The sequence below is a fragment of the Copadichromis virginalis genome, linkage group LG6, assembly GCF_057382275.1.
Source record: "Copadichromis virginalis isolate Kocher_CV1m ecotype Utaka linkage group LG6, C_Virginalis_male_GT1.1, whole genome shotgun sequence".
Taxonomy (NCBI): domain Eukaryota; kingdom Metazoa; phylum Chordata; class Actinopteri; order Cichliformes; family Cichlidae; genus Copadichromis; species Copadichromis virginalis.
The window spans coordinates 31,772,387-31,916,565 of NC_140623.1; the positions used below are offsets into that span (position 1 = coordinate 31,772,387).

Below are 144,179 nucleotides of genomic sequence, written 5' to 3' on the forward strand. Positions count from 1 at the left end.
TAAGGGGCAGTTACTGGAACACTGACCACTTTGCACTACACACTAATTTTCACCATTTTGGTCCAGACAGGAATTTGAATTGTGCATTACACATTCCTGCAGATGTTTCTTAGATTTATGATGTAGTGCAATTTGCACCACTCTCTTGCACAGTCTCAGCCTTACTGTTTTTAACTTTCCTTCACCCTAACCTCATCTATCATCAGCATAAAAATTGGATTTATTTATTTAAGTATTCTACTTACCAATTTTCTTGCCTTCATATTTCACCCCACAATAGACTTGTGACTTGCCCAAAGTGTCCAGGTTTGCACTGTTACAGCAGGGACAGGCTCCACCACCCCCATGACACTAAAACGAATAAGAAGTGAAGACAATGGACAGATGGATGTAAAGGTGGACATTTTTTTTTGCCTAAGGATGAACTGTGATCAACGTTAGTGATCTCAATGATGTTTTCAATCTAGTAAAAATAAAAGGGACAATTTTAGTTTCTCCAATATTTTGGATTTTGGCCAAACAGCTTTGAAACTTTCCCATCAGCCACAGCTAATAGAGTACTAACAGACTAAGACAAGATGGTAAAGATATGTAAATTATTTAACTCTCTGAACATAAGTATATTAATATTACCGTGTCAGCAGAGCATTTAGCTCAAACCATTGCTGTATAGATTCACAAAACTAGCTAGCTGGATACAGATTTACATACTGCACGTAGACACATGGCATGTTTTTGTGTGCTTTTTTCTAAGACAGAAAATATGATATACACTTTGTGTCTACTACAGAAAGAATCAGCCAGTGTACTAGCTCATGTAGTGCATGCCTGCGCACTATCTTCCCTGCGATCTTCTGCAACCTATAATTGACTTTTATATGCATCTACACACAAGGAGGAGGGTAATTCTAGCTTGAGTCTTCTTTTACTCTACACTTGAGTTCGCTGTTCTTTATTTCAAATAATTTAATAGCAGTACAAAAAAGGAAAACAAAGAAAAAGCTAGAGTGGCTGAGGTGCTTTTATTCTTCAGTCAGTTTGAGGTACGAGTACGACTAAATGCAGGAAATGAACTTAAATTATCTTATGGTCCAAAAGAAAACATCCAACCTGGCTAGCTTAATGGGTTATTTTGCTTGACTTCTTTCCCACAATGTGCATTTCCTGTACAGCTTTCAAATACCTCTGCTCCTGTTGTTTTTTTAGTCACACCTGCAGGTTGGACTAAGTTTGTCATCCACTTTATACCTCTGTTTGTGCAAAAACATGCATTAAATGACACCACAAGCATCATTCAGTCATCTAAATTAATTAAAAAGAAGGCAGAAATTGCAGTTAGAGGAAAAACCACTGATTTTATGAACTCTTGCACTGCCAATTATGCCCTGTTGATATGTTTGCATGACTTAAAAGGTAAGGTAATTAAACTACTGCCAGCTGCTAACTGTCAGCAGCCTCTATAAACTAAGAAAACATTGTGATTGTGCAAAAAAAAAAGTTGATTTTTAAAATAAAATCCGTAGAATGTTTTGATCTTACAAAACTTCACCTTTCGTTTTTTTCCCCAATCTCGTGTCCTACCCATGTCTTGTATAATTTGTGGTTTTTAGGTGTGTGGATATGAGCTGAAGTCAGTGGTTAGATGGGTATTTTACATGGACTCTACCTTCTGCTTAACAACATGTTCAACGACTGCTTAAGAACTGTTGATGATAACAGGGTTGAAAATGTGCGCACCGGTGTGAATCTTTCATCTGCAATATGTCAGGTAACACTCTTTCATTGAAACAGACCCAGCAAAAACAGCAGGAGGGTGTGGAGTTGCATTTCAAGTACACTTGGTTTACTTTTTCCTGTGATGTGGTTTACCTCAGTATTGTTGTGTCTTCTGAGATAATTTATCGCTTATTTTTTTCTAGTTTTTTCATGTCCTTTACGCTTTAGTTTCTGTTATTGTCAATGCTTTTGCTTGTAAATTTGTGAGTAGTTTTAATGCATTAAGTAATCTATATAATATGTATTAGATTAACATCTATTGACCAAAAAAAGCCATTTGAACTTGTCCTTGGTGGAAAAAATATTAAAAGAATTAAAGGAAAATTTAGAAATTATTTTTTAAAGCTTTATTTTTTGGAAAGACAGAATAGAAAGATTTTGTTAAAAACAACATGGCCAATGGCAGAGACATACGCAAACGGCTTTAAAGCTGTGTGGCTACCCCCTGGTTTTAGTTCTCTTTATCTGGGACTTCCATTTGGTGCACAGTAAGGCCTCAGTCACACAGAATACCACTAGATCCTCCAGTTGCAAGTCAAAAATCAGTATTTCCCAACCAGTTGGCTGTTGGTTCCTGAAGGTTGCCAGCTGATGCTGGGTGAAGAGGAGACTGCACTAAGATCTCCTTGTCATTGCTTTGGTTGCAAGCAGCCTGTAGTTTGCATGAAAAACATCAGCTGGTCTACAAACACTCTCTGAGATGTAGAGAAGTTGGAATAAAAGTGACAAACAATGGCAATTGTGAACATTCCCCTTCAAAGTAAAGGTGGTGCCTTGCCACTGCAATCAGCATATTTCAAAGGGTAAAACATTTATTTTGAAGGTGAATGCAAATCAGAACATTTCAGGTTTGCGTCACACTTTTGACAGTTTGACTACCACTCGGCAATTAGTCTATAAACAAGTCAAACTACAGGATTACTTTGGCAACCAAAGTAATCACAAGGAGGTTTTTGGTCCAGCAACATATACCTCTTTGAGACCAATGCTAGCGGCTGCTGGTAAACTCTACAAACAACTTCCCAATTGAACACGGCACACACACTTCTCCTTAGGTTGTGCCAAAGGCTCACTGACCAGTCTATGCCTGTTTGACTGGGGGCTTTAGCAATCGATTTCACAACGACTGCCAGCAACCTTCACTCGTAACAGATTGCTGAGTATTCATTTTCTCTTCATTACCAGTGGTTGCAAAATGACTCTGCCGAATGAGTGTCTAGGTCTGTCTGACTGAGGCTTAAAGCTAGATAAACATCTACACCTACGAGATACCACCAACAACCTTACAACAACATATAACACACATCACAACTGGCAACAGCCACAACATTTTTATTTATTTTGAGTTGCGTTGCTGACCATCCAAAGAACACCATTCCAGGATTCACTCTCCCTTTTCTGCAGTTTTACTTTCCACTGATATTTATTTAGCTGCCAAATGTTCCATCATGATATCCAACCATTCGATCTATTGGTACTCATCAATGCATCTTTAATCAAACTATATATATTTTTTCAAACTTAGTACCTTGAGATCATTAAAATGAGAGAAACTGAAAATGTTCTCATTAAGCTAAAAAAAGATCCCCAAAAGGTCCATCATTAAGGCAGGCTAAAGCTCAACTACTCAGTTGTTTCTTTCTAGTTTGAACAGCACTTAATTAAGTTTATTAAGACGTATCTATCAAAAGCTGGATGAGTTCATAGCTGTCTAATATGTCTAAGAATTTGGGATGAACACTTTTTCTTCTGTGAATTCATCGCAGCTGAGTCACCCCCACAGAACCATTAATCTCACACACAGAGACCTGATGAAAGCTTGAGTACGCACACCTTAGGAGTGTGTGTGTGTTGACGTCTGCAGGAAGAACACCTGTGTGGATTCTGCTTGTTGCACATACGTACCAGCACACACACTTTATTTTTAAGGGAATACGTTATCACTGTTACGCTTAGAGCTTATAGTTTGTCAGAACAGTACATTTAGAGGCACATTGGCTTAAAAGTACTTTGCTAAAGAAGCAGCGTTTGAAGAAGGTTAAATTTAATTTACTTTCAGCGTTCTGCCCACAAGTTCAAAATTTTGTGTCAAAATAAGGTACTATACTCCTGAAGCAGATAATATTGAATTTTCTTGTTATTTTAGTGGAGATATAAAACGTTTAGCCTTCCAGGAGAAACAACAGTATGTGTAACAGAGTAAGACAAATGCCTCAGAGGAGCTTTTTTCCCACTACTTGGAAGAGAAAGGCGAGAAACATTAGTGGGAGGTTTGACGAGATTTAAAGAATTTTTACCACATTTTTTCCCCTTGTTTTCTATGATGATTCCTGCATGGATCCAGCAGTGGAGATCTAACCAGTCAGTGGAAAACCCCACAGAGGATAGACGGAGAAAGAAGAAACAGGATTGAGGCATGGCAATGCACACACACACACACACACACACACACACACACACACACACACACACACACACACACACACACACACACACACACACAGGCCTTCACACATCAGTCAGACAGCCCTCTAGTCAGGAGAACCCCTGGCTCACCTTCACACAGATTCACAGATCACACGCACACACACGCACACACACAGAAGTTGTGCTGACATGAATCTGTGCAGTCACTTTGAGTCACATAAACATGCCTCTCCCTCCCTGCAAACACACACACACACTTCAAAGGAAGATTGTAACCCGACAGACCAGCAAAGCACTAAGAACCCATATAGTTTTTTTCCTCTCTATTTTATCTTCTCCGAAACCCACCTGTTTCTTGAAAACTTTTAAGTCATACATGCCTCTCTCTTTTTCCTAGTTTTTAAGATGTTTCTCTCTTGCTGTGTCTGACATGAAGTTTCAGTCAGTATCCATATGCTGGTACTCAGGTACCGTTTGTGTGATGTTCTTTTCCTCTTAGCCTACACTGTACACCCCTATCAGAGGATTATACACACACTGAACCGTGTCCTAACTAGACACAATGTAACCGTGCTCCAGCCTGTACAACTGGGCAGATATGAACGAAAGCACTATGTAATCTTATCTGAAACATGTTGCCAAGCTGATGAGCCAGTATGCTGGCACCATCCTATGCATGACAGTATCTCCTTGATGTGAAATGCAGCTGGACACATAAAAGAATATCAGGCAAATAAGAAGGAGCTGCTCTCTTCCCAGTTTCACACCAGCCAGATGTTTCAGGGTACAGGTAGTCTTCCATCAGTACTGTACAGAGTTAGGCTTTGTTAGGCCATTTTAGCCTTGACCCCAGTACACAGGGGTCCTGTGGATGTCACAACAGGGGGTTATTCAGGACTCCGATAACTATAGAGCCTGTTCAAGCACTTAGCCTGCACAAAGTAGATTAAAGGTTACCAAACATTACGTGGGGGGCAAATCCCTTAATCACACGTGGGCCTCAGGTAATTCTAGTCCCGTGTGAAGAGTACTTAAGGTGTGCTAAAGTAATTCTAAAGATTGACATGTTTCTTGGTTATGCTAACTAGCCTACTCCAGTTTCACTCTCCTTTAAGAGCCTTAATTAAATTTTGTTTGAATTATTAAACTTTAACAAACAGATGCACAGAGTAATAAAACATGCTTACCTCAAGGGCCATTTACAAGCTTTTGATCTTCATGCACAGCTTTTATCCAAAGATAGATTTGGATTATTTTGTGGACTATCCTAAGCACCTTTGCCTTTAATTCATTTTGCTATACCCACAAAAGCTTGCAGTGCACTTTAAGTAGCATATCTGTAAAATGTTATTATAGCTAGTTAAGTTGCTAATTATTGGTAGCTCCATGAGATGTTTGAAGAAGGAGCGAAGTTAAGTTGTTCTCACTGGGAACTTTGTTTTTGCCTCCACAGAGGTTTAAGCCTTTACATAATGTTTATATAACCACACAATAATATATAGAATCTGTACAAAAGGAGCCAGATTTTGGTAATACAAGCTTCAGTAGAGGAGGCTTTGGGAAAAAACAGTAAATGAAGAACACGTTCACTGACATGCAATCTCAAAAGCACTCACTGTCATCTTATAGTAAACAAGGAACGGGAAGTCTTGCCCCAGACTTCTAGTTATCTGTTATTTGCATATCTGCTGCAAAGTTTTGCAGTTGTAGAAACATTTCATCACTCATCCAAGTGACTTCTTCACTCTCAGCCAACTGCAGGTTTCCCCAACCTTATAAACACTGCAGTTGCACAATGACTGAAACTAGCACCAAGTTGCAAGCTCAGTTTCATGATCGTTAATATGCAAATTATCATGACCACTGATCAGTGACTATGAGTACTATTCACAAAGTTGGGATGGTGATGATGAAAGAGTTCAGCAATGGTCATTCCCTTTTCACATATAAAGCCTCCCTGAGTTGTCAAAGGAGCTTGCAAAGAAAAGCGTCTGGACTTCTTTAAGTTGCTTGAAGACGTTTCACCTCTCATCCGAGAAGCTTCTTCAGTTCTAAGGTCAAATGGTGGAGAGTCCCAGATATAAATATATATATTTATATCTGGGATATATATCCAGATATAAATATATATATTTATATCTAGATATATATCCCTGAGTTCCATCAAGTCAAATGCAATCAACTTTCTGTGATTAAGAACTGATGATTTCATAAGACTGGGCCTTTTATAGTAAAAAAGGGGAACTTTAAGATCATAATTTTTGAACAGCTGCTAACTGGACTTTGAAGTGAGCAGCTAGTAAATAATCCTTTGAATTATAGTGTTTGGTCAATATCGATACTGAACTCAACACACCGTGTTGAATGAAACCTGGGAAATATTCTGTGCAAAATGCTTTAAACACTACTAAACAAACATCATGCTTTCTCGTCTTGATGCATTCTCAATCATCCAGGAAAGTAAATCTCCAAAAGTTGATTCTGTTCATCTGGACGTAGCGTTTTGTGGGAGAAACGTTTCGTCACTCATCCAAATGACTTCTTCAGTCTCAGCTGACTGCAGGTTTGGGAGGTCCCCAGCCCATTGTTCCTTCAGTGGGCTGGTTTCAGTCATTATGCAAATGTAAATGAAATTTGACCAAATCAGTTTCAGGTGTGTTAAGAATGAGGGATGACTCACACAGGATATGTGAATGAAAGAGCCATAGCATTAGCCCTGTCAATCACGTGTCTAGTTGGAGATCACAGTAACTCATTGCCCCATCTCGCTGTCTTCCGTACTTCAAATTGTGATCCATTTAACTACAAAAAAGATGCTAAATATTTTTTTCCAATTCAGGCTTTTTTTTTTTTAAAACAAATTTTGTGGACGTTGTTAACTAAGAGAGGGCTGATAATCCAGCTATCAGGTTATCTGTGCCATGTAACATGTATAGCATGATGTATAGTATATTGAAGGGGAAATCTAGCAATATTACTTGTCAAAAACAATGTACCAGTTTTTTAAATGACTATTTTAACTGTATAAATAACTTAAATTAATATCAGTGTATAAATCAGTACTATGTGCAGCTCTTGATGTGATTATTAAGAATGGAAAAATGCCCAAATGATGTCATTTCAGTTGTCTTGCTTTTTTTTGGAGAGTAACAAATATTAAAGTTGAAATATGGGAATTTTTCTGTGTGTGTGATTGAATCACAGAATAGGGTAGCTTTCAACTTTTACTTCCTCGTATCTTCTTTCTTCCTGTTTTCTGGATATTGCCCCTGCCTCCCAGTAGACAGGGACTGACAAAAAAGGAGGCTTCTAGAAGAGCTGAGAGGGAGGAATCACACACGTGTGCTATGCAGAAGTCTTATATAAACTTTTTTCACACAAAAATGCTACACCACCACAGTTTAACATTGCAAAAGACTTAAAGTGCATCTATTTCTTATGGATGTCTATTTTTAAGGTTAGTGATTGGTTGTTCCAGACAAGTTCTCCAGATAAATGTTGTACTAGTCATAAAGAAGTCAACGTTTTTAATATCATTGCCAACATGCAGATTAAGTTAACCACATTGGCTCAAACAGACAAAGCACTGGAAAGATTGGAAAGACTGATATGATCGATATTGCAGTTTAAGAAGTCATAGCGTCAATATGCAGAACACAAAGTCTCAAAAACTATGAAAAGACCTCCTTCAATGACCACAAAACAACAGTTTATACTATGATGATAAAATAAATAAGAAAAATCTCGTGCATATTCTGGATGTTTTTATTTTATTTTATCTCATAGCTGTAAAAATATAGTCTCAAAATAAATAAATATATGAAATAAATATACTGTATGTCCTTGGAAAGGAAAACTCATAAATAAGAATAAAGATTTCAAAATGTCTGTAAAGGTGTCTTTGTCAGTCCCATCCATTGTTTGACAGCAGTCGGAATTCCTTCACTGGCTTCCATAAGAGCTCCATTACAAAACACACCATCCCACACACAGGACACTGTTATTCTTCTCTTCCTCCTCATGCATTTTGCAGAAAAATCATAGTCTGGATTGATTTCAAAGGGTACTTCACCCATGCCATCACAACAGTCATTTCAGTACATGTGATTATCCCAGCTCTAAGACCCGTTTTACAGAACAAATGTGGCTGCCTTCCAGTGCATGAACTTTTTTTAATGTAAACCAGCCACACTTTATAGTGGATTTTGCATGTAAATTATTTGTTTACTTAGCAGCCACAGTAATGTTGGAATAAAAGGTCGACTCAAAACATCAAAATTGACAAGACACAGCAGTAAAAGGTTACTAGCAGCCAGTGGTTAATCTCAGCTATCAAGTTCACAGCTTTGTCCTTTTGAACATGCAGTCTGGGCAAGCAGATAGTTGGATTTCATTAGTGAAACTTAATAAAAATTTAAAGATCATCCGTTTGGCCACCAGGGCTTTTGCATAGGCTGATAAGGTGAAAATATGTGGAGCCCCAGTAGTCTCTGTCATGGGGCTCTTCACAGGTTCCACAGAAGATCCCTGATGCTGTTCAGTCACATTCCCCAGCCAGTCGGGTTTTCTTTCCTTCCTCCATGCCAGCAGTGGGGAGTGTTGATTTGGTGCACTTTTACGATCCTATTTTTTCCACATAAACAAGATCATCCATCTCCCTTAAGGGGATGACCTCGGGTGCACTTCTGCTTTTAACCTTGCTTTTCACCAGCTAATTCATTCTGCCTCAGCTCTGACCCAGTATGTCTCTGTACAGCTCTGGAACTCTTTCTGGATCTACAGGTCTTGGTAGGAAGTGAGTGAACCTCTGATGCCTCCTTGATCTTGTTCCATCACGGGACGTCCCATCTTTGTTCAAAGCAACAAAATAAAATGAACCTTTCTCTCCATGCCGATAGATGTTAGAGGAGTAGGTGTTGTACCAGTTTTCTTCAAATTGCTCTCTGAAAACACATTCTGCTGACAGCTTCTCCTGCAGAAAGAGAGGACAACAACGGATGAGTTTTAGGGTGCAAAATGTGCCACCTACTGGCTGTGGACATCATTCTTGAAAAACAGAAATATGTGTGTGCCAATATGTATCTGTTCAAAGGTGTATACTTACAGAGCCGTACAATTCTCCCTTGCTGTTCATGGCAAGGTAAAGGCCACTGTCCACCCCTTTGATGCTGACGAGTCCCACAGCTAAACTGATGAATTCCAGTATACCTGCAAACACACATTACATTACATTAATTAAACAATCATTAATCAATTAAGCAATCATTAGCATATCTGGCAACATGGAAATATTAAATAGCAATTCATATTTGGTATAATAGAGCACTAGTCTTGCTGACAACGTTTCAGTTTACTAAATTGTGTCTGTTCTCCATACAAATTCGTAGAGTATGTCCATCAAATGCCTCTGACAAGTTAGGTTAGAGTGGTTTCTGGTATGAGGTTACAACCAAATCTCAAATGAAATGAATCAAGTACCAGAGGCGCTACAACCTTGCAGCGATAAATAATCTACTTTTGATGTGCCGCAACCTGCAGCTTTTTATCTTGATAGCTGGAGATAAGTTTGTAAAAGCGTCCAATCTAATCTGAAAGAGGAAACGTGGTAAAAAAAAAAAAAAAAAAGTGCAAATATATAATATCTCAAATATTGTTCCACCTGGAAATAGCGGCTGCATTCATGATTAGCGTTTGATTAAAGCAGCCTGTATTGGCATGGGTATTTCAAGTCACGACGGCTGTGACTGTAGGAGTGATGCAGCTATTTCCCCGTATGAGTTATAAGTCCTCTGTTATAACTCATGGCCACCTCTATTTTATATATTATTTGGTATACAATCCAGTAAGCTTTTCGCTGCTGTATGCTGATTATCACTATTTCCTCCCCTGTTTAGATTCTGTTTGTATGTGAGTCTGTCAGCGTCTCCACCACAATGATACCTGACAGTGTGTCAATCAGTCTGAAAATTCAAAATAGCTTTTCTATGCTCTTACTACTACTTGTGCTGCCAGAATTCACAGGCTCTGTACCGAATCTGCTGTGGTCTTTCCTGGTGCCCTGCACGGTGCCGTCAGGATGAATCTCCAGGTGGAACCCGGTCCTGCAGTACAGCTGCCTCCGCCTCAGAATCCCCTTCAGATGGCTGAGGTCCGCCAGGCTCCGGGACAGCCTCTCCGCAGACATTAGGTGCTCTTGCTGTTGTCCATGTCCCCCCATTATCAATCCGGTCGCCGAATTGTAGTCCACCGCCCCGGCAGGGGTGAGAATAAACTGAGAGCCAACGGGAGCCGGAACGGCACCAAAGCTGTCCAAAAATCCGTTGGCGAAGCTCCCAACCTCGGCCGCTGCCCCCATCACAGATGACACACCAGATCCTGTTTGCAGCGTAGGAGCTCCAAGTCGAGTTCCAAGTGATGAGTAGAGAGCCTCTATATGAGCAAGTGAGCGAAGGTCAAGCCGAAAGGCGAAGAAAGGGAAAAAGTTGACCGTGCGTGCAGAGAAAATCCCTGTGATCAGACTGGCATCTAATTGAGATTAAACTCCTGCGTTATCTTGATGTTGGATGAGTACGCATCCCCGCTTGCTGCAGCGTGTGTCCCCCGTCTCCTCTCTTCTGCTATTTATCCTTCTTTCCTCTCTTCTATTCTCTCCTCTTCAACTCGGGATACTCCCCCTTTGCTCCTGTGCGCACCAGGGTTTTCCTCTCTCTCTCCCTCTCTTTCTCACCCCCCTCTCTTGCTCTCTTGCTCTCTCTCGCTAAATTCACTTCAGCCTTTTATTTCTTCTCTCAAGTGATACCTCCCCCAGCAGCAGTGTGTAGCGCAGTGAAACCAGTGAAAACCACTCCACATTTATAGCGCACTGCCTCCTATTAACCCCAGGTTGCCTTTTATGCAAATATGGCCCGATCCCCTCTCTTTATGGCTAATTTTTGTTCTCGCTATTCTCCCGTCTCACCTTTGATGTTCAGTCTTAGCGCAGGGGCACGTGAGAGGAAAATTAATAACCACTAATAAAAATTAGCATGACAGGCGTATTTTCCCTTACTTCCCCTCAAGCCACATGAATGTTTCCCTAACTCACAAACGGACAAAATGTCATTTTGCTCGTGGACACTTTAGCAGCAGATTAAACAGATTAAACTGTACAGGTGTTTATAAGAGTTGCTGCGGAGCGCGCGTCTCTGCAACTTGGGTGTGAAATAGTTGTGGAGAGAAAGAAACAGCGTGTGCATGTCAAATAGGCATGAAAGTGATGTTGCCATTATCTTAAATGCTTTACATCTCAGTGCCCCCATTTCGAAATGGCTCAGGTGCAGAGAGAAAGAGGGGCGAGGAAAGCCCCCATTTGCGTAATTTTCGCACTCGAATGTTGATTTATTGCTCCTGTTTTATGTAACCCAGCCGCACATTTACAGCACCCGCACACACAGACACACACAGCCGTACACATGCACCCACACACACCTGTGCAAACGACATCACTTGACTGTCAATCCTTTCATTGATCTTTCCACGATGCTTTGAACAACACTGGAGCTCATATATACCCTTAATTGTGGTCTTACGAGACGAATCAAAGAAACAGAGGCTTCAAAGCGCAGGGATCTTGTAAGGGGATCAGGCAATAACAACCAGAAGACGGGAACGGGAATATACCTGTTTGAACCACACGCTTAGAAAATACCCCGACACTTGACACTGAAGGGCTTGGGGGGGGGGGGGGGGGTGTAAAATAAGTGCTATTTTGAGAGACAAAAACGGAGTTTGTTGTGGAAACAAATATTTTAGTGATCATAACAATGAACACGCTCCAGTGGGAAACGTTATACTGAGTATATCAGATTAATGTAAAATATCAGTCTACTATACTGAAGTTGACCGTGATCATGGCGGTTTGGTAATAAAAGCCTGTGGATTCCAAAAAGACGCTTTTTCGAAACACCGGCGAAACAGTCCTTTCTTAATTTTTATGGTGCGGCGTCATTTATTTAGCTCTGAATTGCTCAACACTATTTATCCTCTAATACAGACTGTGATTTTATTTAAACCAAGGGCACGAAGCATGGTCTTGTGTTCCAGATCATGGCATTGATTGGGGCAGCAATACAGACACATGGTCGTGCACGCAAACGCACGCGCTCACACTGCCTCCCCTTCCCCTGGGAGTCCCGTTGATAAATGAGTTGAAGGTCCAGAGGTGTTGCTGTGCCATACTCGGGTCATTTTGTACTCATGTCAGGTCTTGCAGCATGACAAAAAGTCATATACCCACACCAATAACACGGGTCTACTTGTCACGCTGCAGGACCTGACATACTTATTAAGTACAAAATGTTTCTTATGACGCCAGTTTTCTGCACTGCCTTTGCACACGTGTGTGTGACAGACAAGTTAGAGGGCATCTATGTGTGTGGCGCGTGTCCTTCTCCCTCTTTCCCTCGGTTCATTAGTATTTATGACCAGCACAAAAAGAACTTTTTTTTTAAAGGGCGACAGGATCAATCGTAATCGCCTCAGGCCGATCTGGTCTAGTATTGGATATCGATTTGGCCTCAGTGAAGACGTCAACTACTACGCCACATCGTCCTGGGAACTGTTCACACAAGGCGCAAGTGATCAGTTCCCAGGACCACATGATTCGCTCCAGTGTAGGTTTTCTTTTACAACGCTGCAAGTGGGACATGGAGGGAAGCCAAGCATATAGGAACATAGCTGTCATGGAGGAGGAGGGTGACGATGATGATGAGGAGGTCCCTAGGGTTATACCCCCACCTCTAACCCCTCACCCACACACACACACACAATACACACACAAAGAAATCACAACCTAATCGAATGCCTGGATAATGGAATAACTGAATAAGTAGCCTAGAGGTTATTAATGCAAGTGGTCTCCAAACTAGGGTCTAGCGAACCCAGGACACGATTCAGAGGGCCCCATGAAAGTGCAGACTTTAATTTCATCATATTTTAATCTTCATAGGTCAGTCAGAAAATGCAGGAGAAAAAAAAAGAAAATCATATTTCTGCAATCTTTCGTGTATAGATAGATTAAAAATAAGTGACCTGCATGCAGATATGGTACTTTGTATCTACCTGAACCCCTATGAATACCTCTATTGTTGTGATCCAGAAAAATATTGAATTTTTTGTGTCAAAGTAAAGATTTGGAGACATTTTACAGCTTTTCAAATTGCAGTTTCATAAAAAAAATGTAACCAGTAAACCAGGAAACTTAATTAGGATTAGTCACCATGCTACATTAATGATGTTTGGGTTGTGAAGAAAATAGAAATCAAAGCAATAATTGAAGCGTTTAATATCAATACTCAGTCTTTTAAATGGTTGATTTCTATCAAGAGGTTTTAGACATTGTTTGATCTGTTTTCAGCTTATGGGCCAAGTGATCCACTGAGCTTCATGTGTGAACAGGTGACAGGCCATCTATTAGACTTCTTCCCTTTATTGTTTTAGCATCAAAGTCATCAGAAAAGCCCCATCAGGTTAACATTAGCCCTACATGTGAGGACTTAAATGAAGAGTTCATCTTTGATATTTGTTTGATATCTGCTCTTTTGGCTCCTTTGATCCATCACTTACAACTGGAAATTCGACACTACATTGACCCTTCGTGAATGACAAAGGCAAAGTGACAAATATCGATATCAATAATATCATTACTCATTTAGAGACACCCCCCCCCCCCCAAAAAAAAAAAAAAAATACAATCTCTTTAATTTATTTCAAGATGTGCCCATGCTCACCTGACAAGATACTTAAGATGATACCGTGGAATATGTTTTACTGAGTCGTTTTCTTATTCTTTCCATGTGTGTCACAGTTAGTCTGCCAGCTGCCAGTACCTTATGAAGTAGTACAACTGTCTTTGCACATTTTTAAAATACTTCAGAGTAGTCGTTATATACTTCTATTAGGTTATTGCAGGCCTAACTTCTAAATGAGAAAACGCATATATGTTCTACTTTATTCAATGCCACTTTTCAGACGCACTAATCCGTTTAGAAAATAGAGCTGTCTATATATATTTCACTATATTTCACATGCATTTTAATTTAATATTCAGTATTTTTGATTTTGGTGTAGGCTGTTAATATGGCCTCTTTTATGCGAACTGGATAAGCTTGAGTTTAGCTTCATAATAGTTTATCTCTCTGTGTTTATAATTGACCTTGGTTAAAATTAATCACTCAGCGAAGCATCAAATCCTCCGCGCTGTGCGGGACTTTGTTCTCTGTCATGCCAAGAACAGAAAGGCCGTAAATCTCGCGATGAAATCAGGGAAACGCGATACTTTTGAGCTGCCCTCAAAGTTACAATCACAGCAGCCAAGCAGAAGCTAATACCACGGCAGCAATGGCTGCTTTCCGCAGAGTGGCAGCACTGGCCGGCAAGCTCAACCTCTGGTCGGCGACAAGAAACGAGCTGGTCGGTGGGCAGACGGCCAATGGAAGAAGGACCTGGAGGTGTCTGGCAGCCGGGGTTTGCGTTGCAACGGGTGGCGCCGTACTTTACTTCTACAACGGTTTAATAAGCGGCGGAGGCAGGAAGAGGATAAGGAGGCACAGCATCAACGGTTTGCTCCCGTCCATCCCGACTGTTGAAGCCAAAGAGAAGGTAGGTGGCACAAACTGAGCTGCTGCAGATAACGACAAAACCGAAGCTGCCGCGACACACAACGAGGTGGTTGATTGTTGGTCGAAAATGTGTAACTGCTGACACACGGGGCTCAGTGCTCAAGACTGTGGAAGGACATAGTCGAGAGAAGAGGGAGAGAAGGCAAAGAGCGCTGGGTATTTCCTCGTTTCCTTCCGCTAAGATTAGACACACAGGCCCAGTCAGACAGGCCCACTTCTCTTTCTGTAGCCATGGTGAGCTTGTTTTTTATAGAATTTTTTTTCTGGGGTGGATAAAGTGTGTCACTCATTCCTAGGACGCTCAGTGGAAACAGTTTGCTCACTGCTTGGCTGTTGGGCGATGTGAAGGGCGCAAGAAGGGCGCTCTCCGCTCGAGCTGGTGCTGAAATGACAGCAGGCTCGAGATGTCAATCAGACAGCTTTGTGCAGGTCAGGCAGACAGAAGTTCTCAGAGATTTCCATGAAAATAATAAAGTCATACATTAAAGGTTTGATACAATAAAACAATTTTAAAAACCCAACCATACTATAATTCAAAGTTCTAAAAGTTAAAGTTATCTCTGTAAATCATAGCACATTACAAAAAATATATATATTATAGTATTGAGTATAATTGTTGATTCACTCAAATGTAAAGCACTATAATAACTCATTTGTGATATTAGTATTAATAACTATGAGCCATATGATATCAGTAATTTCTATCTGAAACAAAGGTGTAGGAAGTACAACTTGAAGTGACTCATGTATACTTAAAGCATCAGTTATGCTAGGATGACCCACAATATAGATAAGGCAATATACAATTTGTTGTATATAAGCTGGCCAAGATATCAACACATTATTAAAACATGTAGTTGTTTTAAATGGATTCCCTTGCCATGCTTAATTACAGTCCTTCCATCCACTCATTTATCCATTTTCTTTTGATTGACCAGTTCAGGTACGTGGGGGGGCTGGAGCATATCCCAGTTGTCATATATTGAGAGGTGGGGTACACCTTGGATAGGCTGTTTTTGCAGGGCGAACACAGACAGCCAGACAGCCGCATTCAGGTGGTCAGTTTAGAATAACCAGTTCATCCTAAGCATGACTTTAGACTTGCAAACTCCACACAGAAAGGCCCATAGGCTGGGTTTGAACCTAGGATTTTCTTGCTAGTGAGACAATGTTAACAAACCTCTGCCTCCTTCATTACAGTACTACATTAAATCTAATCTAAATCTATAAACCATAATGTATATGCACCTTCCCAGAAATGTAACTACACATTGCAGAAATGCAAACTTCAGCAAATGTGATAGTGTGTCTATGTGTCTATTTGGAAACAATATCCAGCATATCCACAGTATAATGAAAGAAATATGTTGTGTTGTATTTTTCATTAGCTTTTTCATTATGCTAATAAATGGTAAAATGGCCTGCATTTGTATAGCGCTTTTCTAGTCCCTAAGGACCCCAAAGCGCTACATTCAGTCATCCACCCATTCACACACACATTCACACACTGGCGATGGCAAGCTACATTGTAGCCACAGCTGCCCTGGGGTGCACTGACAGAGGCGAGGCTGCCGGACACTGGCTCCACCGGGCCCTCTGACCACCACCAGTAGGCAAACATGGGGTTAGTACTATACTAATATATTTGGCATGCAGCCAGGAGGCAGCCGGGGATCAAACCACCGACCTTCTGATTAATGGCTGCTCTGCCACCTGAGCTACAGCCACCCCATAAAATAGCTAATATTCTGCTAGTGTTTCAACTAAAGGCGTTTGTTTCTCCTTTTTCTCAAATTTTATAATGTGAGGGTAGAACAGCACAGATACACCATTACACAGCCATACATGCACACTACAGTGTGGATTGAATGCAATGCTTCAAATGACACTTTGTGGTGGTGATTTTAATAAGAGTAATGTTTTGAGAATTTTTTCTAATCAGGATTTCGTTTATCTGAACATAAAAATTTTTTTTTCCAAATGGGCTGAAATGATATCCTTGGATGTCTGTTAAGTAAGATAACAGAGACTCCCTGCCTTAAGATTTGTTGAACAGTTTTGTTTAAAGTCCATATTATTTTAGTAATATGTATGCATTAAGTCCATAGTAATTACATTAATTTAAAAAAAGTGCAATAAACAACAAAAAAATTGAAAATCGTTTTTGTTTTTTTTTTTACATATATTTCTACTTGGGGAAATTTAAGAGGCTTATCCCTCAAAACTTTAAATACAAAAAAGTTGCAAAAAATAGTTTCCCACCACAGGAAATTTATTTTGAGTGTCTTCATAGTTTTATTTTGGAGATACAGCAATTTTTATATACTGCAGGAAAAACAAAAAACAATCCTATGATGCAAATTTGCAAAGAAAACAGCATGTGCATCAAAACAAACTATTTCCAGCAGTGCAATTCGAGTTCTAAGCATCCCAGCAACTATTCAGAAAAGTATAGAGTCAAACATGACTTATAAAAACACCAGTATAGGCTTTTAAGGCCTACAAGTAAAAAACTACATTTTCCGCCAAAATGACGTCACTTCTGGTTTCGGACAGGAAATGGCGGACATGCGATAGTTTGCGTTGACATCTTTTTCATTGTGGGAAGTGTTACGAACAGCTGATCGGATCGGCAAAGCGTGTTTCTGGAATATTATGTTTTTGTTCCTGCAAGCGCTTTTTATGCAATTTTTGCAAAGCTTTATGTGGAAGGAAACCGTGACCGAGGACAAGCTGATGGCATAAGATGTAAGTACAACTCCTCCGGTTTCATATGCAAAACAAATTATTGCGCTAGCTTACGCGGTTCCGGTTCTACGGGGATTTAAAGGGTTAACAATAACAATGTATTGAATAATGACTTTAAAAAATAATGTAAAATAGTGTGCAAATACTGATAACAGTGCAAATGTTTGCAATATAAAAAATAAATGAAAAATGTAAACATCTATGCTTAGTGAACTTTGCAGTGTTGCTCTGTGGTGCAGCTATGACACCGTAGCAAAGTTTACACACTATGTCTACTTGATCCACGTCTGACTCCGCGAACCCATAATGTTTCCACACCACTGAAGTTCTTTTTTTTTACCTCTCTTTTCAACCAACGGCAGTCACTCTCCTCTCCAAATAACTTCTGCTTAGCTTTCCGAGCTTCCCTCGGGTCCTCTTAATTGTTGTGATGCGTGTTCAAAATGCAGAGAGGTGCGCTCGATTTGCCACACGGAGCAGCGCGAGAGTAAAGCACGAGGGAGGGGCTAATAATCGGCTCAGTCATTTTTAATGATCGTTGAAAGCCCAGATCGTAATTGTGATTAAAATTCGATTAATTGAGCAGCCCTAGTCAAAAAGCAATACTGAGCATGAAAAAATACTTTCTAAGGCTTTCTGAAGGTCTTTCAAAGTTTTTCTTTGGACATTGGCTACTTTTTCACTCATTTTCAGTCCAGGCCTTCTACTTGATCATTTTCAGAATTAGGATATAATTATTTCAAGCATAAAAAGAGGACCTAAATCAAGGGGTGTACTAGTGTTGTGTCCACACATAACAGGCAAATTAGCATAGACCTATTTTAAATTGTATTTTTAGTCTTATTGTCACTAGGAACCTGCCGTAAAAACACATAGCTTGTTGCAATTCCTTTAATTGAAAATATTAAAAAGCACCAACGATAACAAAGTATAACAGGCATAAAATTATACTTTTACACCAAAAGGTGATTCTCAAAGACCTGTTAGCAGAAAACTAAGCATATCTCACTATTTATGCAGTGCATCCTTAGCAGGCCTAAAATGGCAGGCCTAAAAAAACTATCAACAAAAGTTGAACAATATCTGATATTTATTAAAAAATCATACATTAAAACATTTCCAAAGACCCGACGCAAGACCTGAGAGATGCATCTAGTATCTCGATAATCTGTCTACTGCTTGCCAAAGCCCCATTAGAAAAGGTCTTAATGGAAGGGTGGCTGTCAAGAAGCCATTCTTAAGGAAGAGAAACAAGGAGAAAAGGGTGAGGTATTAAAATCATCTGGAAAGCATTTGAATGGCAATGGCTTCATTTATTCATCATGACAATGATCACAAATGCACTGTGAATCCAGTGAAGCATACCTTGATAGAAAAACACACAGTAAAACACTATCAGTCATGGATTGGCCTCCCCAGAGTCCAGACCTGAATATTATTAATGTAGTGGAGCCACCAATATCCAAAAAAGCTTTCAAATGTCCCTCAGAAAGCTTGCCTAAGATAGTATTGCCTTTCCAGCTTATGAGAATGTACAAACTCTGTTTTTGCCTTATATCCCACGCTTCCATGTTAGCATGTTTCAATGAATCATTGCAACTATTTAATTTTCCTACAAATTGGTTCTTTGCTAAGTTGTCTGTTGTGTGCAAACACGATACTGGTTCATCCCTTAAGTTAGGTGCTCTTCTAATGCAACAAAAAAAAAATTGAAAATGGTCAGGTAGAAGGCCTGGACTGAAAATTAATTTAAAAGCAGAGTGAAAAAGCAAAGAAAGGCATTGAAAGACCGTCAGAAAATCTGGAGAAGAACTGCTCACAACTTTTGAAAAAGATAAAGGAAAGCCTGGCTCCTTGGAAGCAAAATATAAAGAAATGGAGGGTGGCTTAAGACTTTTGCACATAATTGGCTATAGATACAAACTGCATTTAGTAGCTCATTGAAGTGGACAGTAGCTCAGTGGCACCATTTGCATATCTATCCAGATTGCAAATGTAAAATTATGTCTTCTCAGCCAGCAATGTTGCTTCTTTAGGCTACGTCCACACCAATGCGTTTTCAAACGCATCATTTTCTCTCCGTTTTGACACTGAGGCTACGTCCACACGTACACGGGTATTTTTGAAAACGGAGATTTTCCGTTAAAAAATAATCCCGTCCACACATAAACGCAGAAATGAAGGAAAACGCTGCTAGGAACATGCCAAAGCAACAGGTGGCGATATATTCCTAACCGTGTAGAAATGTTGGCCAATCAGAAGTCTAGAAGCCTCGGTAGGAAATAGTAAACAAAGCTGGGGCGTAGAAGCAGAACCAAGTCGTATGTGTGGAAGAACAGTAACTGTGTGTGTATGTGTAAGAATTTAAACACTGCAGACAGTACAATTAACAATAACAGTATTGTAGAAATTCATTGCACCAAAACAATAACGTGGCGCACAGTGTGACATCAAAAAGGCGCACACCTTTGACGCTGCGTTTTCTCAGTTTTTCTCGTCCACAGTAAATGCAAAAACTGAGTTTTCGAAAATATCCACCCTGGCAGGCATTTTTAGAAATCTTCGTTTTCAGTGACCGAAAACGCAGTTTACGTGTGGACGAAAGGTGCAAACGCATAGAAAAATCTGCGTGTTCAAAAATACCCGGGTACGTGTGGACGTAGCCTGAGATGGCGTTTTCCCCAAGGAAAAACGCAGCAATTTGAAAACGCTCTCGAAAACGAATACATTTGAAGACGATGCGTTTGCGTCGCAGTGTGGACAGGGAAAACGGAGACTTTCTAGAAGGGTGACACATTTTAGTCATGTGATGCATCATGTGACCAATTAAACAATGATAGCGGAGGGCATTATACAGCAGTTGTTTTGTTTGCTCTCAATTTTGACAGCCCTATTAAAGATTAATATCAGTTTGTACATGCTCCAGATAGCTTTTCTTCAAATTATTTAATTCTTACTCGCTTTTGCAACTTTGCACTTTTGTGTTACTCGCAGCAACAACGTCACCTCATTGTGAGTCCATTTAAAAAACTCGTTGCTTTTCCTCAACCTTTTGCCGCCACGTTTCAACGATTCAAAGTAAATAAACGGCTGACAGAAATGAGGCAGGCCGAATCTTCTTGCGCTTCACACACGCTCAGTACTGGAACGTAAGTGTTTTCGGCCGTTTCAATGTGGACGCACAACTCTGTGAAAACAGCTGAAAACGCTAGTGTGGATGTGGAGCGTTTTCAGATGAAAACGCAGTTTTTTTTAGTGTTTTGAGAGTTGGGGGTGTGGGTGTGGGGTGGGGAAGGGGGGCATTTTAGAAGATGCAGACATAAATTTTACTTTACTGGGGAAGGAAATGGAATCTGAATAATTTGCCTCAAAAAGTTGGATGACTCATCTGTAGTGACTGAACCTCACTGCAGCTATTCTGGTAAAAGAAAGCCACAGAGGCAGAGAAAAATATGGGGCAGTTGAGACTTGTGCTGAATGGGTATGGGATATATGTTCACACGATCATTTGGCTCTTAAAGGGTTCAGAAGTGTAAGGGTGAGTTCACTGGTGGCACAGAGGGTTTATCAAAGAATGTTTGAGATAGTATTTTTTAACATATGAAGAAGTATACCTGCAGACAAAGTTAATACGTGTAAAACTGGTGGATTACCCCTTTACAAAACCAATGTCTATTTAAAATAACCAATTAATATAAAAAATGACTTCTAGCAAAAGTTTAAATGCTAAGCCTGAGTTTTCTAGGTCATAAGAAAGAAATTAAAACCGTCCTATCAAAAATATAAACTAGAAAAGGAAGCTGCACACCTATTACATTGTATCTGACAAAAGAAGCTCCTACCAGTGTAATGTGTTACACTGTTTCCTGCCTGGCTGTAAGTGCCTTGAAGGTGTCTCAGATGGAGAAAAACAAACAAATATAGACCCCAAAATTACAAGCAAGTACATAACCATTAGAGCTGGGCGATAGAACGATAACGATATGTATCGCGATATAACTTTTACTCGATAGAGAAATTAAGCTATCGCGATAGACCTCGCCGCTCTTGTCCTCTTAAAATAAAAATAAAAAAATAAAAATAAAAAAAAAAAGGTCAGCCAATCCAAACTAAGTAGCGCAGAGCCGAACCAATCACAGCCGCAGCGTCACGTCGCGTGACTTGTTACGTACAGCACAAGTGCCAAGCCGCACGTGTGTTTGTTTGGGAAGCAGCCAGCGGGTAATGGAGCCAGCGCGTAATGGAGGAAATGAGTGTGCCGACTAGAAAAATCAACCGAGCGTGACCGAAGAGAAAACAGTTGACGGTTCCAATGCCGGAGAGATTGTCGAACGGAAGAGCCATAGAAGTTCCGTAGGGTGAAGGTATTTCGGCTATTTCAAGTCTGACAAAAAACAGAGTAGCATGCACTGTAAATTGTGCCGAAAGCAAGTCTGGAAATACAATAAACTGGTGCATGCGTCACACTGCGCGCCACGTTATTGTTTCGGTGAAATGAATTTCTACAATACTGTTACTGTTAATTCTACTCTCTGCAGTGTTTAAATGCTTACATATACACAGTTACTGTCCGTCCACACACACGACTCTGTTCTGCTTCTATGCCCCAGCTTTGTTTACTTTTTCCCACCGAGGCTTCTAGACTTCTGATTGGCCAACATTTCTGCACGGTTAGGAATCTAGCTCCACCTGCTGCTTTGGCATGTTCCTAGCAGCGTTTTTCTTCATTTCTGCCTTTATGTGTGGACGGGATTATTTTTTTAAAACGAAAACGGAAAATCTCCGTTTTCAAAAATACCCGTGTACGTGTGGACGTAGCCTCAGTCTCTGACTGGAAGCGCTAATTCGTCATTCGGCTTTTGTCAGACTAAAGTAACTGTTAAAACTGTTTGAAAAGCTCAGCTATACAACAAGGAGAGATTGAGAATTTCCTTTTAGTTCTCAGTTTATTTGATATTGACAAAGGTTAGTCAGTTTTGTCTGTTCTTCTGTAAAACAAACTAAGATTTATTTTTAGAATTAATATTTTGTTTCTAAGTGGAATTGACAATTTAGTAGTCTGTTTCGTTTGTTCTATTTTGAAACTTAAACGCTTTAGCGGCTGCCTTTTGTGTAGTTTGCAATATTTGCCTTTATTTATCTGAAAAAGTCTCATGTTCCTTAAGTACATCTACCCTGTTGAACTTATTATGGGAAATAAATATTTAAATAAAAACAAGCTGCTGATTATTTCACATTTTACTTGTGAGCAACGGCACATTTAAATCTTACAAATATAGTTATTTGGCTTATATCGTGATAGATATCGTTATCGCCTGAAATGAAAAAAACATATCGTGATATGAAAAAATCTCATATCGCCCAGCTCTAATAACCATCCAAGGGTACACAAAGCCTGTTGAGATACAGTCTATCTTTTACAAAGGTAAAAGACAAGAAGTAACCTGAAATTTAAGAACAAACCAGAAAGAGGCACAGGTCAGGCTGCTCACTTGAAATCACAGCTGCTACAAATTACAAGCTTTGACTTGTGAAACAGTTGCCATAATCAGCCGTGTTGTGGTTGTAGCTGGAGACTGGGATGGACCAATCACAGATGGCAATTGGACGACAAAGAACAGGTTCAGGCACCAAAGCAGAGCAGCACACACTAATAGTTAACCACACATGGGAGGGAGCCCAGCAACCTGGAGTGGTAATACACCTTATATATAAAAGGGTTTATGTACCCTAAATGGTACTGTAAATGACAGAATGGTGCAGAATAGTGACATTAAAATAATAATGGTAGTGGTGCTTTTCCACATGTGCAAACAGTCCTATGCTTTCATTTGTATTGTTGCTTCACTGTGTTTAGACTCAGAGAGAACAAAATAGTTGTTGACCTGCAAAAGCCACTTTTTTCGTTCAAAAAAATGTTTATGGATCAATAAGTCAACTGATGAAGAATCACACCTATAAGCAGAATTGATACTGGGATTTTTGGATAAAATACAGTGACAGTTTTAAGCGTGAAACTGAGCAGAAGGGTTACAGAGCTGCAGCTGCGAAGGGAACACACAACGTTGCCCGAGGGGAAAACACCTGGAGCATCTGCTGAGCAGTTGTGAAAAGACAACAGAAAGTTTTAGTTGTAGTCAAGACACAAAGCAGCGAGCCACACTGAATCTACTTTCTAATCTCTGCAATTTAATTGGTTTTTCTTACATTTCTTTTTCATGTTGTGCAGCATGGCATGTGAACTTAGCTGCCTTTGCAAAACTTTCTAAACTTCATTCATTAGTGAGAGTTAAAGCCATGGGTGCCTATGCTCTTACTTTTGAGTGGGGTGCATTCCCATGAAGCCAAGCACTGATCTCCAATTCACGCTTTCAAAAGCCCCCCTTGGTGCAGGCATCATCAAAGCTTTATGAATGAATCTGTATGCTCATTAGCATGTTAGCTGAGCGGAACAGAAACCACTGTGTGCTGGGGCCTGCAGCTAAACAGGTTTAAATATGGAAGCCTCTCTGTTAATTATACAGTTTCACGCAGTATAGTCGGTTGGTGTAGAAGCTCTCCTACTCTGCAGCTAATCAAGTTGAAGCACTGGCTGCTTGCAGAGAGCGAGAGAGAGAGTGAGAGACAGATGCTAATCAAGTAGAAAGTAGTGACAAAGTATTTTTGTGCATGTGTGCCCATTTTCCCATTACTGCACTGTGCCAGCGGCGCTCGCTCTATTTATAACCACAGGGAGCTAAATGGAGAGAGTTGATGTCAAGAATAGATGAGTTTCCTCATTATAGAAATTGCTTTGTGTGCACAGAAATCTGTCACAGGTCGCATTCACATTATGTCCACTGTGACACAAGTGGAACATTAATTGCTTATCCCTGATTTTAATCACTTAATATGAGAATTAGGATAGTTATTTAACAGTATAAGTGGAATGCATATACTTTGTTTTGTTGTTTTTCTTTTCTTTATTATGGGTTTTCTCTGCAGGCACGTCCATTTGACTTTGAGGATGGAGATGTGTACATGTCTTCCCATGAACATCGTTTCCGCTTGTTCAGCTCAGTGGAGTATGAAGGACAGCTGTACATGACCCCACAAAACTTCATCGAGTCGGTTACCATGAGTGAACCGAGAAGTACGTATGAAAAAATAGCTTGTTTTCTGTTGTTCTCAAAATTGTGTCTCCTTAAGACAAAAATATTTGGGGCTTATTTTATCTGCTTAATCTGCATATATGACATGTACCCAGAGTACTTGACTGCTTCATTTAAATCAATCATTTAACACAAATTTATATTCTGCTTTTGATGGGACGTGTATATATCTCAGCACTGCAAAGGATTGCTTTCACAGGGGAACTACCAGAAAATGCAGTTTGTAAATTTCTCCCCTCCTCAACCAAGATCCAAGGAGGAGGGAAGTTTATTTAACCAAGAACTGAATGTCTTGAGAATATCTTTTACAGGGGTGTTAAGCATGAACCTAAATTGTCCTGAGGCAGCAGTGGTCACCACTAAACCATCGTGCTGCTGGCTATTTCTATGAAACACATAACCAAACAATATCATCAGCTGTATCTTCACAGTCTCTCCTATATCCTATTATTGAATATTATTAACTCCATGGTCTTGGACTGTAGCTGGTAGACCTAGTTCTGCTCTGCAGTCTCAGTGAACTCTGCATAGTGGCACATGAACCATTTGTCCACCTGGTTCAGGTTAGGGTGGCTTCCAGATCTCTGGTGCAAAACAAGGTCTACTCATGCAGTCCAAAATGGTGGAGTTGGAATCTGTCCAACCACGGCCGAGACTGAGCAAACAAGCTGGCCAGTGAGTCTTCCCGTAGGGAAAACACAGGAAGGGGGCAGGGCTAGCTGGTTGTCCACAAATAAATTAGTTCTGTCAGAGTGCTAAAAATAAAGATGGAAAATGTGCAGAAAAAATGCTAAAATCAGTCACCACTGTAAACTTCTATGCTTCTTTTGCCATTAAAAACTTTTATTTATATAAATACAACTCGAAGTGCTTTGCAATTCAGCTGCAAGGATAATTAAATGTTTTAAAGAAAATCTATAACAGACAGACTTAAAGACTTGTCAGTTAAAGGTTAGATTGAACAGCTGAGTTTGAATGTTCACAGAAAGTTATCCACCAATCAGTAGGTCTGCTATTTAAAAGCAGCGTTCCACCTTTTTGTAATAGCTAACACTGACATCTAAAGAGGCTTTCTGTCATATTTTGAAACATTTTAATTTAGTTATGCACATGATTAATTGACTTAAATGTTGCTGCTCTTGCTAATCGGTGCTAGAAGTACAAGTCGATTAAATGAATCATTCATTTTTAATGAATGAACATGCCAGCTGGGTCTAAAGTCTTATGCAGCTACTCTACACAAGCCTAGATGGCAGCGCCTCTCTCTTTTCAATGAGAAATTGTAAATATGAAAAGTAAGACAAATGACTGCCTTACAAATCGTTTCTTCAAATGGCTCTTAAGTACACATAGTGTTTGATAAGGTAAAATAGCAACCTCAGAGGTTCCTGGGATTCATGGAGAAACATAAAATGATAGGAAGTCTATAGTGTAGGACGGGGAAAAGCTAATTTATACTTCAAGAATTTAAGATATAAATTACATTTAAATTTAAGCAAGATTTGATTGGATACTTGAACCCTTTGTTTTTATAATTTAATTGACAGTGAATACCTCATGTTTACTGATCCCTGTTTGGTGGTTGATTTTAAATATTACATATGTATTTCAGTGCCAGGTATACAATTTTTTGCCATCTCTTAAAAAACTTTAAAAATATGGTTTTAAAACACATCTTTGTAATTTCTGTTGGCCCACTGTCATTTGTAACAGATTAGCCCTGGCTGGCTTCTTCAAAGCAGGTGGCTTTAAAGCTATTGTTTAGTCTGTGGTTAATGTTAGTCAGACACACACATTCCATTTGCTCTCATGTACCCTTTCTCTTACCCTGCAAATATCTAATCTGGAGAATCATCTTAAAATTTTCCTGTGCGACCACTGCTTTAAGTATCTCTTCACATGTGGAAGTTATCACAAACAAAAAGCTGCTATTTATTTATTTAATGGATATATAATTGCGTTGCGTGCAAACTGTGCACCTGTATGTGTGTGTTTACATCTAGCCTTGGCTCGCTGACATACGATACAGCCGCACATGCCCTCTCGGCAGCTGACATCCTCGAATGGCCCCTTTGAAGTTGAATTAGATGAACTTTGTTGTATAAAACAGAACAAAAGTAGTATGTGCTTTTACAGGGACATTCCACATACTACAAAGACAAGCACAGGGCACTTGAGATGGTACAAATGGGCCTGTGATGATGACAGTGTATATAAAATGAGTGTGCCTGTGTGTGTGTGTGTTGTGACTGTACCTGGCACATTAAGACCCATTTCTAGATCACACAGATGCTATCTGACTGAGCCCACCCAAACTCTCTTCTCCTCTTTCCCTTCTTCTTCTCTTCTCTTTTGTCTCGTTTCCCTGGCAGGCAAGAGGCCCTGGAGGTCCCTGACAAAACAGGTGGGAAACACACTCTAACTGTTTTTCGTGCTCCTCTATATTGCAGACAGACATCTGTTGCATGTTACATCTAAATCAGTATACACTGCAAAGTTTAAAACCTATTTTCCTAGTATTTGTCATGAGTTTCTGCATACAAATGTCATGATTCCTCATACGTATGTATTGCAGATTATCTCTAAGTTCAGCAATAATCAGGTTTACTAATTTAAAATCCAAATGTAAAAATGTAAGTGCATTAAAGAAATACTGTATGCAAAATACTGAGGCTCTGAAAATTTCATACAGCACAAACAGGATCTTTAGCTTTATTTAAACTGTAGATCATACCATTGAATGTGAAAATACAGGATATCGCCACATCAGTACTCACCTGGTTATAATCTCAGTACCCTGTGCAGTTTTCATGTTGCACACCCTCCCACACTCATGAAAGCTATGGCTTGCTGTTTGGCTGGCACTGGACAATGGTCACTTAATGCAGGTCTCCTGTGTCTTGCGGGCTATAAAAGCCGGCCCAGGTGAACCACTCAGTCTCTCTCTTCCACTCCACCTGACATCAACTTATTAGCAATCTTTGTGTCTCGGTTAGGTTATGTATAATAAATTATTTTATATCTACGTGAGCTTCTTGTGTGAAATCCCTTTTTCTCACCTTCTTTGAGCCAGTTTGTGACACAGTTTACATTAAGTTTTATTCATATAAACTGTATATAAAATCAGCCACTTTTTAAAAGTCTTGTGTTGAAGGGTTGCATTATTGTGATCCTAATTTTTTAAATTTGATAACATCCATCAAATCTGAAAGGGAACCTGAGGATGCTACACATGCCCGTAATACAGTATCTTATTAATAACAAGATGGCTACATTCTGAAGCATAACTTGTTTAATCTTTTGTTTAACGTAAAATCAGACCATAAAATAGATTTTGAAAAGGATTTGAACATTTAAACAGTGATTTTAGACACAAGTAATTTTTACATTCTTTAGATGAATGCTCAATCATCCAGGTAAGTAAATCTCCAAAAGTTGATTGTGTTTTTTTTTCTTCTAAACACTGTGTTTCTGTGACTTTTGAACCCCAAAACACACTGCGCCAAAAATTGGTCCACCCCAAGGATCGGGTGCCCCGACACAAACACAGTAACATAGTGTACGCTGTTAAGTGCCAGGACGATTGCCAGGATTTATACATCGGGGAAACCAAACAACTTCTGGCAAAGCGGATGGCACAACACAGAAGAGCTACCTCGTCAGGCCAGGACTCTGCAGTCTATTCACACCTACAGGCCAGTGGACACTCTTTCAATGGAGGGGGGCCTAAGGGTACATCTTTCACCATCTTACAATGCTGTGATTGCAGCCATTCCCCAACTCTCTGTGAATGGTACTGGTGGCCATTGATCAGTGGGCTTCGATCAGTGGTTGTTGATCAATGGTCATGAGAATTTGCATAATTAAGATGAAGGAACTGACCTCCCATTTTCCCTTCAGTGGGCTGGTTTTGGTCATTATGCAAATGAACTGGGGATTGGGGAAACCTGCAGTCAGCTGAGACTGAAGAACTTGGATGAGTGACGAAACGTTTCTCCCACTGAAAACACTACGTCCAGATAAACAGAATCAACTTTTGGAGGTTTTTACATTTTTGTTAAGTGTTGTAACTTCTTTTTAAGAATCCATAAGGAAATTCTTGTGCTGCTGGAGTGTGAAATCTAAGAAAAATGCAGACTCCACTCAAATCCTAATTCACAGCACCACAAATGGTCAAAGCCTCCACAGGCTACTTTTGGTACTTTATTTTTTCTTTCTTCAAAGCAGTCTTTGTGTCAATTAAAAAAAATATATATACATACATTCCTTTCTATACAAGTCATATAAAATACCACATTAATAACAATACTAAAATAGTTGGCCTGCCAAGCTTTTTTTTTCCTTCTTTCCACGGCATGCTAACCTTTCCTGTTTGCGCTGGATCGGTGTGTGTAAAAGTTGAAGTTTGAAGTTAGAGGTCTGTGTTTTTAGAGTTTATCTTACCTTTTTATTGTGTGTTTGTATGTGTCTGTAAGGAGCTGGAGAAGATCCTATCAGACACTCCTCCCGTGTGGAGAGGATCCTCCAAACTATTTCGCAACCTGAGAGAACGAGGTCAGAGAGCGTACACACACACACACACACACACACACACGCACATACACACAAAACAGGAGCAAAATACCTTTTCACTAAATAAAAAAAGGAACACACATGCACTGTACACAAAACCCATTGACACTGTTTTCTCTTTTAATTGTTATCAGAGCACATAAGTAGGAGTGTAAGAGTCAGATAATAACAAGGTCAGTGAATGTCAGTCAAATAGGACTCGGTTTATATGATGAGTAAACATGGTAAAGTATTTAAGTTTCTTCAGCTTTCAAGTTGTTAAAGATTATTTAAAATACTGAACAATTGTTTGCTGATACACTGTCAGAGAATTTAATGTTGTAAAAATCACGACTGTCATTTTAAGACCATGTATATGTATAATGTCTATTCTCTATGTCTGTATGTTCCCTAACTCCTCCTAATCAGTCACCTTAATCAGTTTGAATGAAACTTTATAAACTGCCTAGAGCACCACGATTATCATTTATTTAGCTTTTGGAAATTATTTTTAAAACACACAAATGAATTGAGTGCTAAATATAATACTTTGTCCTCTTATAAGTCATATATATTATGTGTAGTAACTAATGTCAAAACAAATTGTGACATTACATTCACATTATGTATGTGTACATTGTTCGGAAATACATTTTGGTAATCAAAATTTTAGTGCAGTGACACTTTGGGTTACTGGAATGAGCTGTCATGCATATATGTAAATAAGTGTGCATCAAACAGTGACACTAATAGTACCTGGGATTGATTGCTTTGTCTTATACAATAAACATGTCGCCTCCAAAGAAGAATAGATACAAGTATTTATTATTCATTTGTCTGGTGTTTATGAACAGCCATTTATGCCATATGACTACATAAAAAGATATTAATGAAGATAAAGAGAATAACATGATAAATTAGCATATATGTCTGTGTTTTAGGACAGGAGCAAAGGGGCGGGGTTTTTGCTTGGATCACTAATATAATTATGCATCCTTGCAATTAACTTAATTATCTTTATTATGTATTTTTTTTCTTTTCATTCAGCCCGCAAATACCTAACAGAGGTAGTAGAAATCTAAGAGGTATTCTTGCATCATGTTATATTTCTTAGGTGATACACCTGCATGACTGTCAGGGTTCTTACATTATTATACAGTAACTGCGATGACCTAACTGTGCTTTTGTGCACATTTCCCAGTGCTTGGCTCTCAGTGTGTGATAAAATCATACTTGTGAGTTGTGTGTCACTGTAGGGGTCTCTAATCCAAGTTTGTGCCATGCTGTTACTCCGTACAGCTGAACAACCTCCTCTCCTCTCCTCTCCTCTCCTCTCCTCTCCTCTCCTCTACAATTTATGCAACACTAAAAGATAGAGAAAAGCTCACCCTAATTAAGCATTTGCCTCAGGAGTATGTAACAGAGGAATAACACAGTCTGGGACTGATTCCCTGTAGTGATAATTACACAGATACACAGATATACACACACTGGGAGATGCTAAATATAGCAAACCATGTGTGATGCATCCCCTCTCTTCCTCTACCATAATAACAAAGGTATATTCTTAAGCTTGTAACGTTTGAGTGTGTTTGATTTAGTCTACAGGGACAAGTAGCCAGGAGGGTGGTCTGCTTCCTTTTTTCATCAGAGAGATGGAGAGAAAAAAAGAATAGAGTAGGAAAATCAAATCAGGGAGTGAAAAGGAGATTTAAAAGGAGAGTGGGAGAAATATAAGAAACAGATGGAGTGTAAAAGATGGGCTATAAAAGACAAACAGGCAAAGTAGACAGAGAAATGAATATGGTAAGAGAGGAAAAAGAGAAAGTTTGTAAACAGAAACCTCAGGGTAATCTATGGTTATTGTACTTTAACCATTCATTCCTGGTGGAGCACTACTGAGACCACACACACCATCAAGATTTAACAGGGCTGATTTTTTCATTCACATACAGTAAAACATTCTTGATTTCCAAGGTTTGGTTTTTTTTGGGTTTTTTTACATATTTCTCATGTGTCAGAACATCAAACAAATTTAAATGTTAGACAAAGATAACCTGAGTAAATACAAGCTCGCGGCTGTAAGAGACGCTCAGAGCAAAGGCTCCAGCCATCCATTCCAATACAAACACATCAAAGTATGACTAATAATTCAACAATAAAATAGCTTTATGTTGTGGCCATCACATTGTGTTTTCCAAAGTGATTTAGGATCTGAAAGTGAACAGATTTAGGGTACGTAATGCTTTTTTCGGTTTATTTTCATTTCACACGTAAAACACATTTATACATTCATTCCAACTTGCTCTCATTCCCATACCGACAATTTGTCACAGTCGTTGGTATTTTACGCGTCAGGATGAGAACGTGTTGCAAAAAGCAACACATCGTGCCACGATATTAAGAAACAGCCGAAAAACAAAGTCATTGACATCTATCAGTCTGGATTTCAAAGGGTCACAAAACTACTGCATATGTTACCTAGATTTCACAAAATTCATACTACTTTTTTAAATTCAGGTGCTTTCAGTCCCATTCCCGCAGGTGTATAAAATGTGTGGCCTTGCATGCATTTGTAAAAGAATGAGTCCTTCTACAGCGCTCACTGAACTCAGTCGTGTCACTGTTGCAACAAGTCAGTCCATTAAATTTAAATCCTATATTTTCACAATCAGCTGTAAGTGGTTTTACTACAAAGTGGAGGGATTTAGTAACCATAGAAACTCAGCCATGAAGTGGCAGACCCCATAAAGTTATATAGCGGGGGTCACCGAGTGCTGAGGTACATAATGTGTAAAGCTCCAAAACTCCAGTGACATTAACATCAGCACACAAGCTGTTCTCAGGAACTTCATGACATGGCTTTTCAGTGGCTGAACAGCTCCTGTGGGTGTGATGTGTACGTGGCCCAGTACGTTTGAAAGTTGAAATCGTTGTAATGTCTTTGGATTTCTGAGCTCGATAGAGTTGAAAATCAGACAAAGACTCAAAGGGGTTCACTGTGTCTGTGTGTTAATGTCAGAACACACTACATTAATTCATGATTGATTAATTGATTATCAGTTATTTATGACTACCACAGTATGGGTAATGCATTACTGTGCTTTAGAAAAATTGACTGTGTAAGTATACAGTAACATGCTGGGTATGTATATCGCAGATTTAACACAATGTTAATCCATGTTTCCATCTGTCACACACAACAGCTGAGTAAATATTCCTTTCATAGTACCAGTATAAAGCATTTGTGTTAACTGGGAATGCCTTTTTGGTTTTTGACTTTCTGACTTTGATAAAGTAAGTGAAATGCCACACATTGGATAATTAAATCAAAAATAATTTCAGACTGCAGTGAAAATATAACTGGAAATATAGTCAAAGCAGTAAAGACTCATTGCAGTCATTTGCATTGCCTGTATGCAACATGGAACATTGTTACCTGTGCCTAATATGTTAATACTCATGTGACACATTCATGTTTTCCATTTAAAACGGTTTATTAGTACTACTGTAATGTCATCATGGTTCACATGTACTTAACTAACCCTTATATTTGTCTTTAGTTGACCTGCACAACAAACACAAAATTTAGATCTTCTTGGGCTTCTTAATATATGCTATTCTAGTGAGTCCATAGCAGATGTCCATAATAGAGGAAGGTGCTTTAGTATTAACATATGCATTGATATAGATTAAGTTAAATAAATTTCTCTGGAGGTAAATATCAGGGTTTTTTGAGTTAATAAAATTTCTTGGGGCTGATTCAAACCATCAGATTTGTTATTATTGGATTACAATGGACTCTTAACATCTTTAACCCACTGACAATTAAAAGAAAAGGAAGGCAAAATCAACAAACATATGGAACATATGTTAATGTTAAAACTATTGGAGAGGACATATAATGCCTGTTTACAGCCCTTTCCATCATGATTAAATATCACCTTGAGATCAGTATTAATCCCTCTTATTCTGTGGTATATCACTGAAAGCATGGGAGCGTAAACACACAACAGACTGTATTATAGAAACCTGAGTAGCTTCAATTTTGTATGCTCTAGTCTATGCAGAGCTCAGGCTACATGGGGGAAAAAGACTTCAGTTCCAAACCAGCTCCTCTACACAAAGCAGTCAAGCATCAGCAAAACACAAGGCTCACACTGACTTTAACTGGTGTCGTGTTCACCCTCACACACTCATGCATACATACACACAAATGGGGGAGAAGTCTCCCGTAACACTCAAGCGAACCACCCTGAACTATCTGAACGATCAGACAGAAAGCGAAAAAAGAGGGAGAGAGAGCGTAGATGGAGCTGCAAAGATTCCTGAATGTGCCTGAGGCAAGAAAGGATCACCTCCTGAAACATTTTTCACTTGCTTATCCAAACACAAGACACATACACACACAGACACACGCTAGCCTGTGTCTTTACTCTGGACACTTGGGGTGTAGAAAAAGAATCGGTGTGTGGCCAAATGGCCGCTGGCAGCTCCGCTTTGAGAAGACACATTTTAAGATGCTATCTCCATGAAAGGAAGGATTATGTGTGTTAGTGTGTATGTCTTTGTGTGAGGCCCACAGTCTTTGAACATCTGTAAACATTGTGAATGTGTGTATGTGTGTGTGTGTGTGTGAGTTGAATATGACCTCTTCCTTAACTCTCTCTGTCTTGATCTCATTACCAGGCATCATCTCATACACAGAGTACCTGTTCCTGCTCTGCATCTTGACAAGTGAGTCAATTCAGTTGCACACATTCTCCTTTCACTTAAACTCATCTGCACCTTTTTATCATATCTCTTTCACCCAGTTGTTGTTTGCATTATTATATTCTTATTTTTAGAAAAATTACGTGACAAAGCGAAGTGCGCTAAGTACATATAGAAATTTAAAAAATGTTGATCTCACAAATGCTGTGGTTTTCCCCTTCACCTTAGGGCAAGACAAAAAGAGACAGAGACAGACCAAAGATGAAAAAAATGTAAACGTAAGGAAAGTTGCAAGAACATCTTCTCAAAAGATGAAGAAAAGTAATAGATAAATTTCTTTAACAAAAGAAAAAAAGAAAGTGGCTATAAAATTCCATAAAGTTTATTCTTTTCATCTGGAAGCAACAATTTCAGTACTTTCAGCACTCATCCAAGTGACCCAGTCTCCCCCTAACCTTACAAACAGTCCAGCTGCATAACGATTGAAAGTAGCGTCACTGCATAACAATGAGCAATGAGATCAGTTTCATAATGGTTGATATGCAAATTGGCGTGACCGTTAATCAGTAGCCTCTTGCACTCTTCACAGACAGTTGGGTAATGACTGCGATCAGATGGTTAAAGATTTTCTCTAAGGCCTCCTCAATTCCAACATTGTCATTCCCTTTTCACATAAATGTCCTCCTTGGCTCCTTGATGATACCAGCGTTCCTCCCTGTCCAGGATGTGCACGTCCTTGTAATTGAAAGCGTGACCATTGGCCCGTGTGTCTAAGTGGACTAAAGAGTCAAGGCCAGAGGACGAGGCTCTTCTGTGTTGCGCCGTCCACTTAGCCAGAGGTTGTTTGGTGTCCCCGGTGTATAATTTACAGCCATCCTCTTGACATTTAAGAGTGTACACTGTATTGCTCTGATGCTTGGGGGTGGGCCAGTCACTGGCATAGCATGTTTTAGGGTGTTTTACAAATATGGATCTCAGCTATACTGACACATAAGGGATCAATAAAAAGTTGTTTCTTTTAATGATTTTTCCACAAATTTTAATTTTAATTCAACCTAAATAGATGATGGATGAAGTTATAGTGAATAAAAATAAGCATACTTGATCTTAACTGCTCAGTTTCTGCTTGCAGGGGGCTGGAGTTTGTCATAGCTGCCACAGGGTGAAAGGCAGTGCACACCCCCACACCAAAAACCATAAGACCATAATTGAAATTACATTTTACTTCATCTCTTAGACGTATGACCAGCATGTGAAACTAGTTTAAATAGAAATTACTGTCTTTTTTTCTTTTTCTTTTTTTTTTTACATGCATGCTTCCTTGTTTGGCCTTAAAAATGGTTGAATAAATAGAATAAAATGTCAAATTGAAAGGTCAGTCTGTAGCAAATGTATTTGTTCTGCTATTGTGTTTTTTTTTTAAATAACTTTAACCTGGTCAACACTTTAATGTTTTCTTTGGATAAGCAGCTATGTTTGAAACTGTGGCTTCATTTAAGTCATTCTCCCTCCTATTGATGCTTTGAGACACTTTTTCCACTTACTATTTATGGATTTCAAATTGCCTTTAACAAACACATGCACACACTCACCCTATGTGTTCCCTTCTCTGTTCCCCAGAGCCTCATGCTGGCTTTAAGATTGCTTTCAATATGTTTGATGCAGACGGCAACCAGATGGTGGATAAGAGGGAGTTCCTAGTGGTGAGTCGCAGATATTGGGAGAAAACCTGAATTTACATATTAATATTAACCCTTTTTGTTACTCCTTTTACTAAAAAGCAGTGTTAAAGAATAGCTTTAGTATTAAATAACAATCCATGATTTTAGAGTGGACAAAAGACAAAACCTTACTTTTGAAAATCTAATTTTGACTTGTACCATGGTGTTTTAATGTAGTTTATTAAATTACTAAAATTAAAGAGGCCCTATTTTGCCCATTTTCAAGTCAATATTTTAATTCTTGGACTCTTATAGTACAAATATGTTTATGTGATTTACAGGAAAAAGGATACTAAACCTTATACATCAAATGACGGGCTTTAGTGCAGACCCTCAGTTCATCCAGTGTCACCCTCTGACTCATGATGTCTGGTTTTTGAAAAGTAAAGATTGGCGTACCAGAAATCCTCATCTTGAAGCTTTAAAAACAAGATTGCACAAATCAGTCCATCCTAGATGTTTTTTCCTTGCCTGGTTGTTTTCTATGTCAGTATTAGCAACTATAATGAACTTAACACTGTTTATGAACTGTCAAACCAGGCATAGTAGAAACACTTGAATTGTCATAGATCACATTTATAGATCAAATGTCAGTATGTCAAATCTTGTCTACCTTACATTACTAAAATGATTCCTTACCCACTGTGACTTGGGCTGTTACAGTACTACAAGCTCAATACTGATAAATTTAATACCTGACATTCTACCATTTTTGATATCACAGGTCAAAACTCCCCAAAAAGGACAAGATTTTTTGATTTTCTGTGGTAGTGCTGTGCTTCTGGTGACTTGGCTCCACATTTTTGTTGCTAATCGAGTAGAGTTGGTAAGGCAGGCTGCTCTAGTTGATGTTAGACTTTTCCTAGCTTCTGTCTGGGATTTTTAAAGAGATTTAACAGTTTTTAGATACAAATAATTGTGCTCTCTGGTTAAATTAACATCACCATGTTACAGATGGGCAAGATTGAGAACATTTGCTGCTACTACCTTATTGAAAACTTAACAGACTGACAGCTTGAAATTAATCTTGATTCTCAGCATGTTACATTACGTTTGTAAACTCAGTAAATCATTTCAGAATTTGGACTAATGCTTGGTCGTGTTTCAGCTTTATCTGCCTGTAAGACTGTTCCTCAAGTCTCATGCAAGCATCCTTGCGCTCTCAAACAATACATTCACAGATTGCATCATTTACAGAAGTCTTTTCCCTATTAAAGTGTCTCCATCATCTTAATCAATAAAAAAAACATTTGGCCAACATTGTAGTACCCTAAGCGAATATACTATTATGTACCTTTATTCCCAGTGCCTTGAGCTTTAACTATATTTTAACGTTTAAAGCAGTTAAAAAGGTTGACTTTGAATTTGCATCTTCTAAAGGCAGCTTATTACAAAGCTGAGAAGACTAACTGTAGGATTTCTTGAGGGCTACACATGTGTTTCTTTCCCTGTGGGATAGAACTGACACGTTTTCAAGTCAAAACACCGCTGCAGGCATGAAGGGATCAGAGTCTCTGAAGGTTGGTGGGAGTGGGATGGCACATCAGCAGGAGGGAGTGGTAATGATTTAAAATCCTGTGGGAGCAGGCAGGTGTGGGACAGAAAAAGATTCTCACATTGAGGGTTTAGATACAGATTTTTCTGTTTTACATGTGATATTGGTTGTCAGAGTAATTAAATATTCTTAAATGGAAATTGAACAATACCAGTGACTATTGCTGTCTTTTATGATCATATGCTCTTAGAGAGCGTTTATGTATCTGTATTTGTGTAGACATCAGGTTGCTGTGTTTGTGGTTGTGCATTTTTTATTTAACTCTTAATTAATTATAACATTTATATTACAAATCTCGTTATTTTATTTCAAAGAAATTAGTATTTTAATTTAAATTTGAATAAGTAAGTATATAAAAACTTACCCGACACTGTAGTGTAGAAGCAGTTGTTTTTTTTCATATTGAATTCAGCATTGATTTTTCCTTTAATAACACATATGCATAAACATAAATCACTTCCAGAGTGAAACCTGAATACTCCCTTAATCATGCTGCCAAAAGACCATTACCTGAATGACATCATAGATGTGCTTGAAAGAGTGAATGACCTTGTTTGAACTCATTTGAGCATTTCATTTTTTTAACAGCGTTTTAGATCTGACTTTGAATTGTCAATGAGCTCCTCGTCTTTTCTCTCATTACAGCTTCAGGAGATCTTTAGGAAGAAAAACGAGAAGAAAGGAAGGAAAGGAGATGCTGAGAAGTCCGCGCAGTTGGTAAGGAAGATGGTAACGGGGTGTGGGGGTGTATGCTCAGACAAGCATGGGTATTACTGCTAATTAACCTTAATGCTGGCAACAGTGAACCAACCATGAATAGTCTATGTGGATGTGGACTTCATAAATGCTTCTGTTGTTAGTGGGGTAAACTTAAAAGACAGGTAAACATTAATGTAAACTTACTTTACATTTTAATATATCCATGAGTGTAAACTGTCACAACACCTCTTACCATTTAGTTAAGGTTGCTGACAGAAGTGCTGTGTCACACTGCGCACATGGATTTATTAAAAACGATCATCATGATCGTCAAAGTTAACTGTCATTTGTATTCATGCAGGTGTGAAACTAAACCTTTCATGTAACTAGTTTTGAGTGCATGCTGCCTCGTAGAAACTGTTTGGTATCTCTGTGACAGTTATCCCTGCTGTGGACTTGGTATATTTGATTTATATATATGATAGAATATGTGTCTTTCTCAGCACTTTATGCGATTGAGTTTTAGAAATAACACCAAGCACCTCGCATTACTGCTCTCTTTGTGTCAGAGTGTATATGCAACTTAATAACTATCAAAGAGAGCAGGTTTGATGAGTTAGTATTAACTTGTCCCATCCCACATATGTGTTGTGCTACAAACAGATTAATTAAGGTAACTTACAAACAGATAAGCCATTAGGTATCTTGTGCATTAGTTATAGTAAAATGTTCTCAAGGTAAGTTTTTCATGACATGATTTGCAAAAGAAATATTTAAAAGCTTCTTATTAAAATCTTCCTTTTGTTACTTATCTATATCTTATTGATTTTGAAGTAAATCTTTCAAACCCAAGTTTACTAAGAACCTGTGTAGATGTGTAAGCAAATAAGAGATAGAGATTTGTTGATCTAAGCATTGGGTATCTTACAGAACAGTCCTGGTTGTGCTGTTGGCTCACAGGAAATACTGTCACTGAAAAATGAAGGATATGTTTCCCACATAACTTATCTCTTGAAAGTACATGCTTGGTGTTAGGCACAGTGTGTATTCTAAAATGTAATCATAGATGTGTTGAAAATGGCACATCCTCTTTCCTTGCATGTACTAACATGTCTTTTACCTTCTCTCCTCCTCTCTGACTGCATGCTCTGTCCTCTTCTTTCTCTTCCTCGTGTCTCTCTCTGTGTGTTAGAGTATGCAGCTGTATGGATATCAGGTTGCCCCCATGAACAGCGTAGGTATCCACATGGCATAGTCTCGTTTTCTGCTTTTTAGATAGATAAAGATATTTATGGAGCAGAGAATAGGCTGTTTTTATTAGCTGGGTCAGTTCAACAGCTTTATTGTTTAGCAATCAGTCAGAGTAGAAACCTTATGGTAACAAAAAGCTTAAGTTTTGTGAAACCATGTGAGAATATGTTAAACTTTACCTGTGTGGAATTATATTTGTGTCAATAATAATGTGAAATAAAACATAATCATGGGCAAATATTTAAATTGAACACAGTAAACTGAACCTGTCAATCACAGAGGTTATGAGGTCACTTTCAAAGTGACCTTTTTCCTTTGGGCTCTGCCCTCCAAACTGTCAAAAGTCAGAATCATTCAAGCGAGACACAATTCAGCTTCGAGAGCAGAGCCGGCCAAGACAGCGTGAATCTGCTGCAGTGATTACCAAGGAGGTATTTTAACATTTCCGATGAATATTTTTGGGCTGCTGTGTGGAAATGAATAGCTGAAAAAATATAAATGATTTGTCTGTGATTGTGTTTTAGCTCACCTGCCACTTGTGACACATATATATTTCCATACATCTGAACTGTTTCTCAGTCACTAAAACATTTGCTTTGCAGTCTGTGTGTCACCATGCCTTTTAGATACAATTATTAAGTTTAATGTGAAAAATTAGGTGACAAGAGTTACATCAATCATATCTGTTCATTAATTATAAGGACACACCAACCCTGCCAAGTTTAAATTAATATAGATTGCCAGTACCTTTAAATATCACACATTAAATCACACATTAATGGCCTTTATTTTGCGTTCAGTTTAAACATTCCATATAATATATATATATGCAGCAGAGTTTTTTAATACACTGACTCTCTGGAGTCTAAAAACCTTAATAAAAATAAAAAGGCCTGTCATTCCCTTCTGCTCCTGATGATGGAAAAAGCCTTAAATTTGACCCAGTCCACCTGATCCTCTGTTATCAGTGAAATGTACTCTGTAAGCTACTTTGAAGGATGAATGTAAGAGAAAGAGAGAGGGAGAAGGGAAAAATTCAAGAAAGGTTGCCCATCTGTCAAGTCAGCTGATTGATTGATTGAGGGATGATTAATGGACAGACAAAGAAAAGAGTAATACATTTAAGGGGTCAGGAGAGATGAACTCTTACAAAAAGAGAGCGATGTAATTTAAAATGACCTGAGACCCTGTAGAGCTCTAAAGACAATCAGACTCCATTTTAGTCCTTTTTAGGACATGTGCTGTATTTTTTGGCAGTATTGTTTGTTCCTGATGGGGGAAGTTTGTTAATATAAAGATATAGAAGGAGATTTTTTTAGGGAAGGAGGCCAAGGGTACATACAAAAATATGTTTCTGTTGTCTGAACAAAATCATATTTACATAAAGAACACAAAGAGGTTGAATTTGTCTGTTGAGCCTTATGAGATCGAAAATGAAACAGATTTTTACCTCTCAAGGATGAATATTTCTTATTTACCAACCCTGTGCAAAATGCTGATAGATTTGACTTATTAATTGTATGTAACCTGATGAGCTCTAAGTCGGAAAACAATTATTAAGGCATCAATCATTAGGAAATAGTTGGAGATTGGCTATTGGGTATCAATGATGATGACTAAAACTACTGAAGCTGCTGTACAAAATTTTGCATATTAATGAATAATAATCACGTGTGACATTTCTGAAATGCTTTATATTATGGTTTAAATATTTAAATAATTAATTATACTTAAATTCTATATGTTTTTTCCTGCCTGGATTGTATTAGAAAAGATTTGCATAATTCAAAGTTCAAAATAATCCTTACTTCTGTTATTCTTGATGCAGCCGAGAAAAACGAGAAAAGCAAATTTAGCTCAAAAGCCACCATCCTTTTAATACAGCTTTCTTTTAATTGGTTGTCCATTGCAAACAAAAAATTTGAACAGCAGGTGAGCGGTGCTTCTGTGATCACAGCCAGAGCCGTGTACTTTAGATCACCGTATTAAGGACATTGCCTCCCTTTTAGCCATAAAAGCAGAAAGAAATGTTTAAAACTGAATGTTTTGGGTTAGGGTTCCAAGCCTGAGCTTTTCGCTCACAGAGATCACCAGGACCTCATTATTTGAAACATTGGACATTTAATTATAGTTCCATTTTATCACTTTCAAGTGCTTTTTTGTACCTAGTGTCTGTTGAGATGTAATGACAGTGACTGTAGCTGTCTGTTATGAGTAGTAATTTATATGTGGAGTGGAAACGGCCTGCAGTGTAGTTAAAATCAGCAGTGTGCTGTCAGAAACAATACACTACCAGCCACTGCTCTCTCTCTCTCTCTCTGTCATGCTGTCTCACACATAGACAGACACACACAGACAGACACACATATGCACTCCTCCTGTCACTGCTGTGATGGATAGCCGCATTGTCGCACTGAAGTTAAGAGCATTGCAGGGTCATGTTAAAATGGCTGCTGTTGCTTTCTCCCTGGAGAGAGAGACGAGGTGGGTGGTCAGAAGCTCAGCACCGTGGTCAGCCTTTATTAAGGTAGAATAACGTTTGCTAACAGAGCCAACTGTTGCTATAGAACTGCCTAAAGTACTTATTTAATAAAGAAAATGTGCTATAGGGTGACATCTTCATATATTTCTTCTTTAAAAACATTTTTTTTTCCTTGTGTTTGTTGCTGAGTCAGCAACATGAGTGAGTTATAGCTTCAGTGATTTAAACAGAATAGCACATCCATCATCATCCTGATGATTCCCTGTTGGTAGTATCCTTTCCTTTACCTGTAATCTAAACCTAGCTGCAGAGAAGCTAGCTATTTGTGTATGCCCCTTCCTGTTTGATGCTAACATGTTTTTGTGTTTTTTTATGTTTGAATGGATAGGGTCTCCTTTATTGAGAGAACTAGTGAGTGCCATGTGACACCTTTCCTAAATATCCACCTGTATGTTCACATATAAATTCAGAGATATAATCTGTGTATGTTTACTTATAATGACAACTGATTGAATGGGTAATGGACGTTTATTTCCTGTACTGGTTGATTTGGAGGTTGACTGACCCTGGCCCTGCTTGACCACTCCTACAGGTGCTAAAAAAAGACAGTCAGGAGTTTGTGGCGCGGAGTTACTGGGACGTTTTGAGGCGAAGCGCCAGTCAAGTCCTCTTTTCTGACCTGGCGGAGGTACACATACCCAATCGTCCACTGTTCCTTCACCCCTGCATTCATTATCCTTCACTTTTTTCCTCATTCTTCAGCACCAGATAGTTCACATAGAGGATCCAAATACCCCCACACGTTCACAGGAAATATGTTCCATCAAGCTGGCCAGAATCAAACTCGAAATCCTATATACTATATAATACTTTTCCCTGAGAATAAAAGCTTTACTTGAAACACACACCCCAGTTATTCTCCAATCTTCAGAGAAGTCATGTGTTAATGGTTGAAGTGCAAATGCACCAAAAAAGTTACTTTGAATCTTCACTCTAATATAGTCATTTTGGGATTATTGCAAAAGCTTTGGTCGTTCTAACTTTTATTCTGGTTTGGCTTGATAGTGATGATACGTTTCCTTGCTTTCTTTCTTTGTTTCCTAGATGTTAGAACAGAAATATCTCATCATTCTTCCCAGCGTTCCTTCCTTTGTCCCACAGCATTCTTCTTTGTTTTTCTTTCTAAAAATAGTAATAATTTAATTTTAGACTAGTGTAGAAATCATCACTGGTTTTTTTTTCAGTGTGAAATCATGTTTGTTTGGATGAGTTCTAAAAGAAACATTTAAAATCGGCATTCAAGCTCCAATGTTTACCTTTAATTTGTGAGAAAATATCTTTTTCTACTCGACACACTGTGGATTTGAATGAAATAATGTGAGCATCCTCCAAATGTTTCCTGTTTTGCTCCATCCTAAGTCATTTCACTCTGTCTGTGAAGATATTTATTTACTTTTGGATTATGAATATTTTGAAAGACTTTAGCCTTTGTTGTTGATCGGTACTGATCCATTAAATGACAAAGATTTTAATGTCCTTTTTTTAATAACTTGTCTTTTTTTCACCTTCTTTCTGTCTTCATTCTGCTTCATATGTGTATCTGTGCCTTGTTATCTGTGCCGTGTTGTGACTAGTGGCGTAGCTTTGGTGTCAGATCATTCCCACGTTGCGCCACAAGTGTTTAACAAGGATAAGACGGTTGACTGCAGAGCACATACAAAATCTTTGTCTCTTTATCACTACAAACTTAAATTCACGCAGTAGAATTCATGAGGAGTTACAGGACAACATCTTACACTATGATTTACACAAAAGGTTAACATTTGGAAAAAAAAACAACCTGCAAAATCCCTGGGATCAAAATTAAAACCAGATGGTGAGCTGAACTAATTGGAACTAGCAGGCATCCAACCTCATCCTTATTGTTTTAATGCACTATTCCAAGCTAGGAAAAGGTGATGATAGAATAATTGCTGAGACATTACCTCAGAAGCTTTTATGCTCTTTGGATCCCAGAATATCTGTTCATCAAACTGATACTTCTTAACATATTTCATGACTGGTGGTTTAACAAATGAGCTGTCTCAATAAATCAAAGTTAGTGTTTCCAGTTATTTCTACAATTGCAGCTTAAAGTGTCTTCCTGATAGTACTTTCTGAAGACTGGTAATCATTAGTAACAGCTAAAATAGTGCTAACAGACTAGCTCACTAATGACAGGTTGTCTGCTGTGTTGGCAGCGGAAGCTGAGGTTGAGGTAATGACAGTGAAACATAATGGGGTTGACCTTGTATTTACACCGTGCAGCCTTTCATCTGCCGGGATGTCAGACGGACAGAGGAGGAAAATCAGACATGGGGGGAAAAGAGTAAGGATTTTTTTTAATGGAGGGATATATTAAACATAAAAGGGATTAGAAATGATTTAGGATTAAATTAAGTAAGAAAAAAATGTGAAACAGTGACAAACAAGATGACAGCCAGGCAAAAGATGTAATTCAAAGAAATATAACATATCTTTAAGGACGCGATATCAGATAAGTGGAAAACATGAGGGTGAGGAGCACGCGAAGGAGATAAAATCAGAGTAAACAAATGGGTGAAAAAGGCCAAAGGAAGATGACACAGGTCAGCAGGCAGAACAAATGTTCAGGAACAAAGTGAGTGAGAAGAAAAGAAGTTCGGGAAGTACATTTGGGTGAAAAGAAAGAACCAGGTTGTATTTAGAGAAAGATGTGTTTACTCAACAGATTAGTCACCATTATACCTCTTTCCTTTTGTCTGGAGAAGGAGGGACTGACTGACAGGTAGAAAAGGAGGGAGTGTAGGACCGAGCAAATCACCTCTCTGTTTGTCAGGTGAAGGAGGTACTGACGGGTAGTGTGAGGTGAAAGGAAATCAGCGTAATCAGAGCAGGGGGTGGGATAAGATTAAAGGTATGATAAGAGATGTGAAGAAGAAGAAAGAAAGAAAATGTGGGAGATAAAAGTCATTGCAAGAAAATTGAACAAGCCATGAAACGGAAAGGGGGGGTTGGCTGTTTTTCCCCCTGGAAGGTGTGACTGACTGACAGTCTGACTGACTTGACTAAAGACCCACAATGAGCTCTTCCTCCGGAGTATTACTCACAGATGGGGAGGGTGAGGAACAGCGTTTAGCGTTTACATCAGTAATTACTGTTTTTACCCTCAGCTTCGTGATCAAAGACTGCACAAGCTCACAGATAAACACACAGATGGACAAATAGACACATGCATGCACCAGGTGTTGGCTCGTGCCTTGTGGGCGTGGTAACGATTACGTTGTCACGGGGATGATGAGCTCACACTAGTACCGCCACACTTCCAGGAATGATAAGCTTGTTATGATCCGTTTGGCATTACGTCGACAAGTTGGTAGACTGATCTGGATGCTTGAAAGCCTTTGCTATGACAAAGTTATTGCACATCACAATGACAAAATTCTTTTGGATAGACATGTAAGAAAAAATAGCTCTAAAATTTGTAAGGGAGGTAGGCTCATTGTGATTATGGACTAATTAAAAGGTGGCTGTAGCCTCTGCGCCATTGCTAATTTATTAGCCAACTTGTGTTTTTAAAGCTGAACACTTTGATCGTTGTCATCTAATCTTTTTGAAAAACAGACATTACAGGTGTTACAATTTGACTGTGACACCAAAAGATACCAAATGGAGAAAGATACCAAAGGCACAACTTGCTTTATCATCCTTATGGACACTATTTGCAGCCGTACTTTAGAAGATGAGCATCTTATTGTGTTCAGTAAGAATCGAAGCTAGCAAATAATCCATTGAATTTATCCAGAAAGGGGAATCGAGGGCCATTTACCCATAGATGTCTACACTTTTCTTTTTTTTTTTAATGTATTTATTTATGCAAGTTTCAAAATTTTTTACGCATTCACAAACAGTGGGACAGAAGAACACAGACAATAAAGACAATAACAACCAAAAAAAAAACAAAAAAACAAAACAAAACAAAAAAACAACAGAGCAACAAACCACACAACAGGGTACACGGCCAGCACTTATTAAAAACAGCAGAGAAGCAAACAAAGCAGATGTCTACACTTTTTGATTTTTTAGCAACCAAAGAAGTCGCCCCGTGCTGGCTGGTAGAAGAGATTACACTTAAAGAGACTTGAACATATAAGATGTATTGGCTAAAATAAACTTCTTTATAGTCTGTGGTCATGGTGAGGGTACACATTATTGATGATCTAGCATCAAACAACATTATAAGACAGCATCCAGTGAAAAATAGGTTACCATGGACTAAACATAAATAATCAAAACTTTAGATCAAATTGTTTCAGTGCTACTACTTTCAATTTCAAAATATCTGACTGCAACTTTATTATTACTTTGGTCTAGCTCATTTTTTAGCAGCATCGGGAGCTTCTTTTGTGAAAAAGCTTAATTAAAGTTAATGGAGGAATTGGTAGTGACCAAAGTAGTGGTCAAAAATCTCTTAATGTAGCTTTAGTAATTAATTTTTAACCACATGTTCTATTTTTAACAAAGCTCAGATAACTGGTGTTATATCCTACACCCACAGTGTACAATCAATCTAAGTAATCTAAGTAGTTTCCCTTGCTAGTTTGTACACTTCAGTAAATATCACTCCAACCATAGTGTATTCCACTCATTTGCAGGCTTTACTTCCTGTAGCTGTGGATCCATCCTTTTTCAAAATATATCTTGAAGACTCCTGAAATACATTTAGTACAAGTCTTTGTGCAACAGCTGATAACTCACTGCAGCGGTGAATAGACACCCACCAGATACATAAACTCCTCAGTCACAATAGTTTTGAATAAAGATAATGCGAAATGATTTCCTTGTTTTGAGTTCAAAACAACAAAACAGAATTAAGGGAACTCCACGTGGGAGGGAAGAGAGGCAGAGACACACCACCTGGATACTGTCTAGATGTATGAACAGCTCATGTGTCATAAAGACAGTAATGCGTCAGTTCAGAGATAAAAGAGCAAAACAAATTTTGTCCTGTTTGTCCGTAATCAGAGACTTAATGAAAAGAACGTCTAGTAAATGAGACACAGAAAACTTAGACACAGCAATGATAAGTCTGTAATTGTTTCAGTTTGTCTTGTGTTTACACAAAGGGAATCTTCCTTTGTCCCTAATCAAAGACTGAAAGACCAGACTCTTAAGTGAATCAGCAACAGACCAAAAGCTAAGACTGGTCTTACTACAGTGTTTACTTTTAATGCTTGTTTCTCACAAGACATTTTTATTGTGTGAGTTACCAGTGTGGTTCCAGTTTAATCTACCATACATTTAAGAATTTTACTGCCTTGAACATCTGCATCTTCCTGCAGCTTATTGTTAATATTGTGCATTGATGACCAAAAGAATCTGTAATTGAAACACGATTTACTTTAACCAGTAGAGTTTTTAGTTGTTTTTATTAATTCATACATAACAACAATTTAATAAAAGCCTAAAATGTAGCCCGGTAAATGCCCAGCAAAATTCTAATGACTTTTGTCACATCAGTTGTTTTTTGTAAGATCACTTTTTTTCATTCTTATCCGTGGGGATGGTTTCCTCTCTATCAGAAAGACTGCAGCTCACTTACAGACATTTCTGACTGACTGAATGAATATTCACTGTGTGACACCAAACAAATCACAAAACAAATCTTGATATTTTGTCCCTTAAATAAACGTGTGATCTTGTTTCACATTTTCTTCTTGTCCCACACTGGATTTTAGGATTTTACTCTTGAGGTAGAACCACGAATGGCATCGTGGTGATGATGATATTTATGATGATGACTGAAATGCCATAAATGCTCCTTCTTAGAAGGACATGAGATTTTATTTAATCTTATGTCTGCGTATTCTTCAGCATGGTGAAAGATTGGAAATGAAGGTTGGCTGGGTGGGGCATGACAGGTCAATAGAGAGAAGATGTGTATTTGAATTCCTCTCTTTTTTGTCCTGATGCCGCCTGATTCATTTCTGGAACTGCTCAAAAGTCACCTTTTTCTGAAAGATACAAGTATGTTACTGTGTATGAACAGAAAATAGTGAACTAAATACTTAGATTAAGTTTCTGCAAAGGCTTAAAATCCTAATTGTGTCACCTTGCTTTAAACAAGGTGTTAACCAGCAGATTAAAGCTAGAGCAAACAGTCGAAACAACCCAAAGCTCATTGAATGGATTTTAAATGACCTGGGTCACAGAGTCAACACACACTCAAGGGAGACTAGAAGGATATGCAACCAAACACATCTGATGACGGAAAAAGGTGGAATCGGCTCACAAAATCTCTGCACTTGTGCTTATGTGGTTTTTGTTTAGTGTTGCTTTTGGTGACTTGAGGTTCTGTTTAGGTGTGTCAATGTGGCATTTGCGAAGAAATGCATGGGATGTGTCTTTGTCATGTATTTGTCTGTGTTGCACTTAGTTGCTCTTCCACAAGTCTTCTTTTCCTTTCATGTCTTCTGCTTACCTCGTCTGTTTCTCTGTCCTTAATGAACTCCACCTGTTTAAAGTGTTGTCTTCCTTCCTCCTGCATTCTTGTTCACCTCCACCGTTACCTTCACACTGGCTCTGTGAATGTAGGCATGACTTATGATCTTACCGCCTTCTCTTTATTTGGGCTGATACTTGAGTACTCCTTAACATTGTATCAGTCTGTGTTTCACGCTGCTACAGCATGACTACTCACCAGTCTAGACTGCATAGAGAATGATTTCTTTAATAGATATAATCTGACTTCCCTTCTTTACTTACCTGCTTTACTTCAGTTTGCTTGTAAATTTTTATTTGGCTCTTCTGACTGTTTTTCACATCATATTATGCTTCCTAGACTGGTAAGTTTGATTTCATGATGGCTGTTGACTGTTTGTCTGAGCTGATGACTGTGACTGAAATTTGTGATGTAATTTGTGATGTAATTTGTAATGTAATTTGTAATGCTCATCCAGTGCACGTTTTGCACACGTGCAATAGAACCCTGCTTCCTGCTAATCTGGCACAGCGGTGGCCATGTTGGTCTAATGATGGACTCGTCCTTCTCCACCCATGACGCTTGAGGTTTGTCATTTAGTCACTGATCGTCTCTCGTATCACTCTCTCTCTCTCTCTTTGATAGCGAGCAGATGATAGCATCACAATTGACACCACACTACTGGTCCATTTCTTTGGGAAGAAGGGGAAGGCAGAGCTTACCTTTGATGACTTCTACAGGTACTAGAACCGAAAGAGTGCTAACGCTAACAGTATTAACCACATGGCAGAATGGATGATTTATAGAACAATTCTCTTTTTGTCTTTTTTACTGTCCTTTCTTTCTATTTTCAGATTTATGGATAACCTCCAGACAGAGGTGTTGGAAATTGAGTTCCTGACTTACTCTAAAGGTATGACGACTATCAGTGAAGAAGACTTTGCCAAAATCCTGCTGCGATTCACAAACGTGGAAAACATTAGTGCCTATCTGGAAAATGTCCGCCAGTGTATACCTGATGAAAAGGTACAGTATACATGTGCGCACAGTTATTTACTGGACAATTCATTGATCAGTAATGAAATAATAATGAAATTCTTCCTTCCTGTATGGGAGCTTCTACCTTCTAGACATCTAGAGTACCTGTAATTTCAAACTGTTGTCTCTGCCTGAGGCTGTTGTGGCTTTCCACACTTGAGCGCTCAATTGCTTCACTACATGTCACACACAAAAACACACATTTCACTACACTTTCAGTTGCATCTATCTATCTATCTATCTATCTATCTATCTATCTATCTATCTATCTATCTATCTATCTATCTATCTATCTATCTATCTATCTATCTATCTATCTATCTATCTATCTATCTATCTATCTATCTATCTATCTATCTATCTATCTATCAAGCTGTGCTATCTAGCTAGACTTTGGCATGTAGTCCTTATGCAACCCGTCTCTATTTCTGTCCCTGCCTTCTTTCCTTTTCATGCTGTGGAAGAAGCAGGAGGTTGGTCTCTGCCTCGTATAATTCACAACCTGCAGTTACAATCTGTCAGTCTATCCTGCTATTAAGTTAATTTGCCACCTTCTCTTTTTTTCTTCATATAAGCAATGTCAAGGTTAAGATACACAGCAAGCTGTTGTATTTTAATTATTTGTATTTATTTTAATCTACATTTCATCATGTAATTAAAAAAAAAACCATTTAGTTATTTGATTAATAATATTTTATCTTCTGAATTATGCATCTGTTATAGGGTTACAGCAAGTTCACAGCAAAGAGCATGAGGTGCACCTCACAACCATTTGCTCAGATGGACTTTGGTTATTCATGATATGAAATACACAATATCCTTTATATCCTTTGTTAGTGCTGGGTGAATGCTGAATGTATGAACACATGCCATCCCAACAATTAGACTGTACATTCCAATTGGTTTTCACTTTATGCTACTTTACGGAGATGAAACACTGCAATGTGTTTTACTGTTTTTTTCAACTGCTTTGGTATATTTCTCCAAACATATCTGAAGGTCACAGAAGCTGAAAAAATGCATTTCCTTAAACAGCTCATGCATGCAGAAAAACACTATAGTTAACCTGCACAATTCATGTGTCTCTGACACTGAGTGCCAACAATACAAGGCTAATATTTTTTCCAAGGATTAGTGACAACTACAGCATGTCCTAGTGACTCTATTCACATGCTGATTTCAGGGGCGCAGTGTTTTACATTCTAATTTGTAAAGCAAAAGACCTATACATTTGCATAGCACGTAAGGAAAAACTGACTGACAACACAGCACTATACAATGAACAGAATAAAACTGAAAATCTTTTGTAGTAGAAGGAATCATCTGAACCTCTGCTGAATTTGTTTGTCTGTTTTCTCACAATTAGAGAATTGAAGAGTCTCTCATTTTTATGGTAGTTCCATTTTAATGGGCAGAGACAGAAAAAACACATAAGATCTCTTACACTCAGTGTTGGGGAGTAACGGAATACATGTTACGTATTTAAAATACAAAATATGAGTAACTGTATTCCGTTACAGTTACCGTTTAAAAAGGTGGTATTTAGAATACAGTTACTTTGCTGAAATAAAAGGATTACACGGTGGTATTTTCCTGTTTCATATGTTCGGCTATGCCCTCTCTATTTTTGGTTTCCACGCCCCAAACAAAAGGCGCATTAAGAGGCTCTAATGCCTGCGTCTCAATCTCGCGGCCCATGTCACCTCTACTTGCAGCCCGCATAATGATGTGAATATTTAAAAAAATGATTCACAAAAATGATTTCATATGAAGGCAATAGGCAGAGTGTTACAGGCATAGCCCTAAAGAATGTAGCCTCATGGGCAGTGTAGTCCGTGCTGCAGGGAGAATGAACTGCCATACCCTTGTGTGTCTGTGAGCGCGAGGAGCGAGTAAAAGGAAAAGTACGAGTTGTCACCGAGCAGAAACGGGAGCTGGAAGCATGTATATATAATAATAACAACTGCAGCCAAAAAGAGTGCCTGATGAGCCCAGTTGTAAGTAAGCTATTAAGACTCGACTATACACTTTTTTCGTGTTTTTCTCCAAAACAATAAGTTCAGTTGGAGCAGCCTTTCAACGCACAGCAAACAACCAAGTAAAGCTAGTTTTCGGCCACGAGCCCGACACGAACCTGACGTATTAGCCAGAGGTCGCTTTACTACGGTTCAGAGCCGCGGACCTGTTTTATATACGTGCTGAATAGTTTTCTATACGAGATCGCTGCAAAAAGTGTAGCCTTACCTAACGTCAACCTGCTGTTACTCATTTTATATTAAGATTTAAACATCTGATTGGTATTGGTATGGCGAATAACCTTCAGTAAAAGTAATAAATCACACAGCAATAGTACATTCATGTAGTTGTAAAAAAGCATGATAATGTAATAGGTAATCCAAAGTATTCAGAATACGTTACTCTCATTGAGTAACGTAACGGAATACGTTACAAAATACGTTTTGGGGCATGTATTCTGTATTCTGTAGTGGAATACATTTTAAAAGTAACCTTCCCAACACTGCTTACACTTACTCTTATTACTTACACTACTGACCTAAACATGTGGACAATTAGCTGGACTATTCTGCATGTGATGAGTCAACACAACATTTTATACAGTAAAAAATAAACAGTTTTTTATTCCAAAAAGAATCAATAAGTGTTCTGCTTAGTGATTTGCCAAATTGTATTGAAACATTTGAAAATGCCACTGTATAGAGAGCAGCTCTTTCTGAATAACAAAATGCTGTAAAAGATTTCTCATACGAACTTTAACTGCAATTTGAGAATTAAGCCAAAGCCACTGAGGAAAACGAAAAATTTTCCACATCATACACACATACGATGGTTAACCCCATGAATGACTTCTTACGTCCTTCATGAGGCCATGTCATGGAATCGCTTGAATAATCATTTAGCTTTTTAATTTTTCAGACAGATGACTAGATGCACTTTGAGGAATGCTGTATGCACGCCACTTAAATGCACCTTCACAGTCTCGCTCAAACGATATTTGTCATTTCCAAGCTTCTTTCTGTCCAGTACCTCTCCCTGCAGTTGTTTTGTTAACTGTTTCTACTTGTGTTTCAGGGAATCACCTTTGATGAGTTCAGATCCTTCTTCCAGTTTCTCAACAACCTTGAAGACTTTGCCATTGCCATGCAGATGTATAACTTTGCTGCACGCTCCATTGGACAAGGTATTAAAACTGTATTGAGCTTGAAATGCGGGCACTGAAGGTCTCTGCTTACACTCACTGATGCTGTGTTTTCTCCTTCAGGTTTTTCACTCAGCTGCACTTAGACAAATGATCAAAGTCATTTTTACTTTCTCCCCTGATAGATGAGTTTGCCAGAGCGGTGTATGTGGCCACAGGGCTCAAGCTGACACGTCACCTTGTAAACACCATCTTCAAGATCTTCGATGTCGATCACGATGACCAGCTGTCCTACAAAGAGTTCATTGGTATCATGAAGGACCGGCTGCACAGGGGAGCCAGGGTAAAGAACTTCCTTCTTTTTGAGAAAAAGTGCACTCAGCTCCAACTGAAAAATCTTTGTTTAGAAAAAGTTTGAAGCACAGCCAGTCACCAGGACACGAAAAAGGAACCACTTTTGAGAAATATACCTCCCTTCGCAGAAAGGTCTGAGGTCAAGTGGGTTCCAGAGCACTTACAAAGAGACAGGTTTCTCATTAAGATTTAGGGTGTACTCCCACTTGACCAGTTGCCTTATACTCTGCCTGAGTACTGAGCACCCAAAGGCAGCTATAGTTTGGGAGTTCTATGGCCAGATGTAAACTACAGATGAACTGTACATGTGTAGCATGCCTGAGCCCAACTGAACCGCACATGGGCACATGGGCACATACTCCATTAACACAAACAACCTACAGAACCTAAAAGATCTGCTGCTGAACTTCCAGATACCACGAGGCGCCTTCACAGCCTATGACAGCAAAGCGTGTAATAGACACACTGGTCTGCTGTGTCCAGTTCACACTTTACCTCTCTAAAGCATGAAATGGAGACGCAAGTTGCAACAAGGGAAGAAAATATATGTAAAGCCATAAAGTCCACAGTGACCAAGAAAGGTATAAAGTACATTCTAAGCTCCCACTATGCCAGAAATTATTAAGCTAAGTGGCTAATTTGCTCATGAATGCATTAGTAATGTCTCTTTAAATGCTTTACTTTGATTATTTTCATGTTGGCCTGAAATGAAATATCTCCCTCTACTGGTACTGCAGCTTACTGCAGCTTCTGCATGCGTGCCCATTTCACGCTTTGGAGAGGCAAAGTGTGAAATGGACACTGTGGACCGGCGTGTCTATTACACGCTATGCCATGATACCAGGTTGTGTGCACGCCTTGCTTTAGTGGGTCAAAGCTGTTTTGGTGGCACCCAGAGGACCAGAAGAACGGTGTAGTCCAAGCATCTGGGTTCTCAAGTATAAACTCTGACATCCAGCATTACCCAAAAACTTGGTCGAGGTGAAGTTACAATTTCAAAGTTAGCCACATAAACAAATTACAGGGATTTAAAGCTATAGGATGTGTTATTTCTTGAGCATTTTAGATTCAAAAAAGAAGAGCTGAAATTTTAAACATGGGAGCTTCTTGTTGCCTGTTTCATTATAGAATAACAAATCAGTCTCTACCTTAAATGCAAACTAGCTTTACCTGTGCCAGGATTTAGTGTCACAGAGTAACAAAAAAACAGGAAATCCAAAACTACAATTATTATTGTTATTCAGCTGTTTCTTAAACCTTTTTTGTAGAAGAAGTTCTGCTGGTACAACTAAGCCATCCTTTACTCATGACTGTTTGTGCTCTTCAGTTGCAGTCAAGTAGTTAAGGTAAATCAACAGTTACCCAAAACAAAAGAAAAATGCATTTAACATACACACATGATAACAGGGTTAAAAATATTGATGAAAAACTTTTAGTAAGCATCAGGAATGTAACAAAAAAAGCTTAAATGGAAGATAATTTGAAGGCTTGTGGGTTGGAAATCACCTATAAGCAATTTGGTGATGCTGTCAGAAAAGGCCATACTGCCCCCCAGTGGTGGATTTTGATGCAATAACACTGCTCAGATCCTTTTTTTCTACAGAGGTTGTCATGTGATAATAAACTTGGCACCACTGTAGGCCTGGATGTTGCACTTTATATGGTCCCGTATGTCCCTTTTGATGCTGTCTTGGCCTCACTGTCTTGGCTTTTTAACAGTGTTCTCTTTTGTCCTTACTTTGCTGATGTACCTCTCTCTTCATCTCCTTTCTAACCCATGCTTTTTTCCCTATTGTCATGAATTTACCACACTTATACTTTTGTTTTTCTCACCTTCCATGTGCCCACCACTTTTGCGATTGTTTTCCTGTCTTCCTGCCTCACTCTGGCTGTCTACACACATCTCAGGGCTATAAAGCTGTGGAGCGTGCTACCTCCTTCAGGTCCTGTCTGAAGAAGGAGCTGGCAAGCAGATAAGTATCACTAACAGCTACAGTTCAAGGAGTTTGTTCGTTGTTATTTCTAGAGTTGCAGGTAGTTTCTTGACTTGAATTCAGTCTGGATTATGACTTCTTTTGCGTGTCTGATTCACCTGAACTGTTTAGCCTTATTACAATGTATCTACAGAATGGGTTTTCATATAATTCATAGAGTATACTGTACAATATTTTGTGAACCTGTATGTGTAAGAGTAGGAGCAGTAGGTTGCTGAATATCTTCAGTAATATCTGAGGGCATTTTACTCCACTGTGATACTTTAAAAACTGCCACTGTGTCCCAGTAGTTGCCATATTTTAGTTGACTGTACATTTTGAATAAAGTTTAAAGGTAGTGAGTTGTTGAAGTGAACTGCGTCCGATTGCTCTGTGGTTACCAGGTGAAGGGCAGACAGCACACCTCCTTCTCCAGATGTGTTCGCTCTGAGGCCCGGAGACAGGTGCACCTGTTGTGGAGGAGGTACAAGGAGCCATAGAGAGTGGACGAAATCTGATGGAGCTTCGACGTTAATTAATCAGGAGGAGCCAGTATTTGTGGAGCAGTTCTCCTGTCGACCTTCAGACTGTACATATGTGATTACTGCAAGCATGACCGCACAAAGCCGACTGATTCTCTCTGTGATGATAATAAGTGTCATTCTTTTTGTCTTTTTTTTTTTGTTGCCCTGTTTCCAGTCATCCATCCATCCATTGATCTGATGTCAGTTATCCTGGGTATGATTTACATGTAGTTAAATGTTGATTTGTTACGATAGAAATTTAATGTCTGTTCTAACGCGATACCTCCACAATGGTGGGAACTTTGTCATTTTGTTTTTTATAATAAGGAGGAGAACTTTTGGTTAACACCCTGAAATCTATAGGCCCAAAAGTTGCTTTCTTTACTTTAATTATTGCATTTATTAAAAACTTGCTTTGTTAGTTCCGCTACAGCACTGCAATCTATAGGAGCACAAGAATCTTTAAATGAGTTCTAGGGGATTAAAGTAACATCCATATAAAACTGATAACAGTTATACAATATGAAACCTGCATGTTGCTGAAACTATATAATTAATTGAATATGTTGTGGATCTGTAATGTCCTCAACTCATTTATATTATGTTAAGCAGTAGTTCCATCTAACCCCTTACTTTTTGTTGCACGAACAGTATGACTCACACTACTGTTGCAGTTAGGAATGCTTTATTATCTTAATACTACAGCAGGTCTTGGTATGAAAAATGTATTTCAATATTTTTTCGGGGTGAATGTTTTTGCCTCTTTCGTGTTTCCTGGTTTCCTAGTATTCATAAGTAGATGCACACATAGGTGCCTTTGATCCACCCCCCTTTTCCAAAGCAATTCACGAGTTTTTGAGCTTTTAATTTCAAATACAAAACTTATGCATTGATGACTACACGTTGTCTTAGCATGACATATGTCTGATAATTGGAACATCAAGTTGAATTGTCTTAATGTATTATAAATTGTTCTGATATTTAAAACGATCATTTAAATGTAACGAGTGCGTTTGTTTGATTAATTTCATGCACGAATAAACTATTTTAAGAAAACACGCGAATTTCTTCTCTGTCCCTGAGCATGCGCAACAAAACAAAACGTTAATAACTGGGGAGTCTCCTGGCTATCTGGCTTTATTTTAAAGCTTTTAAAAATTGAGACTGTTTCTTTAAGACAAAGCGAATGTGCTGTTGGACAACATGCTGGTGAGTAGTTTGTTTCAAAGATGATTAAAAATATTTTTATAGAAAGAAAATTGAGATGGAGGCGTGGTGTCTCTGGGTGAAAACATTTATGTTAGCCGATAATTAGCTACAGCCTGTTTAAAATGTAGTTAAAAATACTGTCGACTGAGCCTTTTGTGGCGCACTTTTATTTTAGTTTTCGCCCTTAGTGTGTTGCTTTTAGTTGAAGGTGAAACTATTTCACCTAGCTTTTTCAGTTAAAGTTAGGCGGCGTCCGTGTTGAAGTCATTCGACGCCTAGTGAGTTTTTCTAGGATGTTGTGTACTAATGTAACGGAGTTCTTTTTATTTTTATTATTTTAAGCAAAAATTAACCGAAATATAAATTTTGGCAGTCTTCTAAACATTGAATATCGCGTGACGATTAAACTCTGTTAGCCAATGAAATGCTGCCCTCGTGTGTCGTAACAAGGGTAGCTGCGGTGCTACACGTACAGATTCGACGTCTTATATTACAAAAGAAAAAACAATAGACGTGTCTCTTTTTTGTGATTTATGTATCGTTAATATTTTAACCAATTGTTACAAGTTTAAACTTTTTTTTAATTAAACAAATTGTAATAGTGGTTTCTAAGCGGAACGCTTCCTCTTTTCCAGATTCATGTCAGGAGTATAATAAGCGATGCACCACACAACATTTATTTAAACTTAAGGTTACTGCTATTTCCATGATCAACGCATTGTGTCTTTCAATTTTTATGTTATTCACAACTTTATATTTAAGGGAAACAATAAAAATAACGGTTGTTACAGATTTTTGAGTGAAAATAAATAAATTCGTATAGTGATGTATGCGATTGCTTTCGCAAAGCATTGTGGGACTGGAAACTGGATTTTAAAACTTAAATAAACAGCTTTAGCCACACTTTTAGATCTACTTGCATAATCGTAGCTCTGTAAAAGTTATAGTCTACTAACTCCTCGCGGACTGATCGTTTAGGTCATGTTTAACAGTTGACATAAACCGTGAGTGAGAATGGCGTTCCCGAGAATCACTTCTTGCTTCGACCCAGAATTTCGTTAAGACTATACTTTCAGGGATCATTTCTATAGTTTCTAACTTGAGAAATGTGTTTCTAAAGTGTTTGGTCTCGCTAACCACGATGAAGAGTCGTGATATTCCCTTCTGAGCGTGAAGCGGATAGAGAATAATGATTCAGTTCATACGTTCTCTGTCATTGATGACCGGTCTTTACTTCCTTGTGGAGTAATGAGGAAGGGAATATGATCAGAGTGGTTACGAATAGTGTGCAAAAATTATACATGGTATTAAAGTACCTAATTTTGATAAACCTTTATCTATAGCAGTGATGAATGTTAAAATAGCAGCTTGAGTTTCAGTGGAACAGTTTACCTCATCTCTACAACAAGTCTCAAATTAACTCTTTTGTTAAGTCATGTGTACTTAAATTGTGCATTAAAAAAGTCCCTCGTGCTTGAGGGACATTTACACAACCTATCTTATTTGTCAGTAAGAGACTGGCCTTTTGAATCTTTTCTGCTTCAACAGAATGTCGCCACAATCACAAAGTCACTTTTGTAACCTTTATTTACACGTCAGGTTCCCTAATAACTTTTATAAAATTGATCTGTTAGTCTGGCCGTTCTCTCCTGTACATTTGCTGTCAGTATTGTTAGCGGTATCCAGTGATTGGATGTGCTACATAGTATTATTTGCATAAACACAGTTGATTGGCCAAAACATGGTAACAGGCGGAGCGTATTGAATGTCAAAGAGGAACCCTGAGTGCGGAAGACTTTACAGAAAACCACATGCAGTTTCCACATGTAAATACACTAAGACTATACTTTCAGGGATCATTTCTATAGTTTCTAACTTGAGGAATGTGTTTCTAAAGTGTATGGTCTCGCTAACCACGATGATGAGTCGTGATATTCCCTTCTGAGCGTGAAGCGGATAGAGAATAATGATTCAGTTCATACGTTCTCTATCATTGATGACTGGTCTTTACTTCCTTGTGGAGTAATGAGGAAGGGAATATGATCAGAGTGGTTACAATGGGTACAAAAGAAATCATATAAAGCTATGTTTTCAGCAGAGATGGTTTCCTGTGGCAGGAACAGGTACTACATAAAAGTGTTGTCTTCATTCTTTTTGTTAACACCATTTTGTGAAATAACCGTACAGCCAGTACTTTTAAAATATAAAACAGGGCTTCTTATCATACCCAAGTATCAATAATTATTATCAACACATGATTGTCATGTCATTTTTGAGAGTTTTATGGATTTTATTCTCACCTACTTTGTATGTAGACTGAGTAGATCCCAATAATCTTTCTTACAGATGTTTCGACACTGCTGCATTTTGTGTAGGAAGGAAAATATATTCCGGCAACAAAACCAAATTTATATAGACAACAGAAAAAACAAACAAACAAAAACCTTCCCCCAAAAACAAATTAAGAACAAATTACACAAGGAGGAGGACGAATCCAAGGCCTTCAGCATCGAGCCAGACCGGACTAGCTGAATCCGTACTGATAAAAAAAGAATACCCAGTTCTACTTTAGCACACTGATTACCTGCAGGCCTTACTGAGATATTCAAGTGATAGATTCGGCCCACGGAAACATGTGAAATTGTTTTTTTATTGGAAGTTAAAAAAAAATCTCAAACATGAAGTGAGAACAGGTCTGAATCAAACCTTTTTGTCCAGTCATGTGTTTGTTTATTGTACATAGAACAAAAAAAAGCACATTTAAATTCCAGGTCTACAAAAACAATTTCAGAACATGTATGTGTAAAAGATGTGTAGTTATACTTTTTATGTTTAGTTACGCTTACTATACTACAGTTAAAGAATTCATAATAAACATATTCATGATGCACTCACTTCATAAATCATGAGCCAACTTTATAAGTTAAAAATATCAGTAGTCGGGTCAGCTGTGTCTCTCTGTTGTCTAATAATCTGTCTGTATGTGAAGGAACCTGCAAGTTAGCACAGTCTATTTATGTACTCAGATTGCTAAACCACCTTATATTTTTTGTACTTCATGTTTGAGGGACACTTACACAATTGGTCTAATTTGTCAGTGAGTGAGAGGCGGGCCTTTTGAATCTTTTTAGCTTCAACTGAATGGCGCAACCATCACACTTTTGTTTACTTTTATTTACCCGTCATGTTCCCTAAAAACTTTTATAAAGTTGATCTGTTAGTCTGGCCGTTCTCTCTTGTATGTGATTGGATGTGCTACACAGTATTATTTGCATAAATACAGATGATTGGCCAAATCGTGGTAACAGGCGGAGCTTATTGAAAGTCAGAGAGGAACCCTGAGTGATGAAGACTTCACAGAAAAGCAGATGCAGTTTTCTGATGTTAGCACACTAAGACTATACTTTCAGGGATCATTTCTATAGTTTCTAACTTGAGAAATGTGTTTCTAAAGTGTTTGGTCTCGCTAACCACGATGAAGAGTCGTGATATTCCTTTCTGAGCGTGAAGCGGATAGAGAATAATGGTTCAGTTCATATGTTCTCTGTCATTGATGACCGGTCTTTACTTCCTTGTGGAGTAATGAGGAAGGGAATATGATCAGAGTGGTTACTAAAACTGTTTAAATGAAACTGAATGATTGGTTTATACACTGCTACAGTAGTATTACTCCGTGTTAATGGCAATCTGAGCCTTTCCTTAATGTCACTTCTCAGTGGCACTTCTGTGAAATCGCCTTGCACAGTTCAAAACCGGTGATACTTATACCAAATTATTAATGATCAACATGTTTTTCATATCTTCAGTAGATTTAAATGCCTGCTACTTTGTATGTGGGCTGAGTAGGCCCCAGTAAGCTTTGTAAAAGATTTTTCAACTACGGTGGCATCAAGTGTGATCAAATGTTGCTAATTATGCTGATGGAAAATGAAGATGAACAAGAGAAAATCAAATGTCTACATTTGTCATGTTTAACATATTTCGGGGTTCAGTTAGTGTCTTTTTGGGCAGTTTACCTCTTTAGCCTTGGAAACGCTGCAAGTATACATAGGTAGGCTAACCTATAAATATGAGGATATATGACTTATCATTCCTTCCAATCTAAAGGATCATGTGTCCTTGGAACAGATGCAGCCGTGGGCTATTTTTTGACCTCCACAGCTGCATCAGCAAACTGTCCTTTGCTTCTGCTGCTGGAGTTGATGACTTTTAACATTTCAAGGAATTTATGTTGTTATCTGTTTTGTTCTCCACTCTGCTAGTCAAACTTTTAAGCAGAAACTAAGCCAGCAGTTGAAACTGGGGCAAAGCGCACCAAAACCTATATTACTTATGGTCATGTAACACGGGTGTTTCGAACTACACTTTGTAGCAGCGTTTCAAAACATCTGCTTAACACGCTGCTAAAACATAAATATCGAGTCCCATCCCTTTCCATCCTACACACTAGAGGTAGTTCTCAGAGGCATGTCTCAGTGTTATGGAGCAAGAGGATTGACCAACATTGGTATTTTCTCTCCTCTGTGTCTAGTGTGTTGCTCTGGTTTCATCAAACAGCAGATTTACGCAGCTCCTCTAATGCGCACACTCTTTGCTCCTCTGTCTCTTTACATCCTCTGTATTTATGTTCTTTGCATAAACACAGATGATTGGACGAGACATGGCAACTGCACAAGGTTTATAGAATAGCAGAGAAGAACCCTGACTGATGAAGACTTTACTGAAAACCACATGCAGTTTACACATGTGAGCACACTAAGACTATACTTTCAGGGATCATTTCTATAGTTTCTGACTTGGGAAATGTGTTTCAAATGTGTACTGTCTCGCTAACCACGATGATGAGTCACGATGTTTCCTTCTGAGCATGAAGCTGGTGGAGAATAATGATTCATTTCATTCTCTCTATCATTGATGATTGCTCTTTGCTGAGCACTGAGGAAGGGAACATGATCAGAGTGGTTATAAGAGTGTTAAAAAGTAGTAAAGTGTGATTTAGTTGTTTTCTTGGATGCTTGTGTTTAAAGTTTCTGTTACAGACACTGTTACCTTATTAAAAAGTCATCTTAGTTGTTGCACTGAAATCTTAAAAGAGGACTGAGGACTGTTGGAGTGTCAGGTTAGTAAATTAGAAAGAAAAAAAAGTTATACATCCTTAAATGTTATCCAGGTGCTTTTACACAGTCTTACTTCTTAATGACTCAGAGACATGAACCTTTTGAATCTTTTCAACCTGAAACAAATAGTCTTTTTCATTAAGTCATTGCTTTGTAACCTTTATTTACCATCCCTCTTACCTGTTTTTTTTTTTCTTTTATTTAGTGCTGTCATTCTCTCTTACATGTTTGTACAGTGTTTTTTACATAGACTGGAGGAGCATGAAGCTGATAGACAGTTTTATTTCATGTGTTGTCTGTTATTGACAATCAGAGTGGTTACGCAGCCATGCCAAGAGTAAAATTACATTAATTCTTTCGAACGGAAAAGCCTCTGAACCTGCTTTATTTTAGTGATTAGAGTTAAGCACCAAACCAGCAAACATCTGTAGGTTTCTATCACCTGGCTCTGATGACAGAGTCCACATTTTACATGCGTTACAAGTGGTGACTGTGATGGTGACTACTGAATTCTATTTCCACGTGGGCTACCTTGCATGGGATGATTGTACCTGTGTTTTTAGTGCTATAACCTCAGCTTGGTGAAACATATTTAAAGCATTTCCTATAACCCCTCAGATCATATTCCCTTTGTCAAAGCTCTGAAAAGAAGTAATGAACATTGATTAATGACAGAAAACACATCCAACAAAAAAAAAAAAGAAAAAACAAGAATTATGCGCCTGAAGTCAAGGTTTATTTGAATTCTGCTAGTTTAGAGAGAAAATGGGGTTACAGGTTGTTTGTTTTTTTGGAGTTGTGGTCCTAAACTCTTGATCAGCTGTAAACAGCCTGTTTCTGTTTAAGCCTTGTTTTTAATAAATTGCATTCTCAAAAAAAGTTTGCTTGAAGAGCTGGTAGACTGACAACATTTAGTCCAAGTTTAAGAAATTCTTCTTCAACAGACTCATCTCTGCCACTCACTAAAAAAAGAAAATTTGTTTAAAGTCCCTAAAATAACCATTTGTGGTTTTTTTAGTTAATACAACCACAGAATTCTACTTACACATGAAGAAACTTGATTGTACCTGTGCTTTTAGTGCTATGACACCAGCATTTCTTAGAACCACTCAGATCATATTCCCTTTGTCAAAGCTCCAAAAATAAACAATGAACAGTCATCAATAACAAAACACATGACAAAGTCACAGTTGTCTGTCATTTTCATGCTCAAAAGGGAACATCTCAACTAATCATCGTGGTTAGCGAGACCATACACTCTAGAAACACATTTCTCAAGTCAAAAACTATAGAAATGATCTCTAAAAGTACAGTCTTAGTTAAGCAATGCCCAGAAAGAGCTAGTGATTCCCAGGACAATCACTCTCACTAATGGTTTGCCTCAGCTTTCAAAGCTGGTCAAACATGAACATTAGCTCAGACAATGAGACGTAAATGCAGTTTGAAATTTGGTAACTGCTGTTCTATGTAAAATGTGTCCTTTGTCACCACCTCGAGGTGTGGCAGAGGTTGGCATCCTAGACACTCAAAAGTAAAATATCCAATCTAAAAAAGTGAATGTAATTTTACATTTTGCATGGTTCTGTAACCAAACATACAGCATTTTGCAGTTGCAGATACCATTCTCCAAACCTGAAGGCAATGCGTTACGTGAGGCGCTATCATCATTGTTCCACAGAGTGAGACTGTCAATGCAAAGTTCAGTGCACTTACTGAAATTAAAAACCAAGATCTGCAAATACACAAGTGCAAGGGAGCATAATGTGTGATCTAAAAATAGCAGCCAGAGGTGTGCAAGAAGACCTTAATTCAATTCAATATTTTATTGTCCCACAACACGAAATTAGTATAGCACCAAGGGCAACAATAAGAATAAACAAAACAATAACAAAAAGCCACAAGACAGTTATTTTCCATTAAAGAGATGGGTTCAGTAAGGATAAAAGAAACCTCAAGTTTTTTGGTCTTCCTCACAGGTACTCTAAAACAACAGCCAGAGGGCAACAAGTTAAACTCAGTGTGAAGTGAATGGTTAAAACAATTAACAATAGAATGAGCCTTCCTCAGCGCATGCTTGTTATAAATGGTCAAAAGTCTGTCTTGCCAATGCCCTGAGATTTTGCTGGCAGTTTTTACCAAAAGTCCCAACTGATTCTTGTTCTTCAGAGTCACGTTACCAAACCAAGCAGCGATACAGAAAGAAATAACAGATTCAGTAAAACTTCTGTAGAGCAAGGACAACATTTCAGATGAGACAGTAAAGATTTAATATTCCTTAAATGTGAGATTGGCCAAATTTTGATCAGGTAATGCTCTTAGCTTTCACAAATCTGCTGTCAGAACATTTTAATCCCGCCTGATAGGTGGAAAAGTGGACTTTAGATTTTTTCAGACTTTTTGAAAGCCAGTATCATCATCAAAGACCCCTCGCACCCTCGACACTCACTTTCCCCCCCCTTCCCTCTGGTAAACGCTACAGGTCCATCAGGTCAAAGACAAACAGACTCAATAGAAGCTTCTACCCACAGGCTGTCAAACATGCCCTACCTCCGCCCTTATTGGAGGATAACTGCACTGCCAACACTCTTGGACATGACCTCTTTAAACAGTATTTATTATAACCATATTTATTATAGTAGCAACAGTATCCCCCCCCGCCAAACACACACACTCAATGTGCAATAGCACTGATCACACTGCACCTCACAATGCACATGCTCCTCATGTATGTGTATGTATATATATGTAAGCGTGTATGTGGAAGTTTGTGTGTGTGTGTATATACATATATGTATGTATCTGTATGTATGCATGTATGTAGCCATATGTATGCATGTGTATGTATAAATTGTACATATCTTTCTTGTGTAAATGTAAATGCCTGTGTTATTGTGTAGATTTACAGAAAGATGCCAAACTGTGTTTCATTGTTCTTGTAACAGTGACAATAAAGAGGTATTCTATTCTGTTTTAAGTTCCCTTGCACTTGTGTATCTGCAAATCTTTTTTTTTTCAGTAAGTGCATTGAACTTTGCACTGACAGTCTCATTCTGTGAAGCAATGATGATAGCACCTCAAGTGCGTTCAGATTGGAGACTGCTATCTGCAACTGCAAAATGCTGTATGTATGGTTACAGAACCATGCAGAAAGTAAAATTACACTCATTTTTTAGATTGGATATTTTACTTTTGAGTGTCTAGGGTGCCAGCCTCCGCCACACCTCGAGGTGGTGACAAAGGACACATTTTACATAGAACAGCGGTTACCAAATCAAAACTGCATTTAAGTCTGAGCTAATGTTCATGTTTAACCAGTTTTGACAGCTGGGGCAAACCATTAGTGAGAATGACTGTCCTGGGAATCACTAGCTCTTTCTGGGCATTGCTTAACTAAGACTGTACTTTTAGGGATCATTTCTATAGTTTTTGACTTGAGAAATGTGTTTCTACAGTGTGTGGTCTCGCTAACCATGATGATGAGTTGTGATTTTCTCTTTTGAGCATGAAGCTGATAGAGTAGTGCTGTACTGCACATGGTCTGTCATTGATGATTACCTTTTGCTTTGGCCATGTGAACAACTGCATCTGAAATGTGCACTATTTACAATTTCTGGTCATTTCCAAATTTTAACTTCCTGGCAAACGATCACAGTAATGCCAGCTACAGATTTTGGATTGAGTAAATGGTATTATATTTAACTGCTTTTACCAACCATTGATGCTCTCAATACTGGATTTAAATGTTACGTAATCAACTCTAACTTCAGATTTATCTGCGCCAATGTTACTGTAATTACGTACAACAGTAATAGTTCATTAACTTCTCATTAACTCAAGACTTTGGCCATGTTTGACAGCTGAGGCAAACCATTAGTGAGAGTGACTGTGCTGGGACTCAATAGCTCTTTATGGCCATTGCTTAATTAAGACTGTACTTTCAGGGATCATTTCGATAGTTTTTGAAATGTATTTCTAGAGTGTATGGTCTCGCTAACCGCGATGATGAGTTGTGATGTTCGCTTTTGAAAATGACAGACAACCATGATTTTGTCATGTGTTTTGTTATTGATGACTGTTCATTGCTAATTTTTGGAGCTTTGACAAAGGGAATATGATCTGAGTGGTTCTAGGAAATGCTTTAAATATATTTCACTAAGCTGGTGTCATAGCACTAAAAGCACAGGTGCAATCATTCTATGCAAGTCCCTTCATGTGTAAGTTGAATTTAGTAGTTGTATTAATAACTGAAAATGAGAAAACAAATGCTTATTTAAGGGACTTTACACACATTTTCTTTTTTTAGTGAGTGACAGAGACAAGTGTTGAAGAAGAATTTCTTACACTTGGACTAAATGTTGTCAATCTACCAACTCTTTAAGCAGGTAGAGACATCTAGTGGCCACTTGTATTATTGGTGTCAGATAATAGTTTGTTGAAATAAAAACCAAGATTTCTAGATACACAAGTGCATGGGAGCATAATTATGGGAGTCTAATGAATTAGACTAACTATTCACTTTAGCTAAAGTTATTAAGTCAGCTAAAGAGTTAGGATGCTGTGTAAGACATAAATAAAGCTAAAATACAAAGGTTTGGACACTGTTTTGCATGTTTCCCTACTGTAGGGGTCTCTGCAAGCATACAGGACTCTGAGAGGGTGCAAGATGACAACTTTGGAATTCTACTAGAAACAGTCGATCATATTTGTTTGTCAAAGCTGAATTCAGGGCAAACTACGCTAAATTAGCGTTTTGAGCTAACAGCTACAATAAGCATAAAAGTTACTGTACGGCTATCATTTGTTAACATGACGCTTGTTCTTATACATGTAATACATTTATTACCAACCTGAGAGTTTATCCGCTGGTCATTCGACATAACAAATGACTTCTGATGTCTTAATTCAGCTCAAGATGCTGTAGATTCCCGTCAGTAACACTTTCGGTCCGCTAGTAAAACGTAGTTCTATTAATCTGTGCTCGATTACTCTTGAACCAAAACCGGATGTAAGTCCCAAAAAACTGAATTTTGGAACTGAAATTGAATTGTAGAACTGAAACTGAATGGTGAGAAGTGAATCTGAAATTATTCGAGAGCTACATTTTTAAAGGATAAAATACGGTTTCAAAGCAAATGAATTCATTTTCAAAATATAAAATTCAATTTCAATTAAGTGATGATCATTTTCGAACCAATAAATTGAATTTCAAATTAGGCTAATTCATATTCAGTTTTTAAAAGCATTTATTCAACTTATAATTCAGAATTCAAATTTAACTTATTCAAAAAGTTTCTGATGGCACAGATTTCTGCCCATACATAATGTATGATCTATAAATAGCAGCCAGAGGTGTGCAAGAAGAAGACCTTAAATGTGAGATTGGCCAAATTTCGATCAAGTAGTGCTCTTTGTTTTAATCCCACATGATAGGCGGACAAATGGACTTGCATGTTAATCTAGTCATCTAGTGCCCACTTGTATTATTGGTCTAGGGTTAACAATTTATTTGATAATTTCAGCTTAGCACTGACCTTTATTTGACCATTAAAACCAGAAATCACCAGATGGGGAAAAAAACAGCAACACAAATTCTTTAATCTTAAACAGGACTTCCACTCTTATCTGATTCACTATCTCACTGAGCCACAGGGAAGTAATAATGAGCTATTAAACAGATAAATGTTACACAAATTTTTCAGTGCCTGTTTAACACTTCTACAACCACTCTGATCATATTCTCGCTCTTACTGCTCCAAAGTAGAGCAATAAGCAATCATCAATAATGAAACAGCACAACACTTTGTCATCAACTTCATGCTCAAAAGAGAATATCACAACTCATCATTGTGGTTAGCGAGACTATACACTCTGGAAACACATTTCTCAAGGCAAAGCCTATAGAAATGATCCCTGAAAGTATAGTCTCAGGTTACAGGAGGGTTAAAACTGCATCTCATTCATGGTAGCATCATTCTTACTCACGGTTACTTCAGTGGCTCATCCAAAGATACCAGTGCTTTTCTTCCTTATTTTAAGAAATAGTTAAGAAATGTGCCACTAAAACACATTTACTTATTTATTTGATAGATTTGAGGGTTTTTTTTTAAGTTTATGTAGTGGCAATCAAATTGAGTCATCCTCATGAGTCGTAGTCCTGTCTGACTGAGAATTTTTTTCTGTTCTCTTTGCTTAAAATCTAGCTGTTCTCTATCATATTGAGAGTATCTCTCTCCACTCCATTACATATTCCATATATACGGGGTTGAGAGATAGTCTCTTGCTCAGAGAACCAAGGTTACAGTGTAACCATACGTTACCCCCAACATTTGGTGACTTTTATCTAAAAATTAATTTTCCAGAATGATGTTTGCTTAATCATTTTTTAGAACTCTCACGATTGCATGACACACTATACTAAAACTCATGTAAGTTAAGACTACACTTTCTATAGTTTCTGATTTGAGAAATGTGTGAATGGTTGCATGAATGTACAAAAAAAAATATTGGCTTGACTGCTTTTATCTATGACTGTAGTGATGCTGGCTTAGATGTAGTTTTGATACATTGCTTAGTGGAAAGAAAATTATTTAAGCAATATTTGTTCTGAGAACCACTGTATTAGATAATTCTATTTAGCACTGATCTTTATTTGACCATTTAAAACAAAAAATCACCAGGTGCAAAACAACAAACAAGGTTTTTTAAATTTAGATAAGACTTCCACTCTTGTCTTCACTGTGCTACAGAGAAGCACTGACCAATAAGTAAATAGATGCTACATAAATATTTTTCAGCAATTGTTTTGTTTTTTAACACTTCGACAACCACTCTGAACATATTCCCTTCGTCACTGCTCTGCAGTAGAGCAATAAGCAATCATCAATGATGAAACAGCACAACACTGTCATCAGCTTCATGCTCAAAAGAGAATATCACAACTCATCATCGTGGTTAGCGAGACCATACACTCTAGAAACACATTTCTCAAGTCAGAAACTATAGAAATGATCCCTGAAAGTATAGTCTTAACAAAACTGCCAATGGAAACAACAAGTCACTCTCAGTACAATTATTCTCACTCAGGGTGTTGATCTTTTAGAAATCGTCTCATTGTCTAATGTTACTGTTTGTCTGTTTGTTATGATTTTTAGTATAGTGTGTCATTCAATCGTGAGTGTTTTAAAAAAAATGGTCAAGCAAACTTCATTCTGAGAAATAAATTTTTAGATAAAATGTTAGATGTTGTATCTATTTCATGCTTAGAAGTATTACAAGTAATCATCGTGGTTAGCAAGACCATACACTTTAGAAACACATTTCTCAAATCAGAAACTATAGAAAGTGTAGTCTTAACTTACATGAGTTTTAGTATAGTGTGTCATGCAGTCGTGAGAGTTCTAAAAAATGATTAAGCAAACATCATTCTGGAAAATTAATTTTTAGATAAAAGTCACCAAATGTTGGGGGTAACGTATGGTTACACTGTAACCTTGGTTCTCTGAGCAAGAGACTATCTCTCAACCCCGTATATATGGAATATGTAACGGAGTGGAGAGAGATACTCTCAATATGATAGAGAACAGCTAGATTTTAAGCAAAGAGAACAGAAAAAAATTCTCAGTCAGACAGGACTACGACTCATGAGGATGACTCAATTTGATTGCCACACCATAAACTTAAAAAAAATATCTCAAATCTATCAAATAAATAAGTAAATGTGTTTTAGTGGCACATTTCTTAACTATTTCTTAAAATAAGGAAGAAAAGCACTGGTATCTTTGGATGAGCCACTGAAGTAACCGTGAGTAAGAATGATGCTACCATGAATGAGATGCAGTTTTAACCCTCCTGTAACCTGAGACTATACTTTCAGGAATCATTTCTATAAGGTTTGCCTTTAGAAACGTGTTTCTAGAGTGTATGGTCTTGCTACCCACGATGATGAGTTGTGATATTCTCTTTTGAGCATGAAGCTGATGGAGTAGTACTGTGATGCACATGTTCTTTGTCATTGATAATTGCTTATTGCTCTACTGTGGAGCAGTAAGAGAGAGAATATGATCAGAGTGGTTGTAGAAGTGTTAAACAGGCACTGAAAAATTTGTGTAACATTTATCTGTTTAATAGCTCATTACTTCCCTGTGGCTCAGTGAGATAGTGAATCAGATAAGAGTGGAAGTCCTGTGCTGTGTTGCTGTTTTTTTTTCCATCTGGTAATTTCTGGTTTTAAATGGTCAAGTAAAGGTCAGTGCTAAGCTGAAATTATCTAATAAATTGTTAACCCTAGACCAATAATACAAGTGGGCACTAGATGACTAGATTAACATGCAAGTCCATTTGTCTGCCTATCATGTGGGATTAAAACAAAGAGCACTACTTGATCAAAATTTGGCCAATCTCACATTTAAGGTCTTCTTCTTGTACACCTCTGGCTGCTATTTATAGATCACACATTATGCTCCCTTGCACTTGTGTATCTGCAAATCTTGGTTTTTATTTCAATAAGCTATTATCTGAGACCAATAATACAAGTGGTCACTAGATGTCTTGACCTACTTGAAGAGCTGGTACACTGACAACATTTAGTCCAAGTGTAAGAAATTCTTGTTCAACAGACTGGTCGCTGTTACTCACTAAAAAAAGAAGAACAGTTCATATAGAGACTTTCGACAAGTTTTTTTTTCTGATTTGTTAATACAGCAACTACTCTGCTTACATATGAAGGGGCTTGCATGGGATGGCTGAACCTGTGTTTTCTGTGGTTAAAGCATTGTCTAATAACAACTCAGATCATATTCTCTTCATCAAAGCTCAAAAAAGGAAACATCGCAGCTAATTATGTCAAGTCAATACGCGCTAGAAACACAATCCTTAAATCAAAAACTATAGAAACAATCCCTAAAAGTACAGTCTTAGCTAAGCAACGCCCAGAAAAAGCTAGTGATTCCCAGGACAGTCACTCTCACTAATGGTTTGCCTCAGCTGTCAAAACTGGTCAAACAGTAACATCAGCTCAGATAATGAGACGTAAATGCAGTTTGAAATTTGGTTCTATGTATGTTGTGTGCTGTTCTATGTAAAATGTGTCCTTTGTCAGCACCTCGAGGTGCGGCAGAGGTTGGCACCCTAGACACTCATAACTCATAACAAACAGACAAACAGTAACATTAGATAATAAGACGATTTCTAAAAGATCAACACCCTGAGTGAGAATAATTGTACTGAGAGTGACTTGTTGTTTCCATCCTCAGTTGTGCTAAGACTATACTTTCAGGGATCATTTCTTTAGTTTTTGACTTGAGGAATGTGTTTCTAGCGTGTATGGTCTCGCTAACCACGATGATGAGTTGTGATATTCACTTTTGAGCATGAAGCTGATGGAGTAGTGCTGTACTGCACACGTTCTCTGTCATGGATGATTGCTTATTGCTCTACTGTAGAGCAGTGAGAAAGGGAATATGTTCAGAGTGGCTCTAGAATAATTAAAGAATAAAACAAAAGTGTTTTTTTGGTTTGGTGATTACTTCCACATAGGTAGTTATGTGCTTTGGTCACAATCTAAGACGGTGTGACATTTAATGGTCATGTGAACAACTGCATCTGAAATGTGCGCTATTTATGATTTTGGGTCATTTTCAAATTTTAACTTTCTGGAAAATGATCACAGTAATGGCAGCAACAGATTTTGGATTGAGTAAATGGTATTATATTAAAATACTTTTACCGAGCATCAAGGCTCTCAAAACTGGATTTAAATGTTACGTAATCAACTTTAAAAGCAGCTTCATCTGAGCTAATGTTGCTGTAGTTACGTACAACAGTGATAATTCATTAACTTCTCATTAACTCAAGACTTTGGCCATGTTTGACAGCTGAGGCAAACTATGAGTGAGAGTAGTCCTGGGAATCGCTAGCTCTTTCTGCCCGCAGTTTTTCTAAGGCTATACTTTGAAGGATCATTCCTATGGTGTTTTATTTGATGTGTTTGTAGAGTGTATGGTCTTGCAAACCAACATGGTTTGCTATGATATTTCCATTGAAGTATGAAGCTGACAAACAGTCATGATTCTGTCATGTGTTTTTTGTCATTTATGATTGTTCTGTGCTTCTTTACAGAATTGAAGTGAGTATGATCTGAGTCGTTTTAAGAAAGCTGAAGAGGAAAACATTGTGTAACTGTTTTTCCAGACACTTGCCCTTTACTAATACCTGAAAAGTCATATGTGACTTCTGAGTTATTTAAATAAGACAGGCATTGAATTTATATTTTTGCAGAAACTTTTAGCCTTCAAAGTCTAAAATGCTTTACATGTTCTGCTGGGCTTTTGTTGAAAGTGTGTTGAATTTCTGTACTGTTTGTTTGGAAATGCCTCTGAGGGACAGAAAAAGGCAATTAGAAAGACAGTAATGATAGCAAGTAAGTTGCTGGGAATTGCATTACCAAGCCTAGAAAGCATTTACAGGGACTGTGTATGAAGTAAAGCAAAATAATATTGTGAGTGAACCATCCACTTGTCTCTTTTAAACTGATGCCATCTCCATGGTTTTATCATCCCCTTTTGTTGACAAAACAAAAACAAAAACAGGTCCAAATTATCTTTTACTCCTATCAAATTTTTGAACACGAACAACATAAATGTTTCCAAATTGGTGTTGCCAAAAAATATTTTTATCAGTAGATTGATCTTGCTTTTGTGAAAGTTATAGTTCAATGTAGTTTTGATGAAGGGAATATGGTCTGAGTGGTCATAGAAAGGATTTAAAGATAAAAATAGTTTCAAGTGCTTAAAGCTCCGGTTTTTATCACAAGGGCTAAAAACACAGATGGTTGTCTCTTCTGGGCAAAAAGCAACTGTTTTAAATAATTTCACTTTGCCTTGTTATGGAGCATAAAGGAAGGAAATATGTTTTAAAGAAGGTTGGCTTTGGTTTTACAATTTCGTACTTTAAATGCACTTTAGTTTAAATCCAAACTTTTGAGCAAATGTTTGAGATAAAAATGTTTCAAAAGTATGTGATAAGAAGTGTTACATGTTCACCATGAATCGTGATCTTGGGGTGGGGGATCCAGCATGCCTTGGCCTTCTCCCCTGTATTTGATTCCCATATTTTAAGAAAAAAAATATATGCCATGTTTGCTTGAATGGTTGGTAATTGTGTTGCATTATAATATGTATTAAATTATCTTTAAGAAACTGAAAGTTGATGGGCATACTCAAGAATTAACTTAAAGTTATGTTGACTTAGTTATGCTAGGACTGATAAGTACAATAATTTTTATCGTCACTATATATATACAGTGGAACTGGATGCAGTATTGTCAGTGCAAAGAATAAAATCTAAACTGTACACCTGACTATGATCAGTTGTGAGATAAATTATTGGGATATTTTTCAACCACCTTTGAAAACCTCTTTGAGTTTTGGAGTTTTTTGGAGTGTTTTGGTTTTTTAATATACTTTATGTCAACTTTAAAAATCATCATCATCATCATTTAGCAAATCACTAGGATCAAAACCCTCCCGGTACTCCTGTTGACTTTCTTCATCTCCCTGATATTTATTTGTTAACCTCTTCTTTTGAATACTTTCCTGCATTTCCATATTCACCGCAAAGCCTCCTTGTCTTCTTTTCTCTATCCAGAGAAAATACCAAAAACCATTTTGGCAATTTCCTTCACCACTTCAGCTCTACCACTTCCAGATATCTGGGAACTCTTCCCTACCACCCAGAGCCTGTGACAATTTTTCCCTGTGCAACGTTATTCCTTCTTAAGCTTCCACTATTAAATCCTTGTGTCTGCCTTCACTTGCTACTTCTTCTTGATTTCTCAAGTCATCCTACAGACTACCATCAAATTCTGCCTATCTACATTCTCACATTGCAGCTGCCTATTTCTTTCAGATTCCTTTTTAGCTACAGGTTTCTTGTTAGACTCAGAAATAACTGACAAAAAAGGGAGAAGACCAATGGTGAAATTGCTACTTTCTTCACACTTTAGAAGAATATGCATCCTAGAGGATGGTCAAAAGAGCTTGCAAAGAAAAGCGTCTGGACTTCTTTAAGTTACTTGAAGACATTTCACCTCTCATCCGAGAAGCTTCTTCAGTTCTAAGGTCAAATGGTGGGAGTCCCAGATATAAACCTAGTGGGAGTAACCCCCATAGATGGACATAGATGGCTTCTTTCAGAGGAGTGAAAGAAGCCATCTATGTCCACTGTGAGCGACCATCTTTGAACAGAGGCGGTGGTTTACGACACCAACTCTCTGCCATCTATAATCCAGTTTTGAGATCCCTTCCCAGACGCCTTAACGCCCACTTACATCCTGGGCCATCTGACCTCAGGAATTCGCATGATAAGGTGGGGCCAGGTTTCACAATGAACTCACCCGAAACTCTGGCTGATGGGGACCCACACCCAGTTTCACACCTTAGCTCAGGCGATTAGAGGATCATCAGGGGGTCCTTTTGTCCCTCTGTGGGGGGATACTCCCACTAGGTTTATATCTGGGACTCCACCATTTGACCTTAGAACTGAAGTAGCTTCTCGGATGAGAGGTGAAACGTCTTCAAGCAACTTAAAGAAGTCCAGACGCTTTTCTTTGCAAGCTCTTTTGACTACGATGACCTGGATGACTGAGAACCTTCACAGACATCCTAGAGGATGGATTTTAAAAACAAAAATTTGGAACAATATCTGAATGTGTGGGACAAGTGATAAAAATGTAGTGGAGTCCTACATAAAGAGGGACCCATGCTCACCCTAAAACGTTTTAACACCCACAAAATTATTATCATTTATGTTACTAAAAAATTGCATTTTTAAAATGGTTTTGCTGCTTTATTCTTAAATCTCATATAGTTTATTATAAGGTCCAATCCCCAAAAATATGTTATTCTCATATTTTATTGTGAAAAAAGGTTGAAAACAGGAAGTTGCGCTCTACGTAGGCGTTTGCGTGACGTAACACGTAAATAAGTTGATCAAGCTGTTATTAGCTAGGTTGTTTTCTTCCTTTAGCCTTAATCTCTCGCATGATATTAATGACTGGGTGACATTTACACACAGCTCTTGGGAGATAAACCGGAACTGACACTTTAACCAACAAATGAGGATATGCCATCCGACTTTGTAACATATACAGAAAGTACACCTTGTGAGGACGAGAAACCGAGAGTCAAACAGCTAACAGCGGCCAGCGCCGCAAATCTCCACACCGTGTACCGCTCATGCTGACTTTCTCTTCCATTTCTTCTTCGTTTTTACTCGGCCTTTAGATTCGCCAAGTCCGGTCAGTGGTTTCTCCAGAAGAGAATGAACTGGTTTTTCCCAACCTCCAAAGGCTCTGGATCTCTCCCTCCTCTGAACAGCTTACAGCAACAGAGACAGCGGCAGATCGAGTCCCTAAAAGCTGCCCACCCGAGGTAATAACGATCCGTCACCCCAAAACCCGACCCGTGAGATTGTTTTATGGTCACCACGATGTTTCCTGAACATTTTAATGGGGTTAAATAGAAAACACCCTCACTCAGTTTACCAACACACCTGCTGTTTACTTCTCAGAGCTAGCTACTTCTCATAGTTAAGTTAAAAGTACCTCATGCTAGCAACCAACTTTTCGTTTATTATCGACCACATTTATCCCATCTGTTCTCTAAATATTCAAATTATGTAATACTATTTTAGGTAAACCCACTTTTGTGAAGCCCCTTAGTCTGGTTTGTAAGCTAATCTTGCTAGCCTTTTCTCATGGCTAATTAGCGCGTGCTATGTTAGCATTAAATGACAGGGTCTATTTTTAGGGCTCGTGGCTGAACATGTCCTGTGGTCATGTGTTTGCCATGCATGTAGTTTTAAAATGAGCTTGTTACTGAGAAGTGGAGATTAAAGTATTAGCCTTTGTTTATCAACGAATGTTTCCAGCGTAAGCCACCATAAACCCACTGTTGTGGTTCATTTCTTGAGGAGTCACAGTCTTCTATCTCCTAATGCGAATTATGCCACGTGTGTGACAAAGAAAAGGGATTACACAGTTTCTGAGAAGGAACCAAGCATATCAAATGCATATCATGTGCTTTTAGATGCTATGGAGCTCTGTTGAATGCTTCTCATATGATGACACTGATGTTACTAGGTGTAAGGTTAAGGTTTTCTACACGCTGCTTTGACATGGTAATTGATTTTTTGGGGTGCTGACTGTTTAAACCCCTTATATTGACTTCCGGACCAACTTCAACATGAACCTTCTTTGCCCTATTTTTTCAAGTTGTGATTTTATAAACAGTGTGGCATTACAATTATTCCATCATTTCACTGGTGCAGTTTATCTGGTGAAACTGCAGTTATTCAGATAAATAGTGGTATCAGCAGTATTAGAGGCAGTGGAAGGGAAAGTTCATTATTATCAGACACTGACAGACACTTGTGTGTGATTTTAAAACCTAACATGTCAAGTGTATTAATTGCTCTTTTTTGTGAAACAACTTTTTTTTCCCTACCTTTTCCCCAACGATCAACTACTAAGTACCATAAATAGATTGCATTTACTTATTCATGAAAACTATGTTCACCTTCTGTGCCATTTAATCCCTCACCGACAGAATTTGTTGGGTGAGGATAAATACTGAATCTATCATTTGCTCTTCAAACTAGCAGAATTTCATAAACCTTGACCTTAGGTGTATAATTCTTCTTTTGCATCTTCTTTTGATTGCATGTTGATAAATCTTCAAATTTCTGGCCCTGTTCCTGTTTTACAGCCTTGCAGAAATCCAGAAGGATGTGGAATACAGAATACCATTCACAGTCAACAATTCAACCATTAGTGTTAACATGTGAGTACATTTATACACCTACCAGGTGGGGTCAAAAAGTTCTAATTGTATGGCTGTGAAAACAAAGAGCCTTACCTAAGCTCACATTGGAGGTCATTTTCTCATATACATCTGGCTGCTTTTTTTTTTTTTTAGATCTCTCACTACTATCATTATATTCTCTTGCATTTCTGCTTGGTTTTTATTTTCAGTAATTGCATTGAACTTTGCACTGGGAGTCTCACACCATTGGGTAATGATAATAGCATCTCATGTACCGCATTGCCTTCAGGCTTGGAGACTGTGGACTGCAAACTGCTGTATTGTTGCCAGAGCCTGTTATAACCAGCCGTGTTTTTTCAGATGAAATTTGGGTCAGTTTAAAAGAGTGGTCAGAATGGGAATAATAGCAGCCATGCTGGAAGCTGCTTAAACATACCCAGCATTATGACTGTCAACATGGGTTAGGCCAAAAAGGATTTTGGATTTTATGGGCCTCTTTTCTGAAACTTTTTGTCACACTGCATACAGTAATTTCAGATTATCAACAGACAATGGTTTGTGTGCCTCAAAGTCAGTCTGTACTTACACCACTGATTGAAATCTGACTGTAAATTAATACAAAAGAAGGCTAACATTACACGAGAAACAAGATAGAAATTTTCAGATTTCCACAAAGAAGATGAGACAAGAAAAACTAGTAAAGCCGGTTGAGAACCCAAATATGTGCCATAGGCTCTAATAACTCTCACATTAGGTAGTCAAATGTTTGTGAGAGCTCTTAGGAAAAACCTTTGTCACACATTCACTCCCATTTCTGCTTCTATTTTTGTCACCTATAAAGAAAATATGGGGTTATATAATATATATAATATATGCTTTATAGGTGTGGAGGACTGTCCAATAATTGGTTTGGGTCTGGGTATTTGAGAACTGTATTTGCCATAAACATTTTTTGACAGATGCCACTTTGGCATGTAACAGCAGGTAAACACAGGTCTTACTAATCCCAAGAACAAAATTTATGACACAATAAATACCTACATTTTCAATAATCCTGCTCTTATAAAGTCTGTTTCTTTGTTTATCAGTGAAGTTCTCATTTGCTTCCTGCATAATTGACTTGTTTCCTATTGATTATCAAGTAATGTTTATTGATTATCCAGCAATACTACATCATAACTAGATTATATTATCTGGGCTGTAAATTGTTGATAGTTAAACCCTTTAATGTTAGCTAAGTTAAACACTTCTCTTTTGTTACCCTTCATTTCAGTTTGCTGCCTCCTCAGTTCCCCCAGGAGAAACCAGTGGTTAGTGTCTTTCCCCCTGTTGGTCATCATTTAGTGGACAGCAATAATGGCACTATGATCAAGAGCCCCCTCATCACTAATGTAAGTAGCTTTTGAGAATTAAAGAGGTTTTTTTTCAGATCTTAAACAAGAATTATAAATTATGGCATCCTGAATCCATACTTAAAATGACACAGATAACACTTTTTTTGTTTAAAGTGTCATTGCACAAATGTGTGTGTGGTTTTCTTTTTTGTTTCTGTTTTTCAATGATCTGTGTGGAAAAAAAGAGAGAGAGAAACAAAGGGAAGTAAAACGCTGCAAAGTGACAGCATTGCTGTGAAAGCAGCAGGACAAGTTGAAAGATCATTACTCATGGTAGTGTCCAAGATAACTACATTTCTCATCTGACTAAAAGTGAAAGTGAAATAAGTAACTTAAAGTCAGGGGGTTTCCAAGCCTGAGCAGTAGGTCTTCTCACCACCGATCAAATGCTCTGTGTCTTCAACCAAGAAGAATAGTCTAATTCTATTATCCAGTTTACATCATCTGCACACACAAATAAATAAATAGCATACTTTAGAAAGCATCTTGAATGTAACCAAATTTAAAAAAATAATTTAATACATAATTAAATTGATCCAGATAGAGTGGGGAGAGCTGTCGTCGATGCACAGCTGTGCACATAAACCAGGTGTTCATCAGCTGCAAAAACATGTACTTGTTTGCTTTTTTCTGTTTCTTTCATTGGTTCATTGTGAAGTAAATCCACTTATTTTAGGTTCTTCTGTTAATTCATGCTTTAATTTTATCCATGTTACTGTATTTAGTTGTTGTTATATATGTTCTAGTTTGGGATGCACTCAGACCTGGGAAAGGTCATCCAAAGTCTGCTTGACGAGTTCTGGAAAAGTCCTCCCGCCTTGATGTCTAGCGGTCCTTCTGGCTTTCCTTAGTAAGTCTCCTCCTTCTGTCATTGAGAATATAAGACACTTATTTCTCAGTACTTTCTTATGGCATTCTAAGAAAGTTCGTATATTTTTCAAGTGTGGTCTTATTTTAAATATTATTTTAAAGTGGTTCTAAAAAGCAGTTCGATATATTTTTTCCACATCATTTAAACATTGATGTTATGCCTTTCATTCTTTCCTTTTTTCACTGGAGCAGTATGTACAAATCATCAGGTATAGCACCTTACCCCAATCCGGCTTTTCACTTTGGTTCTCGCCACATGGGACCCAGTCAGACACCACCTTCTGGTCCAGCCCCTGCGCCAATGCCTCACCCAGGGGTCGATAGTGCCCTTGGGCCCCCTCGAGCTCCAGCGCCATATGGAATAATTTCTGACCTGCCACTGCCTGTACCTATTGGAGATTCAGAGGTATGCAATTGATGCACAGTGTATAAAAATGGAATGGTAACAGTCAAGCATATAGCAAGCAAAGCATCACCTTCCCCAACCAGATAAAAGCATTGATCAAAAATTTGTAGGTTCCTCCACCTATATCCCAGGTTCTGGACTGCTTCCAGCACAAATTCTGTTTAATAAAGATTGCTTTGTAAATGTAAACATTAGCCGGGCTGGAAGCAACCCACGAATGGTTGAGAAAATGTCACTGATGGGGAAATTGGCCAAATTTAAAGGTAATTTGGTGGAACTCAAGGATGTATTTTACCCCAAACCAGAACTTTTTGTTGAACCTAATCAAGTAGTTTTCAGCACATGAACCTAACCAGAGTTAAACCAAAAGTGAAAACAAAACAAATCAGCGAATGAAGAAAAAATCCAAGCTTGGGAAACAAGCCATGGTGTCCTGCCAACAGATCTACAACTTGCGCTGTCATTAACACTCCATACAACTAATGTGGACTTTCTAGGTCACTCAAATAAAACTTTAATCTCATGCTGGCCAATATTAGTGCCACTAGTGCATGCACATTACACATTACAGGAAGAAGCAGATAGCATCAGACAAAATTACTCAGCGAACTAGCATTGGACAGTCCGACACAGCTCTAGTGTTCAGACATTAATACACTGAAGATTGTGATGTGAATATATAACTTCTGTTTCTTCTAGACTAGACTAAATGGACACGTGTACAAGATGCCTGAGATTCCTGAGTCTTTTCCTGAACTCTGTGACATGAAGTAAAGTATTCCTTAATGATTTCAAATTAAAATGTTTGCACAGTGTGAAATGTTTGTTCGTGACAAACATTATTTCATACCATTATTGATGTATTCAATATCTGTTTATGTAAAGTGATGGAAATAATTATAAATAATACTGAATTTATAAGTTGCTCACTTACAAAGAAAGCGATAGTGTCTAATTTTTCATTTTAATAGTGAGAGACAGATTATCAACCAGAAAAATCTCCAAAAAGTATTTGGAAAATCTAGAACTATAAAAATCTTGCTCCAGGGGGTGAGCATGATCATGAGAAAGGTGGTGGATCAACCTGAAACTACACGGGAAGAACTTGTTAGTGATCTGAAGACAGAACACCATGTAAGACTCTTGCCATAAATGACTTAAATCTTTCAGCACATGTAGAGGCATGTCCTAAGTTTGTTAGTGAACATCTAAATCAGCGGTCCCCAACCTTTTTTGCACCACGGACCGGTTTATGCCCAACGATATTTTCACGGACCGGCCTTTAAGGTGTCGCGGATAAATACAACAAAATAAAACTAGTAACGGTACTGAAAAAAAGAAGATTTATTCATAACACACGTGAAAAGACCCAGGAAAACAGAGTTAACGATAAAAACGATAACAAAATAACGCTGAAAACCAATAAAAACCCTGAAAACCATACATTTCACACCTGAGCCTCAACTCTCGCGGCCCGGTACCAAACAACTCACGGACCGGTACCGGTCCGAGGCCCGGGGGTTGGGGACCGCTGATCTAAATGATTCAGAACTGGCAGAAAATGCTAGGGCTCAGCTCAACGAGCCGTGTTTGGAGTATGAAATCTGCTGAGTATAACCCAAAGTGCACCAACCCGACAGTCAAGAAGCAGTTAAAACGTTATACGTTGTTTTTTTTCTTCTAAGCGTACACAATGACTTCACTCCATTGAGGGTTTTGGTTAATATTCTGTCTCTATCCATTAAAATGAACCTACAATAAAAGTTACAAGCTTTTCATGTTTTTTGTAAGTGGGCACACACATCAAATAATTACTCTCACATATCTGCCCATTTATCCACTTTTTTCTTTATCCACCCCCAGCCTGACACAGTTGTCAGATATGTCTGAAAACGAAGATGTGTTGCTCAAGTTTTTTGTGAGTTTGCCACAACTGAAACAGGTCACATCTGATAAAGAAGAGTTGGTCAACAGTATACTGGACATGGCCAGTAAGTTCCCCCCCTGTTCTCATAGATGGTCTTGCGAGTCATAGGAAAGTGAAACTCTAATTTAAGTTGGTGTCAATGTGTTTTTGCAGAGAAAAATCTTCAAATGGAGCCACATCTGGAAGGAAAAAGACAAGAGATGCTCTACAAGGTCAGTTCATACGTAATTCCTCTTTGTTTCATAATCAAGTCAAGTCAGTGTATTTATAAGCACATTTTAAAAAATGCAGTTTGACCAACATGCTGTACTAACTGAAAAATAGAAAAGTAATAAATATATACATCAATATAGAAAAATAGAAGATAAGCCACAAAAGCAAAACAACTCAGTCACCGTAAAAAGCTAGGGATTAAAGAGGTGTGTTCAGACAGGTTTTCAAAATGTTAGAGAGGTCAGAATTTGAAAAGGCAGACGGTTTCAGAGTTTAGGCGCAGTAACTGCAAAGGCACGGTCTCCTCTCTGTGTCATACACACATAGCTCACATATTCGTTCATGCCATTGTCCTGCTGCTCATTATGTGTTTTTGTCTCTTGTGCTAACAGTATGAACAGCTGACTCAGATGAAGTCAGCTTTTGAAACAAAGATGCAGAGACAGCACGAACTCAGTGAGGTAAATGGCCACACCAGCACACTCTGGTTTTACATGTAATACATGTTTAGTGCAAATACACGTCTTGAAATGAGAGTTTTGACATTTTCATATGTTTATTCCAATCCTGATTTATCATTTTGTTGATTAAAACTGAGCTTGGGTTGTTTAATATACTGTGTAACTTGTGAATTGTATAACTGTGTAATTGTAGTACTCTTTGTTACTTAACCCTCCTGTTATGTTGCGGGTCAGATTGACCCAGAACAGAAGAGATGTCTCATGTCATCTGCATCACTACAGAAAACGAAAAAAAAAATCAAAATTATAAAAGAAAATTGTAAAATAATCAATGCTAGTGTTTCTGACACTTTTTGATGAGTAAATTTGCCCCGGGTCAAATTAACCCAGGAGCATAATTGGTGTTCCTGGAAACCAACTTAACAGGAGGGTTAAGCTAAGCTTGATTGACTGCTTAGTTTCCAGAAAACCAAGCACAAAAAGAAAAAGTAAAATATAAGATACAGACTTAATTGGTGACTACATGTCGGTCTGCTACAGTTGTGGTCAGAGGTTTATATACACTCATCAATGACGTGAACGTTGTGGTGATTTTTTTTGGCTTTTAATTGACTTTTCCAGGGTTTAATGATTGCACAGCATATATCTTTATTCACTTTAAATAGCAAGTATTGGGTGCATAAGTTTGAATTTCTTTTGAATTTTCTTTAATCCACACAAGGTCAAAAGTATACATTAAAGGCTCAAATATATACATACAGTTACTTTAATCTTTCAGCAGGTTATCCTGAAGATTTTACATTGTCTTTTTACTTGACTTGGCCAATACAAGGTCCCTTCACCATCAGAAAAAGGATTTGTTTAACAGTACTCATTAGATTGAGCAATACTCTAAAGAAGAGCTTATAGATATAAACCCAGACATGTTTGCCTGTAAACACTCTTTGATCATTTTGTATTTCATTTATGTTTTGTCTTTGTTTTTTTATTTTACTCCCTACCAGAGTTGCAGTCTAAGCACTCTACAGGCTCGGTTAAAAGTCGCAGCTCACCAGGCAGAGGAGGAGTCTGAGGAGACGGCTGAAAACTTCCTGGAAGGACGCATTGACATTGACGAATTCCTGAACAGCTTCATGGAAAAAAGAACAGTGAGATGCTAACAACAGCAAGAACGACAAAAAAACATTTATACCTAGAATTGGCCAGGAGTCATTTTTATGCTGTTTTTTAATTCATGTTTCATTCATGTTTTGTTATATGAGTCAGAGTTAGCTGGGTTTGATTGAACGATAAAAAATCATTTTTTTGAGTTTTGAATGGGATGCAAACAGGGTGTTAAACCTGTAAGGAACTGGAGAGAGGCTGATGACGGTCATGATAATGACCAATCTATCATGCAAAGCCTACCCGCTGTGTTGACCCCTTGTGGCAAGGGAAAGCTGAAAGTAGCTTCTTTTATTTGTTATCATTGGAGAAAGTAATTAAAAAAACTTATTCAAGAAGTGAAATCTTTGCTTTTGTTGATACTGTTGCATCAGTGGGTAAAAATGATGCCGCGTGGCTGTTCTAGGGTTACGTGTTGGCTTTTTTTAACCTTTTAAAAACTGAACCATGAAATAATTGACAGAGATTTTTAATTGTTTAAAAATAGAGGTTTTATTGAACCTCCTGACACTTTTTAAAAAATTATAGTTTTAATTTGTGCCATATTTACTGCATTTGGCTCTATTGTAATTTATTGTAAATTATTGTTAGGTGTGAATGTTATAGGAAGTACTGCACTTAACATTTTAAGGGGAAACTTCAGATGACTTTGGTTTTGTTTTCCAGCTTTGCCACAGCAGAAGAGCCAAAGAAGAGAAGCTGCAACAGTCCATCAACACACATGGCCCGTTTCCTACCAGTCACTAGATCACAAGGTAGAAGAATCACAGCACAGCACACATTACTTAGTCGCATTGCAGTCACATGTCTGCTTTTACAATGACTGTAATAACCTTTCCTCTTTCTTTTGGAAAGGGAAAAAAAAGGAAATTGTATTTTTTATTCTCATTTATTCATTCTGCGTCTCTCACCATTTCTTTGGTCCTCAGATTCAGTGTTTCTCAGCCAACTGCTGCCAAGTAAAAGGAAAAAGGTATTACAGGGGCCGAAAAGCACACTGGGCACTCATCAGTTTGGAGAAACATGAAGATTTTGATTGCAATGCTGGGCTAAAACAAGAAGCCTATGGTGTCCTGATCCAAGCTTAAAAAACAACAAACAACACAACAAAACAAAGCAAAACACAAAAAAGCAGTTAAAGTTGGATCTTGTGAGAGTAACGTTGAGTCACCACAGAAGGCCAAACCTTGGAGGATGAGTGGCACATGCCTAGATGCTCCAGACACATTACTATGGATTCATCACATTGTGGATAATTTTATTGCACTTTTTTTTCCAGTTTTGACATGGCAGTGATTACAACAAGCTTTGTTTTCTCTTTAGATTTATGTCACGTTGCTCATAAAATCTTGCCTGTTCTTAATCAGGAAGGTTGGAGATGTGAAGAAATTTGGAAGAAAGTACAAGTTGTGTAGTACAGTGCCCCTAATCTTCCATTTTCTTTGCTGTGGGCTAGTTAGTATCACTTAAAAAGTTATTCTGAAATATTGGTGTCTGTACCATACATCTCTGAGATCAGTCCTTGCTTAATCATCCCATTACACTTTACGGAGATGTTGTGCAGCCAGTGCACTTTCAGCGATAATTTGTCCAAGACAGCCATGACTGTCAGTGAGTAAAACAAAGAAAAGAAGCAAGGACTCAACAGTTCGGTCAGGAGACATTTAATTGGGCTGTTAAAATGTAAACTGTGTTTTCAAAGTGGAAAGTGGTTGATTGTTAATCAAGCTGTCAGTTTGAGGAAATCCTAAACACAGCCTGAATATCATTACATAAACATTCATAGTTAAGGTTTCAGATTTTCTATCAGTACTCTGATAATCCCTCAATTTATGTACTGTAAGTTGTAATACATTTGTTTCCAATTCAAAGTTAACGTGAACCAAGCAGACCACATAACATACTGTAAGAGCTGTTTCAGTTGTTAGTTCCTGTATTGTAATTCTGCTTATTGAGGGTCACGTGTTGAAACCAATGCTAACACAATTAGCATTTGTGGTTCTTGTTTTTAGCACTGAAAGCAAATATTTTTCCACTCAGAGGGCAGGTTAAACTACATTAACTCAAATCTGAATACTTCAGTCCCTCTTTTGCTTTTTACATTGATTTAAAAAAAAAAAAATTCTTGATGTAAACATACTGACCACCACTTTTTCCTTATATGCACAGTTATGATCGCCTGAGAAACTGTTTTCTGACACCTGAAACCTCAAACTTGAAATTTCTGCTGAAAAGCCTCAGAAGATGTGGGATAATGTTGAGGAATATTAGTTTAAATGCTGCAGTAAAACTCAATGACATTGGATACTGTATTTAAATAATGTTAATAATAGGCTATATTGTAATCAAACACTCGAGACACCTTGTATTATATGTTCTTATTTAATTTGTTAGAGTAATAAAGCATTTAGAATAAATTCTGTGATCACATTCTTTTTAACATGCCAGCATTGCCTGAAAGCCAGAGGTTCTCAGGGTATCCTTGGGCTGCATGATGTCAATAAGGTGCCTGACCATGATGTGGAATTTGTTCAATGAACATACAGAGAAATCCCCAACAATCAAATTATCACTAAGTGAACAGCCTCTTGGCAATACTGGGAAGGAAAAACTTGTTATGAACAGGAAGAGGATTCAGGGTAACCTGAGCCAGCCTTGTATAACTCTATACTTTATAAAATTCAATTTACACTAAAGATTATACGGTGTAATTTTTTCATGGCATTAAAATAAAGCACAACACTGCTACCGTATATATTGTGGTGACGTGCAGTACTGTACACGCAAAACATTAACGCTCAGTACCAATATGCACTTTCACCATTAGAAAATTTGCTTACATTATTATCTGTATGAAACGAGACACAGTTTTTCTTTTTATTCATTCTTTTATATAACATGAATCTTTTTGTTGCTTTGTTTGGTATCACTGGCCTGTGGGTTGCTTTTGCCTGCTGTGGACATCATCTTCATCAGTAAACAGATTACCACCACAGACTCTGTTCTCTCTGCAGTTTCCATGGCACCCAAGTGCATACGTCAAAGATGCAATTTCTCTGTCGACATGGCAACCTGGTAACGTTAAAACACGTCGATTAGATTAAAAAAATGAATGAAAGAAAAGGGAGAGACTAGGAAAGAGGTGCCAGTCAGAGGAGGTAAGTCTGAGCTAAAACACTAATAGTCTGCTTTTTATTTAGCTGTTACTTTATTTAGCAGTAGCTCCTGCTTTTCAATGAATGTGGTTTGTCTCTGTATTAATTATTTTGTGTATCTGGCTTTTCTTATGTGTATGTACCATATACTAAATCTATTCATTAAGAATTTTATGTGGAGCTGCCACTTTTATAATATTTCAAACTTAGAGGTTTTTAACATTTAACATGTTATGTATTGCTATTGTAAAAGTAAAGGGAATAATTTTAGTAATGTTAATTTGGTCACTGATATTGTGACAGCTCTAAAAAACAGGTCTGCAGGCTTGAATGAACAGAGGTGGCAGGGATGGCGTCCCGCAGTAGTTCCTCCACAGCAGCAGGTGGCAGTGATTCACCACAAAAACCTACAAAGACGAAGAGAACCCGGAGGAAAAGACGGAAGGCGCGAGCGGTAGGGGGTGAGTAGGTAAACATGTTTAAATGAAACTGGAAAGAATTACTTTTTTTTTTAAACATTAGAGCAACTGCAGAACTGGACAAGCAAATAACCTAGTCCATTAGCAATAACCGTTGATTGACAAAAGACAGCAGATAGTTAAGTTAAAGTTGGCAAAATGTCTGGCTGTAACGTTACCTAGCGTAACCTTTCTAAAAAGATTCAGTCATAGTTACAATATTTATATAGTTGATGCTAAAAGCTAGCATCAGTAGTTTTAGCGTAAGTTAGCCGTTCGGCAAAGACGAGGAAACTGTTTCAGAAATGATGCTATTGTTGAGTTTGCAGGAGGGAATAGTTGTAGCATTTTAACTTAAAGAACATCTGCTAACAGTCCTCAGAGAAAGTGCTTATTTCACTTTTTATACACTTTATAACAGAAATACGAAAGTACCGTGAATTTGGTTTGAATAACAATTTGGCAGAACGTCGGATCGGACGCTGGTCTTATTTAGTTTGCTATGTTTTGTTGTTGTTGTTTGTTTGTTTTTATAGATGTCTACATGTGCCTTTTAGATGTTTTATAACTTCTTTTTGTGTCAGTGAAATAGTAAGTGTCACTTTTTCATCACATTCTTATTTATCTATTTGTTTATTATTTACGTTTAGCCAGCACAAAAGTGTTGTGGGATGATCATCTTTTTTGTCTGATTTACAGATATTTAACTATATATATAAAGACCACCTGTCTGTACCCACAGACATGTCACGACAGATGGGAGAAAGCCATCGAAGGTTTCTTCAGACCATGATGGTCAGTGGAGTAATCGATGAGCAAGCTGCAAAGGCTCTTTATCAATACTGCTGTGAAACGCACCACAGTAAGTAAATTCCTATACATGTGAACAACAATTGAATGAAAATTCAAAATGCACCTCATAGTGTATCTGGAGACTAGTGTAAAGTAGGGCAACAAAAAGTAGTATCACCCCCTTATTAATTATTAATAAATAATTTCTTATTTTCTTACACTAAGAGACTGTTACTATTGATTTACTGTTACACAAAAAAGCAACCTCATTACACTTGAAGGCAGTGTTACAAGACGCCTTGTACCAAAATTAGCTACTAACTAATTTCTGTCTGCAGACCCTGTGCAGCTATATAAATTATTAAATAAGTTGTAAAATACAAATTTTGGGATAGAAGTACAATAAGATGATGGTATATATGTTCCAATTAAAATCCTTCAGCCCAACCCTCCCCAAACATATAGACATTATAAAATATTTTTGTGTGTGTATGCACTAGGGCTGTGCCATTTCATATTGTCCATTGTCCATTATATCATCAGAAATATTGTCACAACTTCCCTTTAAATACTGTGATACAATTTTGAGATTATATCACCAACCTTTAATGTGCACATTATGACACCAGAACCACAATGTGTCTTGTTTTGTTTTGTTTTTGTAGGAGACTAACAAACATTGTTGTTTTTGTTTTTTTTCTGCAGCACAGTATGCACCCGACAAGCTGGAAGATTTTATTGATACTATCAACTCAAGACTGCAGCCAATGTTCATGCAGATTAGGAAAGGGATGTCTGAAAATAACGGTCTGCAGTACTACGCCTTGGTTAGTGATTTAATGCTTGTATTGGGTCTGCCTTGTCGGGCTGTTGTTTAGTATGTGTCCAAGCTGCAAAGACTTTACATGTTTAAGGATCATATTAAAGGAAATACATTATTAATTAAAGTTTAACTTTAATCCCATCCAGGTGAACATGGCTGAAACTGACATCACCAGGATGTCGTCAGATTATGCCGACAATGAACTTGAGCTCTTCAGGAAAACAGTGAGTTAAATTCACAGCAAAACAACATGTTATAGATGCCTCCACTATAAATTTTGGTATTTGTTGGGGTGGGGTTTTAAGTCTCTGGTGGTATATTGATGTAAAACCCTGAAACAACATAACTTGTAGGGGTGGGGGAAAAAATCGATACTGTGTAGTATCGTGATATTTTGTTTGCTAATAATGTATCGATACAGGGACAGCAGAAATCGATATTTTGTTACAAAAAAGTTTTTGTGGACTGGAACATGCTCTGACTTCAGAGCATGTTGATCCTTTTTCTGAGCAAGAATCCTGACATTCCTTCACTGTCCAAATGTGTTTAACTTTTTTTTGGCAGCAATAAACATAACAGTTTACTTATTTTAATTTAAGACATGTTTTATTTTAATTAAGTTTAAAACTTTTTTATTTAATGTAAAATTATATTTTGTTTTAATTTACTTTCAAATTCTTCAGTTGCTGAAGGGGCTGCATAGTTTTCATAAATTGCATAGTTCAGAATAGCTATAATTGTACCAGATGGTTGCATTCAGTTAAGTTGGACTAGACTGTAATACAAATCGTTCAGTTTGTCAACAATAAAACTGACTGAAATGAGAGAAAGACTGAGTGTGAGACTTTGATATTAGATAAAATGAATATTGATAAAATTTACCTTTATGTACAGAATCTGAATATCGCAAAATATTTAAAAAAAATTGCAATAATATCGAATCGTGCATTAAGTATTGTGATAATATCGTATCGTGGGATGTGTGGTGATTCCCACCTCTAATAACTTGTAGGTTGCAGTTCAGTGTAACAGTCTAATCAGTGACATTATCCATAAACAGTGGTCAACATTATTTTTTTGTTCAAAAGATCATGTAGGAAGTCATGAATAGATTACTGCACACAGATTTGTGTGACTGTGGCTCTTGAGGTAGAACATCAACCATTTAGAAGACTGGGGTTGTGATCCCTGTCCATATGTTAGTTTCCTTGGACAAGAGTATTGAACCCCAAATTCTGGTGTGTGTTAAATTGGCAGTCGTTAACCCTGTAAAGCCCAAACCATGAAAATTCAAAATTTTGGAAAATGGAGTGTTGAGAAAGAAGTCTAAAGAAGTTTTGTATCATATTTTCTACATCAGGAATTCCTAAACATATCATGTTAAAGACACAGAAGAAATGGTATGAATGTGTGTGAATGGGTGAATGTGGCTTGTAGTAAAACTAATGTTATGATCAACTTGAATTGTGCTCATTCAGTTGGACCTCATCGTGTGCTCTGAGAATGGCAAGGCTTCCTCTACTGATATTCTGAACAGCACAGACTCCATGACCACCAGAAAGATGAAGAAGAGCGAAACGGAGCACCTGTTGAGCCGATTAGTGCACGACAAATGGCTCAGTGAGGTAAAATACACCGTCTCTAGTAGGATTTCACAATTCTGATTATTTATTTCCCACAAACTACTTCCTCTTTTTTGTGAACGGATTATTAAAATGATTTCAGTTCAAGTTCAAGTTCAAGGTTCTTTATTTGTCACATGCATAGTTATACAAGTATAACACACAGTGAAATGTAGCCTGACACGCTCCTCGACATGTGCAAAAATTGGGGGGGAGGGTGTAGAGGAAGAACATTATATATATGTATATATATATATATATATACAGACATATAGTATATACACTGGGTGAATGTGCAGTAGTAGCAGCAAGCAGGTGAATTCTGTACATTAATATGAATAGACATCTGACTATTTTACAGGATAGACAATATAAACATATTTAAAATTAAAGGAATTGAAATGTACATTGTGCCTTGGTTTAGAGTGTCTGGAAGAGAGTCCTGTCTCAGTCAATTATAGATGATGTGAGAGGGCGGGTGTGTGTGTTTAGGGCACGGATGGCTTGGGGATAGAAGCTCCTCTTGAGTCTCTCTGTCCTTGCCCGGAAGATGCGGAACCTTCTACCAGATTGCAGAAGTTGGAACAGTTTGTTGCCAGGATGGGACGGGTCCTTCAGTATCTGCGCTGCTCTAGTCCGGCATCTCCTGGTGTAGGTGTCCTGAAGCGGGGGGAGAGCAATCCTGCAGCAGCGTTCTGCTGTACGGATCACTCTCTGGAGAGCTTTTTGGTCCTTCACACAGCTGTTCCCGAACCACGATGTCATGTTCTGTGTGAGGATGCTCTCCACAGCGCCTGTATAGAAAATCCTGAGGATCTTTGGAGAGACCCTGAACTTCCTCAGTTGTCGTAGGTGATACAGGCGCTGCCTAGCCTTTTTGGTCTGGACCTGAATGTGGGCAGCCCATGTCAGGTCTGAGGAGATGTGGACACCAAGATACTTGAAGTACTTCTTCAAGTACTTGCCTTCCTATTAACCATATTTAAAATGGGAATGCAGCAGGAGGAGGTCATACAGCTTATTAAGGTCAAATATAATTACTCCATTTATGTTTATCATTCCCATACTGCTTCCTTTATTAATAAGGCGTAAAATGTCATTAATTATGGTTTATTATTATAGGCTTTATTATACAAATAAAATAACGTTTATTTAGACAATCCTTCTCATTTACAGCTTACAAAACAAGATTTCTTTGTTTCAATGATAACAAAAATATAATAATAATAATAACATTTTGGGTATGTGTTTCAGTATGCTAGTATCATTTTAACTTGCGTGCTATTTGTTACCCTAGAAACGGGGCGAATACACCTTGTCCACCCGGTGTATCATAGAGATGGAGCCTTATATTCGCACAATGTATCAAGACCATATCAAAGTGTGCCACATCTGTCGTAACATCGCTTTCCAGGTAAATGTTTCCCTTTTTACACTTAGTAATATCACCCTCGTACCCGCTTGAATTTAGGCACTGATGATCACTGTAAACTGTAAACATTAGGTTGGTGTGGTTATATTACCTCAACTTTAAAAATATAAATTTTTATTTTTAAAACGAACAATGAAGATGACTAGCATGCATATACAATTTATAATTTATATTACAATTACTACAAATTATTGTTTATATTATATTCATTTGCTGTTGAGAAAATTGATCTTGAGAGAGAATTGAAGTAAATATCATCTGTAATGTTGACCGCCTACCGTATTGGACACAACTGCTTGATAAAGCATATCTAATCAGCCATCCAAATTGCAGAAACTCATATAAATGTGCTGAAATCCCAAGTGTCAGCTGGAGAAGGACGGGGACTGAGGTCTCTTTAAATGTGGCATTGTTTATTTGAATATTTCAGAAATGGTTTTCACATAAAACATTTTTTAGAGTTTATAGAGAATGCTCAGGGAAAGAAGAAAGCCATCGTGTGAGTGCTAACTAATTGACGTTGTCTTGTTGATGCTCAAAGAGCTCAAAGAATAATGTCAGAATGGTTCTAGCTGATAGAAACAGTAATACAATCACCCAGTAATTATAACCACGTTATAGATATGAGCATCTCTGACTGCAAAACATGTAGGATAGGTTGGCCACAGCAGCAGAAAACCAGTGTACTCCAGAACCATGTAAGATTGGAAAAACATTGTCTGGTCTGATGAGTTTCAGATGATTGGAACATAATTTGAGATTAAAAGCATAAAAGCATGGCTCCACCCTGCCTTGTTGGTGGTAGGCACATGACTGATGTAATGGAGTACACTTTAGGCCTCTTAGTGTAATCTGAGCACCACTTAAACACCACAGCCTGTTGACTCATGTTGTATTCCTGTATTCCTCCTTTAATGGCAAGTGTTTTAATCGGCTAATGGGCATTTTTGACTGAATAACACACCACAAAGAGCATAAGACCAGTTTCTTTACTGTGCTAATGAGTTCACAGTATTTAAGTGGCCTCTACCACACCAGAACCAGTGGAAATAGAGACTAGCATAATGAAGATGCAGCCCACATAAGTGAATCATCTGGGGCCAGTATGGACCAAAATCTTTGAGGAATGTTTTTAATTGAGAAACATTTAAGATAAAGGATAGTCCAACCTGATATGTGTTAAATGTATCCAAAAAATGACCAGTTACTGTAATGTGTCATCAGCATTATTTGTTTGCTTACAGTATTTGATCTGAATTATTATTTTTTTGTCTCTCTTGTTTTTTCAGTGCCAAATCTGTGAGAATCCTACATGTGGCATAAAAATACACAACCCATGTGTGGCCAGATACTTCAAAGGCAAATCGGAGCCACGTTGTCCTTCTTGTGATGACTTCTGGCCACATGAAATCCCTGGTATATGTTGTTTATTCTCAAATGCTGTTTCTGGACACATTAGACCTCCAGTAGTTAGAGACTCCCAAACTTTGGTGCACATTTGATCGGCTTCAACTGGAACTGTGAATGATAAAAATAGAAATGAGTGTGTGGCGTGAATAAGGCACGGCGGGACCACGGAGTATCATTCGGAGCCATCTTTATTTACATCTCACCACAACACCCCCAAACCCCTGAGTCCCCGTGTTTTTAACTAGGCGGGCATGATTAAGGATGCCGTGCAGGTGCGTCCGCCCTCCCTGCACGGCTGCTGAGGTGCCTCACGTGGCTCCTCCACCGCTTCACTGTCCTCGGGACACACCTGTGGGGGTGGCGCCCAGGCCCAGAGCAGTACCGCCAGCTCCCCAATCCTTTTCCGGTGGCGCTCGGACTGGTCCTGCAGCTCTTCCTGCTGGCGACGCACCTCCGCCGCCTGCTCCCGCTGGGCGGCCGCCATTTCGGCCACCCTCTGGGCCAGCTCCTCCATTCCCTGGCTCCGATACGGACCCGCCGTGCTGCCTCCTGGGTTTTGGCACCAATGTGGCGTAAATAAGGCACGGCGGGACCACGGAGTATCATTCGGAGCCATCTTTATTTACATCTCACCACAACACCCCCAAACCCCTGAGTCCCTATGTTTTTAACTAGGCGGGCGTGATTAAGGATGCCGTGCAGGTGTGTCTGGCCTCCCTGCACGGCACCGCAGACCACGCCCCACCACAGAGTGCAAAAAAGATGTGTGATTGCCGTTTTATAATTCATTTAAACATATATTCAAATGGAAGGTGAATAGAACAACATAACAAACTCATGTTCTTTGTTCTTTTTATTACAGAAGTGAAACGTCCTCATTCACAATCCAGGAGATGAAGGCTTCATCAATAGTCTTTCTTAATGGTTTATTAATATAATATAAATGTCTTTATTGTTTTTGCTTTTATACATACAAAATAAAAGATTGTTTCAATACTGTAGTATTTGTATTGCATTTTACAAATATCTACCCCCGCCCCTCAAACAAAACAAGTTTCTCATTGTGAACATTTTTTTTCTGTCTAGATATATATTCACATTTTCTGTTCCACTAGAAGATAAGTTAAGAGAATAATGTCATTCTAAGACATAAAAGATTTTACAGTAATAGCCCATTTTAACTAACATGTGATGGAGATTTGAAAATTAGTTTTGCTGTACAACATACACGAGTATCTGATTTGCTGAAGATAATGACATAAATCCATCTTAAAATGTGTCTCACTGTGTTCACAATAAGAAAGTTTTCACTGATCAGTGGCTGCTCAGTGGTTGAGAGGAAATTAAGGCGATGTCTTTCTTTCAAACCTTTATCAACTTTCCTAAACCCCCTTTTTAAGTCTGTAGCATACAAACTGTTAAACTGAAAGATGTAAGAAACAACAATAACCATTGTTACTTTATCTTGTCCCCAACAAATTACATAATACATTTCAGTAATGATTTTTAATTTAAATGTTTCATCACGATCTTGTGTGTTTTTTAAGTGCTCCTTTAAATTTTGGGGCAGTGAACAATATGGCAAGAAATATAAAAAATACACAAAGAAATGAAGCAGCAATTTGAAAGTTAAAAAGGGAAGCTCAATGAATAAAAATAATGTAATAAGGAGCACAGTACTTAAAAATCTAAACAGAATAAATACAAGTCCTGTAGTAAAAAGCCTGAAAGATTCTGAGTCATTATAATTATTATTGTTGATTTCATGCAGTAAGGAGGGTAAATCTTTTTTGCCATTATGCATTGATACATGACTTATATGTTCCAGTTCTGACAGGATACAATACTTGTTAGAGACAGTGGGTCATATGAAATAAGACTTTGTGACAGATGTTCTTTGATTCATTGAATAAGTCTATAATTAAAAACCATTATGCTACTGCCACATATAATAATCAGCAGTTTCATTCTCTCATACAGACTGATTTGGTTCAGGATAAATTTGCTATTTTAAAGTATATTTGCCTGAGAGGAGCCCTTCTCTAGTATCTTCAGGGAGACAATGAACCAGATAGCTTTTCTAAACCACGGGTAGAAAAAAGCATATATCAGTGGATTCAGACAAGAATTGAAGTACAGCATCCAGGAAACAATAGCCCAAGATGAAGCACTGTTTGAAATGTCCTGCCCTGCAAGAGAGGGATAGTAATACGGACAGAAACTCATCAAAAACACAAATATCACAACGCCAAGAGTCCTGGCTGCCTTTTTCTCTGATTTCTTTGCGGTGATTTTTACTGTACCAGCTGCAGCAGCTGTAATATGAGACCGCATGGCATGAGCCTGAGACACCGCTACAACAAATACTCTCATGTACAGAATGATAATGACTGAGCAAGGGCCGATGAAAGTAAAGACAAGGTCGATTGCTCCAGAGACATAGTTAATCACCACCAAACACTGACCGTGACAGGTGTTATGCCTGTTTGGCTGCCTGAGATGCTCCTTTAAGATCATCCCGTTGTAGAGGAGCGAACAGGCCCAGCACAGAGTAACAGACAGCTCCGCTCTGCTGTGAGTTATTTTAGTGGGGTACTGCAGAGGATAACAAATAGCTACGTAGCGATCAATTGATATGAGCACCATGTTGCCCACAGAGGCTGAGGTGAGAGTGAAACCGATAATGTAAGTAAAAGCACACATGAGATCTCCCAGCAGCCAGCAGGTTTCTATAAACCGCATTGCTTCCACCGGCATCACAAGCAGCCCGACCAAGAGGTCTGAGATGGCCAGAGAGAGCAGGAGGACATTGGTGGGCATGTGGAGCTGCCTGAAATGAGAGATGGATATGATAACCAGCACATTCAGAGCTACAGTTAGCACAGAGATAGACAAGAACAGTGTATAGAGGAGGACAGCCTCAGGCTGAGGACGTGTTAAGCCCCTGCAAGACAGATTCGCAAGCTCAGGGTAGCAGAGTTCAATTCTGTCCTGCCTGTCCATCATCCAGTATAAAGAAAGGAGGACCTGCTGAGTTCAAGCAACCTGCTGACCCTGTGAGACATTGTACAGCTTATTTATCTCTGATGACACTCCCCCCTTCCAACTCCAGAGTCAACCTTTTCATCACTGTCTGCTAAGTAGTCCCCCCGATTCTCTCCTACTGTTCTCTTCCCCCTCTCTCTTCTTCCTCCTCATCTATACTCCTCTCTTGTTTTTTCCAGCTTGCTCCTTTCTTCTCTCTCCCCCCTTTCATCACCCATTTGTATGATGCAAGATTCAAGTTTCTAAGTTCTGTGAAGTAGTTTCAAAGCAGATTAAAGTGTAAAGCCAAAGCATTCATAAGTCAGCAGTCACATCCTTCACTGCTGACAGATGTGTCTGTTTTGACAGTGTTTGACGTTGTGAGACTTGAGCTCCTGTTTAAGATGCATTTGACATTGTTTCCAAGTATTTCAGATTAATCAAAAAGCAAGCATCATCTTTAAATAGAAAGTCATTACTTTGTTACTTAATTTTTCCATACTACAAAAGGACATCCTCGTGTGCAGACATTGGGTTATTATTTACAGCTTAACACAATAAAGGCAACATTATTTAATACATTTAAAACATTTTTATGATATATATCCCATGTGAGGAATCAGTGTTTCAGGGGGATAACTAGAAATAAAAATAAATCTAATAATCAAACAACTAGATTCATCCCTCCATGAATTTCATAGGTTTTTTTCCCCAAGTCACTCAAATCATTTACTGATTCAAGTATCTATTTCTAGTTTAGCAGTGTGAGCATGTTGGCAACACTGACCTTGGTTACGTGTTTGTACGACAGGTTATATTTCCTTGAGTTGAATTTCTTCCACTAAAGTGGTTTTTAGATTAAAGTCAAATGTCTTTGATCTAGTCATTAGAGCCTTGTAAATTTGCTGTTTATTTATTATTGGGAAAGAAGATATTTCTTAGCGTGTCAGAAGATCACTATATGAAATTTTGTCTGCAGCAAACTTTTCAGAGGATGCCGGTAGGTCAAATACTTTCAACAGTCATTATGGGAAAAAGTGGTGGAGATGAATCCAAGTTTAAGGTTTGTGGCATTAGATCAGTGTTATGGAAGAAGATGAAGGGTAGAGGTTAATAATAGAGCAGTTAAACTTGGAGGTGTGAATTTTAAGGTCTGCGGCTGTTTTGATACCAATCAGCTAAATAAGAAGGAGCTCTCCTTCTTCAATTGGAAACTTTGCAGAAACAGAATCACGCAGCAACAGCAAATGAGCGCAAACAAACCTCAAAGTTACACAAGAACTACATGAAGAGCAAAGATGTCTAAATGCTGACTTTTGTGGGCTTTTCCTTGCAGCACCTGACCTTAGCTACACTGAACAGTTATGGGAGCACAGACTGGGTTGCCAGGCTTTCCACAAAGTCTTGGAATCCTGTCTGCACCACTTCATATCTGGAGCAGACCCAAAACAACGATGCTCTCACATTTTTAACTTGTATTGTTTTAAGGTCCATGAGAGATGATGGCCTTTTTTGTATTTTTTGCTTTATAATTCACTCAGTATTTTCAGTGGGTGCCTGATCTGGACTGCAGACAAGCCAGATTAGCACTAGGACTTTTTTCACTGAGACATGCTGTAGTGTTTCTGGATCTTGTTTATACCTTTTTTTTCTTTGCATTGTAAAGTTTTACAAGGTTTTTCTATAGAAACACATCTGTGTTTAATGCAGTGCTGCCCGAGGGCTTGAAGATGAGTGCCATTCGATACTGTTTTGGGGCCTCATCTCGATTGGATTCATTTAACAATATTATGTACTGAAGATATGAAATTCTCATGTCTCTACCTGGATGGTATTATTATTATTAAGATAGACTGCAGAAGCCTCAACTTTTGTTTCTTTGTCTCTTTATTTAGGCAGGGAACCGTGCAACATGAGCTTTATGGAAACTTAAACGGACTGTATTAGTTTTGTTAGGAAAAGTTCTGTTTACTTCAGCCCTGTGGTTGTATGTCTGTATGTGGTTGTAGGCCTCAGTAACTGTTCGAATAGACATTTTACACATAAACTATTCATTAATAAAACCACAAAACTAAGAGTAAAGATAGCTGGATTTGATTTTTGGTCTTCTGTATACTGGCACACTGTGACACTGTCATAACTGACTGGGATAAATGAATGATACAAAGCCATTATTAGTCTGTGGAGTGAAATATGCTATTATAGTATCAGAATGTATTGGTGCTATTGTCATTTGCATTAAAGCATCAGTATTATGACCCCCCCTTTACTATTATATGGAGTCATCTGTAATCCCTTGATCCCTTTCTATGATGCAGCTTCTCTTGGTTGCCATTATAATTATGTATAATTTTTCTGTTAGGTAAGGCATTGAGCTAATGGGAAACGCTGATTGTAAAATATAACAAAACTCTCTATTCCTGTGGAAAATGCCATCAATTTTAGTCCTAAAAACTTCAGTCTCAGTTTTAGCTCACAGCTTGTCATGCACTGGTCCTGATCACTTGAAGTGTAATAATGCAATTAATTCTCTATAATCGCCTAAATTTTGTTTTTACTCATTTCTACTTAAGTAATTCTATATTTTTTATGTCTATCATATTATGTATGACATTAGTTCCTGTTTAATCACTTATTTGACTCCTTAATTCAGGCACTGTGCATTCATGTGACATTTGGTTGCATCATGTGTTTTTGTTAAAGTTTGTTTATTAACACCTTTGCCTTAAATTCACTTGAGGTTTAATGGGACATCAGACACACAAGGTCTACAAGGAGTAAACTTGTCCCTCTGGCACACAACACACCCAACAACTTTCACGTGTGTTTTTCTTTGTTGGAGCCGATGAGGAAACAATGACTTGTGTCTCATACATAAAGGGAAAAATACAGTTCATGTACTTCTAATACTCTCCTAGTACTAACTTCTATAATATGTCTAAAGGTGTATCAAATACTTTAATTAAATAACTTACCATATTGAACCTTTCACTGATGCAGACGTGTTTATTTATTGTAGCCATCATAGTTTACAGTGAAAGTGCATTTATGGATGTTTAAGCAGGATTCTTGTCACAAGTTGTTTTCATTACTATTTTAGTATTTACATACACTGACACTGACACTTCTATTACTGCATTTCTTATCTTTCTGATACATCCTTTAAATACATAATCCATAAACCAAAGAAAGTCTGGCTTAAAAGACAGATGAGAAAAAAATGTTTTCTTACTATGCACCTTGGACATGGAATAAATTACAGAACCTAGATTTAAACATATATCTATTGGTCAATTTGAAAGCATCATGCGGAAGTGAAAAAGTGAATGTTTTTCTTGAGAAACCACAAATGCTTAATATTATGGGCATGTGTGTATAGTGTATTATGTTGTACATCTTATATTTTAGGGCAGCATGGTGGTGCGGTGGTTAGCACTGTTGCCTCACAGGACAATGCTCCTAAGTTTAAATCCAGGGCCTTTCTGTGTAGATGTTCTCCCTCCGTTTGCGTGGGTTCTCTGCAGATTCTCTCTGGTTACTCCGGGTTCCTCCCACAGTCCAAAGACATGCAGTTAGTGGGGATAGGTTAACTGGTGGTTTTGCCCATAGGTATTAAAGTGAGTGTGAATGATGGTTGTCTGTCTCTCTGTGATGGCCCTGCGTCAGCCTGGTGACCTGTCCAGGTTGTCTCACCCTGTGGTAGCTGGGATAGGATCCTGCCGGGGGTGTCAGCAGCTAAATCGCTTTAACATACCATTAAAAATGTCATGTTATGCTAATTATGGGGTTACAGGAATTTTAAAGAGCTTTGCAGGGGCAAAGAAATTAGAAAAAAAAACTACTGATCTGGTTCATTTTTGTGTTGATCAATGAGCTGAGTAAATGAGTAAATTAAAATAAATTAAAAGCACACATTTTGGGGGATAAATTTACACTAAGTTTCATGTTTTAAATAAACATGATTAGACATTAAACATGTGTCTTATATGAATGTTTTAAAGCACAGTGAGTGACTGCAAAGGGTTTTAAGAACTCTCAATAAATTTTTGCTTTGCCTAACAGCACCAAGCCTTTGCTTAGAAATGGTTAAATCGCTTTTGTGAATTTTCCACATCTGCATGAAAACTGAAAATGGTTCAAACAACATAAGGCGAACTCTAATTGAATTTGTTTTACTTCTTTAGACTTTAGCCTTCTTTGATCTCATTTGAAACAGTAAGTTATTATCTGATTTAACAGCATTTTATCAGACTGACATAGAGCTGTGATGTCTTGAAAAGAAAAGTACCTCGATGCCCTAGTGCTTTGAAAAATATTTCCGTTGTTAAAAACTAGTGTGTTCTCACAAAGAAGTATATTCTAAATGGTCAGTTCAGCTTAAAGAACATATGTGGTTTAATTAATAACTTAAAAATTTACAGAAGAATAGCTTAAAAGGACAGCTATGATGGGCATCATTTTTTAAAAGTCTGGTAAAATAAAGTAAATCTGTAAGATTAATTTGAGGATGATAAATTGTTGTTCAAAAGTGAACAACTGCTGTCTGAATTATTGCTCCAAAAGAGAGTTTACATCTCGCTGAATTTTACAGTTTAGAGCAAAGACTTTGTCGCATCAGTCAGATCATTTCTGTCACTAAAGTGATGCTGCCATCTGTTGATAATGAACACCAACTGTCTCAGTAATACATCATACTGTACTTACCGAGTGCGTAAACTGCTGGGGCTCATTTTGTTTGATTTATCGGTGCTTAAAAAAAAAGAACAAACAGTCTTTGTCTCATTGGTCTTTGCTCACTTTACTGTGAGGTGACGACTCTGACACTAGATGGCCCTGTTGGTAAATGATCTGTAACCAAACTGCTCTCATCTATTAACTTAACAGTTTACTGCACTGTCCTCCCCGAGATTACTTCTCGCAAATGATACTGAACATACTTTTTTTTTCTGTTGTAAGAACACAAAATGTAAACTAAGTTATAGTAATGTCATTATTGTTCAGTTTGACAACTTAGACGACTTAATGCACATATCTGTTGGAAGAACAGAGAACATGACATTGGTCTTACTAGCTTTTATACGTTTGGAGATTGCATTTTAAATCATGACACTTTTTTGTTGTTCTTTTGTTTTCGCTCCCTCTTTTTACAATATATTACAATATATTATTATTATATATCCTGATAATAAGTTTGCAGTATCTCCTGATCATAGACTATTAAACGATTTGTTATTATTTTATTATAAAACTTTGAATATGGCAATAATTACATTTATTGTCTATTCTTGGGAAAAAAAAGTGTAAAAAATTAAATATTTGAAAATATATTTTCACTTACGGTACAAATGATTCATTTATCACTAATATTTCCAGTATCAACAATACTGACACTCTAAACAGATTACACTTTCTATTTCAATATAACAAAATGTCTTAAATGTGAAAGGTCTTCATTTCTAAACAACGATAAAGAAGCACCAACTTAACAGTCCTGTTACTGTTGTTTAGGCATTTAACTAATGCTGTTATTCATAGTTCTGTGTTGGCTGTTACAAAAGTCCCCATGTCCATCTAAAAGTAACACTAGCTTATAGTGCAGTGAAGTAAGTAAGATTTTGCTACAGGACAGGAAGTGACTGCAGAGGAGGAACCATAATTTAAGCAGTAGAGAGACAGATTGGCTATTTTAAGACTGCAAGGACAGATTTAACGGTTCTGTGGGAAGGCAGCGATGTTTGTTTCGGAAGGTGAGTTTTCAGTGAAGGGCGGACATCAGCAGTCAGGGTGGAGAAAACTAAAGTGTGCATAGCACTGAGAATTGTGTCTGCATGTTAATTAGTAAAAATGTATATATACTGATATATGAAACATTACATGCTGCGTGCAGTTTTAATGGCTATAAGAATTCAATGGAAAAAGAAAGAAACACTGGTGAACACCAACATCAGTAATAAGTTTGCCAACTTATTGCGCTTTCTTTCCCAATATTTATTTCTTATTTTCCTCTTAAAAATCTTCACATGCCTGCTGTAAAAATACCAAATGTAAGGATTTACTAATGATCATTTTAACTTTTGTAATTCTTCTTGTTACGCTTGATTTTTGTTGGTATTGTTTTTGTTTGTTTTTGACAATTTAAATCTCAGCACCCAGTTCCAGTTATAAAAGTCAGAAACTCCTGCTAACATTATGTGAAAACTTGCATGATTAGTATTAATTCTAGTTGTTGTTGCTCCACTCTAGTTGTAAAACAAAATTAATTTTAAAGTAGGATTTATTGCTGATTTTCAACCTAAGATTTGTTATAATAAAAACTAACAAATGAAAATTACTGATTTTGTTATATTGTAGAAACCCATTGAAATTCCTTGAGCATTTACAGCAACTGAGTCATACAATTTTGAATTCGTTTGATTTTGTGGAGTCTCCTCTCTTCGAACTACAAATGTTAAATCAATTTGCCAGTTGGAGCCACTTTAAATCGAATCACTTTTATTAATAGAGAACTATAGAAATTTTTTACCTTTTTTTTCACGCCTGGTTTGTCACATTTTTTCCTCCATAGACTTTATCCTAAATGATTCTCATTTTAATTATGTTGACCCAGACTCTGTGAATCTTCTACACTGACAACAAAACCAGCGCAGGCCGACAGTCTGCCTCTCACACTGTGAGGATGACACCTCCATCTCCTCATAGAGGAACTAGTCCAGGATCCACTTTGATGTCCCTCTGCCTGAAAGGAAAGGTCAAAATAATAAATGTAGACCCAATTGATGGGTTGGCAGGGGGGCATGGGGGTTCAGCACTCACTTTTGGACGAGTGCTCCCTTTAAGAGGTAATGAATTCATACAGTCAGACACAGCCAAAGAAGAAAACAGCATGAGTCCCCTTTCCATGAAAAGGTTTACCTAAATTTGCAGACAAGCATGGCTTCTTCTTCCCACTAATGCATCACTTTCTTATTTCACTCTCATCACATACACATGTATGATTAAATACTTTTCCCCCCCGCTTGACTTTACTGAGAGTTACTGACAGAATTAAACTAGGTGACCAAGCACCAATCAAAAAACAAAACAAAACAAAAAACCTCAGTAAGCACCTCTAAATGACTCTCCCTCACAGCAATACACATTTGATTCAAGAGTTTATAAAAAAAAACAACAACAACAAAGAATAAAAGAAAAAAGAAACAGAAATAAGCTAAAGCTTAAATATGCCTTTGAAGACTCTGCAGGTCACCTGGGTCATGGGATATGTGTTAGTAGGTCAGAGACAACTGGGCTATGTCTGCAGATCTTTAACCTTTTGCCCATCATTACTAAGTTATGTTTTCAAGACCTTTACTTCCAATTCTTTTGAAGATCAAAGATGCTATAAAGTTTAGGCCCAGTTACAGGTAAATGTACATTTAACTAAACATATACATCAGTTTAAAAATACTCACATGAAAGTAAAATCACTCAATTAATATGGAGGTAAAATGTGCTACAATATCAACAATAAAACTGGTTTTGCACAATGTTCCCTTTTACAGTTCGTATTTTAAATATGAACTGCTTTATAGGGCTCTTTTTAAATGTGTAATTGCATTTAAGTTGGTTTAAGTAGGTTTTTTTCCAGTGTAAAATCTTAATCTGTCTGAATCCCACTAAGTAGCACTTTTTAAGCACTTGGTTTGAAACACACTTATTTAAGTTGTGAGAAGATGTAAAGCGTATTAATGTCGTTATCAGCCAACTCCTCTAGTGGACACCTCACATAGAACATGTCAGCTTGTAAAGCACTGATTAGATATGTTTACATTTATTAAAAATGCTAAATAACGAGACTTGAAGTAAAGCGCACCTTAAACGGAAATTATAGGTGTCAAGTAGCTTAAATGTAATCAAGTAAAAAGTGCAAGATCCTTCAAAAGGACCACAAAACTGCACTGAAGTCCAACACTTGTGTTAATGTACGCAAACCTGGAAACCAAGATGAAGTAATGGTCTCTCCGTCTTTCAATTCAGAGACAAACGAGGCGCTTTCGATCACAAACAGTCTCATATGAATATGTGGCTCACACACGTACATCAGCTGAGGTCCTCGCGAGCCGCGCTGAGACGCGCATTAAGCTGCCAGTTTCTGCTGGAGGACGGAGCCGCTCCAGGCTGAATTACATGCGCAGTCCTGCCGAGAATCTCACATCACCACGGCAACCTGCGTTCACACCGAGTCCCCTTCAGCATCGGTGAGCTCCGATCCCATCCACAGGCAACCGGAGAGCCCGCAAGACCACCGTAAGTTTTTATTCCTCCTTCTGCTTCAGTGTTTCTGACGGTGCAGCGGTTTATTTGTGTTTATTAGACGGACGTGAATGCGGTTTAACAACAGCCTGATCGGTTGCGGGTTATGTAGCTGGGGGATGATTATTTAATATCGATTAGATATGCGTTGCCCAATTAAGTGATTTAGTGCAGGTAGCTTATATTGGGGGGGTTGTCATCCTCTTTGGGGAATGAATGGACAACAATAAAACCTTGATTTGAGTGCTCCATGGGACTGTATGTGTTACTGACATGCGTTGCAATTTCCCCTATACCTCCACATTATATAAGAGGCTACACTTAAATTCTGTGATTGCCCTCGTCTCCTATGGGTATTAATTAAGTCTGCAGTTCATTAAAAACAATAATGTAGAAAATAAACAGTGGAAGAACAAAATAAAAATATATAAGTTTGCAATATTTGTTTAAATAGCCCAATAATTCAAAACACAACTGCACAGAAATGTGTTTTATCAATCCATATTTCTGGTCTCTGATTATTGCATACACAGCCTGTGTATCTTGCAGCAGCAGTCTTCAATGCAGTAAGTTTAGATATGCATGACCAGTGAACCCTGAAGAACTTGACAGGCGCAGGTAGCAAACACTCTGCTACCTATTCATAGCACAGCATGTATTCACCTTTAGACAGCTTCAAGTCTCCTTCAGTGTGTCAGATATAGGTGATGGATAGAACTGTGAAGTAATCATTAATCTTTTACAGTATAATTGTATGTATGATTGAAACGAGCCGTGGTTGTGAATTTGTAGGATGTCATTTGCAGCTCCTTCAATTTCTGGACTCCTTTCCTGTCAGAGTGTGGGAACACTGAATGTTTGACAGCAGCACTCGACTCATTTGTTAATCACAGATTCAGGATGAATCATCGCACCCGCACTTCACTCCAACCGTGGGGAGGAAAAATGGCGGTCAGCGCAGATGACCACATTATAACCACCCACTCATCAAGAAATATGTGTTGTAGTCTTGAGTAATACCCTAGAGTCAGTCAAGATCTTACCTAACAAAGATTTTAAACGTCCAAATGGTTTTTGTTGTTTTCCAAAATGCTGAGAATGTTTGGTAGAAGGCTGTCACATAGTTAAAAATATTTTTATATGCATTTTCCACTTGATGACGGACTAGAGGCTTTAGTAAATGATCCTCTGTCTTCTTCATCAAAAACACATTTCCTGAGCACTGGGGATTTCTCCAGCAGCATACAAACTCTAGCTCTTTGCCTCCTGGTGTGTATCATCATTGTGAGTCACTGGCATCAGTGGGCCAATGGCGTCCTTTGCTGGGGGAAGGTGTTGTGTTGCAATGCGTGAATGAGATAAGTGGCTCTTCACCTCTTCCCTCCACATTTAGTTCATTGTCAGAGGAGAAAAAGAAATCAGACAGTTATCTGAGCAGAACAGCACTGAGAGAATAAAGTTTGTATATGTTGGCTATAAACATTAAAAGTGAGAGGCTGGAGGAAGAGATGGATAGATAGTAGATTCATAGATACAGAGTAATAATGAAATATGTTTACTCCAGACTGTTGGGCTGGATAAACAGGAAACAGAGTTGGCTTCTCTGAGTTACTTAAATACTGTATGTCCTCGAGCTATTACCGCACTGATCAGCCCCAAGATTCAAACCTAATATTGTGTCTAGCACCAGGACATTAGCAGCAGATCCTTTGGGTCCCACGAGTTACTGAGTGTGACTTCCGTTGATGAGGTTTATTTTGGCACACCCCGCAGGTGCTTTGACGAGATTGAGAGTTGTTATGAGTCTTTGATGGGTTTCTCATCAAAGACTCAAACTGAGCAGTTTTTACAGTGTGGCATGCTGGGGAAGGTTGCTGCCGTTGGGGAGTGTGCTTTATCTACAACAATGCGTTGGTGGGTGGTATATGCCAAAGTAACATGCCCATAAATGCCAGGAACTAAGGTTTCCATGCAACAACGGACTGTAACAATATGATCAAAGTCATTCGTGTCGTGTGTCGACAGTTTTAAAAGGCAGTTAGTCAAGAAATAGCTTGAAATCTGCTAAATTGCTTTCTGTCAAGTGCTATAATATGATTCCAGGAATATACTATGAACATTTAGTTAAATAGGCAGTTGGGTAGCTTAGCAGAAAGAGTAAAAATGTCTACACTGCTCCCCGCCAAGAAATAGTAATTTAAAATATTTAATACGTGTATACATAGTGTTAGCCAGAATACGTAACTTCTAAACAAACACTGGTTGTTATTCTGTGCATGTCAGCAAGCTATGCTCACAATAACAGTGTTTTTAAATTTATCAAATGCATTATTCACTGTTTTAGCAAGAATTTAGCATGCATTTAATGTTAAACACAAAGTGCAGCTTTGCATTATGGCAATATCATTGATTTTGTTAGTTTTTAATTTAGTCGTAAAAATTAGAAGTGGCCTGAACGTGGCACTATGCAAATTAAAGATATTGCCAAGGATTACATGTTTTTATAAAGCAGATGTGATGGCAGTGCATCTGATAGCTGTTTTGGCAAAGTCAGTGGCATATATTATGTTTATATTTATAAAATAATGTCACTCGGTACAGTCATTATTGCTGTAATTTGCTTTGAGCAAAAGTAGTAGACCAACACACACTTCCTTATCTTCAGCTGCGCTGCTAAAATGACTCAAAATTAATTTTCATGCTCCTTTCTTCTTTTGATGCAGTGTATATTTGTCTTATCCTGGCCCATTAGTCCTCATCAGACTGTTATCTTCTCACTTCCTCTTGTGTCCTGGCAGGGTCCTCAAGCAGCTCTATCACATTTGGTTACAAAAACACTCAGTCTGACTAAATCTGTCCCTGATTCCGAGATCCGTCCGGTCATTTTCAGACAGACAAGCAGCTATGGTGAAGCTGGCCAGCAATCTGTCCGATAAGCTGGAGAAGCAGCCATCTGCGGACGATGGCTTTGATAACATCCCCCTCATCACACCCCTGGAGGTCAACCAGCTCCAGCAACCTTTTGCAGAAAAGGTAAAATTGTACTCCACCTTGTTCTTTTTCTGTGCCTGCCCACTTCTGTTTTCTAAAATACTGTTTCCAAGTTGAACACTGGGTGCAACAGAACCATGCATTACAGCATTGCAAAAATGCCCAACAGATTACGACAAACAATATTTAAATTCATGTGGGCATACTTACCTGTCCTCACTTAAACCCCAATGCCGAGAGTGCTATATTTACCTCTCCTTGCCCACCATCCCAGGTTAAAACCTTGGCACCAGCCCACTCAATGCAAGCGCCTCTTTGAATACATAACACAAGAAGAAAGCTCTCAGAATCATATTTTGTCCGATAATGCTCTTAGCAGCACAGGATGTTCTACAGGCTCAGTAAATGATGGTGAAACATTAACATAAAAACACTTTGTAGTTCCCAAATGTGTTTTTAACATATCATTAAAACGATCTGCTTTTGCAAGTGATGCTTTTATTTTTTTACACAACCATCATGGTGTTCAGTGGTAGCAGGATTGCTGAACCTGTGCTGAAAACTGAGGGCATCCTCGATCAACCATAATGGATTAATAGGAATTTTTCCAGGAACTCGCAGTGACAGTGCATTCCCTCTGCTGCAGGTCATTGTGAAAACGTCAACACAGTACCAGCTGCAGCAGAAGAAGAAGAACAAGCTGTATTTTCCCAACATTAAGAAGCTGAATATCAACCTTTACAGTGATGTCTCTGAGAAGGCCAAGGTAAAGGGTGAAAATCTTCACACATGTAAATTTAGTATAAGTCTGTGTTGTTGTTTCTGTTAAGTCCAGCAGTGCTTGGTGGACTTTGCATTTGTTTTAATAAACACTAGCACTGTTTTGAATCCATCATGTGCAATGGCCTGCTCCTCATTAGAGCATTTCATGTGTATTAATGTCTGGCTGAAAGTAGTCCCCAGCAAATGCACTGTATTGATTGCTAAAAAGCGTAGAGCCGAGCTCTTTAATTAAGTTGTTCATTCTATTTGAAACGGCTCAAGAACTCCATAAAAGATTGTAATATGTTGCCTCATTCATTTAATATGAAAGTGGCTAGTGGTGTTTTCTCAAAGAAAACTTAAATAATCATATCAACAACCTATTATATCATGAAAACAGGAGCTGTAAGGCTCTTTTGTCTCCTCTCCTTTCAGAAATGTTTGAATAGGAATCTGTGAAAGAATGACTTCAATTATCACTTGATTTATTACCAAAATAATGTGTTCATGTTATCAGTAACTAATTTAGAGTGTTTTTCAGTACACCATGATGTTTCTTTTGAAAATTATATTTACAATAAGCAGGATTTATTCTTCTTCCAATTGATAGGTCACAGCTGTATGATCATGCATAGCGTCCTCGGGTTTTCAATTAGATCCACTCCTTTGCTCATCATGTTGGGTTATAAAAAAGTAAAAAATCTAAATGGCAGTGGTCAAAATGCCGAACTGAAGGCTTCAACATGGTAGTCCAATAGATAATTTCACAGTGGGTCCTTTTAGACTATAGCAGCTATACCCAGGCACCAAGAAAGACGAAACATCTATTTTGACAGAGCTATAAACGTCACCATCTTCACATATAGTCTGTGTCCGGAGCTAAAGCACCTGGTGGCTAAAGGCCATAGACATAGGTGGAATCCAATTTGGCGCTATATAAATAAAACTGAACTGAAAAGTATTGTCTTACATTCTGTATAACTATGTGTTTTTCCTCAGATCACAGGTCTGATCCTCATTACTCTGGGCTTTCTGACCAGCCTGCTCCTTCTGCTCATGTACAAAGCCATGTGGTACGACCAACTTACCTGCCCAGAGGGTTTCATCTTGAAGGTGGGCAGCGTATCCATGTGTGCACAGCGAGCTTCTTTATTTTACAAACACCACGCTTAGCATAAACACATGTCTCGTAACCATGTGTCTGCACACATGCCCACACAAAGTCAGATCCTTCCCCTGATTTATGTTCATTTCCTAACTATGACTAAATTTTAAATTATAGCTTCAACCTACAAAGTAAAAATTTACGTTATGAAATATTTTAAAGCTTTTATTTCTTAGAAGGCCGACAGATCCTCATGATATGAGTAATACTGTCACACACACACACACACACACACACACACACACACACACACACACACACACACACACACACACACACACACAAACAAACATAGATGTACAAATAGTGATATTTTTTTTAATATGGTTCAAGGAAAGAAAATTATCGGAGATGTTCTATTATCTTCTTGCAGCATAGCAGAGAACAGCTGAAGAAGGTCATAGTCTCATCTTTCTATATCACAAACTTATTACTGTGGAAGTAGTCTGCGTGGAGTACTTCGACAGTCTACAGTGCAGCTCGTCTGGTGTTTTCTTCTCCGCACACTCTCATTTCAGTCACTTCAGGACTAACACAAACTCATCGTCTGCAAACGACACCTTGGAGGCATCGTGCACCAAATCAGCACAACCGCGAATGTTAGTTAAAGGGCCTGTCTCGCAGTGGAAAATGAGAGAGTGGGGTAGATAGAGAGAGAGTGGGGGAAGGAAGGGGAGTGACAGCCTACTTACTGGTCAGGCAGAGATTGGGATGCCCGCTTGTGAATTGTAGGGGTCTTTAATTAGAGCTGAGCGTGACTAAACTGTGATTAAAGGCTTAACGGTGAGGGGGGGAAGCAAGGAAGGGAAGGGGGGAGGATGGGAGGAGGACCTTCCGGCAAAGCTTTTGAAGTTTTTGCCGGTTACAGTTGCTTTTAGCATTTTCCCCCCTACTAATGTGTTGTTAGAGACATAAAAAGAGGATGGAAGGTGGAGGGTGGTGTAGTCACTGCTGTGCTTTTCAGAGGCTTGACTCCTTGCTTTTAGGGAAGGTCAGGTAGTGAATTCTCCTTAAGGGAAAGACTTGCAAGGTCATGGGCCCTTTTCAAAACACAACCATAAAAGGACGGGCATTCAGTGTCTTGGTTTAATTCCCCCACATAATTTCATATGTATCTTTAATTCTATTAGGTAAATGTGAGTCTAAGGATGTTCTGAAGGATGCTTTAGCCTCAAGTGAAGGCTTATTGGGGATATGAATCTTTAATTATGTTTGTGCACCAAGCATTTAAACACCCTCAACTGTATTACTTTTCTGTCTGTAAAAGTTCTTCACACTCTGATACTTCCTTGTATGTTTAAAAGCTTCAATTATCATCTGGAGTACCTTTTACATATATTGTTTTTTAAATTGTTTTCTTAGCCTCTGAAACAGCATTTGAAAGTAATCTGTATGTGGTTTATTACATGTGGATGTAATACAACTTCCTGAACAGGACTGAAACATGGTTTTACACTTTAACTCTTTCCAGCCCCACCTAATGTATGTGAAATTCAAATGTTCCACTCAGCAGTTTGATGTGCATTGCATGTGAAAACAGGCAACATTCGACCCAGGATTACTTAGTTACTGTCTCAAGCTTCAGAAGCTTCTTCCAAAAGTGCAAAGACAAACAGTAACCTATGACAGCTGCTGGCTTCCATTTTTCAATACATTTTTGTAAGTTGTTCTTGTAGAAAACCAGAATGCTCAAAGCAGCTGCACGCATGATTGAAAATGAAACAACAAGGTGAAACATACAGAAGAGCACGAATATAAATCAGAATGCAATTAAACATTATTTTAGGTAAACTCTATAACAGGCACAGAAAACTATCAGTCATAATTGAATCTGTAATATCTAACTAATGTGATGCAAATAAATGGTTCTTTATCCCCATGGACTGTGCTTTCCTAGTCATAAAACAGATTGCTTCCTATTGGACCAGGTGGAGGAAATCTGCAGTTTATCTTGACTCAGGATAGCTTTTGTTCTGTGATGATGATGTCAAATCAGTGTGTGAGTAATACTGAAAACACCAAAGCTGTTTGTATATTTCCCTCTAACAGCAGAAGCACTGCACCCCTGCAGCTCTGGAGATGTACTACACAGAACAGCAGGAGCAGGAGCAAGGTGTGCACGGCGGCACCAACGCCGGACTGTACGCTGCTCTCAGCCACCTAAATCAGGTCAAGAGGAGCGGACCTGAGCTGCCATCGCCATGGTTACCAGTCATCAGCGCTTTGAAGGAGGCTGAGGTGACCAAACCAGGCAGCGAACCGCTGAAAGGAGTGCTGGAAGCAGATGAGTGAAGAATGTGTAGGGGAGAAAATGACAATGAGGGGCATGGTGGATGTTATGTTACTTTATTTTTCGTCTGTGTGTGCGTGTTTGGATTTTTTTTTCCTCCCTCAGACAGCTCACTGAATCACTCGCTTATACTGGTGCGCCAACGTAAAGGCATGCGTGCGTGTGGTGAGTTCTTGTGGTTAAAGGCAGGAATGTGCATGACTTTTACAGCGTTACTGAGTCATGACTAAAGTCTGGATCCGGCGTGTGTGTCCGCACTCATGTAAATACTGTTCACTGTTCATGCTTACATTAGTATGAGCTCATGTGTGCATGTTTGCATTCATGTGTGGTGTATATACGTATATAATGGGTAATATGTGTACTCATCTGAGTGAGTTGGAGGTGAGAGAAGAGAAGCAAGGCGAGAACTTGCAGTGAGAACTGAAGATAAGTTTTTAATGAGTTTCCCCTCATTGCGCTGCCTTGTTATCTTGCCTCGTCTTCTGATTTAGTCTTAGAGCAGAATGTATGAAGTCATTATTGAATGTGCACATAATTTGACTATTAAGACATTTTCCATTTTACTGAATTTAGTTGACCCCACATCTTATTATGTCTAGACTTTTAATTGCAGTTGTGTAAGGTTAAAGCCAAATTCGGATTTTGGGAAACAGTTTTGTCATAATGGGTTATTGGCTTTGTAATTAATTTCCAGAAAAGTTCACTTAATCAGTATTAATTAAATACAAAACACAATTAAGTATGCATCACTTAAACATGCTGTTTGTTTTCTGAATCCACTCCTCATTTGATGACTCTTGTTATGTCACATTATGATGTGAGCTACTTTCTGTAATGATAGATACAGCTTAAGAGCCTTTAATGTATGATTACAAACAAAACCTGTACTGTATGTTCATGTAGGTACGCTTATTGTGAACAGTAGCCAATTACATGACGTTCTGTTTTCGTTCTTGTTTAACTTATGTTGCTATAAATATTGTGTAAAAGCCTTTATGGTGAACACAGGGTTAACTTATCACAATCCTGATGTAATCCTGATGTATGAATAAGATGCTCTAACCATACAGTAGATATTATAAGTGCTAATTATGTGTTAAAAGCGTCTATGTTTTTTAAATGTATTTAATTAACAAATAATATATCTGTACAGTATTTAATGTGTCTTGACTCTAAGGTTTAGTTTGGAAAATTGCCAATGTAAGAAGTATGAAGAATTTCTCTTGACTTTTCTTTATGTCTCATTCATTTTTTTTCATTTTTTTCTCCAAATGGCATTAATCTTATTTTGGAACAGAACTTTTCATGTGAGTCGGATGAATCTGAGATCACAGCACAGCTTGTTTCCAGTGGTTTAACTGCCAAACATTTACATCAGGCACATCTGTTCTGATGTCACCGACTGAACAGAAATAAATGTCTGAAGTGTTGAGTTCTCTCACTCAGAACCGGCAATGATGATTTTGAGTCATTGCTACTAATGAACTGAATTAATAACTTAACATCACTGATGATATTTTAGAAACAGTCATTAGGTGTTTCTATCCTCCGCAGTAAAAGTTGTCCTTGTCAGAGGTTTCAAACATAGTCTTGGCTTATGGTTGATTATCTATTATCTATTATTCTGTGTAAAACAGTTTTACCAATAATAAGTTAATATGCACTCACTGGCCACATTCTTACCTACACCTGTTCAACTGCTCGTTAACACAAATATTTAATCAGTTAATCACATGGCAGCAATTCAAAGCATGTAGACATGTAGACATGCTCAAGACGAACAGCCAAAGTTCAAACTGAGCTTCAGAATGGGGAAGAAAGTTAAATTATTTTAAACATGGCATAGTGTTTGGCTGGTCTGAGTATTTTAGCAACTGTTGATCTACTATGATTTTCCCACATAATTATCTCAAGGTTTTATGGTTGGAAAAAAGAGAAAAAAATCCAGCGAGCATCAGTTCTCTGTGTGAAAATGACGTTGATGTTACAGCAACTCAAATATCCACTTGTTGCAAAGGAAATATGCAGAAGAGCATCTCTGAATGTACAACACATCAAACCTTGAAGCAGATGGGCTTCACCAGCAGAAGAGCACAGTGGGTGCCACTCTTGTCAGCTAAGAACAGGAAATTGAGGTTGCAGCTCACGCTGACTCACCAAACTTGGACAACTGAAGAAAAATGTTGCCTGGTCTGATGAGTCTAAATTTTAGCTGTGACATTTGGTTGGTAGGGTCAAAATTTGATGAGAACAACATGAAAGCATGGATCCATCCTGCCTTATATCAGTGGTCAGTGTAATGATGTGAATACTTCGGGTCACTTAGTAACAACTGTGGATTGTTTAAATGTGGAGTAACTGTGTGACACAATCATGTCAATATGGAGCAAAATTTCTAATGAATGTTTCTAGCTGAATTCATGAACTCAGGCACTTCTTAAGGGAAAATTGGGTCCAACCCAGTACTAGCACAGGTGTGCATAGTACAGTGGCTGGTGAGTGTATATGGTATTTCAGTGGATGTAATGCAATCATTTTAATGCACAAAACCAAAGATAGTAATTAGGCACTATTAAGGTATCAGATCTTCACTTGACAGTATTTTGCCTAAAATAAGTTACGATAGCAATATTACCATAACAGCTATAAATAACATATTATCATTCAAATTTAGCTTATCTTTAATGTATGGTTTTTTTTTTTTTTGTAAATGGTTATTGTTTTTTTTTTTTTTCTTTTCTCCTTTAATTTTATGCTTTGGTAGCCACACGCTGTGGTGTTGACTAGTAACTAATAATTACTTTTATCTTTTTACTAATTACTAGTGTTTTTTCATCCCCCTATTGTATAAAGTGTAACACAGTTACTGGATTATTTGTATATTGTATTATTAACATGAAATCAATATGGTATTCTATCTCACGTGTTAACACAAGGACATCCTCACAGAACTTGCAAACTAGCAACTTCAAACTTTGTTAAATGTACGGTTACATTGTAACCTTGGTTCTCCGAGTTAGAGACTATCGCTCCTCTCCGTTACATATGTAACGGACTTTCACTAGTACAAACTAGATAAATAAAACAGGACCTCATGTCACACAAATGTTATAAATATTCTTTAAGTAATCATTATTATTATTATTATTATTATTATTTTTGCTTCATTTTATCAAGCTAATGAGTCACTAAACAGGTTTTATAGTGAGTTTGTTTCTGAAAATAAATCAGAGACAGCTTGTAATTGTTCCTTCAGTTATTCTTGAGTAACTTTTGTGACACATTTTACTTATAAAACATGCATATAGCCAAGTATATTTTAAATACAGAACTGCTCTTTGTGACTAAATATTTCTGTAAAGACACTTTGAATGCTTTCCACACATTCCTGCTTTTTGAGCTACATAGGAAAAAGGGATCAGTGCATATTTTTTAATATTTAAAAAATGTAATCTTGAATTACCGGCAGAAGAAAAATGTTCGGCTCCGTTTACACTCTGTTGCTCAAAGATGATCAGTATGCATAGAATTCAAAATATGACTCTTTCCATCTCCTCGAACTTTAGTTTAGCAATTCAAAGCCAAGCCACATCCTCTTATTATCTCTCTTTGCTGGGTTCACTGCTGTGAGCCTGTCTGCATCTCATTTACACTCACATATTTTCACACCATCGCTGTAAACCCAGGGATGTGTGGCTCAAAGACTTGAAGGTGTGTGTGTGTGTGTGTGTGTGTGTGTGTGTGTGTGTGAATATGAAGCCATTAACCTAAAGTTATGTGTTTGATAAAGTTTATGTGCAACTTGTGTCTGTTACAGTATATTTAAGCCTTCATGTGGTATGTGTGTGTGCATGTGTGTGTGCGTGTGTGTGAGCGAGTGAGTGAGAGAGAGACGCTGTGCTTAGGTTGTTAATTAAATCTACATTACACCCTGTTTACCCTTTAGGGTCCTTTTTTTTCTCCTCCTCACTGTTGTTGCTGAGTGACATACTTTGAGATGCTGTTGGCCCAGGGCATGGAATTAAATAAAGTGCTAAAAAATATTTATTGGTGCATTTAAAGGTCCCATGCTTGGTCAAGGCATAGCATGTTGTGCCAAAAGGGCTTAGATTCAGGGCCTGAGGAAAATCACGTAAAATCAGCCGAGTAGTCACGTAAAGGCGGCCAAGCCTATTTTTCCTGCTTTATAGCATCAACAGATCTGAACAGTAAAATAGCAGGTTGGCTTTTTAATTTGTTCTGGCCATTTGGAGTCCCCCCACCCTTCCCCTGCGTTCCCCCTGAAGATCGTGAGGGAGGCCATGCCAAGAGTTATTTAGCTGTTAGTGTCGCACCAGAACTACATTCCTCTGACTTCTGATGTCACTGATGTAAGTACTTTCTTCCATGTTTGTGTGCCGCTCAGGCTGCAGTGTCAGCTTTTCAAGAAAAAAGAGTAAGCAAAGGTAGGTGTGGCTCCAAAAGACAGAGAGAAGGAGCAACATCTACTGATCAGTCATTACTTAAAAACCTGTTATTGTTGTTGGTCCTCCTCGTGCTGCTATAATATCACCAATCAATCTGGGCATGGATATAGGAAATCTGGCAACCCATCCAACAAGATAGGGTTTATACACAGACAGACAGGGCCCATTTGGGTCACTCCACTGCATCCAGAGGATGATCGATCAGATTTGGATCTGAGGAATTTCAAAACAACACCTTGTTTTCCTCATGCCGACCCTGCGCGGTTCTGCCTTTTTTTTTGCATGTCTTAGGGTGCATTATCCCTCTCAAGAGAAAGGCATGTGGACTGGCAATTTTCTAGTTTTATTGAGCACTCAAAGCACTTTACACCACAAGCCACACTCACCCATTTGCACACACATTCATGAAGGGGGCATCCCAGGGCAACAGCATTGTTAAGACAGAAACGTATGGCAAAGTAAAATCCCCACCAGGACCTAAGGATTCCCAGCAGAGCTTTGCTTAATAAAAAGATGATCAGTATTAATTGTGTAACCTATCAATTTTACCTGTTGTGTCTCGATGTACACTGAGCAGCAATACATTAGTTGTCAGTTTTTTTGATAACATGACAGGTACAGGAGAGGTTCTCCTGTTGAGTTTTCGCCAAGGCAGCCAGTCCAAGTGAAGAAAAAGAGCCTTGCTCTGCTTCAAAGGTGCTGATTGGTTGATTTGGTTCATTCAGACATCATGTTTTCAGCTCACTCTTCATGTTGAGCAACGCCAACCAGTTGTTTACTATATACATGCACAAATCTGCCAATCTTTTGCTTTATAAAAATAAACTATTTATCTGATTTCAAACTGATTAACTGCTCTTAAATATGAACAATCATGGTCTCTCAATAGAAATAGACATCAGCAGGAAGCATAAAGAATTTCAGACATGTGGATATAGAAATACTTCAAGCAAAGTGTAATTTTTAGTTGGGAAAATTGTGGTTTTGTCTACATTTTTGATTTCATGTAAATGTTTCATGGCATGCAACTTGTAAAAAAACCCAAAACCCAACAACAAACTAGTGCTGTCAGCGTTAATCTCGTTAAAATGAAGTTAACACCATAACCGTTACTGCAGATCGCCCCATGCGTGGCATCAACACATTAACGAGCTAACCGTGTTAACAGACATGTTCTAATTTTATTTCGTTTGAACTGTTGTTATACTGGTTCTTATACGTTATTTAATATATTCTGTCCTGCTAACAACATAATTTCATTCCTCCATTGTTTATACATACAATAAATAGATATAATAAGTAAAAATATTTCAGTCTATTGTTGATTTCCCATTTTATGTTAATCAATAATAAAATAGATCAAATAAAGCTGGCGCAGTTCATCTGCCAGCAGGAAGTTGTTGGTTTACATACCAAAGTATTCTTGGGCAAGATACTGAACTGCAATTTGCTCCTGATGTGTTCACTGGAGTGTGAATGTTAGATACAAAGCATTAGAAGTGCATGGTTGAATGTTTGTGTCTGAATGGGTGAATGAGGCTGGTAGTATAAAGTGCTCTGAGTGCTCAAGCAGTAGTAGAGTAGAAAAGCGCCATTTAAGAACCAGTTCATTTACCAGTTAACAAAACACATCAAAGGGGAAATCCTTGTCTCTACCTGCTCAAACACATGTGACTAATCATGTGACCATTTTTGCACGTTTTGTTGCAAGGTGGAGTGTCTCTCTTCCTGTTCACAGTCAGCAAAGAACTTATTTTGTCCGTTAGCTGGGTCATTAAAGCATTTTAACTTTTAGAAGTTGGACGACGGGGCAAATGAGGATGACAAAACAAGACAGCAAAGAAAATGAGGACAAACAGAAGAAAAGAGAAAGAGCAGATGAGAGGCGGCCAGGCCTGGGAAGTGTAGGTGGGGGGTGAGGGTTTGAGCAGAAGAAGAGGAGGCGGTAGAGGCCAAGAGGCATGGAGGAGGTAGTGGTGGAGGAGGAGGGTGAATCCAAGCTGACCCCTGTGTCTGTGTGTGTTGTTGTGTGTCTCAGTGGGTTTCCTCTGCCCTGGCGCCAGCTGGAAATGCCTCCACTAAGCAGAGGCAGTACACACATCATCCTCCATTCACCGCCATTCAGCCCCCTTTGATGAGAGTAACACTATACATGCTCAGCGAGCCTCACAGATCCTATCAAGCTGCTGTTTAAAGGGCATGAGCTAGAGCCGAGGCAGCTGATCATAACTTATCGAGCGCTCGAACGCGCTGTCATCCAGTTTTGTTGTCCCGCGGAGATAATAAAAGCAAGGACGATTGAGTAGGCTTTGTAATTGGAGTGATGTACTTACAGTGGTAGAGGTTTCATGAGGTACGCTGCCACCTAGGGGTCATCTCCCATTGTTGCAAAGAGGGATGTTCTTTCTGCGTATTTTGAACCACTAGCTTGATAAGCAGAATCAAGATGGTTTACGTTTGCCTAAAAGTGTTTGAAATCACTAAAAAAAAAGATGTTTTATTGCCCTTCTTTGTTTTTCACTTTACAAGTGTAATTATGCCTTTTGAACCATAGCTTGAATACCTGCTATCAGATTAGGAACAGTTGCCCTTTTAAAGTTAATCCTCATGATGGTCTTTTTAAAATGACTCAATAGCCATGAAATTAGTCATTAGTTTTGTTTTCCTGCCGTGATGTTGCCCTCATGCAACAAAGACCTCGCCAGTAAACAATTATCCGACCTACACAGCGAGGTAAAGGCCCAAAGCTGCAGCCCAGACATGCCGTGAGGAAGAAAAACAACCGGCTTTGCTTAACTTAGCTTTAGTTTGCTTTGTTCTGGCCATTAAGGAGCTGAAATATTGTCATTACTCATAGACCAAATCATTTTACGACATCCTGTAATTAAGCTTTAAGCTAATAGGTTAATGAGACAAACGAAGTTTGAATGCTTAAAGTTGGTTTCTATTAGTGATGCCATTGCTGGGTGAAGCACAATGCTGCATGCTTTGCACACTCACACACGCGCACATATACACACACATGCATGCAACACAAACAGAGAACAGGCTGGTTTGATTTAGGTTTTGTGGTTCCCTCCTGGTTTAGCCTCAGACAGGACCAGAGACCAGTTCAGGCTGAGCCTGGCCGTCTCTGCTAAGCTTCAAGTTGAAACCCTCCAAATTGGGTTTAATCTGTGTTTTGCTTTGCCAATTATCGACCCGCAGAGTTGCATGGCAAATGGGGATGAATGAGCTTTAGATGGGCCTGGTTGAGAGGAAGGTCACAATGTGATTAATGGTGATCTGTTGAATGCATGACTCGGCTCGCTAGCTCTCGTACAGGATGAGTTATCGGCAAACGAACATCTGCAGGACAAATGTAAAGTGTGATGAGGCAGAAATATCACTTGATGCTTAAGGAAATATGTAGAAAACTGTTCCTAAAAGCCAAAGTGTCTTTACATTTGTTTTTCAATCAAGCTATGCAGACAAGCTCTGGTTTCATCTATTACCAGAGCTGTGCCATCAGTTTTATGGCGATTTATGCTGTCTGTGTTTGCTATTTATTATAATCAATGGTGTTCATGTCACGTTGAAATCATAGTAAGACACTCATAAAAGCAACATGACATCATTTGCACAACTCTGGATACTTTTAATCATTTTTACTATTGCTCCCAATGGGGCATCCACATATTTTGCAGGTGGAAACAGTCTTATTTTGGTGTTAGACTTCAACATAAAGTCTAAATTACACACTGATGTACTAGAACACAGATAGAAGAGTCGAACATCTGCAGACTGAAAACCCATCTGATCCTTGTGGCTCTTTTGTGTCTGTACTTGAGTGGTTTTAATGTCTCTGTGTCACCCGATCTTTGTTTTATGTGTGTTCCTGAATAATGGTTGGCTGTTCTGACATGACTGAACAGGAAAATCTCCATAGTGGTCTGTTTTTATAATCTACATTTCTTGATTATTAGAATAAAAAAAAAAAGACAAATTCCCCTCTGTTAGGTCACATCACAGGATTTTTATTACTTTAATCGAGGAACCAACCCAATTTATTCTCAATTGATTCTAACTTGAGTGAAAGGCGGAAATGTTATTATTCCTTCAGATCAATTTTATGTCCAGTGTTATCCTTGTAAAGACACCAGAGAGGACATTAAATGTAAATTGTATTGCTGTAATTCAACAAATAAAGATCATGTCACATTATTGAGGCAGTAAAGTTATTCTAGCAGTTTCTGATTAACTGTTTGTGGTGCACTAATTAGTTTTACTTTAAGAGGCTTGCCTTTTTTTCTTCTTTTGCCTTTGTGATGTTATGAGTAACAAACACTTCCATCTCAGTCTGTTACTGTTGTCTTAGTTTGCGGTATTCCTGTCTGTCTGTGGGATTCTCCAATTCTTTATTTCAGGATGTTCTCACTGACCTTTTTCTCCCTCTGGGTGTCTTCATCTTTTTTCTCTGCTGGTGTCAGTGTTGACACACAAAGCATATTTGGGATTCCATCATTTAATTAAAGGAACACAAAGTTCATATTGAATTACTCATTGCACTTCACCGTACCAGAACTCTCAGTGTTGATTATTTTTTGTTTGTCCTTTAAAGCACACAAAACATTTAATAAAATAGAAATAGCATTTCTCTCTGTGACCTCGTGCAATACTTACTTTCTGCCTTGAGTGTCCACAGTGTCAGTGTGAAATCTCTTCAGTATGTAGTGCCCTGTGGCAAAAAAATGACTTTGAGAGTCGTAGAAATTGTATCAATATGCCTGTTTGTGCCGGAGAAAGGCGATCCCTTTTTTTTTTAGCGTGCATGCTGTTATCATTTAGGAGCAAGTGAATAACAACATGATTTTGGATCCAGTGTCATTTATTCTGCTTTGTCATCACTTCACTGTCATGGTTTAAAACTCTGCCCACAAAGGGAAAATAATTGGTTTCCCACAATCCTTCTTCAATGCAAAACTGTTGTGTTAGATTAAATAGTCACTGACAAATAATGTAAAATCAATACAGTATGAACAAATTAGTACTTTGATGAAAGATGAAACTGCCACCAATGCTCTTTCTTGCAACTTTAAGAACAGCCTCTTCCCTCTGTTTCATATGCCTCTCCACCGTCTTTCACCACATGCAGCTTGGTAATTTTTATGTTATACTGCTCGCAGGCATAACCAAACAATCAAAAACAAAACCTGTGCAAGTCAAGATATTCATAAGCAAACTGAATTACAGCTCACTGTTACTGTAGTTCTCCCATCAACTAATTTTTCATGGGTTTTTCTTCATGACCCTAAAACCAAGAGCAGTTTTGAAAGATAGAATTTGTTTTCCAGGTCCAGACCACTGAACAGGGGTGTGGCTACAAATTCTGGGACCCCTGACAAACTTCTCACAACCCCCAACAAGTTTCTAATCCCTGACATGTTCCAGGGAACCAGTCCAGCCTCTGGGTTTCCCGAAAAGGGTGTCACAGCCCAAGAACCATCGCTTATCCTCCCAAACCAAATGAATTTATTCAACATTTTTGTATCAATGTTTGAGCAGCCACTAAGAAACATCTCTGTTCTGCTTAGGAATGTCAAATATTTTAGTATTTTGTGGGGTAGAAACGCACATTTTCAAGACAGTAATCTGTCCTGATGTGTTAGTGGAATATCAGAATTTACCGCAAGCTGAGCTTTGCCCAAAATCACCCACTGCAAAGTATTTTCATCAACATGTGAGAAACAATCCTCATCTTTAAAATTCTGTCATTTTCTCCAATGAATTTTAAGCCTCTGAAAATGGGCAACTGTGTATAAAAATGGCTGTAATTTTTAAGAAGTTGATGCAAAAGTTTTTAAAAATCCCTCAAACTAAAGCTGAAAGTCATCACTTTAATTTGATTTAAAGCCTTTGTGGTTGTGCACAGAGGCAAAAATACAAAATTGTGTCATTGCCCAACAAATAAGGTCCTAACTGTTTGCAAGTAAATTAACAAAATGAGTGTTGTGCAGACTATACTCATTGCATTTGCAATTTGACTTCTGCTGTGGTTCACTGCAACAAACGCTCTACTAGGAGGGATGTGTGACCTCCAATATATTTCATAATTATGGTAATTGGTAAATTGCTAAATGGTAATTAGAAAAAAAAAAAGCTTTTGGTGTACTTGTTGCACAGGGAATTTTTCACTTTACTGCAATAACGTTCATTTATTTGTTGTCTAATTCTATTTTCACAATCCTCTAATTACTTAGCTCACTGCGTTGTTGGGTGTGTACTAGTTGTATGAGACATAAAGGTCTTTTCAACGGCGGTGTGGCAGGTGGATCCGCTGCACTACTCCCAAATTCAAAGGTCCAACCAAACCTCAGTGAAGCAGCATCTGCACTTCTGCTCTACAATGTCATAATCATTTAGGGCCTCAGTTAACAGGCAGCTATGACATGGATTTTTACAGGATTAGCTTTGATTGTCACTGATGACAGATTCCCCAAAATCCCTCAGTGGGGCAACTCAGGGCCACTTACACAGTGGTTCAACTGTCAGCAAACCCCACTGAGATCCAGTTAAAGCTGATACAGAGCTCACTCACACTGCACAACACAATCCTGCTTTTTTGTTGTTAGGCAACCACGGTTTCACCAGAGGCTTATCTCGCTGCCTGTGGATGATGTATCATTATTGTCCCTTATAAAAGGAATGGAAATGTCACTGTCAATTTGAGGTGATGTTTCAGGCTCCTGTTACATGGTTTACTACGGAAGCCAAATGTGAGACAATTAAACGTTGAAAAACCTTATTGATATTTACTGAGTAGGATTTTTAGAGCAAAGGGGTTATTAAAAGAATCTCCCCTTAACCTCATTATGTTTAAAAAAAAGAAAAGAAAAAAAGATGTCATGTCACGTGCTCATTGCCTCACAGTGGCCTAATTCTTGACATGTTTTCACCCCTCACTTCATTTGACAGTGGTCATAACTGCAGAGAAAACAAAGAAATACTTTAAGGAAACACCATAAATTTGGAAAGGATGATGAACAACTGTCAACAAATAATGACAGTCGCTATTAAAACCGAAGCGACCCTCTCGCCACAAGCCTCTCTGGAGGGGGACGAGGAAGCCAAGAATAAATTGCCTGTCTGTAGTCATTTGAATGCAACATTTAGCTGTGATTTATGTGAAGGCAGAAAGGCATTATGAGAAAACATTTTCCAAGTGCAACAGCTTGCAGCAATTTACATTATATGGGGGGAAAACCGCTGAAACAAATATTTGACTGGCCTCCTATAATGAAATGGATATATTTATACACACTGAATTGAGTCAAAGGCTCTGTAACGAACGCACGGCTTCACCAAAGGACCTTGCTGCGTTCTTGTAGTAAACATTTTACTGATGCTTCAGGGGCCTCCAATGAAAGTTATTAGAGCCATAATTCTTCCAGCGGGCCAAGAGATACAACGATAATCCACATGAAGAGAGAGAAGATATGCTAGAGGGACTCTATTTGTATCAGGGACAGAAAGAGATTCAGAGATTTACAAATTCAATTTAAATTACCTTTAAGCTGAAATACATTTTCTTTGCTCTTCCAATTACTGCACTGACTGTGCAACTCTTTGATGGCCCACATTTCCTCTTCTGCAAACAGAAACGTTTGTTTATTTGCAGCCTGCTCAACTTCAATAAAATCTTTTGCATACAATTAAAGCCATGATACGTAAATGTGACGGGTAAATTAAACGCTGAACCTGGTAGTGTGTTTAAAGCTGAGTTAGTCAACTTTTTATATTAACTTTGTAACAAATAAAAGGTAATGAACCAATAGAAATAGAGCACTCAGCTTTGAGCTTCCCCTTATGTTTCAGAGCATTTTAGTATCTTTGGTTTTGTGACTTGCAGCTTTGAGTTTTTCTGATTATGACAAATCAGAGCCAGCAACAGAGTCAGTATCCAACTGAAACTCACTGGGACTTGTACATATAATACTACTTATCAACATATTATGACAGGACAAGAAGTGAACAATTTCATCTTGTTGTGTTTAGAGCATGTTATGCTTTCCTCCGAAATCCAGTAAAAGCTACAAAAATCTCCTAATTCACCTTTAAAGTTGATTACTTGGCATAGGACTTGTTTTCCCCTCATATTAAAAGGAAGACTTAAAAAAAGAGCCTTTAAAGGTCGAGAATAAAATTTATAGGACATGCATTTTAACTAATTAGTGTTAAACTAAAATCGGAACAATTAAATAATTAAACATTATTTCTTGGGCATGTTCAACATTTTTGTTTCTAAATTATTCCTGCTGCCTCCCTGTTTCAGAGCTAGAAAGTAAACCACAGTAAGTGTTACCAGTAAACTTGTGAAAAAATTTTTTCAAATTGGCGAGATGACGTGTTACAGATGGTTACGACTGATAAACAACTATCTTGTCTGTACAGCATGAATGAAGCCACACACACACATACTTGAAACACGTTTGTTTGCGAGCATACAGAACCTCAACACTCCCCGTGCACAGGCGAGAAGACGAACAGAGCACTCTAATTAATATGTCACACAAAAAATATTTTAATGACTTACAAATGGGGGTGACTGCACGCTGCCCTGTGCCATTTATTTACAGTGAGGCTGAGACTTACTGGCATGAGGCAGCACATACAGCAAATTCTTAGACGTCTAAATTAGAGGGGGCCTGAAGTGTCGCGGCTTCAGATACATGTGTGTAACCCCTGTGGTCTCCAAGCCCCCTCCTTCCAATCTGTGTCTTCCTTAATCAGTGCCAAATGGAGACTTCTTTTTTCCTCTCTTACCCTGCTTGGAAGACAGAAGCAGCCATACAGAGAGGGGAAGGAAGTCATTGTATTCAATGAGAGCCTTCCATTTTTAGTTTTTACCGTCCTCCCCCTTACCTTCCACATAAATGCAGCAACTCTCACAATTACCAAGGCTTTCATGTGTCTCAGTGAGCAGTTAGTGGGGAAGGAGGACCGTCTGCTTATAAGTTAGTGGCATTTGTTTAGGAGCTGTGGGTTGCTAAATTCTGAATGCAGCAAAAACAAGACACTCTATGTTTTCTTATTTTTCCTAATAATGTGATTATTAAAAAAAAGGAACTTCAAAAGTAAGCTAGACTAGCGCATCTTTGCCCATATCGGGGGCAAAAAGCTTTCAGAGGTGCTCTTTAAAGTGAACATGTTGGACGGATGGACCGAGCAGCCATTACTGCACTTTTAATCTCATTTGCACCTAATGCCACAGTAAAAGAATTCCACACTTCACCCAGCATATGCTAGTGATTATTAATTAGTGTTTTGCCTGAATTTTAATAAGAGGGAGAACCAGTAAAAACCCTCACCCTCATACCCAAGGCAAATGCCTACAATTAAAGTTTACTATGTGTTTGTTTTTCAATAGTTTTTTTTCCTTCCTTTTTTATGCTCGGCTGATGCAACAGTTTGGCAGACATACGTGCGGAGCGGCTAAAGTTTCTCACAGAGCCGCAACGAGCCCGAACAGAGAAGAGTGACGTTCAAAGGAGCAAGTGAATTGGCCAAGGTGAAGAGGGGGATGTGACAGACATGTCAGCACGTGGCAAATGTTATCTTAAATCCCAGCCAAAAACATGGGGTCGACAAGACAACAGCAACAAATAATTTGCTTCGGATTTAAACTAATAAATCCATAACTCATAGAAGCACAAATATCTTAAGTAATCCATCCATCCGTTCATGTGTTTATGATATACTGTATAAATTATAGCACAATTTTAAGGGCAATGTGTTAAAAGATAAAGACAGACAAGTGCTTATTTTGGATCATAATTTGCTTCTTTAAAAACTTTTTAGTGTGACCCTTCAAACATGATAGAATCCATATAGTAAAACTGCTAAAGTCTAACTTATTGTCATCATCACATATTGACTGTGCAGCTAAAGCTGTCATAGAGCTCCTTTATTTTCCTGAATCTGTTTAAAAACGTGTTCAAGTGTTCAGTCTTTTCTAATTACAGTTAAAGCTCACAGACTATAGTTTACCTTGACTCAATCCCACACACACCATCTTACTGCCACAGATACTCACTAGAGCATTAAATGTGTATTCATCCACAGCTGAAATAAGTCCCTTCCCCCAAGTTTAACCTGTGAATAAAGTTTAAAAGTTTAAAACAGTTAAAGAAATTATTAAGTTTTAAAAAGACAGAACATCTGCATTGGTCACAAGTTCTAATTTTACTGATATTGAGAAGAATTTGCTGCTACATGTTAGTTATTTGTATTTTGTATGTTGATTGTTGTTATGAGGCACTTTGTGATGCTTATTAAGAAAGGTACTATATACGTTTTTTTTATTTTGCATTAAATAATACATTTGACTTGCTTCCCAACTTTTGCTTCACCCCCCAAAAAACATCCAACTTAAAAGATGTCTCCAAAATTTGACCGCTCAGGCCCAATATTTGCATACATTTCTGTTTACCCGTGTCGAGGAGAGTCCTGCTGGAAACACTGAAGCTTTTGTTGTGTTGCCGTCTCATCCTGGTTGATAGAGCAAACAGGGGGGTACCTCCTTTCATCTCCAGGGGAAATGCAGTCATTCAGCTGATCAACAGAAAGATGTGTGACTCTCCAAAGCGACACTCTGCTCACCCGTATGGTGTCTATGTGCATGCGTGACTGTGTGTGTGTGCATGTGTGATAGCGTGTTGGGGTATTACTACCATGGCACTGTCATTTGGCCCTGCTGACATGGCAGAAACCTGTCTGGGTCACAGAGTCAGCTGGCACCAGCGCTAATGGGCCTGGCCTGTGTGTGCATGTGTGTGAATGTGGACGCATGAAGGTCTTGTGTGCGTGCATGCGTGTGTGTGCCAAACACTGCTCTCCGTCGACAATGAGCCGCGTTCTGAAACATGGAGCCGCGTGATGACAGGCCGATCGGCAGGAGACAATGCGCTGTAATTTGTGAGGGGCCTTGCCGCGAGAGGAATGATGGGTAATTAAGAGGAAGACACTGAGAGACATGGTGGGGGCTCGGTTACAGGCAACAGGCCATTGGCTGTGTGTACTGACAAGCCAACAAACCCATCTCTGGTTCTCCAATAACACGCTGGTCTCCGGCTCTGTTTCACACACACACACACACACACACACACACACACACACACACACACACTGGTCTGCTTACCCTGCTGCCCCAACTACAAACCACATAGTGATAATTTTGTTGTGAGAACATTGCGTCTTTAAAAAAAACAGACATGTTAACTAGTTCAATGTTGTTGCCACAATATTCTCATATTTTTCATGTTTTGATGCACGTTTAATCCAAGTTGGGACATTCCAGAAAGTTGATTGTGTTCATCTGGACGTTTCAGTAGGAGAAACGTTACATCACTCATCCAAGTGACTTCTACAGTCTCAGAGACTGATGAGTGATGAAACGATTGAAACGTCCAGATGAACACAATCAACTTTTTGGAATATTTTTTCATTATCAGTTTTGTTACTTTCTTGCATTTTGAAGCTGTAAGGTTAGAATTATTGACATGTTTTTTGTTTTTCCAGCCATATTTAGAGGTGAGTAAGAGGGGCATCCCATGCAGCTCAGTTAGCAGGCTGGTATCTAGTTTGCTAATTAGTGCTAATTCTAATTCTTAGATGGGCCGTACCTCACAGCGGACCATATTTGTCAGATATTGTTGGATAAAAAAGTGACTTGCATTGGTGGAGCCTCGACAAAATCCAAATGGGTGAGTTATTTAAAAAAATCACCACCTTTATAGTTATTATAAATGAGGAAATTATCTATAGATAACTAAACTATTTGCTGGACAAGGCTGTAAATTGATTGCTGAGATTTTAACACCTTTGCTATGTCCACCTTTTAACATTAAGACCAGGTAGGAAAAGTAAAGCTTCGCTTGTTGTACTGGGAAGCGGAGAGCAAAAAGACTTTCAGTTGTATATAAGTCTATAGGGAAACAGTCCTCTTTTCCTCACCTCTGTGACCTCAATAAACACTTTACTGATGAGTTTATGGCATCAGCCACTTAGTTTCAGGTCATACAAAACAAAACATGAAGATCATTTTGTAAATTATGGTTGGAAAGGATGATAAACCATTTTGTCAGTCATGAGTCATTAACCCACTGACTGCAGTGGCGTCTTCTTCCGCAGTCATATCTACTACTCACTCATGAACGTTAATTTTGACGGTAAATTTGGATTTAGTCTTAGTCATGCTGGGAAAAAAAAGTTTTTTAGCTGTAGTCATAAAGAGAGTTGCTCCACACAGTTTGCGGTCTTATTTTCCTTGATGTCAAATGTGAAAGGTGTCAATACCTCTACTCCCGAGCCTTCAGTCTCATCTTCATGAGCAACAGGGAACACTAGCTCCTGTTTGTCAGGGGAAGATGAAACTTTACTGCACAAGGAAATTACCTCTCAATAGGTAACTTCCAAACTCATCCTGCATTTAACACATCTTAATTAGTCCTGATCGGATCTGGTCTCCCCAGAACATTTTCATCTCATTTTGATTTGTTGATGAAAGTGTCAGTACATTTCTTAATAGTGTTCATCCTTTAGGCTTTATATAGTTATTATCTTGTTTTCGTAAAAAACAAAACAAAATTATCAGTCCGCGAATTAACACTGCTCGTGATGTTAGGCTTCAAAAAGCTAAGATCACGTTGGTGGGGCTTCACAATGGGATGTCACATAGCAATGGGTGATGTCATGTCATTCATGTTTATATATAGTCTTTGTTTTATGATCAACCTCAATCAGCCACTGGAGTAACATATGATATGACAAGATAAAATAAGCCAAATTGTAGGCCCTGGAATAGATGCTGCTTCCAAAAATAAAAGTACAGTTTATTTTATAAATGTTGTAAATAGATTTAAATATTTTTTTCATATCCAAGTTTCTTTTTCTGCATCATGTTTTGTTCTAATTGAACTGTATTTATTTTCTCTTAGATTACTTTATTAATTTTCCCCACTCTTTAAAGCTGCCAGGTATATTTAATGTTTTCTTTTCAAACAATGAATTAAATTGAGCCCTAATTAGATGAATTTATTGTACTTATGTACATGAAACTACACATTTTCTTCTTTCTTTAAAATGAGGCTTTTGTGGGGATTTTGATGAAGATGATAACAGCAGAGGCAGTCATGTGCATGCGCACGTTGTTAACATAAAAAGACAAACAGCAACAGCTATCTGCATTCACTGGCTACTTTATTAAGTACACCTTTTCATATATCTAATCTAACAATCACGCGGCAGCAGCTCATTGCATTTATGCATAAAGACATGGTCAAGACATCCTTCAGAAGTACAAACTGAGCGATAGGAATGGGAGAGAAAGGTGGCTTAAGTGACTTTGAAGGCGCCATGGTTGTTGGTGCCAAATGGGCTGTGTATTTCAGAAACTGCGAATCTACTGGGAATTTGCCCCCACAATGTTCTCTATAGTGTACAGAGAAAATAACCAATTCCCCTTCTGAAAATGTGTTATTGATGCCAGAGGTCAGAGGAGAAAGGCCAGACTTCATCAAGCTGGTATGAACAAGAGAGTAACTCAAATAGGTGGGCACAGCAGCAGAAGACCACACCAGGTGCATTTACTGCCAGCTAAAAACATGAAACTGAGGCAACAAGTTACATGGGCTCACCAACTGATTGAGACTAATGAAGTGAAAAAACACAGTATAGAAGGCGAGTTCAGAAACTCACCATTTAATCAGAAACCCAGTTTACCTAAAAACACGCAGAAGAAACAAAATATTAATGAAAATCAAATAAGGGAGTCATTTTTGCTATACTGATTTATTATTATTATCTTAAATCATGCCCCTTTCTGTTGTAGGAAATAGACTTTAATAAGGACTGTCTTTCACTAGATGAAATTTTGTCAAAATCATGAAAAAGCAGTCTGAAACTTCAAAAGATGACCAGAATGATTTGTGACAACCCTCAGCTCCGCAGTGCTGTGGTCCTAAATCAAAGAACATTGTTTCTTTGTAAGATCTACTGCAACTTAAGGAGAAAGAAACTTAACACCATAATGATATACAAAAGTATATCACTGCAAGCCTTTTTTTTTTAACATTGTCAGTGACAGCAACAGTCAAAAGAGCATTTTCCTTTGAAAGCAAACATCTAAAATCAAGTATACATTTTTACCTTCTGCTTTTTATCTTAAAGTATCTCCAAAACATATATTAAGGCTGCAGCTCTTGCAGAAGAAAAGACTGTGGTTGAAATCCAATACATATGAAAAGAAGCATTTAGCTGTCCAGAAAATCTCAAACATTTTCTCTTTTCTTTGCATTTCTTCTCTTCCTCTGCAAACCTTTTCATCTTATGGAGGTTTCACCGCATTACTACAGAGACCTTAAACCGCAAGACCAAATCCTCAAGGTACACATTGCATAGATTCTGTTCCCACAGACCTTAAAGACCCATATCAGCACATGTCTGCACATCTCTCCCTTACATCTCCCTTGCAGCCTGTAAATCACCGCTCTTGGCCCCATTAAATAAATGTGCTGGAGTCGCTAACTAATTGATAGCGTTACAATCTGAACTGGTTCATAGTGGCACTAAATTGAAAACACAAGGGGAGGAAGACAGGGGGATGCTGGTGGTAAAGGGAGGGAGGAAAGGCTTGTGAGGAGAGAGAAAGAGTACAGCGGAAATATCAACAAGGGACAGAAAGGATTTATATGAGGAGAAGAAAGAAAATATAACAGATAACAAATATGTTGAAGGGAGAACGGTAGGGAGGTCTACCAAGGAAGAAGACATTAAAAGAGAGAGAAGGAAAGGTGAATAGCTACAGAGATACAGAGGAGGAGGTGGAGGACAAGAGAAAGACATCAGGAAGATATGTGGAAAATATTTATATTATGTCCATGTTAAGCTTTTGAAATCAAACAAAACAGGAACTTAGTTTCATGTCATCTATCCATTACATTACAAACAACACTGGGTAAGGACTCAGCAGTAAAGGTTGCTAAGTTTTTAACTATTAATCTTGCATCATTGTTTTGTTATTGTAATTTTGTCCGCCTATTAGTTCATAAACATGTTAATTTCTGGGCTTTTTAACATGGGGGTCCATGGGGATTTCCTTTCCAAATGGCAAAGTGGCTCAGGACCGGATCCACCCTGGATATTCTACTGGCTCCATAACAGATTCACAAACTGGGTTCAGTCTGCTTGCATGGTAAAATGGATCAGAAATGAATTAGGATCACAGATCCGGGAAAGATCAGGACTGGATCTGATTTGGATAGGTGACAAAAACAACAGCAGCAGCAGCTGGTTACAAGGTAACATGTCTGTGAAGGTTCTCAGTCATCCAGGTCATCGTAGTCAAAGGAGCTTGCAAAGAAAAGCGTCTGGACTTCTTTAAGTCGCTTGAAGACGTTTCACCTCTCATCCGAGAAGCTTCTTCAGTTCAGTTACAAGGTAACAACATTCTGTCGACTAATGATAGCTTTGAGCAGCCTAAATATCGCACTCTCCCTCTGATGAGCAGTTATATTACATTCCAGTATTTAATGAGAATTTATTCACTAAGTGTCTGTCCAATAATGATAGATCCTTTTAAAAGAAAGTTCTACTGATAGCAGCTAACAGCAGTAATACAGCAGTGCTTGCTGGCAGAAATGTTCAGGATATCTTCAACACCTCACCTCTGTATCGCCGTCATCAGACAGAAGTGAGCTTCACTGACTCATCTACTCAAATCGGACTCCTTTCACAACAGGTATAACTGTCACAGTCATTCATGATTGTGACGATCATGTGATCATGTGGTGGTGGTGTTTGGTAACCACACAAACTACATGTAGCTTGCTTTCTAGACCAAAAAACAAGAAAACGCAACATTAATTAGTTTTCTTTCTTTATTATTAATTTATTTCCTTCATAACAGAGGTTCATTGCTGTTCTAGTTCATTGGCCTGCACCCAAATTTCAGATCCTACTGAATGAAAAATGGATAAAACATGAATATCTCATTTTGGGTTATCTTTAATTGTTTAAACTTTAAAAGCTGGACAATATTTTAGAGGACACAGTGAGAAAAGGAGAGAAAGACAGAGTTGGATGTGAAGAAGCAGAGGGAGCAAAGGTAGTCAGGAGGAGGGGGTTGTTGTCTTTGATCTCAGTGCATGTCTGCAATGCTATTTTCCTTCAAGGCTTCCTGGTAAGTTTCAGTAGACACCAGCGGGTCCACTCTCAGGAATCGGACACTAATGGATCAGTTAAAGGGGCCTATGCTTTATGGCCAGGCTAAGTGTTATCATCTGGGGTTAAAGACACTGACCACAGAGCAAACTTCTGCCTGATAGCTGCTCCTCTGGGGGATTACAGTAGGCTCTTTGCCAGAGTAAAGGTCTAACTGAGAGAAAGTGCTTCTCATTCTTGTTTTGTTTTGGTTTATTTATCTCACTTGGATCTCTCCCTTCATCTCATTCTCTTACCACTCTCCTCCTCTTGTGTCTTTTTACTTTTAGATTGTTCTTTCCGCAGACACACATCAGGGAATACTTCTGTAAAGCCCCCTGAATGCTATTTGAAACCATTTGTCAGCTGTGCAAGACAGAAAGCTGACGATGGATTCCAGAGGTTGAGGTGACCCCTCTCATACAGCAGTTTATCCGTGGGACCTGTCAGGGCCGACTGGTTCAAATATGATCCAGGGCTCGTCAGATAAGGATCACAAAAAAAAGAGACATGCCTCCTAAAGTGATCATTCTCCGCCTGTGTTTTTGTTTAGCGATCAAGCCAAGAGGTGGATTGACAGTCGATACACTGGCTCTAATTGAATGTGATAGCTTCAGTCATTAAGTTCATTGGCAGCTGGTTTTGATCATGACCTGTCACACTCACTGAAAGATTTTATGGCTTAATTTTTGTAGCCAATTGGAAAAGTTCAATCTTGCAACAAATACCACATCCACGAGGGAAGACCATACCTTTCACTTGGGTCTTTTCATCACTTAGTGTTAACAGCATGTGTTGTGCCAAAGTGTCACTACCGAAGCAAAGGTAACACAGAAGCATGTTTTCACCAACTGGGGTCCAGGTGAAGACGATTTCAAATTTTTATTAACTGCTGAAATTTTCAGATATGTTCCATATGTTGCACTGGTTAACTGTTTCTAAATACAATGCAGTTAATTCTTTGTTTAATAAAAAAAAAATACAAGACAGTGCAAAACCCTTTACTCGGCAGGTCTGAGGATATTTGTCTCATTGTCAGTAAGCACCATGAAAAACCAAAGCCATGAATGAAGTGGTTTTTATAATCACCTTTCTGCATCCTTTTGGCAAAAAGCATCCTTGCAGTGAACAGTGAACTACACTGCATCACTGGAGGAATATAGAAAGAATGAGTAGGAGCATTTTTAAGAACGAAAAACAAAATCTGCCGTTCTTAACATACAACCTTTAAGCGAGCGAGCTACATCATATATGACCCCAGTCATATATTTATATGCGCCATTGTGACATTTTTAGTCATAAAAATGTTTCCTACTATTAATTTGTCAAGCTACTTCTTCAAAAAGGATTTGGCCCATTGGTGCACCAACAATAATGGAAAGTTATATAGGGTTATTTATTACCCCAGAAATATGTGTGGACTTTTATTAAAATGAGGCTTTTATTATTATTATTTATTTATTTATTTTTTGCAGTTTCACACTTCTAATCACTACATTTTAAAACTTGCAGTATGGCTAACATGATAAATATTGTACATACTGCTGATGTTTGATGAAAATTTTAAAAAAGTTTATTTGATTTGAAGATAGAATATCTTTCATAGATAAAGGGACAACATAAGTATAATATACACAGTTTATGGTGACATTATTTATATGCTGTATCTCACTGCACTACAGGTGATTGTTTTCTTACTCACCACTTTATCACCATTGTCCTCCTTAGCTAACAGAAGAGAGCAGCATTGTATGCTGTTCATTTTCAAGGCTCTACCTCAAAGACTGCCTGCTTATCTCTTCTCTTTTACTCGATTTAAACACAGTCAGTCAGTGCGCCCCAGGGCGGCTGTGGCTACAATGTAGCTTGCCATCACCAGTGTGTGAATGTGTGTGTGTGAATGGGTGGATGACTGGTTGTGTAAAGCGCTTTTGGGTCCTTAGGGACTAGTAAAGCGCTATACAAATACAGGCCATTTACCATTTACTTACAACATAAGTTCGTAGGACTTTTTAACAATACCTGTTAAAGGAATAGTAATTATATAGAGCTTTTATCCTCTAACTGAGCACTCTTTTTACTACAAACCTCATTCACCCTCTTAATTACACAGACATTCACTCAAGGATGTTTTTCTGTATCTAAACACTTTTTTAAAGTTCACTCACACACTCAGACTCTGATGGATGCACTGGGGGCAACTCGGGATTCAGTATTTTGCCAAGGATGCTTTGGCATGCAGACTAGAATTGCCGGGGTGTCGATTCGTCAACCGTGCGTTGGGTTGACGACTCGCTCTACTTCATAGTTTTCCTCTTAAATCCAATACTTAGTTTCTTAAAATTGGCACAAAATACAAAAACTACTACTAGTAACTACTATCTGCAATTACTCTTGTACATAATTTTCTTAATTTATGAACCTGCATAATGTGTCCTTATGTGTCTATCCGAATGTTTGTTTACACAGGTCTCTATTGAAAAAGATTTGTTTTTATTGGTTAAATAAAGGATTCAATAAAAATAATATAGTTATTTGAAAAATAGCATGCATATCATAAACATAAACATCCCAGTCATTTATTTTGATCACTAACATAGCTTTGTCACGCGAGGGTTAATAAAGGAACAAGGCAATGGTTTCCCTCATTACACTTAAAGGTCTCCTACAGTGGTTTACTCATACATGGTTTACGACTGAAGTAAACACATACGAAAGATGCAAAAGGGGCCAGTTTCATGAGCAAATCTGAGAGATCATGTCTTTCAAGACCTACAGCAGTCCTTAGATGAAATGTATTTTTTTGTTTATTTTTTTTATACACAGTTTCTTAAATAAGGCTTGTTTTGTACTTAGATGTTTATAGAAAAAAGAAAACAACAGACAGATTTAAATTTTGCAGTGCTGTGAGCGTAACCAGCTAAATTTTATTATCTTCTGCTGCACAAAGGTGACAGAAGAAAGCTCAACACGACAAAACTTGGACAATCTCGACAGTTTCATACGGCACCACAAGAGGTAAGTTAAAAAAAACAACAAAAACCAGGCTCATATGCACACTGTCATTTTGGTGAACCAACCAAAGTGAGTTTTCCCAAGATTTTTCTGAGGTGAGATACAATAACACTTACTTATGCTGGCTTGGCTCTGTCGCGTCTGTCAATCAAAGAGTGACAGACTCGACATGAAAAGGTCCTGTGCATACATCAAAACATCCAAGTCAAGGAAAAGTGGGGACCCGTTGTAAAATAGCCAATAACACATGTTTCAAATTGGCCATTGGTTATAGATTGGTTTACAAGGCTGGCTGGTTATCGGCCCAGTGGCGTTTCTCTCGTTTCCCTGTGTTGATAAAGCACCAGGGAGTTGTGGGTCAATTAGTTTGTCAAAGCAGAAATTCCTGCAGAAAGCCAATTAAAGTTGTTGGCCTGTAGTCATGAAGCACACTCTTCCTGTTGACGACTCACGCAGTTATTCTGAGCCCCTGGCAGCCAGTGTAAAACTTTACACTAAGTCCAGTACCATTAAGACAGCGCTTCAGGAGATCTCTATAGTTAGCTGAAATTACTTTGATAAAGTTAAAGCATGTGTGTTTGTGAGAGACTTCCATACAATGCAAATCAGTGATTGAGTTGCTTTATTTTGTTCCTTTAAGTCACTGGAAGGGTATACATAAAGATAAACACAGCATATAAAGAAATAAACAAAATCAAATAGGGTTACAAGAAGTTCAGCTGTTCAAAGGAGCATTTCGTAGACAGATGATTGGAGTGGAGGCCAAAGTGCTGCAAAGGATGACAGGAGATGATGGCAGGGAATCAGTTTTCCACTCTGCTCAGTCTGTCTTTGTCACAATCTCCTCTGAGAGCAAACCTATCTTCTGCAACGAGGAGGATAAACTTTTTAATCTTCTTCCCTTTGCTTCTGAGTGAAAAAAGTGCTCTCTGTCACAAGCTTTTAATATGAAGTCTTTTGTTCGCATACAGGCTGTTGTTTTGGTGACGTGACGCAAGCGCAGCGTAACAGTAAACACTGGTTTGTTGTCAGTGGAGGTTTGGAGATCACTAAAGCCTCCACTGATGGAGCATCTCTGTGAAGGGCAGGAAGGTCATCAGCTGAGTCATGAGCTGAATGAAACTGAGAGAGGATATTACTAAGTAGTGCCGAGCTCTTGTTCTGTAATTCTTCTTTTATTACTAACAAAAGCATAAAAAAAACCCACACCTGTATAGCTGCTTTTGTTTACTGTGAGGTCCACATTAAATCAGCACAATCATCAATTTTGCAGAAAGTGTAAAACTTCAAAGGTGAATCATATAATTGGATCAGATTTAGTCACGCACCTATGAGGGGGATGTCAGTCTGTGTGTCTGTCAGGGGCCCAACACAAAAGAGAGTTGGGTCCTAGGATTTCTATCATCCCTGTAGCTACATACATAACCAATTTATGATTACTTATAAAAAGTCTACAGACATCAGCTGATCCACGCAGACAGGCACAAGAAGTGGCAACCCGGGAGAATACCCCTTTAAAACCCAATTATCCCGTGGAGCCGGTGTCGTTTCAAAGGCCAACAGGAGAAGATTCTGGCCCCCGATAAAGGACACATGTGTTTCATCACACTTAATTGAAGCAGGGTTTCCTGAAAAAGAAACAACCCCGGAGCAATATGACAAAACAAACAGATTTAAGGACATAACAACTGTATTTGTAATAGGAACGTTTTTCATGGTGCATGGAAATTGCTGTTGTGGGGGATATTTCTTTTTCAGAAAGACATTTTCTCATAGTCTAGCACAGCACGTTGAATGTGTGCGAGAGCATTTCTTTTCTTTTCTTATTTTTTTTTTTGTTTCACTGGACATCATTCTGTCTTGGAGAGCACACCATGACGATAGGTTTCCAAACCTTCCCAAATTTGATTACAGGTCTGCAAAAACCTCAAACAATGCCGTGGCAAGCATGTCACTTACGGTCACAAGCCAAAGTCCTTCTCTGTTTTATTTTTCCTTCTCTTTGCCTTCTTTTCATCCTTATGATCTGAAGTTAAGAATAAAGACACAAGTCATGTGTTTTAACAGGAAACACGCACAACAAATTTACGGTAAAGAAAAAAAAACTACATTGGGGGAAAAAAAACCCTTGGATTCTGATTTATGTGTAGTGTACATTGGAAACGCAGAATATGGTGGCTTTCATTTTGGAATGAAAACGTTAAAGTAGCATTAGCACGTCTTGATTTGGAAATTTTAATCATTTTTTCATCTTAAAAGTTCAGACTCTTCAAAGTCTGTTGCTCCCAGTGTATTCACATCATCTCTAGGATGTACTTTGCATTTACAATTTCTCATTTACAGGAATAATATTTCCTCTCTGGCACTGGGCCTCATTTTTGGAATCTGTCCCTTTACGTTTAAATCATGTGAACATTAAAGTCTTTCCTTGACTTACAAGACATGACATCTCTGGAAACATACAACCTAGGTCAAAGATGGAGCTCATTAAAAGATTGCACACGACCACAAATTCACTGAGAGAAAAAGGGACGAAGAAAAAAAAATGTTTAGTTAAGTCAGACTTCAGTCATTGGGGGGTGGGGTGGGGGGGCTGCTGTAACTGGCTGCTGGAGATGAGAGACAAAGACAGTTTTGTGCAGACCGCTCATTGAGGCTCTCCTGTCTTACTCAGTTTATCACAGAAAAATTGTGTTTGTTATCGACAATGGCTTTTAACAAGCAGCACAAGCAATAAGGGGATATGACTATGAGGAGATAAAACCTCACAATAATGCACACTGTACTTTCCTCCCTCTGATGTTAAATTGAGACCACATTTTTAAAAAGGTCACATATAATTAAAAGCTGGTGGAGCTATTTGATCATAAACTGTTTTTCCCCTGTTCTCATTTTTTAATCAGCAAATCATTCTTTTCCCCTCATGGCTCAGGTATTTGTACTCAACCTTCAATTACTATTAAACAAACTCATCTAAACCACTCATAATACACGCAATTCAGCAAATGAGCAGCACCTACTGAGTACAAAGAAATCTCAAATTGAGTTGCTCAGTCTTCAGAGCATCTATAGCCAACACTCAGCCGGGCATAATTACAGCTAACTATTTGTCTCATTAACTGCAGTTTGTATCCCATTAAACCGAGCCAGGGAGACACTTAATGACCCCACAGACAAGCAAATTACAGAGTTATTATTGCAAACTTTAATTAGTCTTTACTAGCTGCCTTCAGATTTAGATTTTGTTATTTTTAAGTCTTACTTTTCCAAAGAAATCCATTAGACAGAGGTATAGCTTCACGAGACAATTTTACACATCCCATAACTGCTCAATAATCTCGTTCACTTCATTTGGAGAGCTTTTTAGACCTCTGCTGAATTGCCCAACATCATGATGCAATTTGGGGTTTTTAATCGCCGTTTTAGCAGTTACAGCCTGGCTGTCCGATTTCCTGCAACAAAAGTGTGTAGTGCCATTAGTGCGAGTAATTCCACACAGCAGGCTTCCAGTTGTGGATGTGATCGGACCTGAAGAAAACAACATGCTTCACAATGGAAAACCTGAGCTAATGTCTTCGATCGTCCCAACTTTATTGTGTTTTTTCTGGGGCAATTACACTTTTTAGACATTACGAGGGAGAAGTACCCACAGATGGGATATAATCCCTTGGCTCTGTTATTCAGTATGTTTATGCGAACTTGCTCTGTTTTCAGGTGTGTTTAGTGTTACACCATGTCATACTGAATACCGTGTCCCTTAAGATTTTCTAAATGGGGCTGGTAGAGCGCTGGAAAGTTATTGCAAGGTCAGTGGTGAGTCATGGACCTGATGGCAGGCCACTGGGGAGTGTGGTGTAGTGCTGGGATGGTTTGCTACTGTGTCATTGTTACATTAAGAGATGTCAGGGTCAGACTTTTTAAGTACTTCCACAAAGAATCCCCTTTTCTCTCTGGGCCGGCCAGCACAAGTCATCTTGTGGGCAACCACGCACCTATAGTTAAGTGTATTTTTACATATACCAAGTGCCATATGTCTGACGACATGGAGGCCAACCTCTCCGTTGCGGCCCACTCCAAATTTCAGTCCAGTGCAGAAGTCAAACAAGCAAAGCCACACAGCAGGTCAGATATTGAAAATTGTGCACTTATAGAGGGAAAAGCAAAACAGAGAGACTCCTTGTACTGTTTAAAACTTTGTCTTATATAAACGCAGCCAGAGCTGGGGTGATATCTGATAAAATAGATCAAAATTACATTATTGGCTTTTATAGCCCACTGAAAACATAGCCCAAAGGTATGCTATTTGGCAGAGAGCAGCTCGTAATATGTCTAAGAATTGTTACCATCTGGCTTGACTGCAGGGAATGCTTCTCTCTTAAAAACCTCAAAGTCAAAATGATACAAGTAAAATGCAGCATTCATAACCAGGTTGGCTTTTTATGGATGCCTGTCTACATTGATTTGGCTCCACAATGTCTTGAAGATAACTTGCGCTATTTAGAAGTAATCATTTTTCTTTCTAAAAGTAGGCCTCGTCACATCGCTATAACGGTACAGAGTCCAGATAGAGTGTAAGATTTGAAACGTGCAATTCCTGCGTTAAAGAGGGATTGTTCTTTGTGAAATTTGTTATTTTTGTGCCAAAAAGTGATTGCCAGTATCCTTTTAGTTACAGCCTGCATGGATGATAAGGAAGAAAACAGAGCACCTTCATCAGCTTTGGGTTTGTCTTCATCGGTGAAACCTCGTGAAAAACACAAACGTGGAGTACTGTATGCCTCCGCCTGGGCAGGAAATGTTGTCCTCTGACATTTTAACCCTTTTTTTCTGAACTACACCCTTCTAATTGCACTCCTGTACACAGTTTCAGTCCTCCCATTACCTTATTATGAGATTACAATGTCAATGTGGTCAGACCTGTGACAATTACAGTAAGTGGTGGAGTAATTTTGAGCGTTAAATGTGGTCTTTGTACTGCGTTGCCGCATATTCCCGCGGCCCATCATGGGTTGAAAGGAGGCGAGTCAAATACATTCCCATGTCTACAATGAGGTGAGCAGGTACACAGATGCATGTGTATGAGCACAGGGTCATATAGGTTATTGATTTATATTAGAAAATGCACATGCACTCGCAAGCTTCTGCGGATTAGGAATGTGTGTGTGTGTGTGTGTGTGTGTGTGTGTGTGTGTGTGTGTGTGTGTGTGTGCGTGTGTGTGCGTGAGCGTGAGGCCAGTGGCATATGAAACATGAATCCCTGTTTAGCAGTGTGAGCCATGGGGGAGACTGAAGGGGGAGGCTGTTTTCTCAATGCCTCCTTGACCTGTCACTAGTGATGATGTGTGTATGTATATGCATGTGCATGTGAGTGTGTGAGAATCCAGCAGACATCTACAGGGGACAGCCACCCCTTCCACCACCCCCATCTCCTCCCCCGCTGCTGATATCCTCTCATGCCGCCACCACCACCACCACCACCACCCCTCCCTCCCCACCTCTCTGCCTCCTCTCCTCCCCTCTCCTGGCGCCCTGGTATGAGAGAGAAAGCTGTTGTTAATAAAAAGTTTTCAAAGAATGGGATGAAAAGGGAGGTGAAATTGAGCGGCCCAGGCCGTATTATTTCTTCTCCGTATGGGAGCTGGCCTCTCGCGGTCTCTTCGACGCTCTCGGACCAGGAGGGGGTCGCCAGTTCGGTGACCATTACTGCCCCGGGGCCAAAGCAAATGATTTGCCTCTTTGAGGCTTCAAAGGGGAGCAATTACACTTAAGTAACCAAATGAATAGATAGCCCAGCTTGGCAGCAGTTTGGAGGAAACAGTGGAGCCCTTTGAGGGAAGAGGCACCACACCTTAGGAGTAATATGTAACAGCTCGCATCTCAGGGAGAAAAAAGAGAAGAAGAAAATAAACAAGTAAATATTCTGCCACTGAAATCTGAAGAAAAAAGGTGCTGAAACCTGCCCAAACCAAAACAACAACATCATTTAGAGTGGTTCACCAGTCCAGCCGATAGCGCTTAAAGTAATTGTTGCCTTACAGAAATAGAGACCAACCACTGGCCACTTTGGCTAGCATATCACATAAACACATACTGTATGCAGCATCATAATGTGGCAAATTTAGGAGAAATTAGACACAAAATTGTTATTTTTCCTTCAAATAAGCTGCGCTGCATTTCCATTCATTTGTTTTAGAGCGTTGTTTATCTGAAGTAAGCCTCAGAAAAAGATCCACTCTCTGTGCCACCGAAACAGCGTTTGTTTGCGTGATGCTTATGTTTGTTTTTTCTTGGATGTTGTAATTGCCATTTACACAAAATTTCAAAAAGTCCAAGTGTGCTTGGGAAGACGATGCTAAAACAAGATATAAATCACCCTGGCGTTACACAATGAGCAACATTAATTGCAATCTTGAGAACCATGAATTGCAGTTATGTGAGGGGCACACACATAAAGGCAGCCTCTCCCCACTGATAAAAGGCTTGAAAAAGGCCCTATTGAGTGAAGTGGAGACTGGGAGTTTGGTAGGGGAGCTCACCTGTGGAGAGGAGTCTATAGCTGCATAGAAGGCCCAACAGCTGCCAGGGTTGTAAGTCTAGGCACCTAGCAGAGCTGCAGAATGGGAACTGCAAGAAGCTCTTTCAATCCACTGCCACTTAGTAACAGAAGGCATGTGCCAAACTTGCAGAATGAGAATGAAAACTCCCCCTTCGGAGTTCACTAAATATCAGCAGCGACTTTCTTTTTATCCCCTCCCCTTCTCTCCCCCTCCTTTCTTTTTCTTTTCTCCTTCTACTTTAGTCTATTATAATTCCTCTATAAAAGAACAATGGTTGACTGAAAGACCCCAAACCACAGAGATATACCAACAATCGGCAGGGAGAAGGAAAAAGGGGGGACTCGGCTGAAGTGTGGAAGCCATCAATTACTGAGGGCCTAAAGTTAACATCCCAGCAGGATATGTGCATTAGAATGCAGCTACGGGCAGCAGATGCCTAGCGGAGCGGTCAAAAGAGCATCTCGAGCTCATAAGAGGACATATGCAATGTGGGAGACTCGCCTTCGCTGCCTTGGAATCTACAAAAGAATAGAAAATTAAATTGAATGATGATTGTAGTAGTGGCTGAAAAGGAGCCATTGTGAAGAACTAAATGGAATTATAGGTTTAAATGTGACGAACAACTGACATCTCACATAATAGATGCCATTACACATGGCTGTGGTGCAGTCTCAATAAATCTCACAGATCGGTAGTGAGATTGTATGTGATTGCATTTGAGATTCACAACTGCGGGATTCAACAAGTGGCCCTGTGAGCTCCAGTTGGGTCAAAAATGCACCGTGATTCCTCCATATGCACTGCCCTAACAGGATTTTCCCCTCTCACCACATCTCTCTATTCTGGCTACTCAGCAAGACTCAGCCCTCCAGGCTTCCTTGCACTGCTAATTTACACTAGCCTGCAGGCTACCTTCACAGCCAGGACAGTGCAATTGTATTTTCAGGCTCATTAAGCAATAGCACAAAAAGGGGGAGCTCTTACCCCCCATCTACTTTCTCGACCATGGTCTGTTCAGCGAGTGAAAAGGGGGTGAACAGAGGTGATAAAAGGTGGGATAAAGAAATGAGCGGGGCAGTTAATTATAGTTGTGAGACTCTATTAGGTTTACTGATGTTTACTACATGAGTGTGTTTGGGAGTTAAGTGTAGGAGGATGAGAAGAAGAAGGAGAGCGTGCACAGTTGCTGCTCTCAGTCTTCTGAGAACCAATCCGGCTGCTGGGTAGCAGCCCTATTCAGGACCGAGGCATGCTTATTTATTTGAAAGAGACCCCGCTTTTTAAACTTCCCACCCTCTCCTTTGTTCGACTTCTCATGGGGAGGACTTTGAAATTGTAATCTCAGGATATTCAAACACACATATTTGTTCTGACCTTTGGTGCCTGCAATAACATTATTACTATGAAACAAGCCTTGCCAGCTTGGATCTACAGTGCATGAAACCGCTTTTGACTGCAAAATCTTTGACTTACAATTAGATTCAAAGCAAGATTAGCTAGTAAAGAGACGGACATTTTAAATAAAATAATGAATGGGGGCATTTTTAAATCAGCTACATTTACATGAATTTCACATCAATTATGGGGGATGGTTCATTTGCTTGTAAAACATACACTGACAGGAGAAAAAAAATCTAAAGATTCTCACCTGGAAGCAATTGTCAAAAAGAAAATGTGACTATGATTTAGCTTTGTGAGAAAAAAAAATTGTCATCCTTTTTGATATAAATTGTTTTGAACACTTACTGTTTTATTGCTGTGATTATGATTATTTTCCAGTTCAACGAAATGTTATACATACAAATTGTTCCTAATTTACTATAATTGGACCATATGAGTACTGTAAATGTACCTGCATTCAGCCATAAGGATTGAATAATCCTCTCAGTTACACTTTGTGGAAATAATTTGAAAGGAATTATTGATATTTTATCTTGCCCCGCTTAAATATCAGCCGAAACTTTTTTATTACGTAAAACAGAAAATATGATATCGACCAAATTGCTGTAATTTATACAATAGTTACTGGTTTTGGCCTCTCTGGGATTTGAAGCCAGCAGTAAAAGAGAAAATTGATGCTGCTGCCTTAGTTTTTTTCTTCTTCTTCTTCAGATATACTGCATCGCAGCTTTGGCTGCTAAGAGCATATGAGATTGTGGTGACATTCTTCGGTTTGTGAATGAGACCGCAGAGTAGCCACACAAAGTTCCTCGTCCCCAGTGCTCAACCTAACTCGCCCACTTGCATTGTCTCTAGACTTTCCTCAAGAATGTGGATTTCTATGGCCGATGGAAAGCCAGACGAAATTGCCAATTGCATTGTCACCTCTTGAGGTTTTTCTCCTTAACAATCTCTATTGGCAAGAGAGCTCAGGAGGAACCCTCTCAAAGAACACAACTGTTTTTGAAGACGCTCAAACGAGTGGTGAGCAGTGCTAGAGATGTTGCTTAAAAATCTAGCCTGTATCAGCTCATGAGCAAGCATTAATTTAAAAGCTGAGTTCAAAATGTAAAATCCCATACCCACTGATGTATGAAATAAACCCTGCTGTTATTTGGTTTGAGTCAAAAAGAGCAGCTATAACACCGCAGGGCACTCCGTCCCCTGATTGTTTTTTTACAGTCCAAAAAAGAAGCCATGATGGAGGCAATTTGCTTCCTTTCCTTTAGCACGGCAAGAATATTTCTCTCATTACCCGACATTCAAACACAGGGCACTCTGATGCCACAAGAGGAAGTGGCTTTGGCAGAAAATGTCAAACTAGCGTTTAAGTGCAGGATTGAAGCCAGTCTGATGTGGACTGAATCAACTTGTTAAGTCAAATTAAAG

At 38.4% G+C, this 144,179-nt stretch overlaps 6 protein-coding genes, 9 non-coding genes and 4 pseudogenes across 30 annotated transcripts; 13 read left to right on the top strand and 6 right to left on the bottom strand.

Annotated features, from left to right (window-relative positions):
• Positions 1-7,954: 7,954 nt before the first annotated feature.
• Positions 7,955-10,997, bottom strand: fgf20a (fibroblast growth factor 20a). Its single transcript, XM_085460922.1, has 3 exons — positions 10,234-10,997; positions 9,308-9,411; positions 7,955-9,175 (listed from the first exon to the last, which is right to left on the bottom strand). Exons 1-3 carry the CDS (start codon positions 10,556-10,558, stop codon positions 8,930-8,932), a joined length of 675 nt encoding a protein of 224 aa, XP_085317048.1. The 5' UTR covers positions 10,559-10,997; the 3' UTR covers positions 7,955-8,929.
• A 3,503-nt stretch (positions 10,998-14,500) lies between these two features.
• micu3a (mitochondrial calcium uptake 3a) lies at positions 14,501-56,333 on the top strand. Of its 6 annotated transcripts, XM_085459877.1 has the most exons (15): positions 14,503-14,841; positions 24,594-24,741; positions 27,133-27,164; positions 29,236-29,314; positions 34,001-34,048; positions 35,645-35,727; positions 37,946-38,017; positions 39,192-39,233; positions 42,325-42,420; positions 48,877-48,971; positions 49,086-49,257; positions 52,360-52,468; positions 52,612-52,769; positions 54,689-54,753; positions 55,155-55,221. In XM_085459877.1, the coding sequence occupies exons 1-15, from the start codon at positions 14,581-14,583 to the stop codon at positions 55,159-55,161; spliced, it is 1,467 nt and encodes a 488-aa protein (XP_085316003.1). In that variant the 5' UTR covers positions 14,503-14,580; the 3' UTR covers positions 55,162-55,221. The 6 variants fall into 6 exon arrangements, with proteins under 6 accessions (XP_085316004.1, XP_085315999.1, XP_085316001.1 ...); XM_085459878.1 differs by lacking the exon at positions 54,689-54,753 and having other exon boundaries at positions 14,501-14,841; positions 55,158-56,333; XM_085459873.1 differs by lacking the exon at positions 55,155-55,221 and having other exon boundaries at positions 14,501-14,841; positions 54,689-54,757.
• A 70-nt stretch (positions 56,334-56,403) lies between these two features.
• vps37a (VPS37A subunit of ESCRT-I) lies at positions 56,404-84,084 on the top strand. Its single transcript, XM_085459879.1, has 13 exons — positions 56,404-56,486; positions 74,884-75,030; positions 76,366-76,440; positions 77,696-77,813; positions 78,563-78,666; positions 78,879-79,092; positions 79,792-79,862; positions 80,956-81,083; positions 81,173-81,231; positions 81,625-81,693; positions 82,698-82,841; positions 83,524-83,612; positions 83,787-84,084. Exons 2-12 carry the CDS (start codon positions 74,921-74,923, stop codon positions 83,602-83,604), a joined length of 1,173 nt encoding a protein of 390 aa, XP_085316005.1. The 5' UTR covers positions 56,404-56,486; positions 74,884-74,920; the 3' UTR covers positions 83,605-83,612; positions 83,787-84,084.
• LOC146708125 (small nucleolar RNA U3) lies at positions 57,547-57,762 on the top strand. The gene has a single exon (XR_014921111.1). It is a non-coding gene; the product is annotated as a small nucleolar RNA U3 (small nucleolar RNA).
• Positions 58,324-58,539, top strand: LOC146708126 (small nucleolar RNA U3). Its single transcript, XR_014921112.1, has one exon. It is a non-coding gene; the product is annotated as a small nucleolar RNA U3 (small nucleolar RNA).
• LOC146708127 (small nucleolar RNA U3) lies at positions 59,881-60,096 on the top strand. Its single transcript, XR_014921113.1, has one exon. It is a non-coding gene; the product is annotated as a small nucleolar RNA U3 (small nucleolar RNA).
• On the top strand, positions 61,244-61,449 carry LOC146708128 (small nucleolar RNA U3). Its single transcript, XR_014921114.1, has one exon. It is a non-coding gene; the product is annotated as a small nucleolar RNA U3 (small nucleolar RNA).
• LOC146708129 (small nucleolar RNA U3) lies at positions 62,708-62,920 on the bottom strand. Its single transcript, XR_014921116.1, has one exon. It is a non-coding gene; the product is annotated as a small nucleolar RNA U3 (small nucleolar RNA).
• On the top strand, positions 64,996-65,197 carry LOC146708130 (small nucleolar RNA U3; annotated as a pseudogene).
• On the top strand, positions 65,529-65,728 carry LOC146708131 (small nucleolar RNA U3; annotated as a pseudogene).
• Positions 67,324-67,529, bottom strand: LOC146708132 (small nucleolar RNA U3). Its single transcript, XR_014921117.1, has one exon. It is a non-coding gene; the product is annotated as a small nucleolar RNA U3 (small nucleolar RNA).
• On the bottom strand, positions 68,427-68,630 carry LOC146708133 (small nucleolar RNA U3; annotated as a pseudogene).
• On the top strand, positions 69,461-69,674 carry LOC146708134 (small nucleolar RNA U3). Its single transcript, XR_014921118.1, has one exon. It is a non-coding gene; the product is annotated as a small nucleolar RNA U3 (small nucleolar RNA).
• LOC146708135 (small nucleolar RNA U3) lies at positions 70,389-70,517 on the bottom strand (annotated as a pseudogene).
• LOC146708136 (small nucleolar RNA U3) lies at positions 70,862-71,075 on the top strand. Its single transcript, XR_014921115.1, has one exon. It is a non-coding gene; the product is annotated as a small nucleolar RNA U3 (small nucleolar RNA).
• Positions 71,541-71,746, top strand: LOC146708137 (small nucleolar RNA U3). The gene has a single exon (XR_014921120.1). It is a non-coding gene; the product is annotated as a small nucleolar RNA U3 (small nucleolar RNA).
• A 1,796-nt stretch (positions 84,085-85,880) lies between the features above and the next one.
• On the top strand, positions 85,881-93,543 carry nsmce1 (NSE1 component of SMC5/6 complex). 10 transcript variants are annotated; one of them, XM_085459881.1, is made up of 9 exons: positions 85,903-86,015; positions 86,316-86,473; positions 87,213-87,332; positions 87,968-88,089; positions 88,232-88,309; positions 89,564-89,710; positions 91,005-91,121; positions 92,429-92,555; positions 93,412-93,543. In XM_085459881.1, exons 2-9 carry the CDS (start codon positions 86,362-86,364, stop codon positions 93,444-93,446), a joined length of 858 nt encoding a protein of 285 aa, XP_085316007.1. In that variant the 5' UTR covers positions 85,903-86,015; positions 86,316-86,361; the 3' UTR covers positions 93,447-93,543. The 10 variants fall into 10 exon arrangements, 1 of the variants encoding a protein (XP_085316007.1); XR_014920923.1 differs by lacking the exons at positions 92,429-92,555; positions 93,412-93,543 and adding an exon at positions 90,200-90,733 and having other exon boundaries at positions 85,881-86,015; positions 86,329-86,473; positions 91,005-91,065; XR_014920922.1 differs by lacking the exons at positions 92,429-92,555; positions 93,412-93,543 and adding an exon at positions 90,200-90,733 and having other exon boundaries at positions 85,882-86,015; positions 91,005-91,065.
• Positions 93,544-94,559: 1,016 nt separating this feature from the next.
• On the bottom strand, positions 94,560-95,681 carry LOC146708139 (trace amine-associated receptor 13c-like). The gene has a single exon (XM_085460923.1). The coding sequence runs from the start codon at positions 95,553-95,555 to the stop codon at positions 94,560-94,562; it is 996 nt and encodes a 331-aa protein (XP_085317049.1). The 5' UTR covers positions 95,556-95,681.
• Positions 95,682-103,647: 7,966 nt separating this feature from the next.
• Positions 103,648-112,531, top strand: caly (calcyon neuron-specific vesicular protein). 2 transcript variants are annotated; one of them, XM_085459883.1, is made up of 5 exons: positions 103,648-103,859; positions 106,736-106,898; positions 107,503-107,622; positions 108,618-108,731; positions 110,833-112,531. In XM_085459883.1, the coding sequence occupies exons 2-5, from the start codon at positions 106,770-106,772 to the stop codon at positions 111,073-111,075; spliced, it is 606 nt and encodes a 201-aa protein (XP_085316009.1). In that variant the 5' UTR covers positions 103,648-103,859; positions 106,736-106,769; the 3' UTR covers positions 111,076-112,531. The 2 variants fall into 2 exon arrangements, with proteins under 2 accessions (XP_085316009.1, XP_085316008.1); XM_085459882.1 differs by having other exon boundaries at positions 103,649-103,859; positions 106,756-106,898; positions 110,833-112,308.
• Positions 112,532-144,179: the final 31,648 nt, after the last annotated feature.

Excerpts from the sequence above, each read along its gene's own strand:
- fgf20a (XM_085460922.1), bottom strand. The coding sequence starts at position 10,558 with ATGGGGGCAGCGGCCGAGGTTGGGAGCTTCGCCAACGGATTTTTGGAC. Across the intron at positions 9,412-10,233 it reads GAAAGACCACAGCAGATTCG|GTATACTGGAATTCATCAGT; the intron begins GTACAGAGCCTG and ends GTGTGTTTGCAG. Across the intron at positions 9,176-9,307 it reads AGGGAGAATTGTACGGCTCT|GAGAAGCTGTCAGCAGAATG; the intron begins GTAAGTATACAC and ends CTCTTTCTGCAG.
- micu3a (XM_085459878.1), top strand. The coding sequence starts at position 14,581 with ATGGCTGCTTTCCGCAGAGTGGCAGCACTGGCCGGCAAGCTCAACCTC. Across the intron at positions 29,315-34,000 it reads TCGCAACCTGAGAGAACGAG|GCATCATCTCATACACAGAG; the intron begins GTCAGAGAGCGT and ends TCTCATTACCAG. Across the intron at positions 34,049-35,644 it reads CCTGCTCTGCATCTTGACAA|AGCCTCATGCTGGCTTTAAG; the intron begins GTGAGTCAATTC and ends TCTGTTCCCCAG.
- vps37a (XM_085459879.1), top strand. The coding sequence starts at position 74,921 with ATGAACTGGTTTTTCCCAACCTCCAAAGGCTCTGGATCTCTCCCTCCT. Across the intron at positions 78,667-78,878 it reads GGTCCTTCTGGCTTTCCTTA|TATGTACAAATCATCAGGTA; the intron begins GTAAGTCTCCTC and ends TCACTGGAGCAG. Across the intron at positions 79,863-80,955 it reads CCTGAACTCTGTGACATGAA|CCTGACACAGTTGTCAGATA; the intron begins GTAAAGTATTCC and ends ATCCACCCCCAG.
- nsmce1 (XM_085459881.1), top strand. The coding sequence starts at position 86,362 with ATGGCGTCCCGCAGTAGTTCCTCCACAGCAGCAGGTGGCAGTGATTCA. Across the intron at positions 88,090-88,231 it reads GTCTGCAGTACTACGCCTTG|GTGAACATGGCTGAAACTGA; the intron begins GTTAGTGATTTA and ends AATCCCATCCAG. Across the intron at positions 91,122-92,428 it reads GTCGTAACATCGCTTTCCAG|TGCCAAATCTGTGAGAATCC; the intron begins GTAAATGTTTCC and ends TTGTTTTTTCAG.
- LOC146708139 (XM_085460923.1), bottom strand. The coding sequence starts at position 95,555 with ATGATGGACAGGCAGGACAGAATTGAACTCTGCTACCCTGAGCTTGCG.
- caly (XM_085459883.1), top strand. The coding sequence starts at position 106,770 with ATGGTGAAGCTGGCCAGCAATCTGTCCGATAAGCTGGAGAAGCAGCCA. Across the intron at positions 106,899-107,502 it reads AGCAACCTTTTGCAGAAAAG|GTCATTGTGAAAACGTCAAC; the intron begins GTAAAATTGTAC and ends CCTCTGCTGCAG. Across the intron at positions 107,623-108,617 it reads ATGTCTCTGAGAAGGCCAAG|ATCACAGGTCTGATCCTCAT; the intron begins GTAAAGGGTGAA and ends GTTTTTCCTCAG.